This window comes from Parasteatoda tepidariorum, chromosome 1 (genome assembly GCF_043381705.1).
Source record: "Parasteatoda tepidariorum isolate YZ-2023 chromosome 1, CAS_Ptep_4.0, whole genome shotgun sequence".
In the NCBI taxonomy this organism is placed as follows: domain Eukaryota; kingdom Metazoa; phylum Arthropoda; class Arachnida; order Araneae; family Theridiidae; genus Parasteatoda; species Parasteatoda tepidariorum.
The window spans coordinates 54,084,907-54,229,085 of NC_092204.1; the positions used below are offsets into that span (position 1 = coordinate 54,084,907).

The following is a 144,179-nucleotide window of genomic DNA, read 5'->3' on the forward strand; positions in this document are numbered from 1 at the left end:
TAAATGCAGATGCGGAGCTCCTGCCAAAATTGATTATATCATCCTCGTATGACCACTTCTAGAACAACAGCATACCATATTTCGAACACAACTTGGTTTTGGGGCTCCGTCATATTGACGTATCATGGACACTTAAGATGGTCACGAATTTTGACCCTTTATCAACTCCTAAAGGCTATCAAACTTCTTCCAATCACTTAATCTACATAACTGATAAGCGATCCATAAGCAAAAAAAAGGAAAGAGCTAAGAAAACTCTCATTAGTCATCATTAGGGGACTAATATTGGCTGTCGAATTCTCTACCTATGGTAATATTAGTGAGTGGAGAGTCTTAGGAGAAGGAAGTTCGTTAGCTTCTGTGCTGATTTTCAAATAGATTAAAAATTTTTAAGTTAGGAAACTGTATGGAACTAAAAATTACATTTAACAAAGTTCTAAAAGAAAGCGTCAGAGAAATTTAAATTAAATACGAAAAATATTAAGAAAGGGAAAAATATCGTAGTAAATTTCTATACAACTGAAGAGAGGGGGAACCGGTTTTATCCCTAGATGACGTATTCGAGTATAGAGATCCCGAATAGGGGATAGACAAAATAGAATGTTATTAATTAGTTTTGAACATTTTAATTTAAAAAAGATATAATAAAAAATAGAGCAAATTATATACAGCTACTAAGAAACGATAATCTTTAATGAAGTTTTGCTTAGACAATCATCTCAATAGAGGGAGTGGATATATAGTAGAAACTAGCTACTAGATCAGTGATGTCAAAGTTCACCATGAGGTCCGTCTGGTTGAATGGCTGATCTTTCTATCTATGGCCATCATCAATAACTCACACTCTAATAACATAATTTTATTTTATGGAATTGTCTGTTGTAAGTAAGAAATTTTTGAAAACCTTTTAAATGGGTTACATAAATTTATGTATTTTTTCAATAGTTGGATTAAAAATAAGCTCAAAAAAAGTTCAAATTTGATAAATTTGTGTTAAAGAAATACTTATCACAAAATTCACTTAAATAATATTTTTGCTCATATGCAAATAAAAATATTTGCTACAATTATTTTCATAAGTTTGTTATGTTTCATCTAACTCACAGGATTTAAATTTTTACCAACATGTGTCAGATATTGAGCAAGCACAGCCCTACTAGAATTTATTTCAATTTTAATTTTTTGGAAAATTTTTCAGTTATAGGCTACTGTTTTCGTAATATTTGAAAGAAAGCAATTTCATAAAAAAGAATTTTACATTTAAGAAAATAAGTAGACAAAACAGCCAATAACATACATAAGATAGCACCTTATTCAGTTTATTTGTGGTTTTAAATTAGATTCAAAACCTGATTAAATATAGAAAACTCATATGAGTGGTAGCGTTTAGTGAAAACTTAAAATGCTTAGCACAATAAAAAAATTAATTATTAAAATTTGTTTTTGATATCAATGTTCTATTAGTAACAGTGTTTTCGAGCTATTTTAAATTTTTTTTTTTTAATTATTTGGCAGAGTATCGTAAATTTTATTCTATTTTATCATGTTCAGGTAGACGCAATAGGCACAATTCTTTTGAATTCTTGCTTGTTCTAATAAAACCACTTATTCTCAAACATGACAACAACAAAACGTCTAAGTTCCAGGAGTCGATAAATCATGTCAAATTAGGTACTACACAGCATCTAATAGCATAGATCAATTTTTCAGTTATTCTTTCATGTTGTAAATACATCCATTTTTAACTTAGCTACTCCCTATAAATAAGAATCATACAATTTAAACTTCGAAAAATATTGAAATTTCAAATTTTGTTGATCAGACTGAATTATGGTTCAGACTATTATTCTACTTCCAGTTTTTTTGAAGTATCTTTTTATTTACATAATATTTATTTTAGAATCGATATTAAGCTTCCATGGCGACAATATGTTGTTAAATTGCATTATACAAGCAAGACACATCACAGAGCAAGATATATCCGCAATTCAAATGCAGGGGGTCGAGAAAAAGATACATGTTTTGTCTTTATTGATTGTTACCACTTTGTGGATGTAACAATTTATTGTAACATTTATAATCAATATAAAATATGTTCATACTGTAATCATCTAAATTCAATAATGCAGACCTGCCAACCTTAGAAAATAAAAAAGCAGGAGACTCTTTCTGTATCACGACATAGCGCAATATTGAAAATTAAACCTGATTCACACTTCCTACAAGAAGTTTATTTCAAAATATATTATTTACATTACATAAAATAGACCACAATAAGATTCTGACACTGACTAATAAAGATACGTGTTCTTACTATAAAATATAAGGTTTTATAGAATTATATTAAAACATATCTTTTGATTTTTTCAAATTTAGGAAGAAGTTCAAAACTAACAAAATATGTCAATAATGAATACAATACTTTATAAATGCATTTCTTAATTTTTTTTTTAACTGCTACTGTTTTAAAACTGCAGATGTTGCTGATTTAGCATTATTTTTAAAAAAAAACTGGCATCTATAGAAAGTAAAAAAACATTTTGCCTAATGGTGTCCAAGATATCTCCGATTTTGCCATTTCATTGGTTATTGCTGCTGTTTTGGTTCACACTCACCATAATTTTTAGTGATGTTACGGGGCAAAGTTTTTCTAAATAAATGCCCAGCATGATCTGAAGCACAAGTTGGGAAGGAAATTGCACAAATTGTTGTTTTTTTACTCTATCTTGCACTAAATAGAAAAAAGCAGGAGAAAACACACTGAAGGCCTGAGGGCGAAGATTTGAGACAAAAGCAGGAGACTCCTGCTAAAAGCAGGAGAGTTGGCAGGTCTGAATAATGGAATGGAAGTTTTATTTCTAGTTTTATGAACATATTGTGGGAAATATTGAGAACAATGATTAAGTAAAAATTTGGTTGTATAGGTACCTAATAACTCTCTCTATAATTTACACAAATAATTGAAATTATATTTTTCATTCAATTAACATTTATTAATTTCTTTAAAATAACTTGAACAACTAAGATGTTAAATTTTATAAATAGAAGTAAGATAAAATATACAGAAAGATATTTATAATGAAATAAATAAAAAAAGTTCACTATTAAGGCAATGATTGTTTGAAAGCACAGTTTCAAGGAATGAAGTATTATTTCCAAAGACATAAGCTTTTTTTTTTTTTTTACAAAAAGATTACCACAAAGAAATTCCAAGACATAGTTACAAACTGTTCTGCAATAAGAGTAATCTTATTTTGCCTTGAATAGATTTTAAAAAATAAATGGCATTTTAATATCTATTGCCAGAATTATATGATGAAGCACCAGGAATCAAATCTATCCATTTCCAAACTTTTTAATATTACAGTGCATGGAAATGAACAACAGATGATTTAAACGCATCTATACACATTAACAACATATTTATCACACGAATTTTTTTTTAAACATTATTATTACTAAAAAAAAGACAATCCAGATATACTAAGCATCATTTTTTTGTCCAATAAATACTATTTAGACAAATAATACTATAAGGACACTCCCCTATAATGTCACAGCAATATCTCTCTCAAAGTTTCTAGTTTACTCTAGATAGGGTGGAGCCATCTATTAATTTTAAAAGGAAACATTTAGTTGATGCTATGGAGGTTGGTTTATTTCCAAATAATTTCCTTTATTCTATTCTTTGGCAACTCTAAATTATAAGTCTTTAGAACATTTATATCTAAATTATTAATAACATTCAGTAACTATAAGCAACAACACACATTTGTATTTATTTTTCTATTAGTTTAAAAGAATTATTAATGATGTATGTCAACATAAATATCAATCTAAAATTAATAAAATTAGAACAAAGTTTTTAGTTAGTATTGTTAAGTAGCCCATATATTTTACATCATAACACCTGAACTGCTTCTCAGGGACAGTCATACAAATTAAAAACAATTTTAAAGAAATAAATATTTGTTATTTTTATAAATAAATATGAGCAGTTTATTATTGACATTTACATAACTAGTTTTACTTGTACATTGTTTGTATTACTTTACAATGACTTTCATTACATTGAATTTCTTATTGTTACTTTATAAGAGTGACATGTTCAAAGGGTACTGAATTATATATTTTCTTAAATAATAATAATAATTAGTTGTTAAACAGAAAGTAAAGCATAAAGTGCTTAAAACTAAGAAGTACATAGCAGAACAATATATGTCTCAGAAGTATTTGCGTACACGTCACTACATAATAATTAAGGTGCAATTCACAATGAAAATTTTACAAGCTCAGGGGCTGATCCAGGCAAAAAAAAGACAAAATTCAACAAAAAGGTCTCTTTTCAAAATTAAAATCTATAAAGATGACTTCTTTACAAAATTAAATTCATAAAAACAACTCTTTCACTGCATTTAATTTATTAAAAGGTATTAGTATTTTTGGCATTTTATCAAATTGTGGCACATACCTGACATTTTTTGATAATAAACAAAAAATATATTGACAGCTCATTTTTTAAAATTTTTATTTTTTATTTGATTAAGAACATTTCCCAAAAATATTTTAATTTTTCACAAAAATGGGCCTCAAAAAAAATCTTTGTTTGACCTCCTGATGCTGTTTATTTAACTAAGTATAGAATTCCTTTTTCAATTTTTGTTTTCAAAATAAAATTTGCAGTTTTAAAAAATTCATAATTTGATTGTTGAGAGTTAATTTTGGGCAATACTTGCAAGGCATTAGTAATTATCAAAAGTATTGCTGCAGAACACTGAATACATAATTCTGCTCCTCAGCTATTTTTAAAATATAGTAACTTTGTCTTCAGAATTTTAAAACATTTATTTATAACTATAATTTGATTTAAGCAAAGTATAGCCACCATATCTTAACATAAAACAATAAAAATAATTAATGGTTTATATACAGAGAGGAAGACAGGTAATAGATGACTATAAATGCACTTATTAATAATCAATCTTCAAATAACATAGTAACAAGAGCAGCACTTTTACATTGATCATCATCTAATCTTCTTGCCTGAAATAATTGAAATACAGAATATTATTTTCCAAATAACATAACAAGAATTTTAATCAGCTTATTTAAGCACTTAGACAAAATTGTAATTTTTATAATGCCTCAAGAACTCTCAACAATATTTTCTCTTAATCCTGGTAGCAAACACTCTCGAGTAAGGTAGCAAGCACTGCGAATCATCATAGCATTCGCAGATTATTTTTAATCTCAAAATAAAATCAGAAAAAAAGAAAAAGGAAACATTTCTGTGTGTATATATACATATAAGCAAACACATTTTCATCTCACAGTTATACCCATGGTTCATCTTGTTTAATATAATTTGAACTAGAGTATGTTTTAATTTCTAATACTTATTTAATCACTAACTCAAATATAGCTTTATAAAAGCAAACCCTAGATTTAGTTCCCTCAATGTTCATTATTCTGGTTATTGCTTAATTTGCAGTAAAGTATCTGGGATATTGCAGTTATAAATTTTATAAGAAATTTTAAATATGTTAAGCCTCATCTGCACATCCTTTTCATAGTTTTTTTATTCTATCATTGTGCTTATAATAGTGCATATATTGAATAACATTGAGCAAACATCAGTTTTTTTTCTCTTAAACAAAGTTAAGCATCATTGTGTGATTTTAAACTCCCAATATTTGCAAATTTTGTTACATATATGTTAGATTAAGGTGTTGTGCTCATGCAGTTTATGGAGATAAGTGTTGCAGACTGATTCCGTAAATTCTGCTACCAGGTGAGAAACTCCAAATGGACGGCACATTATAGAGTTCCCTCCTGCAGCTGAAAAATATTTTGAAGGTAAAAGACATTTGTCAGACAGACATGAACGTCTCTATCAACCAACACTGTAAAGTTTGAGAACAAAATTGAAGAAACAGAAACCTATTGTTTAAATCGAAACAATAAATTTAAATTTGTAATAACTCTTGAATGACTACATTGATTGGCAATGTTCTTGCACATTGCTATTAATCTACAGATTATTCAGCAATACTTTTTAACTCCCACAGAAAATTATTGACACACAATATTTAAAAATCATATTTTTAAACTTTGCATGTGTTTTTGAAAGCACCAATACAGAAACAACACAAGGAGATAAGTTATTAATTTTGAAAAAATAAAATCGATGAGACCTAAAAAATAATGCAATATCAGATTAGATCTCAACAATCAGACAGCAATTTTATTAGTGTATTGGCTTTCTGACACAAAATTTATTGTGATAGGTCAGAAACAAGATATGTGAGTCAGACTATTTTTTACAGGGTCCTATATAACTTACAGGACCTATATAACTAATTTGACTTACAGGGTTCCCAGTCAATTTCAGGAAGAGAAAAAAAAAATAAAAAAAATCTACAAGCTCATTTGGTTTAAATGATTCAAAGCAGCATCACACCACAGAAATGAGCTAATGATCTCTCACAATAGGGTTGGATGAAATTGAACTGATTACCCATAAATAATAAGTCATGATTATAGAGTAATTGATTACTGTAATCAACAATAATTCGCCTAACTTTAATGCATAAATGCAGCTCTGGGAAAAAGTTACAGTGATAAAGGATGCAGAATTAACTAAAACAACATTTTAATTTTTACAGATCATTTTGTAATTATATACACATTAAAATAAATTCAGTGACATGATAAGCAACAGGGTAATAAAAAAAAAGCAACAGTATCTGAAAGCCTATGCGAAACCACCTCTGTTTTTCAGAGTGTTATTCAAAGTAAAAACCCATTTCGAGGGTAGTAACAAGTTTTTATTTATTTTTTATATAGAATCAGCTCTTTAGTTGTAATTGTGCATTTTTAAAGTTTTCTTTTAATTTTATTATACCTAATTGGCATCAACACTACACTTTAACTACCAAGAATTATAGCTCTCACAACAAATTTACTGAAAAGCTAATTTAAAGTTTAGTCATAATTTTCAATGACAAGTTTTAGATAAGATAAAACATGCTATTTTAGGATAAAAAAGCAACAAGACTTGAAAGCAAAAACATACAAAGATATAATTTTCAATAAATGTAACATCTAAAACTACCTTTATCAATTAATGCAACTTGTTTTTCAAATACATAACTTTACAGCCTTACACAGACATACTACGATACTGTAGTTTGCAAAGTTGAAAGTAACATGACAAAATTAAATATGAAATCCAAATGTTAAATAGTAATCAGATAATTTTTTTGCTGATGCAAATGATGACAGTTTGTTTAGAAAAATATAGTACAATAGGGAACCGATTATCCGGAACGATCGGGACCATCGCTATTCCGGATAACTGATTTTTCCGGTTTTCTGAATCGCTACAAAAAGCCGTTTTTTATTGTTAAACCCAACTAAAAAAAAAAAAATATTTGGTAATAATCTTGAAAAAACGAAGTAATACACTAATGATTATTTCCAAAATGATGGTAAGGTAAACATCTTTCAAAAAAGAAAGAAAAATCCTAAAATCTTATGAGGAAAAAAAAATTTTTTTTTAAAAATGGCGGAAAAATTTATCGAATTTCGTTCTGGTTTCTTGGTTTTCCGGTTTACTGATTTCCGGATAACGGGTTCTGCACTGTAATACAAAAAAAAAAATTTAAAACTAGATAAATAAAATATAAGGATAAAAGTGTATGAACTATGAACAGTCAATACTCACAGTATTCCACTTCATTAGAGTAGGGACACTTGTCAGCTTAAATTTTTCATCTTTCCTAAAATCATTGTTAGGATTTTTCCAACTGAAAAAAAGTAACAGATACAAGGATATATGAAAGATAATTTAATACAACTTATTTTTATTTAGATTAGTAGGTACATTAATTAAAATATACAGCATGGGAGTTTTAATCAAACATTATTTAATAAAATTGAAATTAAAAACATATAGTGCTTTTATGTTCTGAACTTTCCATGATTTTTTTTTAAAGACACTAAACAAGATGTTGTGTGAAATAGCATTATTCAAAATAAGATAATTTTATTTTTAAACTCATTACAGGCCAGGCTAATTCACTACATGCCATAATTTTGTACTACTTCCAGTTTAACTGTAAAACAATTCAGCACATTATTTTAAATTAAGTAAAATTAAAAAAATAGTCCTAAATTACGGAAAGCTTGTCTTTTTATTATCTTATTTGAGATCACAAAATAATTCTAATATTGATTTTATTACATGAAATTCTGTTTTTTCCCGAATTCAAAAATAAAAACCTAATTTTAATTTTACATCGACTTACACTAATAAAATCACTGGATTATAAAATCAGCTGCATTATAAAATTTACTTTGCAAGTATGGAATCATTACAATACTATAAAAAGGTAAAACCAACTTTTAATGAAATCATTTTGTAAAATCAAATTTTTGTTACGTGTTTTGAACATAAACACTGCCTTTCTCATTGGAATAATTAAAATTTTATATTTTCAATAGTTTTGAATGAAGGAACATTTAAATAGCTAACTTCATTCTATCCCTTACCAATAAAAAGAACAAAATTATAGATGTGGATTGTACTTATGTCCCCTAGTTCTGCCTCAATAAGGTGAGGGTGTTTATGGGTAGAATAAACTAATTTTTTTTGTTAGGGCCATCCAAGGCAAAAGTTGCAATAACCTGAAAATATAGAAATATTATTGTTGTTAGAAACAGAGTGCCAGTGAAACGGAGCGAAAATTATCGCCAAACCAACACCCGATTCCACACCTTGATTCAAAATTAGATCCCTATCGGTAGATATTACTTGAAATTGATGGTTCTTGTACTTGGTTGTTGTTAATTTACGTCGCACTAGAGCTGCACAATGGGCTATTGGCGACGGTCTGGGAAACATCCCGGAGGATGATCCAAAGACATGCCATCACAATTTTGATCCGCTTTGGTAGCCCGACAACCTGCGCGCGAAGTCAAGCACTTCACGGTAGCACAATTTAACGAGGACCAATACCGCACACCCTCGGTCCCTACGCAGACTGATCCAAGTGGTCACCCACCCGCACACTGACCGAAGACAGAAATGCTTGACTTTGGTGATCTGCTGGGAACCGTGTCTTTGCGATCAGTCCACTGCGGGACTCTTGTACTTAGAATAAACTAGTAAAAAATATATATGGGCTTGCACAGAGGTTTCTGTGAGTTTACTTTAGTTTCTCGCGTGCCACTGGCTAAAACATTAATAATTTGGGAGCCAAAACTTGGCAACAAGTCTAGCACTGGAACCAACATGGAAATCACTTCCACTTTATTTACAAATATATCAAATAGATTACATATTGATATTAATTTTATATAGACACTTACTAATCTCTACTTCCTACACCACAATAAATAAAAACGCTATCTTCAGGTGCACTTTGCAAACCTTCTTCTATAATTGGATCAGCTGTAAACAAAATACATTATATTATATATATAACTTTATAACAGATTAGGTATAGATTTAATAGAGTCAGGTCTGTTTATAATATATTAACATATGTAAGATACCTGTAACGCAATCTGGACACCAACTCTGACCATTAGCATCTTTAGATCCACTAAATAGAACAAATAATGCATTGGAGTTGGAATTTTCACTAATTGCTTTTTTAACTGCTTCATAACCTTCAACTTTGATTCTCTTCACCATCTTGAATAAAATTAGTTACTTTAAAAAATCCCAAATTCAGCGTTTAGAAATTTAACGGATACAAATTTCAGATTAAGAATAATACAAAAAATAATTTGGGCAAACTTATGTCAGTAAACTTATCGGTCTTAAAATGAGCTGTAAGAGATAAATAAAAATGGGTGTTTTCATAATTACAGTGACATAGTTTCGCGCTGTATCTTTTAAACTTTTGAGTTTTATCGAGTTGGATTTGCATTTTGAATACTTCTGACTGTTCAAGAATTTACGAATAAGAATTTCTTCAACTGTTTAGTTTTAGTTTAATCTCAGTTTTTAATGTTATCTATTTGACAGTTGCCGATGGTTAAAGTTAAAATCAAGATGCAATTTTATTTTGCAGTGGTTTCGTGGGTCATAAAAGTGACAGAAATAAGTAGGCAAACGCTCTTTTAATCAAAACGAATGTAAACAAGTTAAATAGTTGTTGAGTTTTCTATTATTAAAAATTTCGTTTACATCATGGAAGAAGATTCCCAATCAGCAGATTCGTTTAAAAAGCCTATTTTACCTTTAAAAGATCCTTCACTAGATTCTTTTAAGAAACCTGCAATTCCTATTTCTGATGCCTCCACCAAAGACTCATCACAAAATACCGCGGCGGCAAGTCTGATAGATTCTTCTGAAGTCAGTGATATTCCAAAAGTTGCTAACAAAAAAAGGGAAAAATCTCAATCTAATGTCCCATTACCATATGAAGAACCTGAATGGCATGGACACCCTCCTCCTAACTACAGCTTAGAAACAATAAAAAATGGCACGTTTATTTCAACTTTGTCCATCAAAGCATCTCTTGTTGTTTTCGGGCGCTTAGATGTTTGTGATGTTGTATTTGAGCATCCATCAGTTTCGAGATACCATGCTGTTATTCAGTATTGCAAGGGAGATGATACACATCCAAAAGGATTTTATTTGTATGATTTAGGAAGCACACACGGCACGTTTTTGAATAAGTCAAAAGTCTCACCAAAAATATATTATAAATTAAAGGTGGGATATATTCTGAAGTTTGGAGGTAGCTCAAGATTGCATATATTTCAAGGGCCAGAGGAAGAAGAAGAAGTGGAAGTTGCTAAACCTAAAGATACTGTAAATGAAGCTGTAGAAGAAATATGTACTTGGGGAATGGGTGAAGAAGCTGTTGAGGAAGAGGATATGACTGAAAATCCTTTCGCCATTTCAGCCACAAATGAGGATTTGTATATTGAAGATCCTAAGAAAACCTTGCGTGGTTGGTTTGAAAGGGAAGGTTACGAACTCGAGTATAAAGTAGAAGAGAAAGGATTTAGAACTTTTTGCTGTACTATTCGCCTTCCCATTGATAATCCAACTGGAGATTATCTACCTGTAGAAGCTTCTGTTAGTGGTAAAAAGAAAGAAGCTGTCATTGCATGTGCTTTAGAAGCTTGTCGGACATTAGATCGACTGGGACTGCTGCGACAATCGCATCATGAAAGTCGACAAAGGAAACGTAAGAAGTGGGAAGAAAATGATTATTATGATAGTGATGAAGATACTTTTTATGATAGAACTGGAGAGATTGAAAAACGCAGAGAAATGAGAAAACGATTAGCTAAAAAAGTTGAGGTTAATAACTTTGAAACCATATCAGCAAAACTTACTTCTATTCAGAGTGAAATGGAAGATATAAAAAATAAAATTTCCGTTGGTGAGTCTAAGGACTCGAGTGATTCGACATCCAAAGAGATTGATACTCTAGACATGTATATGTCTAACCTGTCTGAATCCGGTTCTTCTTTGAGTGATAAATTTGAAAGAAGAAAGTTAAAATTAAGATTAATTGAATTGGAAAAAGAAAAGGAACATTTAGAAAAACTTGCAAACATTGCAAAGCCAGTTAACATGCCTGCTTTAAAAAAGAATCTGGGATTTATCGGAAAAAGGCCCCAATCGAAATTGAAGCTTCCGTCTGCAACAAAAAGTGAAGACACCAAACCTAAAAATGATGATGAGCAAATTGAAGAAGATGATTCAGATGAAGAAGCATCTGTAAATGTCAATCAGGAACAGATAAATAAAGAGGATTCCAATCCAGATATTAATAAAGAAATTTGTTCTAAAAATGATGATACTGCGGAACCTGCGAAATATGGACTAATTTTAAATACATCTGCAACAAACAATCTTAGCAATGAACATATTTCATCAATAGATTCTTCAATGGATGTTGTGGAAATTGATAGTTTTAAAAGTAGAGCTGATATTAGTGAAGAGAAGAAAAACAAGAAAGGTATTACTGACTCTGCTGAAAGTATTTCTAATGTTGACAAAACTTTAGATTTACTGAAAGAAGATTCAAAATCAAAAGTTGAAGAAAACAAAGACAAAATTCAAAAGAAATCTAAAAAGAGAGACGTTTTATCTAAGACAAAAGTGGATGTTTATAAAACTGACTCTAATGAATATTGCACTTGGATGCCTCCAAATAACCAATCAGGAGATGGCATGACTCATTTAAATGCCAAATATGGTTATTAATAAGTTTTTGTATTTAATATCATATTATTATATTTAATTTTAATATGGTTGTATATATATGGTTAATATATTGCTATATTAACTTGTAAAAAAATGTTATGCAATCGGCCTTGGGCTTAATAAGGAAAATTTTCAATAAATATATTTGGTTTAATGTTAGAAACTGTTTATAAAACCCTTGTTATTACAAAGCTATAACAAATTATCAGTCCGTATTAACAATTAATATATTTACTTATATTTAACAAGTTATTTTTTCTGAACTTCTGGAAAATTATTTCATTGAAGTTGTGAAAAAGAAAATATTTAACTACGTATTTAAGAAAATTTACTTTCATTTAGGTATAATACACCCATTTTGATAAAATGGCATTGATCAATTTTTTACTTTTTGTTGCCTTTTTTCAGGAAAGAAAATATTTTCGTGAAAATTTCTTAATTATATAAAACTTTAAATTTTAGCCATCATTTTATTTTATATTTAATATCAAAAGTTTTTCTAAATAAGTCTGTGCAATAATTTGCTAAAATAATGAGTTTAGTAAAATAACAAGTATATGCAGCTAGTACTTAAATTATATGAAGGAAACTTTGTAAAAAGGCAGTTTTTTAAAATTTTATTCTTGTGTAGGAATCGTTTTTAAAAATTTGATTCTTGTGAAAAAAAGGCCCTTCTTACAAATTCAATTTTTTTAAAATGACTTTAGTTTCTGCTTGGATTTCCTCCTGAATATGTAAATAAACCAAAAAATTAAGAAAAGGTATTTCTCATAGAATTCCATTATTCATATAAATGCAACAATTAGCAAAAGCTTTTATTTGTGCAAACCATTGAATTTATTTTATGCCTACTAATGTTCATGTATGTGCAAGATCGTTTTTGACAAAATGTTAGTAACATCTGCTTTTTAAGTTTGATATGGATGAGATTGAAACCACCACCATTCACTTTGAAGACATAACGTTAGCTGAGAAATTGTATATGTTTCTGAAATCAATAATAGTTATGAGTGATAATGTGTTTTGTATCATCTATATCGTAGACCAAACACTGAGGTTTAGTAAAAAATAAAATTCAATAAATGAAAATCAAACATTATTCCAATCAGTGTAATAGCCAATTCAAGTGTTAGGATCAAATGTCCCCAGTCCCTACATTTTTATTGTAATCGTGTTTTACTGTATGTAATTAAAATTTCTTGAGAGTGAAAATTGAGATGTAAAATAGTACAAAATATCTTTGTATTGATTATTAAAGGCATTATGTTTGCTCTTTTCTGTTTCATTATTTTAATAGTTTTAAGAAAATTTAATTTGAAAAATTTTAGTTGTTTTTTTAGAGAACATGTTAATTTAATTTTTAATTGTACTGATATGCTGATTTTGACATCAAGTACTTGGTTCTAAGAGATGTTGGTAAAAATATACTTTTATAAATGTGTGCATATGTATGCATTTTTGAAGTGAGAGTGCATATGTATGCATTTTTGAGTGATACAGAGGACCACAAATCCTGGCTGTCCGATTGTCCTTCCACAAAATTTCCATAGTTTCAGAAAATATTTTTGGTAGAAGTAGTGAAGGTAATATGTATTAATATTTTAATAAATCAAAAACGTTGCCCGCCTCTGCATATACTGAATAGTATAAACAGTTATATAAGAGATCTGATTGATGAATGGTCATGTTCTTAAGTTTTGATAGAAATTCTATTTGTTTTAAAAATTTCTGTCTTAGAACATAACTGCTAGAAAACTTATTTAACAATTATCTGAAATGTTGGAGGGAAGGTATGTAATTGCTGAGGTGTTTGAGATATTGTAGATGGTGCATATATTGTAGAAAAGTTTAGCTTGTTTCTTTAAATCTGAAAATCTGTTTATGTTTCGGAAAAAGAAGTGCCTGGGATTTGTTTATCTCTGTGTGTATACATGGTGTTTTGTAGAGACCACCTTTAATATGCAGTTTTAGAATCATTAAAAATATAAATAAAAACTCTTTGAGGGTTGCAAATAAATATATTAGCAAGGAAGAATCAAAAATGCTTTCAAAATCTCACAAATCACAATACCGGAATCTAATACTAATTAAGCTTGTTTTGACGTTTATTTCATTTACTTTCCTCTACTATAATTTTTCAGATTCCCAGGGAAGACATTTACGCGCTATAGCGCNTGTAAAGGACCCATTTTTTTTCAAAAGGACCCAGTTTTTTAAAAGTCATGGGTCCCAGGGACCCGGGATTTTGAAAGCCTAGTGTCTTCCCTGGATTCCAATATTTTTTTTTTTCTTTTCTTAAATATTAATTTGTGCCTCCCAATGTGTCCTTTTTTTAAAATTTTTGATCAGGATTCTAATTCTGAAAACACATATTAAGAGATTAATAAAGCAGTTTCTGTGGAGAACTCTGTTTATATATATATACTTCAGAAAACTGACATTCTTGTATACCGGTCAACATTTAAGAAAAATGATAAAATTTTTTTGCATTAAATTGAAAAAATTACTGTTATAATGCTATTACAATACCCTCAGTTTTTGGTCTTCGCCTAAATTTATAATATTACTTTTATGATTGTGACCATGAGCCTTACTAAGCCAGTTGCCTGAATGAAAGCTCACATTTGATCTCTGATTCTGCTGGTACAACGTGAGCATTTCTGAAAATCTGATTTCCTTCTCCGTAGGCTCAGGAAATAAAGGTTTTTCTCTAATATTTTAATTATTTATGTTTTACTAAATCTTACATTTATACAGTTTTAAAAATGTGAATATACTGATCATTTACATATCAATTTTGAGATAACAGCAAACACATGTTCCCTTCAAGATGATTTTCTTCATAAGAAAGGGTGATATGAAGAAATATTGAAATAAAAATAGATCTAGAATATGTTCTACTTTTAATAGATCTAGAATATGTTCTACTTTTTCTTTGAATTCCCGAATAGATGAACATATGGAATCCTGACCAACGAATCTTGGTTCATTATATGTAGGGGCAGAAAGCAGCCACATCACAATAACTGTGTTTTAAGTAAAATAGTTATGTATTTACAGAACATTTTGACGTGATAAATATGATATTTGAATGATTAAAAGCGTTTCTATCATGCATAAATGTTTTTACTGAGAGTTTTTTGAGAAAATTGTTTAGGCTGTATCATACCTCTCTTACTCATTATGATTTTTCTACCCATGACCTGCTTTTCTGGGGGAAAAAAAATACGATTGCAATTAAAATTAATTTAGGAACTGATATACCTTTTTTTGATATCAATAGCACATTTTTACAGTATGCCCAAAAAGTGTCTTTATTTAAATTATGTTCAAAACAACCAAGGACAAAAAAAAAAAAAAAATCCATTTCATTTAAAAATTTATTTTTATTTAGCATCACTGTTTTTTTCTTCATAAACTGTGAGAAAAGCCATTTTTTGAAAAGTGGAACTAATAAAATAATATTTATCTGGTAATTGTTTTAGTTTCAGCAAATTACTAGTCACTGTTTTCTCTAATGTCTGGAAATTGTTTTCCCAATTTCGTTATTTTTGTCTGTTTGTTTTGTTGCAGAATTTTGTTGTTATTTTCCACTTCCTCTGTTATTCATCATTCTCATCCAGGCTGAGTATGCTAGGTTAGAACTGATGTTGGTAGTTTCAGTGTTGGAGCGCATTATGCATAGGCATCTCTCTGACCATGCTCCTGCACAATATCCACCTCGTCGACCTTGTTTTCTACAAAGTTCATGGCATTCATTCCAGTTTGTTGGGCATAGATTCCTTCTTGCTGCTTTTGTTGTTGTCAATGCTAAAAAAGGAAACAATGATTTAAATTGTGAATAAAGGAAATCAATGTGAATAATGACACTAAAATTAACATGCTATAGTTTCAGCAGCGTAGGTAAGGGAGGGGTATAATAAGTCAGCAATACTCTGGACGATACTCAAGCATCTCTACTACAAAGTTAGCCGTTTCATTTTTACGATGGGACAATGTTCACAGCTTCAAAATACTCTGCTTTATTTATAATTATCTTGATAGCTATGGGATGGGTTATATTTTTAAGGGACAGTGTGGCATATCTATAGGGTGTAAGAGAAGATAACTTGTTGGAATCTGGTTATAAATGCCTCACATGGAAATTTTCCTAGAATTTTAGGGGTACCTTTTCAGGATTGAAATAAGATGTAACCAGTGGATGGAGGGTGCTCCGAGTTTTCTTAACTTTTAGGCTGACTCACAAATCGAACACTTTCTCCGCATACTGTCAGGAAATGATGAGCTCAATTTTGTGCAAATTTTCTGGTTGTCTTTAGAGCCTTTAGTATATCTTTTAAGTACAGTTTTATTTTAATTTTGTAGACTATTTCTTTACGTATATTATCGTATTTTTCTTTTATTCAATTTTTATTAATAACTTTTTCCTACATTTGAATCATGAAAAGAATTGGAGATCAAAGGTGAATCAGAAGTCGTCATAGAGAAATCTTCAGAGGAAGGCATTGGCTCACATTGGGCTGTCTGGCCAACTATGGTGATGATGACATTTGAATCATAAACTTTTTTTTAAAATGATTTATTTATTTAATCATTTTTAAATCGAGTTTTTCAATCAGTTCAAAAAACACTTTCAAAGAGTTATATTCATTTGGAGGTAAGCTTATATTTAATTCAATTGTATGCAAAGACTAAGTAGGTAACGTAATAGGTATGCGTATAGGTATGTAAAGGCTAAACCTGAATTAGATTTAAAGTTGCAATATATTTCATAAACTAGTTCTCTCTATGGTTTTTGTAATCATCACATTGTAATATTTATTATAAAATAATTATCATAAAAAATAAAAGGATCTTAAATTTTACAAAGGTAGTTAATTTAAGCGCATAACTGTGAAAGAAAATAAAAAAGTTATTTTTGATCAACAAAGTAATAAATGTATAATAATTATAAAGTTGCAGGTTGACAACTGAAAATCTGCTTTAATTTAAATACTTTAACGTAATATAAAATTAAAATATTTGAGTTATTTAAAAAATTAAAAATTAAGTTAATACATAAAATGAAATAAGTTATTTTAAAGTCAGTATTATTTTCATTGAAATTGGGTTGCAAAGAAATTTTACTTTAATATAAAGTTTAAAAGTAAGATGTTTTTATTAATTTAGATGTAACTCTACATTTTTAACATTTAAATTTGAGCTTAAGCAACGGCAATTGCCCAAAAGTTTTGATTTGAAGAAACATATGATTGTAAGAAATCATAATGATTGTAAGAAAAAAATTAATTAGTCACTAATGATTAGTTGTTTTTTTTTATTTCTAAAAAGGTAATCACTTTAAGAGAAATAAAAAAGTTATTTTTTGAAAAATCCAATGTTTCATATTTTAAAACAATAATTCATCAATATGATTTTTTCAGGAAATTATGTATTTGGAATAAATCAAATACTTAATTTAAAAAAAAAAAGAGTCGTGCAAATCTGGTACTCACAATATATTATATTCAACCTCTTTAAAATTCTTATAAAACTTTCAAACTATCAATTTTAAATATTTAATCTATTTAAAAATTTATAAAGCATAAGTTTAGACACCAGTTTTAAATTTAATCTCACTTCAATTTGCTAATTTTGAATTTCTGAACCCCCCCCCTCCCCATGGAAAAGTTATCCGTACGTGCTTGAGTTTCAGCTGTATAAACAAGAACCTTTCTCAGTGTCAAAACACAGAATGGCTGAAAACGCTTTGCAATAAGGAAAAACTGGTTCAACCAATGGGAACAAAATATTTAAATTAAAGAAGAAAATCAGAAACAGGGAAAGCAGTGTTTAATGAATATGCAAAAGAAAACTCAAACTTATGTTTGTTATTCCAATTCTGTTGGGCAATGAAAGTATCTTTTAAGTCAAAATTTAAGGGTTTGCTTAATTTCCAGTATACAATAAAGATGGGTAAGTATAATTTTTTTGGTATAAGTTATAAATCGACACTGATACAACTAAGTATCAGTTACCAAAAACCTGATACTTTTAGTATCAGATACATATTTATAGATCTTTATTTAGATTTGGAATAAAAGTGGTGGTGAAAAATTACAACACCAAATTTCTAATGCTGATTAGAGTTAAAAGTTTATATTGAATGAATTTATATACTCATCGTGAGTTTCAATTGCAGACTTATAAATACTTTTGGTTGTAAAATAAAAAAAAAAAGTTGATTTAAATCTGATTCAAAATTACAAATATTTTGTTAAAAAAATTATTTAGCAAGTGCTTACGATTGTTAACTTTCAATGAAGTTACATAAATACATATCACAAGTTTATAAATCACAATATCGCACAAGTTTAACTAAACTGAAAAATGAAATAAATGATATATTGAACAAAACATTTTAAGTTTATTTGATTACTGATAATTTAATCTGCTGGCACAAACTAAAACTTCCTCAGCTTATAAAAGATATTTTGGAAATCAAATTGAATAATCTGAAAATCATAATAATAACTACAATTTAAAAATAATTACAACTAATTTTACAATAAATATTTGTGGAGATTATATAATAATTTTGTGAAACAAACAAAACTAAAACATATTACGATTAATTTAAAATATTAGGTCGTAAAGAATGAAATTTGTAGGAGGCAAAAGAGGATTAAGTTGGTTGATAGCTAACAGATATGGAACTTTTTTATTAATTAAATTATGCAGCCATATTTTCTCTGCACTTTTATCATGCATGTCGTAGGGTTTTTATTTGTCCTGATTTTCCTAATACAAAATATTCTGCCCTGATTTTTATCCCTGATGCCCTGGTTCTTTCTAACTTTTTTTATTTTTGTTTTTTCGAAACATACCATTTAGTCGAACATGCGCTTTTAGAATTTTTTTAAATGTCTTTCACTAGAAAAGAAATAAGAAAAACTAGACTTAACAATGTCAAAACTAGTGTTAAGTTTCTATTCAAAAAGTGAAATTGAAACGCATTTCAAGTAAAATCAATTTGAAAGTGAATGAATCTGCTGTAATCGGATTCGGCGGAACCAGGCTAGTGCTTTCAAAATGATATCGGTAGATACAGCGATACTTGATACATTGAAACCTCTCAGGAGCAACCACCCTCTGTTCCACAGTAAAATAGTCATTAATGGAGGTTGGTCGTTCCTAGAGGTTACCTTCATATACTTCAAAATGTTATTGAAAGTACAAGATTTTTCACAAGCGATTTTAATTTTCTTCTGCCATTTTCTTGGTGTGGAAAAGCAACTTGTGCTGGCATCAGGAAAACCAGACCGATGAATAAATTTTAGCGTCAATAAAAATGACCCCTAATTATGTGTGAAAACAAATTTACTAATTATGAATGATAGAACTATTTGAAACAAATGAACAATTATGTTTTTGTTTAAGTTTGCATTTTTTATATCATAAAAATTAGTCTGCTTTAAAAAATGAGAAGAGGTTTATTTGTTTGAGATTCTCAGTTTTTCTAAAATAATTATTNGGTAGCACAGTTTAACGAGGACCAATACCGCACACCCTCGGTCCCTACGCAGACTGATCCAAGTGGTCACCCACCCGCACACTGACCGTAGCCAGTGATGCTTGACTTCGGTGATCTGCTGGGAACCGTGCTAAATACATATAATAAATCCACGAATTTATTTGGGATATAATCATCACAAGTTTATATATCACAATATCGCACAAATTTAACAAAACTGAAAAATGAAATAAATGATATATGGAACAAAACATTTTAAGTTTATTTGTTTACTGACAATTTAATCAGTTGGCACAACCTAAAACTTCCTCAGATTATTAAAGATATTTTGGAAATCAAATTGAATAATCTAAAAATCATAATAATAATGACAATTTAAAAATAATTACAACTAATTTTACAATAAATATTTGTGGATATTATTTTATAATTTTGTGAAACAAACAAAAATCGAACATGTTACGATTAATTTAATATATTAGGTAGTAAAACATGAAATCTGTAGGAGGCAAAAGAGGACTTAAGTTGGTTGATAGCCAACAGATATGGAACTTTTTTATTAATTAAATTATGCATCTATATTTTCTCTGCACTTTTGTGATGCAAGCCGCAGGGTTTTTATTTGTCCTGATTTTCCTGATACAAAATATTCTGCCCTGATTTTTATCGTTTTGTTCGGTTTCTTCTAATTTTGTTTTTGTTTTTACGAAGCATACCATTTAGTCAAACATGCGCTTTTAAACTAATCAATTGGATTTTTTTAAAATGTCTTTCACTAGAAAAGAAATAAGAAAAACTAGACTTAACAATGTCAAAACAAGTGTTAAGTTGCATTTCAAAAAGTGAAATTGAAACGCGTTTCAAATGAAATCAATTTCAAAGAGAATGAATCTGCTGTTACCGGCGGCACCAAGCTAGTACTTTCAAAATGATATCGGTAGATACAGCGATACTACTTACTTCTCAGTGATATATTGAAACCTCTCGGGAGCGACCACTCTCTGCTCCACAGTAAAATGGTTGTTGATGGAGGTTGGTCGTTCTTAGAGGTTACCTTCATTGACTTCAAAATGTTATCGAAAGTACAAGATTCTTCACAAGTGATTTTAATTTTCTTGGTACGGAAAAGCAATTTGAGTTAGCGTCATGAAAACCAGATCGATGAATAAATTTTAGCGTCAATAAAAATGATCCCTAATTATGTTAAAACAAATTTACCGATTATGAATGATAGAACTATTTGAAATAAATGAACAATTATGTTTTTGTTTAAGTTTGCATTCTTTATATCATAAAAATTAGTCTGCTTTAAAAAATGAGATAAGGTTTATTTGTTTGAGATTTTCAGTTTTTCTAAAATAATTGTTTTTTACATATAATTTAACTTTCAACTCTGAAAATAAACCATTGATAGCATCGTCCTTAGTGCACGTACTCTGAATGCAGCTTGAGATTTTTTGATCTCTTTTGGAGAGCGATAAAAAGAGCTCTGTAAATAAGAGCTATACTCACAAATTTCTTGAATACATTTGAATCTACTACTTGACCTTTTCCGCACTTGGTGCTGAGGTTTGATGGTTTCTCATAAAGGTTTTCTTCAACACCAAGTCTATGAAAAAAATTCCGTGCCTCACAAAAGTGGTCGCTACACAGAGGTGGTCTTTCCTGGAGTTTTCACTGTATTGATCTTAAACCAAAATGAATACGATTCCAAACGAATATACGATTGTTCCAAAATGATGCCACCTAGTGCTGAGAAATTTATCACAATCGCGAGTAATAAGAATGTCTAAGAAAGCGCATACTTATTATTTTCTTTCTCAAACATGAATTGGATTTAAAAACCAAAATATTGGAGGATGATGATTAATGAATTGTTCATTAATGTGAAATAATCATAAACTTATCGTTAATAAGAACGGAAACTTTAATAAACTTATAGTTAATAAAACTTTAATAAACGGTTTCAGTTCAAAAGTGAAAGTAGAGTGTTCTAAACAAGTGCTGTAAAGTCTACTAGTTCGCCAATTTCAACTTAGTCAACTTGAATTTTAAAGAGCCACCTTGCTATTTGTCTTTCTACACATTTAAAAATGTAATTAAGTACGCGATTATCTGCATACCAGTTAATACTCGACATTTTCAGTAAAATACCCTTCTGTCATTCTCTGAAAACTTGGTTTTAACTTTCAATTACAATTTCGGTGCCTTGAACCATAATATGGTGCAAATTAGCTGCAACCTAATGTTAAATCTGACCGTATTTCGGCCAAGTTGGTCCACATTGTCGTGTAATCAAGTTAAAGAAGTACTATACGGTTCAGCTTGGCAAAACATTAAGGCTAAAGAAATTTGAACGATGATAATATATGGTTCAGCAACACTCAAAATTTCTACTGGGTGCTGGATGATCATGCAAATTATATTGCAGTAAATATTTCGATAAAAATTTTATTTGCGTAATAAAGCTATTTAATTCACCAATAATTATCTAATAGAAAAACTTACCTAATGTTAAGCAGACGATTATTAATATTTTCGGAAGCATTACTTCAGCGCCAGAAACGCCAAACATCTTCGCCAAATAACATCATTAACTGACAATAACCATTATTTCCAAATATTCTATTGTTTGAAAGAATACAAAGTTAGTGATTAACTAGAGCATTTTAGTTTAATCTAACTTCATTACGCGGAAGCGTTACTTCGAATACGATTAAACGAATAATCGTTTTTATTTTTTTACAATGTGTTACCTGAGTTAGAATATTAGTTTACATTGTTGAGTTAATTATTCCCGTTAAATTACATAACACTGTATTCTTTTTTGAATCAATCGCATATAATAGTTCATTTAGTAGTTTTTATGTTGTGTTGCCTTCTTATTTAAATAATTTTTTTATAATACGTATTTCTGTTTTTTTTTTAATGTAATCGTTATAAATATTGACCTCAATTAAAATTTATATTCTATCTACTTTAAACCACATTTCATATTTTTTAAGGCAAAGTTAGAGCAGTGTTGATCGATTTAAGGCAAAACCAGATTTAAAGGAGAGGAATGTAAAATTTCTCTAATCATGTTTACTTCATAATTCTAATTTTAATCTCAGTTAATATGACGAGGGAGATCCTGAATCCAATTTTAGTGAAAACTCATCTTGGAAATACACTTTTTTGAGTGAAAAACCCTGGTATAGGGTAAATGGATAAGAAAACCGCAAAACCTCCCATGGTTAGCCTGATGGTGAAAGAAATGTTTCGTGTTCCGTTTACAATAGCTGATATTTTATGTCAGAATTGTAACATTGTTGTTAACAGTGAGTATTCTTGTAAACAATCTACAAACCAAACAGTAATAACAGCGGTACTCGAACCTGAATAGCGGGATAAAATTCTTAAATATAAAGAGCCAATATATATCATATGTATCCTATCTTTGAATTATATCCTAGAATTTGGGAAAATTTGAATGTTTTTTTTCTCTTATAAATAAAGAAATAAACGAAAAGTAAATAAGTTTTAGATAATGGTTATGTTAAAAAAAATATCAAATTAATAAAGAAATTTAGTTATGCTTATCCGTCTTAAGTGCTTTGTCTAGCCGAAGTAAATTTTGGAATAATTCTTATTCAATCTTAATAATACAATAAAAAGAAATTGAAATTCGCAATTTCAAATGAGTTTATTATAATTTTGTTACAATCAATTTTGGTTCGACTTTAATGATAAGGACAACTTAGAATATTTTAATTGGCACTTGTCAGTAACATTGGCATTCCTTCTTGTCAGATCCGATGCAGTGTCCATTTTTAGTATACATTGTTTGACAAAACATAGCACAAATTGTTCCTCTTGATGGACATCCGTGGGAATCGAGGTTAATTTTTGGCAAACTTCCCTGATCTGCAATAAAATTATATTAGAATAATATAATTTCTGAATTAAAATAAACTAATAAAATCTGTACTAAAAATAAAATCTAAATAAAATCTGTACTGTGAACTTATCAGTTTAAAAAGTAATCTAATTTTTCATGAATTAGAAACGAGTATGTACTTCGGGTATTAGTTCTTTAATGTTACTGCTACTAAAATTGAAAAATATTAAATAATAATATACTTTTAATTCAATTGATGCAAGAATAAAAAATAAACATGATTATAATTAAATTAATTTAAGATGATATTACAATGTCATAGTGAGGTTATTTAAGTTGCGGTTGAAGGTTTTTGGTCAGAATTTCTTATTCAAAAGTATCAAAGTGTATTTTTCATTGAATAGTAAAACGTTTTGAATGATTTTTTGATGCATTTTTTTGGAAGGGTGGAAGATGGGTCCACTGTAGAATTTATAAAATCTTTTGTTTGCAAACGAAATTTTTACTAGAAACTGCTTTCAAAGAAGACTTCACAGACTAACTAAATGTTCTATGTAGGATGTTCGGTAATTGTCTTTAATATATATTTTTTCGAAATAAAGTTAAAAAAAAGAAAAACCCATGCACATTACGGATCGCAAATTAATATTTAAGCGAGAAATAAATAAAAACTCCATCGAAATTTGACAAATAACTGGGGAAGTAAACGGAAAGAAAATTATAAAAACCAGTTTGATTTCTTAATGAAACTTGGAGGTGTTTATTAACAATCGGATTTCTATACTCTTTTCAGTTTTCTGTGGCATTAAGTACATGATACGTTAGGTTTTGATAGAGAATTTGTTTTCACCTAGCTTAAATATTAATGTGCGAGTGACTATGTGCTAATTTTTTGACTACACATTTGTAACAAGAATTTTATAAAAATATATATTAAAAGGGATTCATTACCGAACACCTTGTATTTTCAGCGGAGCATACTGTGAAAATATGTGTGTTTTCTGTATGTCGTTTAACATGCTTTTCTCCTAAAATCTTCATTTATTGTTTTAAAATAAATTTATGCCAAAAAATTTAAAGTTTAAAATATAAATAAAATGTTCCTTAATTTTGTTTTTGCTTTGGTTCTAATTATCATTTACTCATTCAATTTTAAATAATAATCTAATCTAAAATACTTATGTATGATGAGTTCTAGTTTTATAAATCTAACTTTATTCTTATAATTAGATATTAAGAAAAACGACTATAAAACGAAGAGTTTTTAGCAATAATATTAAATGTATGTGTATTTTTTTACTCATCAAGAATAACTTTCTTTGATTTATTAGAGAAATGAAAGTAACAGTTTATGTTTTCAACAAGTTATATGAGTTATTAGCCTGAAATTAAAATTCGAATAATTATAATTCAAAGTTAGTTACAGGAAAATTATTTTCTATTTTTGGCACAATACTTATTTTTTTAAACCAATTAAATTTTTTAAAAATATTAATTTACCACACATTTCGTGTGTATTATCCATAACAATTCATATATGAAGGAAGAATTAACAGTCAGAAATAAAATCACGTTGCAAAGAGGTGGAATAATTTTATATGAACTAAATACTTTGGTTTGTGTTCAGAAAATAGTAAAATAATTTTAGAAGTTATACTTATTTCTTACATTTTTAATTTTATGGGTAGAAAAGTTTCTTTTACAGGTTGTTCCTGAAAACCATTCCTCCGATAATTTTATCTGTTTGATGTTTTTAGTCCCTCCTTCGTTAGTAGTGGATTCTTGGATTTTAATTGCGGTTTTGTTTTTCCTTTGGTTAAATATTATTTGAAGCTCCTATTGTGCATACTTTTTTTTTAACTTCGTTTGTAACAATGATTCGAAAAATATATGTTACAGTTGATCTTTACAGATCGTGTTGGAAAAGGAATTTTTATTTTTTAAATTTTTATTCTTCATGTTATTCCTAAAATAAATTGATGAGGTGTATTGATGATATAAAAATCTACTATGTTTTAAAACAAGTAAAATTAAATGTATTCTTTTTCTGATTAAATTAAGCAAAATTGATTTATGCATTGTAAAAATGACTTAATATAGCAGAAAATACATTTTTAAAGAACTATTAAAAAGGAAAGACAGTGGCAACAATAGACTAAATAAAAATATTGTTCATCCACCGTAAGAAAACGATTGACAGTCACAGAGTATATTTCGACTCAGAGATGGTGTCATTGGCTCAAAGTTTTACCTCTGATTACCATAGTTTCTATTTATCCTTCTTTAGTCTTCCTACGTAGCTCTTGTGTCAGCTAATGATTTGATCTTCAATCGTCTTCTTGCGGTGGAAGGAGAATTAATAATAAAAATTTAACTTAGAAGAAATCTTCATCAATGCTTATACCTTTTTTGTCCAAAGGCAACGTCATTAATTTTTCAGAAGGCTTTCTATTGGTAGAATACTTTTTGTCACCTGGAAACAAAGCATCAGAAAATTCAGAAAAATTCTCTATTGTTTAATTTATATACTTATAGTTCTGTTGTAATATTAAAAATTACATGACATTAATGGCCTTTTATAAACACCTGGTCAAGCTTATGAAAATATTGAGGGGTTTAACTTTCGGTATCTATATTAAGCCTACCGGATTGTCTTCCTTTGTGGAATAACCCTTTGTTATCATCTACACGAAATCTTAAAACCTAAAATAGTTTCCTTCAGAGAGTCATCGAAATAAAAGAATAACTAGGACTGGGCGGGAAGAAGGAAAATCTCATCAAGTCACAATGTTCAACTGAATGAAGAAAGTACGAGGTCAGAATAAACCTGTCAACTGAGATTTCTAAGAAATAAATAATTGACTTAATACTAAAAGCTGTAGTTTTAGAGACTATCCATGAATTGTACCCAGATAATGAATGGCTGCGCGTGCTTGTAGATGGCTCTATGCCGCTGACTGCATTAATGCTACCGCTAGGTTCCCTGTAGGCTATTCTTATTTTACACTTCTGTCGGAAGGTATAAAACAGCCTAAGAAGTGAAGATTTCAGCAATTCAAATCTGTCACAGCTACAATGTCAAATTAAAAAAAAAAAAAATCAAGAGTCGTCATATTATCAGATTCGAGAGCTACCTTCCTCACCATTGCTTCATCTGAGGCTCCGGCGTCAACTGATATTTTAAATAGTCATCTGGCCCTTAATGACATAATTGAAAACCATAAAGAGGTTGCATTGTGGTGGGTGTCAACGCACTGTGGACTCCAGGGAAATTAATCAGCTGATTTCCTGGCAATGAAAGCTACCAAAATTTACTCTAGCGGATAAACCAATTTCTTTCTATACCACCAAGCTGTTATTTAAAAAATCTATTAGAGTGAACTTTTGGTGTAATATAAGGGAGGCAGATAAAGTCAAGAAATAGTTTGAGGAAATTTTAAATATTCCATTATAGCCAAGGGACAAATGTGTTGCTACTTTTCGCCTCGTTACTGGCCACGATTGCCTCTCCAAGCATGTATATCGTATAAAATTCCTTTCAATTCCTCTCTGTCAATTGTATAACATTCGTGAAGAAATGGACCGAATCATTTGAGTCATTGCCCTGCACTGGATTCTGGTGGGAGAAATACTGGAGAGATGAATGAGATGATGACATTCACAAGACGAACGATTTATAAATTTACTGTAGTTTCAGTTTTGTTACTGTTATCTTTGTTTCTTGTTCTAATTTTATTGTTTTCTTTTTGTCTACAGTTGTCAGGAAGTATATACACGCACATATATACACACACATATATACACACACATATATACACACACATATATACACACACATATATACTTCTTTACAACAAATGCTCGCCGGTTTTCAGTCCTTGAAAATATTTTCGGGAACCTTAAGTGGTTGTTTTAGAATCTTTATAATTTACCTCTGTTTAATAATTAAAAAAATTAATAACTTTTAAATTTCTGATTGTTTCAATTTATATTTTTATTTTTCGGGTCAGTTTACTTTTTTTCTTATTTTATAGCTTCTACTAGACAATCTAAATTTAAATAACAGCTATTTTTAAAATATTTAGTTGTTAATATTTAAAAATTTTAACAATTTTAAAGTTTTATTTCATTTGAGAATATATGTAAGAAAAGTATGAGTTCAAAAATTTTTGAATTTTGTTTCTCCTAACGTATAAAACTTTTTCGGAATACTACTACAATAAAAGAAGAAAAAAAGAAACAATATTTTGATCCACACTTCTGTTTATTATATCATATCCTTTCAGAATTCACAAACGTATATTTATAATTTTTTGAGTCTTTTCTTATGATGGATGTATGATGTTATTTATGCCACTTAAAATATTCTTATTTTCAGAAATTATTGTTTATTTTACGTATTGTACATTTTTATGCTAAATTCTTCACTATTAAAGCATGTGTAAATCCTTTTCGGAATTATTTTTTGTTTTAAGTATTGTACATTTTTATGCTAAACTCTTCACTATTAAAGCATGTCTGAGTCTTTTTCAGAATTATTGTTTATATTAAGTATTGTATATTTTTATGAACTCTTCACTACTAAAGCATGTGTAAACCCAAATATCAAGAACAATTAGGAGCAAGAAGTGAAACTTAGTTTAGTGCTCAATGCGTTAAAAATAAAATTAATCTAATTATTTATCCAAATAGTTAGGGTATATTTAGTGCTATGTATATTTAGTACCAAAGCTAGGGTATATTTAGTACTAAATCAAAAAATTACGCGAATAAAGCACAAATGTTTTTATGTACTTTCGTTTGTGCTTTATTCGTGCTGCTTTTATGCTTTAGTTATCTAATTTATTAAAATATCACATACCTTCGCAATATTCTTTTGCAATACATGCTCCAGTGTCATCTCTGAAATAACCATTCACACAATCACAACCTGGAGTACAGGGATAGACATAATCCAAACAGATACCATGCTGGTCGCAGTTATTACAAGGATTTATGCATTCCGATAATATTTCATTTGGAGGACAATGGTGGTTCATATCGATGTCATGATGAAAGATTTCTGAAATAAGAAAACAGAAATAGGTGGGGAAAAATTCTGCACCCTGTGAAAAATTACCGAAGATTGTACCGGCATCCAGAGTGCTGATACTTTTTACAGTATTTTTTTTAAAATTTATTTAAAATGTGTGCAATTTTTATTGTAAAATTTTACCTAACAAAAATCTGTAAAAATCTTAATTTTTAATGAGTACTGCTAAGAGTAACTGTAATTATTAAAATAATTACAATACTGTAAAACTCTTAATTTTTACAGTAATATTTATTGTAAAACATTGAAGTTAAATAATTATTGCTGGGAAATGTATGGTGTGAAATTTTACGGTAAAAATAGATTTTGAGGTAAGAATAATTTTACGGAATATTCATCGAAGGTGACGATGCTTTTTTACCGTAATTTGTTAAATAATTTTCTTACAATGCACTTACCGCCCCACTGTGTAAGTTTATTTATTTTTATAGAAATAAGTGTTGTTTAATTAATCTTTGAACAAATCTATTGAATTGAGCAGAATAAAATGACCATAAACAGGTTAATTTTACATTTATTGCTTCCAAGCAACAGAACTTCAAGTTTTTTTTTTAAACTCAATTTTAATTTTTAATTGAAATTCTTTTCTATTGACGCCACTAATTTTCTATTAACTGCTTTTAATCATTGTATCCTTATTTCTCATTCACAAATTAATAAAACTTTTTTTTAAAATTGTAATTTAGATGCTGGTTAGCGATATAAACGGAGAATAAACCTTTATTTAGTAGGTATTTTAGTGCTGCTGCAAAACTTCGAGAGATTCTCAGAATTTTATTTTTGATTTTTATGCGAAACGGAAACACTGCTATTCTGTTAACAACTTTTATTTATTCTATTTCTCTTTTGCTAAAAAATAAATTTTTTACTCGCAATTTGTGATTTTCAAATTAGTTAGTGACGTAAGCAGATGGTAAATCTTTTGTTATTACTTCCAAGTTAAAGCTTGGTAAATTTTTATGAAAAAAATATGTCAAAATCATAATGGATGATTTATGGGAAAAAGTAGTGCTCAACAAAACAATGAAAAGTACACGAAATACTGTTTTAAACACTGTTGAAGATACACTGAAATAAGTAAAACTAAGTTTATACGTTTTTTTTTATTTATAATAAGATCCATAAATTTATTTTGAAAAACGCATTATTCTTACATTAATTTAAAACTCGGTAAATTTTTTTTCTCATTAGAAACATTCACTGGAATGAAAAAAAAAAATCAAAATTTAATTCTTTTTTTAATTTTAGAATTTAGTATGCTATAATTGGAATTTTATAGATACCATTGATAATAATAGATAATCAGGTGTAATTGATAAATTATGTTTCTTAAAGTTGCATGAAATAACATACAGTGTAAAAAAAAACCGTATGTTATTTCATGCAAAATTTTGTAAATTAAAAATAAACTTACAGAAGCGTTTCGGAAACTTTACAAAAATATTGAACAAAATTTTATTTGTAACATTGATTTTAAACATACTTATATTTTATTCGGAGGTTTTTATATTCAAAGATAATTTGTTTTGACCGAATTATAAACTTTTTTTAGCGTATCCAAAATCAATATAACGCCTTACCGTTTTTCGAAGGGCTCTGCTGAACTTCTGATGGATTTATCACAATTGAATTTCGAAATCCTAGGGAAAGAAAGGCAAATAGAATCGAGCTAATAGTTGCCATTGTATCTAATGGGCAAGTAGCTGAAGTTTATCGAATCAAGTAACTACATCTAAATGGTTTACACTTACTTGCTCGTGTTTATTTTAAAAATCACTGACCATTGCATAGTTTTATCTATGAATCTTTTTTTCTAAACATAAGTGAAAGTAGTTTGAGTGTGAGACGGTATTATTGGAAGATAATATTCATTGCGATAAATTGTAATTGATTTAGTTAGTTGATTTAGTTGATTAGTTTCTACGTTCATTGGAAAGGAATATTTTGAAAATTGGTTAAGTGATAATTCTGACGCGATAAAAAGCTTTTTAACAGTAGAAATTTTTGTTTAAAATAAATAAAAACACAAGGTTTAAATTAATTCCCAATAAAACTTTAGTGCTATTAGTATTTTAGATAACCTTTAATATCTATTTTGTTTAATTTTTTTTTAAATATAAAATTAGTATATAATCAATTAAAAGCTTGAGTTCTAAGTGTATAACAATCGTTCTCTCTAAATTTATGTATGACAATGTACTGTAATGTGTGACAGACTGTATGACAGAATGTATGACATGTAATGAAGAATGTATGAATTGGTAATGTATAATGAAAGAAGGAAAGATTGCTCAAAAAATATATTTTTAATTTTTTTTAAGTAGTAAAAGAAAAGAAATTTAATTTCATCCTGACTATCTCTTTATTATGACTCTGTCTCCATATTTGTTGAAACAATTTCAGTGTTCAAAGTCGAAATCATTATCATAATTTGTAGAAGTTATAATAACATTCAAAAGAGATTGAACCAAATTATCACTGGAATTAAATGATAAAGAAAAAAGAAATTAGATTGTTTGACAAAATCTTAGATAAATAATTAGATAATGAAGATTTCGATTTTCACCAAAATAATTTGAAAACGAACTCTAAAGGATTATATTATCAAATGTTAAAGACTATTTAGAAAATTATTGTTGACGAAGCTATTCAGCTTGCAACGTTTCAAAATTTTACGATTTGATTACTTTGTTCACCCTCTTCGAAGCAATGAACAAATTAGATATTACCCGATTAAAAACTTCATTCCTTTCAAAAAGATATAAACAGGAAATAACAGTCGACATGTTTCAAGAGCTCCAAAAAATAGGCGCCCATTTTCAAGATTCGCCAGACGTGAATCAGAAGAAACAAAAGGGATTTGGAATATAAATCGTAAAGTTGTTTACGAAAAGAGGGAAAAATAAAAGTGAGAAAAAAAAACTAGAAAGACCACAGAAGCTGAAAGAAAAAATAATGAAAAACACGAAGAAACCGAGAGGGTAAAATGTCAGTCAGTGTTTTAATCAGTGCGATCTTGGCTACACCTGACAAACTAGACACGCTTTGAAATTTAGACTTAAGAAACACGATATAGTTTGTCTGCGGTAAGAACTACTCCCGCCACGAAGTTTGAGGCCGTCTGTTGCTATGGAAACAAGAATAGCGCATTTCAGGGAAGGTAGCGTTTCTTCACTCTAGGGCTAACACAGTAGAGCGAAGAAAAATGTTCCCTTTCCTTCGTTGACCCGAACCAATATCTGTCCTAAATAATAACCCCAAACCCCTACTTGAAATAGTTATAATTTGTAACCATGGTCACGGCCACGGATCCAGACGAATGGCTAGGGGAGTTCTCACTTTAGATAAACTATAGATATGTTCGTTATAAAAATAGGATAGATCATAAATTGCTGCATATTGTTTGAATCTAGGGCATAAAATCAATATCGATAATGCCAGAATTATCTCCCCCCCCCCAGTCACATGAGCTCATCTTGATTCCCCGGAATCTTGTTTCATTCATATGAATGCTGATTCCCTTGTTAAAGACGTTAATTCCTCATCATTAGCTCGTGGAAATGCATTTTTTAAATTAAGTTGCCCCTTTCTGCCACTGTGATTTTTCCTCATCTGTTATACATCGTTTTTTCTTCTCTCGGCTACTGTGGTTTTTCTAGTTTTGTCTTTACCTTTATTTTACTCTTTTTCGGTGGCAACTTTACGTTTTATATTTCAAAACACTTTTGTTTCTTCTCATTCACGTCTGGCAAGTCTTGAAAATGGGCGCCTATTTTTGGAGCGCTTGAATCATGTCGACTGTTACTTATTTCAGTTTCTTTGGATTACTTATTTAAAAAAATTGAGATATTTACAAGTATCATAAAATAATCTGCGATACTTTAAAGTTAGAATTCTCCTAGATAGTAGGCAACAATAATTCACGGAAAACGAGCACGTTTTTTCCATAAGTAAAATTGTATGAAAATAATAATTTCGAAATAAAAATTTTCGAAATTATTCCTCCCTGTTCAAGAGTTCCCTCCCTGTTCATGGACCCTTTAGGGGTCCATGGGTCATATTTTGGGGGTCCGCCGACTACTTTTAATTTTTAAAACGATTGAATCAATAATATTTAAATAATATTGATCTTTTTTTTCTTTCTAAAAGGTGAAAATAGATACATATTTGAAACTAGGTGATTGAGATACCCCAAATTCAGTGCGGACTACACACAGCCCTCTAATATCCCTGTCATATTTACAACATCCTCCACCAACCGCCTTTCAGTTTGCACCATCAGGGGCAACCCCCTGATTACGTCCGATGTGCTATTTTTATAATCCTCTATCAACCCCTCATTTTTCGTGAGCCGTCCCTTTGCCCTTTCCCAATAGAGATCTCTTAGATATGCCAGTCATCCTCCACAATATGAGGAAAGGAACATTTGCAAACCATATAAAAATTTACAATTTTTAAAAACACAAAGTAGCCTTCGAATTTCATTTCAATTGAAAATAAAGTTAAGCAAAATAATTGATGGTTTTTGCAATAATGTTTTTACAGGGGGTGGTCTGTGACTTCTTAAAAATTTTTAAAAGGGGTCTATTATACCAGAAAGGTTAAGAAACACTGACCTAACCTCTATTTTTCCAGTGAGGATATTACTAACAAACAACAAAAAATTACCGATAAACAAATGTTTACTTTTTTTCGCTTTTAATTAACTTTATTTTTTGCTTTAAAGCAATATATATATTATTGTTTAAATACATTTAAATTAAAATACATGATCAGTTTATTATTAAAGATAAATAACACTTAAGTTTCTTTTAGCATTTATATAGCCATTATTAAATATTTTTAAATCACACTCATACAGCCGCATTAGAAATTTATGAATTACAGCTACAAGCATTTTTTAATAATTAAAATGTGGCAACAGACACAAATTCATATGATATAGAAGGCCAAAATTCTCCCATATATTATCGATACTTATGATATCAATATTCAATGCAATGCCATTTCATATTAATAAATATTAGATTTGAACGAAGTTAATAAAAATTTCTTAATTTATATTTCACTTTTTAATTTAAAATGTATGTTGCGAGACCTATTTTTTACTCGATTTTATAATTTCATAAAAAAAAAAAAAATAAAGAATGAAATCACTATTTAATCATAGTCTAACAGGTCACAGTTTGATGGCCACATTCGGTACATAGGACTTGTTTGTTTTTATTAATTTGATTATTAAATTAAAATAGTGGGAAATTCCCTTTCATTATTACAAAAGCTGAAATGTGACTCTGATAATAAACTGAACTTCTGATAATATCTTTATCAGCAAGTTTTTACACAACTGCATCGTCTGATATCGGTAACAGGGTTTCTTTATTTGTAGACTAAAAAATACACTAGTAAAAATGGCGTAAGTCAGTTTAGCTTTGCGATTTGATATAGTAAATTGAGACAAAAAAATATTTCTTTTCAGTGATTTATTTTAGCAACAACTCACGTATTGCTACGCTGATGGTTCCTAACAAATAACTTAAGAACTGAACCGAAACTGAACCCATTTGGTAAAATGACAGGTAAGGAACATTTGAAACTACTTCGTCATAACTTTAAAATCATTATCAGAAAAAAGAGACATTAATAAATCAAAAAATTACAAATTTCTATCTTGGTCAAAATGGTTTTCACAAAATTATTTAAATGAACGAATTATAGAATGTTTTGCAAATGCAAGTTTCATAAGTATTAAAATTTTTTTTGTTGGATAAATGAAATGTAAGAAATCCTATTTAGAGCACTCAAGGCACTAAATAGGTAAATTCATTTTATTTACATCATTCATTTATCATTCATTTTATTCATATTCATTATTTTATTTTATCACAGTTTTTTCATTTTATTTTTATGCCTTTTATAAAAAAAACTTACAGTTAAAATTAATCTAAAAAACAAAATAAAAGTTATAGACTAATTTTGATGTGGACAAAATATAGTTTTTTAATTACTATTTCATATATCGTATTAATGGAATCAATTAACATAGGTTAATTAAGAGCAATTTTATTGCTATTGCTGAAAAAGTATTTAAATCGTATGTCGAAGCGCAATAACAACTTCTTTATACTATAGTCTCTGCAGCTAAAAACTCTGTTATTCGATATCGTATTTGTTATTAATATTTATTGCTAATAATATTATACTTAATATAAATTTATTATGTACTCATTTACTTTTTTGTTTTGATTCTTACTTGTAATGAGTATGTTTCATAAGAAAGCTAGATTAATTCCTATTAATAAAAACAAAATAGTGTGTAAAGAACCAGAAAAAAGGAACTAATTAATGAAATTCTCCTTATTGTTCTTATTAATTCAAACTCCACAATTCATACACTATTCTTGTAAAACATAATTCATAAAATGTTTGCCTTTATTCATTCACTTGTTAAATTCAAGTATCAAAAGTAAAAGAACAGTAAAATTACTTTTACAAAGATAGTTAAGGAAAGAGGGAACCAGTTTGAAATTTTTTTTTTAAAACAGTGGATCGGATTCTTATAATTATTGTTATTGGCTATACAATAAATAAAGAACTATCCTTAAAGCAAGTATTTTTAAATACTTGCCTTATATTTTTGCCACTTTTGAACATATATATATATATATATATTTAGATTAAGCTGTTGACAATTCCGTCTGTTCACACCNATATATATATATATATTTAAAATATAGAAAAAAGAGGGAAAAAATTACACAATAATGAAAAGAGAAGAAGAAAATTTTTAAACTCAAATAAAATAAAATAACTTTTTAATAATAATAGGAAAATTTCCAATAAGAAATCGAAAAAAAGATCTTCATCAGCTCACATGAATCTTCATCAGCTCACACGATTATATCCACAAAAAGGAGTGCTTTCTAATATTGCATCAATATAGCCAAAGTTGAATATATCAATATAATAGTGTGAGGAGCACTCAAAAATTTATTGAAACAAAATAGAACAAATTAAGTAATAAATATCACAAAAAAAAAAAAAAAATAAAATATAGCGAAAAATTACTTGCTGTTACTCATTACTTGATGTTTTTTCTTTATATTTTATTTTTTGTTTTCTACGTGATATTTATTACTTAATGTGCTCTATTTTGCTACAAAAATTTTTTGATTGCTCCTCACACTATTATATTGATATATTCAACTTTGGCTATATTGATACAATACTAGAAAGCACTCCTTTTCGCGGATATAATCGTGTGAGTTGATGAAGAGATTATATCTTTTTTTGCGGTTTTTTATTGAAAATTTTCTTTATTATGTTATTTTATTTTACTCAATTTTGGGTTTACGACTACCAATGTTCAACTCTGTAGCCTTGTAATTTTGAACCCAATCCAGAAGACAAGGTAACTCCTGGATCAAGTGCTGGGAGAAGTTTGCCTTCGTGGAGAACTTTTTGATGGAACTAAATCGCATTTACGTTACATGGGCAGGAAAACCACGAAAGCTTCCCACGGTTAGCCTGATGGCAAGGGGACTCTAACCTATAATTCATAAATCACTGAGGATATTTCACGTCAACACTGTGGTAGGTGCGAGCCGAGGACGGAATTCGAATCAACCAGCCATTGCTGGGATTCGTACTTGGTTCACCCCATTGGAAGGTGAGAGCTCTGAGCCAACATGGCTCCAGAAAAAAATTAAATAGAAAATCTAAAAAATACAGTATGCTTCATATTTACAATTGTGTTTGATTGGTCTCCCAATCAAACACAATTGTATTTTACTTCTGCCGGAAGATGCTACCGAAAAGAGTAAATATCCATCATTAGTTTATTTGTGAAAATTAAATAAAGAGGATTTTAAAGCATATTTAAAATCTTCCCTCCCCATCTCCACCCATTTGATAGTTGGGTTTGGTCGGCAGGGGAAGGACCTCTTAACGGTCCATCGATAGCAGCCTTTCTTTAAGTAGTTTTCATTCCAGAGTAGTTACTACTCACTCATCATTCATGAGTAGTTATCATTCATTCCTCACATCTCGAAAATATACAGGGTAACAAAAAAAAATATAGGGATCACTTTTGAATGTCTTTATTTCCAAAATTTATTACATAAATTCAGCGATGCTTCTCAATATGTCGACCTCCGGCATAATAGATTTGTCTTCAACGCTTCGGCCATGATTTTAAAGCCCGCAAAATTATTTCCTGGGGGATTTTCTTCACCTCTTCTATAATAGCTCTTTGAAGGCCTCTCAATATAGAAATTCTTCACTTATTCAGTTTGTTTTTCAGATGTCCCTATAGGAAATAGTCGCATGGTGCAGCATCAGGACTGTTTGGAATCCATTGTTCTGGTCTCAGGAATTGCACTTGCTGATCTGTTGGGAATTTCTGGGTGACCTTAGATGCATGCGATGGGTCAGAGACCTGATGGAACACAGCATCACCATTAGGGTGCAATCTGCAGTAATCATCCTTAAGAAAGGGCTTTAATATCTTCTGTATATAATACAAAGAATTTATTTTGGCCCCAGGTTTCAGATACTAGGTTTGGTCACACCATGGGCGGATATGCCCATCCAAACCATTACGTCTTAGGGATGAGGCTCCGTGGTTGATGGTGTCAAGTTTCGCCTGTTCTGCCCACGGCTAAGATATTGATCTTAAGATTTAGCATTGGTATCAGATAGATAGATCCAAGCTTCATCAGTTGTAACGAACTTTCGCCATCTGTCCTTACGGAGAAGCTTGTAGAGGGGCCATGAACGTTGCCTCCTAATCTGCACCGATCTCTCACTTAAATGATGACATTTAGGTTTTTTATAGCATTTTTTCTTCAACTTTTGTTTTAGTTGATAGCTTACAACTTGCTGACTCAAGTTAAGAGCTTTAGCCATGCTTGCCTGTGTTGGTAGATCCGGTTTTGATGTCATCTTATCAAGCTTCTGCAAATCTGATTTCTTCGATTTGCTTGGTCGTCCACTTCTTTTTGGTTTTGCATTATTTTGCATCGATCCGAGTTTTGAATTCTTGATGCGACTGATATGGCTGAGTGAAATCGCAATACCTTTCTTTTTAAAATGGGTTTGTATAATCCTGTGGCTCCATCGAAGTTCTAAAAATGCTTGTACTTGACCAATTTGTTTTTGGTCAAATTTCTTCAAAGGCATTTGTGTGATTTTATGAAATAGTATTGCAATTGAGAGTCTGATAGCAGAGCTTTAGATCAATATGCTATAGATGTAAAAAGGTTTTAAAACTTTCGTGGTAGATAACCACAAAAGTGATCCCTATACTTTTTTGTTATCCTGCACCTTACCTTTAAACCTCTACCAACCTTTCTTTAAGTAGTTTTCATTCCTGAGTAGTTACTACTCACTCATCATTCATGAGTAGTTATCATTCATTCCTCACATCTCGAAAATATACCTTCAAACTTTTAGCAACCTTTCTTTAAGTAGTTATCATTCATGCATAACTAGTTACTACTCAGTCATCATTCACTCTACTCATTCATGAGTAATGCCTGGAACACATATCTTCAAACCTTTAGTAATCTTTCTTTAAGTAAAAAAAATTCTTAAGTAGGTACTACTCACTCATCTTTCATTCATCATGAGTAGTTGTTATCAGTCATTCCTCATATCTGGAAAATATACCTTCAACACAATATAATCCTTTATACTTAATAAATATTCATCAAGCATAATAAATATTCCTCATACATAATAATTATTTATCATACGCAATAAGTTTTCCTTATGAGAATGATTACTTCATATGAAGGTTGAGTAATTATTTAATTAACAAATCATATCATGATTTTATGCAGGAAATATGCCTCGCTGGAGTACTAATTCAATACCAGCAAATGATATTTCTTCTCATTACTCAGCAACTTACTCAGACATTTCTGGTAAGTATACAATTTCATCTTATTTACTTAAAATCTTTTTCCTATTTCATTTATTCATTCGGATATAGTTGCAATGCTACAATATTATGAGCTTCATGTTCTAAGTCCACTATATTAAAGATTAACTTATTTTCGAGACATTAAACATTCATATTTCCCTTAAATTCTAAATACTACTATTTGCTTTTCTGTCACTTTTTTCTAGCCTGCAGGCAAGCTTTGCTATTTTTTGGCATGCAGCAAGGTATAGAGAACGAAATGATGCGTTCCCCATCCTTCTCGCTCCCGTGAAAATGACGGGGTGAGGTCTTGCCCTTTATTTCTCGCTTTCGTGAAATTTCTAGGCTGGAGTATTCAGTAGTAACGCGCCAATAAGAATAAAACTAATTCATTTCTTTTTCCCGGAAAACATTTTATTTCTCATTTTACACACCAGATGTCAGTACCAGGATATTTTTAAGGTAATTGTACATAGTAATTTATTTTAAACTAGATGTCAGCACTAATCAAATAGCACTAATAAAAAAAAGTCACTTTTATGACCGTTTTCTTGAAGATTAACCGATCGTTAAGGGGTTAAAAATAAGAGCAAATGGAAGGACTAAACTGGAATGTAATATTACATCAAAAACAGAGAGCACAAAATACCATATCGCATTATATTGCATCTAAAGCACAAGTAATGGGTTAACGTTTGTTATAATGGTAATGGGTTATAATGCTAACAAGTAATGGGTTTTTTGTTAGAGTTGATTAGGATGATAGTTTCAAGTAGATTAATTGCTGAAAATTGTAAGCTTCTAAGTTGTTAATAGCTTTTTGAAGTTTCAATTGTCTCACATACAGAATTTTAAGAGTTGGTTTCACTTCTAACATTAAAAAGAATTTTCTTTCTAGTTTGTAATAGTTGCTTAGAATGAAAATTAATTTTGTTATTAAAGAAGTTTTTTTCTATCAGGAAATTTTATGATCACAATAAATAACTGTAATTGTAACTTTTCAATTGCTTCTATCGAAAAAAAGCAACGAAAATTTTACTAAATTACGCGCACAATTAATGCTTGTTTTCTGTTCTAGTATTAAAATGAAATTTTACTTCCAGTTGACGAAAGAATACGCAATCCAGACATAGGTCAGCGGCTGCACTCCCTCTTTCAGAAACAGCTTTATACTGATGTGAAATTTGTTTTAAGTTATGGAGTAAAGCCAAAGCCAACATTAATGGCACACAAAGCTATCCTGTCCATTGGAAGTAACAAATTTAGAGAGATGTTTTATGACAAAATGTCTAACGCTCTTTCAGATAGCAGTGAAATTCAAATTAACAATGTCACTTCTGAGACTTTCCGAAATGTAATCGAGTAAGTTTTTATCATATATCAAACGAAAATTAATAACTTTATAACTATTGCATGTGTTATCAATCAGAGTATGAAATTTGAAAAAGTATGAAATGGTTAATATTTTGCATATTGTAAACGCATTCTATAGAGCGAATTTGACAAACCTACGAGAATTCTATACTACAGTGTATCCCACTGAAATTAAGTCCTTTTAATTTTGTGCCATAACTTGACACAACAAAATCAATGAAAACGAAACATGTATATTTAGAAAGTCTATATAGAGATACATATTTACGAGGAATAATCTATTTCTTGCTCGGCCTGAACTGTAAAAATGGAATAAGTGAAAAAAGGATGAAAAAGTGTTCCACAGAAATAAAGTAGTATCCGATAAAATATTCCGAGATATTTATGTATAGCCTGAAATAAGGATGTTGCAGATGATTTACCAATTCTTGGAGGGCAGAAAAATCAATATTGTGCCAGATATCCCTTTACGTTTTCCTAGGGATGGAGGTCATGAGAAAGAGTCGGTTATTCCATGATGTGCAACGTATTATTGAAAAATCATAACCGTAAAGATTAAGCAATGTGAATGGCGGTATTGCCCTGCTGTAAAATTCAACCCTGTCCCTCAATTCTCTCCACAAATAGCAAAAAATTAGTTTCCAGCCTTTCTTTTTTGGTGAATGGTTAACTTCATGTGGCCGAGGGAGGTGGACAATTTACCACCTTAGTCGAATCCTTCCCACATCATCAATGAGCCTACTCTTTGCTGTTCGTTGGAGAAAATTTACACTTTTATTCTTCATCTATTGTTCCGTTTTGTTATGTTTATCGCACAAGCAACTTGCGATATAAAAGCTGCAGACAAGAGCCCATGATTAAAGCTATCCATAAGCAAAAAAGAGTAAAAAAAGGTGGCACAAACAATTTTGTGTGCTGTTGCAATGGCATGCGAAATGAAAATGATATACCGTAAGGTGGAGGCTCATTAATTGTATGGGAAAGCTTCATCTATGGTGTAAAACTTTACCTGGCCTATCCTCAAGGTTGCACGGAGATTAACGATTATCAAAAAATACTAAAAATGCATTTATTGCCATTTTTAGAGAGAATTGGTCCCTCAAGTGGGATTTTTCAGAAGGACAATGCTTAAATTTGAGTCCAGGGAATAGAACATTCGCCTTCAAATGAGTTGAACCGGGTTCGAATCCCAGCGATGTCTAGTCGATACGAATTCCACATTAGGCTCGCACCGACCACAGTGCTGACGTGAAATATCCTTAGTGGTAGACTGATCATGGGTCCCTTTACTGTCAGGCTAACTGTGTGAAAGGTTCTCGTGGTCTTCTTCTTCATGTAACTCAAATGTGGGTTTGTTCCAACAAAAAGTCCTCCACTAATGCAAATTCATCCCAATACTTGTAAATTTATCCCAATACTTGATTAGACAGGAGTTCCCTTGTCTTCTGCATTGGGTTTAAAATTACAACACTATGGCTTTGATCATAAGTAGTAAACTCAAAAATTGGGTTGGCTGTTGAACAACGGTTATAAAATAAAATATAATGCAATAATTAAGTGCAAATAATTTTAAACTATATATGATATCTTGTCGGGAAGAAATATTTGGGCTTAAGACAGACAAATGACTTTAAAATGTATTAAACTTTTTTAAAATTTCCAATTTCTTGAGATTTTTCCTGCTAGATGAAAATTATAGAATTAGATGAGAATTATGCATGTGCATAATTCTCAAAACTTTTTTCAAAAACCTTACGAGTTATGATGATGCCACCCTGGAGTAGCTTTTTAAGTATAAATTTTTTTTATCACAAACGCCATTTTTACGAAAGTGTGGCTTTTCTTCATGTTGATGTTTCGTGCCATTTCTGAATTCATTCCTGGAGGACGCTGGCTAAAGCTATGCTAAACATGACCTAACAGTTCTGAATGAGTGTTGCAAACATATAGCAGTTATGAAAATAAAATAAATATTAAAAAAAAGCAATATTTAATTTGATGAAAGAACTTTCGAAAAAACCACCAGACGATTCGATTGGGATATTTCAAGATTAAAACTTGATATTCTAATGGATTAGCCATTCCCATTTCTTTTTTTTTATTTCTCTATGATTCTTTCTTATTGACAATTCCAGTTTAAATTAAACTATTTAAACAACATACCCAATTGTTTAACTTTAAAATTTTTTATCTTTTAGATATCTTTACACTGATGATGTTATTTTCGAAAATGACCAAATAGTAGTAGACACTTTGTCAGCAGCAACCATATTTCAAGTGCAACCGCTTGTAGACAAGTGTGAATCTTACATCGAGTCGGTTGAGCTGACTGAAGATAATGTGTGCACCAAATTTCAAATGGCTGTCAATAAAGGTTTATCATCCTTGAAAATGAGATGCACCGAATTTATTCAAGAAAACACAGGAGCTGTTCTGCGGTAAGCTAAAAAATCAAAGTATAGAATCATTAAAGGTAGTAAAAGAAGTCATTGTCTTAAGGCTCACTATACTATAGTTTTTCTTAAAAGCAATTTACTTTACGGACATTCAAATTTTTTTGGGGTTCAATGGATGGAGCTCTCGTTTTCTAATGAGGTGTCCTAGGTTCGAATTCCAGCGAAGGCCGGACGACATGAATTCTACCACTGTGCTTACTTAAATATCCCCAGTGGTAGACGGATCATGGTTAGAATCCCATTGCTGTATTGCTAATCGTGGGCTGTCTGGCTAATTTCTGGCTTTCCTCTCATTGTAACGCAAATGCAGGTTGATTTCATCTAAAAGACATCCACGAAAGCTAGTTTCTCTCATTGCTTGATTCAGAAGTTTCCTTGTCTTCTAGGTTGGGTTCAAAATTACAAGGCTAGAGACTTGAGCATTGACAGTTGTAAACTCAGAATTGAGTCGGCTGTTAAACACTGGTTATAAAATAAAGTATAGAATTGAGTTGACAACATACAGGAAAACTTAAAAATAGATCAAAAATCCAAGTTACCAAAATCTAGGTTTTCACTTTGGAATTTTTATTAACGGCTTTTTTTCTGACACGCGTACCAACAAAAGCAATTTTTCGTCAAATTTTTGAGATTTGTATTCAAAGGGATCTAAAACAACAACAAATATACTTTTTTTTAATCTCTGGTTTTTATAAACCTCACATTTGAGAAGTTTTACTAGAAAATAGGTAAATCATCATATTTGTATAAAATTTGCTGATCAAATTTAGTCTACCCCACTGGAACAGCTAATGAAGTTCATATTCAGGATTAGTTTCCTCTAAATGAATACGGGTACTTATACAGATACAAAATTTAAAATGCTCGAGGTGTGTTCCATTTAGATGATAGTAAGCTATTGGTTGATAAGTTGTAACATATAAGATTAATAAACTATTTTTCTTCTGTTTCGGTAGTTTTAGACTTTTTTAAACAAGAAAATGAATTAATATCAAAATATATTCGTTATTTTCAAGATGTATTCATTTCAAGTACTACGCTAGTAGGAAGATAATATGTCTAGGTATGATGAAAAATTTATAAGATTAGTAAGTTACTTTTTCTTTGCTTCAGCGGTTTTAATTTTTTTACTAGGAAGTGATTTGGTACAAAATGTACTCGTTAATTTCAAGCTGTATTCATTTTAAGTACTAGGTTCTTTTAAATAGGAAGTACAACAGATGCATTGATAGAAACCCATCTCTAACTGAAAACTCATAAATTTGTTTTAATGTTTATAGTTATTATTCTAAACTCATAACAGTAGAGACAAATGGCCACACCTGAAAAAAAACTCCCTATCCTAATCCTACAGACAAAGAAGAAACTATTTATTGCGCAGGGCAGAAATCGATAGTAACAGAACTAAAAACAATAAGTATAAAATACTAAAAGTAACTAGACAAATGTAATAAGACTAAACAGTAATCGAATTATCAGTTGCAAAAGTCTTTGCAGTTAGGAGATTAAAAGCAATTTATGTATTAAATTTATAAGAGTTGTACCGGAGTTCCTTAATTTTTTTAAATTCTTTTATCTGCAGGTCTAATGATTTTCTAACATTAAATCCATCAATCGTCAGAGTTATTTGTAAGCTGGAAAAATTCAATTTGCGTTCTGAAATTGAACTGCTTAATGGTATTGTCTACTATGTTGAGAATCGACCTGAATATAAAACGAATAGAAGAGCTGGCGTCGAAACTTTTCTGAGACACATCAGATTGCTGAATGTAACATGTGAAGAATTTAATCAATTTGTGCAAAGAAAGCCAAATATCTTCAGCGCTCCAGAAGCTGCAAATATACTTATGTCCCTTGCCAATCCTGCCTATCCAGCACCGAATTTGCCATCTTGGTGTAAAAGAGGTAGTAACAGATGCAACTTTCAGCGTTCGAATGGGCCAAGAGGAGAAAGTAAGTTTCATTTACAAAGTAAATCATAAGAAACATAATTTCCCCCCCTTCAAAATAAAGCGTCAATTGAGAGTTACCATCAATGAGTCACTTAAACAAATCTTAATCCTAATTCTTAAAATTATGAAGTTTGGAAGTTTTATAATTTTGTAATTGTTGATGTAATTGTTTTCTAAACTACTCCTATCTGTGAGTAGACGTTAAAGTTATGAAATTTTAGGTAAATATTAGACAAATAAAAATAAGAGCCATCAGTCCAATGAAGGAGACCAACCAGCATCATAGTGCTAGTAAGTTTCTGTGAACGAGTCTGTAACTACTTTAATGAAGACAGTATCACTTTTAGAGAAAACAGAGAATTTTTTAGAACTATTATGAGTGTGTGTGATCCGGTGACATAATGACACCAATTTTCTTCACTTATTTCTGATGCTTCAAGTTTTTTGGCTGGGTTCTACATTTTACATCTATCTGTAAGAAACAAGTTAAATCATTATCTAATTATAGGTTTAATTACTCCTGATCTATTTTTACTGAATCAGATACAATTGAATTTTTTTGCAGCTGAAAAATGTTGAAAACTGTTAACCTGGATATGGTTTCCATGGTTAACTCATTAACCCATTCACAGAAACTCTGTGTGGCTAATTGATTGAAATTAGAAACCAGTATGTAAAACATCTGTGATTTCGGTTATAACAAAGTTATAAATCATTATGATTGTGGCTAAATAATGATGATTTAAACATTGTTACATCAAGAAAGTACATTAAAAATATAAAATCTGTACTTTCTTGTAAAGAAACTTTGTTTGAAAGCGAATTAACTCAAGGCCAAGATGCTGATTTTCAAACTTCTTAAAATGTATTAAACAAAAAATAACTAGCTCTAGCTGTTAGTGTCTAGAAAATATTTAAGGTGTCCCACTAAAAGAGCCAATTAAATGATAGTTACCTTCCCCTACAAGTTTTACAACCTCTGACGGGCCAATGATCAGGTCAGAACACTACAATAGTCATAAGCAGACTACTACTCTCAGAGGAGGCACTCTCCTTTTATATAGACTTGGCGACGGAATCCCGGAACTTTTGATATGATTCTAGACGATTCTCGTATAGCTCTATAAATTTTGGTGCTATCGCTTTGGAACTGGAAGATTCCAGAACAGTTGTTTTGCTGTCAAAATGGTCACCAAAAGTCGCCAAATCTTCAAAATTATCGCCTAGTTGGCGAAAATGTTGCTTAATCGAGACTTCTATAGGAAAAATACATTAAGCGTTATTTTTTCTTTAAATTACATAAGAATTGTGCAATTTCCTTGCAAGTTTTCTAATCAAACTGTTGTCTGAGACATTTAGTCTCATAATAAAAGTATATTCTTAAATTCATGCACATATTTACAAATTCGTAACAATACTAATTCATATCTTAGGAAATTTTTGTACATTAAACGTGTAAGTCGCGTGGGATTCGGTACTTGTGTCAAATTCTCTTCGCGAAATTTGTCACCGCGAGTTTCTCAACTTATGTTCTCAATGTTTTGTCCTTTAGAAACGTTATATGAAAAAGTAAAAAAACAGTTATTGGTGTAAAACTTTGGCATCTTAGAGAACGATTTCACAGACAATTAATTGTCAAAGCTCTGTTATTTTTCAAATTTAATTTGATTTAATAATTGATAAATACGTTAAAACTTAATAATTAGCCTAAACAAACTAAATGATTCAGCTAATGTTTTGATCAAATTCTTTTACAAGTTAGAAAAAAAATTTAGTTTAAAAGAATTATGAGTTATATTTCATATGTGGAATTACGTTTTAATTTTGTATTCTTTAAAACCATAAGGATGTCTTCTTTGTTTATATTTAAATTATTTGTTCAATTAAAATTTAGTTATAATATTGCAAAAAACTTGAGGAATTATATCGTCTAATTGTGTATATTTAAAAATGCAACAAACTGCTGAAGTTTCATTATATTGCTATAAGACATTCAATAAACTTTACTGTCTTCTGTATGGGAACATTATAATAAGTGTAACTGTTAGCATAATTTGTAAAATCACATTGTGGGAAATGAAGAACAAATTATCAGAAATGAATAAAAAAAAACAAACAAACACCAGAAATAGAAAAAAATTAGCTGTTTGCTAATACATATTTTTGTAAACTATTAAACATTAGTTCATTATTTTAGGGTCATTGCTTAGCATCTATAAGCAATAAAGTGTATATTTCTCACATTTCATTGTATTACCGGGGGTTCTTACAGATTTTAAGTTATTATACAGTTAGGCAACAACTGGAATTGTTCACAGTATGGAACGTCTGCTCATGATTTGGAATTAAATATAATATAAATACATTTTGTATTTGCAGGGGTATGGCAGAAAAAGTATGGAAACAAGCGGTATGAATACGAACATAAATAATACATCCGCTATTAAAAAATTCGTGAAATAACTTTAAATGTAATTAATGATAGAAAAATATAGGTACGTAATGCAGAAAAGAGTGATTAAGCGAGTAAGAAAGAGAGAGAAAGAAATTGTAGTAAAAAGTTGAGGAGGAAGAAGAAGAAGTAGTAGAGGAAAGAGGAGAAAAAGAAGAGGAAAAGGTAGAAAAAGAGGTAGAGAAGAAAATTGAAAAAGAAGAGGAAGAGGTGAAAAAAAGAAGAAGAGGAGGTAGAGGAAAGAGTAGAAAAAGAAGAGGAAGAGTTAAAAAGAATAAGAGAGAGAAATATGAGAAGGAGAGGGAGTGGAACTAGAGAAAAGAGAAAGAAGGAAAGAGAGAGAGAAAGGAAGGAAGAATAGTAATACTAAGAAGAAAAAGTAGCAGACGAAGAAAGAAAAAACGACGAAGAAGACGAAGAAAAGAAGCACACGATTTGACTGTTGAATTTAATAGCTAAAACAACGGAAGCCTGATGTGAAAAAAAGAATAAAATTATACTTTGTTTTTAAATTAACAAAATCAAACATTGTTATTATTAAGTTTGAAGCAACAATGAAGCTAAAAAGGACGAACAAGCTAACAAAGTAAAAAGAAAAAAGATCAGAAGATGATGAGGAGTCCATTTCTATTTGGGAAAGCAAAACTATTTGAAGGCTATAAACAATAGTATTCACGTGGCCATATTGTTGTTAATGAGACTGACGTCAATGAGATACGTATGTGTGAATTATGGAATGAGGCATCATGTACCTAATTTTCTTTCATTTCTTATAGTATTTATAATTCAAAAGAAAAATAACTAGGGCTATTATAAAGGACCATATTTAACCGTAACAACCAAAATTGTATTTTCTATGAAGAAAATCCATTCTCATCAAGATGTGAAGAAACGATGAGAATAGGAAATTCTATTTAGATAGAAGAATAGTTCTTTTTGTTTTATGTTTTGTTTTAAATATATTCAAAACTTTGTAAAGAATTAAGATCGTTTGTACTCTTGCTTCACTCATTGCTTCATGTACTTCAGCAAACAACCTAAAAGCACTTCAGGAATGAAATTTAAAAAAAAAATATTAGTGAAATTTCTGTAATAAAAACAAAACACAAGCTTTTAACGATTAGTAAACTTTCTTATTTAAATTTTTCAAAAAAAAGTAAATAAATAAATAATTAAAGTCAGATTATATTATTCCTGAAGAAGTAGCTTGGCTTTGGGTTATACATACTAATTTAGGGTAAAAAGAGCGCATCATTTCGTTTAATTTTAAAAGAAATATATTTCAAAGATTTAATTTTAGTCTATAAAAGAAGAACAATTTACTCATGTGATCACTTTTTTGATCAAATAATTTAACGAAAATTGTTTCATTAAGAAATATTTCCTTTTTTCAGTAAAATCCTTCCATTCTGATAATAGAACTTTTCAGTTATTCGAAAATTCCTTGACCAGAAAAGCATAAAACGTCGTTCAAATTAAGAAGCTTGATGTTGTATAAATATTTGAGCAGGAAATTTAGATCTCAGAGCTAATTGATTGCATTTGACTTGCAGGAGTTGGATATTCAAATGCTTCTCGAAAATTGGTGATAGGATTGATGCCCAACAAGTTCGCGCCTGTCCTGCACGATTTGATTTGTCTATTGGAAATGAAATGCACGAGAGGATACCATAGGCTTCAAGGTCTAAAGTTATCCTTCGACGACCCCGTTTATGAAACCAGTGTCATCAATGATTGCATTATTAATGTGGAGAAGCAACCTGGAAATTTCAAATTTGAAGAATACGTCCAAATAGAACGATCAAAAGATTCCATCGTTAGATTTTCTCAACGATTACTTACGAAAAAGGGTGATCGCATTGTAATCAGAATCTGTGCCAAGGGAGTGAAAAACTACAGATTTCTACAATTTGACGAGAGAAATTCATTTTCAAAAGATTCGCCTTTCTCATGTGTTGTGGGAAGTGTGCCAAATGATTATAAAATGTTTATCATAAGAGAAGTCCTCTATTGTGATGGTCCACCACCAAGGAAGCAACATCCTATTAGAAAGTTTGGACCTTGTTGAATTATAATGTTGTCAAAATTTGCTTCAACCAAGATGAGCTACAAAACAAATTAACCTTTTTTTAAACTTGATAACACAATACCATGCCATCAGATGACTTTGTTGAACTACAATTTTGCCAAAAATTGCTTCAACCCAAGTTGAACTATAAAACAGACTAATCCTACTTAAACTTGATTACATAATACCATGCTTTCAGTTGACCTTGTTAAACTATAATGTTGTCAAAGTTTGCTTCATCTAAGTTGAACTATGAAACAAAATTATCCTTTTTGAACCTGTTTGCGTAATACCATGGTTTCAGTTGACCTTGCTGAACTATAATGTCGCCAAAATGTTCTCGAACCAAGTTGAATTACAAAACAAATAAATTCTTCTCACACAACACTATGCTTTAAGTTGATCGAAAACAAATTCATTTTAGCATCTTATTAAGATTACACCATATTAACACAATATTATGGATCAAGGAAATAATATTATGAAGATTGGAATATTTTTTTTGAGAATGTACAATTACAATTTTAATGGTACATTAAAGCTAGAATCCTTACAGTGATTCATCTTTTAAATTATATTATATAAAGAACTGTACTAATTGAGATAATGACTGGAAAAGTTTCGTTAACTATATTAACGTTGGCAAGGAGAAGTAGGTTTTATGCTCCTTATGATTGATAGACAACATATTTTCAATTTTACTATATTTTATTCTAACTGTAGGTTTAAAAAGTTTTAAATTAGTTTCTCATTAATTATTGTGTTTTTTTTAAAGACTATAGGTTGATAAATATGTGAAAAAGTATTTTTAGTCTGTATTCAGTTTTTATTGGAACTTAAAACTATTGTATTTGTTTATTAATGTTGATGATCAATTGTCTACATAAATCGTTCGCAATCACTTATAAGTTTACAATTAATGTGGTGAAGTTCTTACTACTTCGATATATTTCGTTCTCATTTAAACCAGTTAGAACTTTTTTAAAACTTAATTTTCAGTTTTATTAAAAAAAAGTTAAAACAGCATTCAAATTTATCGGATTACTATTTCAGTTTTTATGATCTTTTACAACTTATTTGTGATTTTATTAGTAATAATAAATAAATAAAGCATCGGAATTTATTACCTGATTATGATTTCTTTTCACGTTTTTGATGATTACGAAAAAAAAATTAAAGATTTCTTTAAGATATTTTGAGATAAAAATGTGTTTTCGATCTTCCAAGAAATTTCTCCTCAATTATAGGTACGCAACCCTTTATAATTTATATTTAGATCGTCACAAAAATTGCATTTTGGAAAAGCCTGAAATTCGAATAATAAATACAAAATTGTTCGAATTTTTAAGACCAATTTATATTCATTTAGATTTCTTTGGAATTTGTTTTAAATTATTTTCGATAATTTTCCATATACTTAAATATTTTTTTAACTTTTCCTAGCAGAACGTTTGAAGGTTTAAAAATATTGGAATTTTTTCATTTGAAATAAATCGTTTTACATTTCTAGGATTCTTGGCGTCATTGGGTATTTTTGGGATTTTTCTCCCCCAACCCCAGAGATAAGAGATGCTATTATCTTTTTCATTTTTATATAGTCAAATTTATTTCAGTTTAACAACATGTAAACAAATTTGGTGAATGAAAGTGTTATATTAAAGAGTTTTAAATTTTAAAAATCACACAATATTACTGAAGATATTTTATTTTTCTTTCAAGTGATATCCCGTTTTTTGAAAAGAAAATTATTAAAAATACTTTGAAAAATATTTTAGGCAAAAACTGATTTAAGTTGAATTTCTTAATTAGTATGTACTGTAAAATTTATGAACTAACATAGTCTAGGAGAGACTAGGAGAACTAACGTCTAGGACAGAACTGAGCTTTATGACAATCGAGTTTTGCCACAATTTACCCCTTTCTTCAAATGAGTAAAAAAAAAGCTGAAAATGAGATTACGATCTCATGATTGGAATAAATATGTTAATTTATTTTTCAGGTATACAAGAATTAAATGTTTGTCGAAAATTACTCATTCAGTTGAGACCAAACAAATCAAGAGCATTAATATCAGATTTGGTATGTATTTTGGAAATGAAATGTCTACATGGCAGACATAACTTGGATGGACTGAAACTCTCCTTTGATGTACCCGTGCATGAAAGGAGTATTATTGGTCATCTTATCATCAGCGTTGATGTACAGCCATCAAGATATCATTTTGAAGAACACATCCAAATCAAACAGTCTGACACGATAGATTTCAAATTCTCAAGGCGACTCATGGCGAGAAAGGGTGACACAATCTACATAAGAACCGTCGCCAAAGAAGTGAATCATTACAGGTTCCTCCAATATGACGAAAATTACTCAATATCGAAGGATTCGCCGTTTTCATGCAGTTTGGGTAGCGTTCCTAAAGAGAACAGATTGTTCATTATAAGCGAAGTTCTTTATCGTGATGCTCCAAGAGGTGCTCCTAGTCATCGTTCTAGAGCTTCTAGAAAATGAATATTGCTTGTTTGGGGTGTTTTCTACATTTTTGAAGATTTGAAATTTTATTTTATATGGTTTGTAAAGGTTGTTTCAAAATTCTAAAATTTTTAGAAAAAACAGGGGTTTTTATTGGTATACAATTCATATAGCTGATAAAGGGCTACGCTTAGAGTAGTATATCGGATAAATGACTTCCTTATTTTAATTGGCACTCTTGCCAGCTAGTAACTGATAGCTATTGTCAAAAAGAATTCGAAATTTCGTTGATACAGAGCTCATTTTTTCCCTTTGAAACATAAGTAGCATCATGCTTGTAGGGTTAAACAGGAAGAAAAACCTAAGAAATTAAGAAATGAAATATCCTAAATTTTAGCGACAAATTATGGTCACCAAAACGGGAAATCGCGCGACTAACACAACATTACTCAAAATATAGCTCAGTAATGATAATGCATTACTCTTTTTTGTAGTGTGCTGTTTTTAGTAACCTTAATTTTCATTTGTATTTTTTTCTGCTACACCTTGTTGCACATGTTGGACCAAATTCAAATTTGAAATATTTTTGAGGCATTCGTTATTTCTGATATTTCGAACGCTTGGAGGAAAAAAAAGAATTTTTTGTTCAATTTCCCATCGATTCTACTGTTTTTGAAATTATTAGAAAGAAAAGAACACAAATTAGAGATAACAATATAATTATTAATGAATTAATTTTAAAAGTTATCTCGTTACTTATTTAAAGTGACAAAGTAAGATTTGTGTGCAGTATAATTTTTTTTATAATATGCAGTTTTTACAAAATGAGCAAAATATTTTTGCGTCTTTTGATTAAAACTATAATACATCTAAAAGTTATTTTTCATAATACCTCGAATTTCTTAGTGCAAAAACATTTGTATGCAAATTGTCTAAGAAAAATATTAAAAAATCATTATTTGTTACACAATGTTTCGTGAGAACAAACTTTATCTATCTCTTATTATTTTTCTTACGTGAAATTTAGTAAGAACTTTGTGTGATCTGACTTGGTATCAATGTAAAAGAATTTTTTTATGTATAAAAACTGGAAAGACTGATGTGAGATCTACTTGTTCACTTTACATGAAATATGACAGTTATAAAATTGAGACTATTCAATTCTTTCTCAAAGACCTAATAATAAAATAATAGTTCTGAGTGATGCTAACTAATGTTCTGTGTGATCTTTAATCAAATGTAATTTATGTTGATACGGAGAACTACTATTTTCTCTATTCATCAAAAACATTATATCAAAATATTAATTTACAAGGTATTTAAGAATAGCGGCATTTAATCATAATGTAGCATATTACTCAATAATTTAGTAAAATGGGAAGAATATTTTTACCCATCTGGAAAATGGCTGTTGCTCTAAGTTTTTCATGACCGCACACTTGCCGTCTAGATCAACCTCATTGACTAGATGAACTTCAACATCATAAAGATTAATAAAGAGTTGTAAGAGTAATAAAAAATTAGGCTAACATGAGCATCAATAAAAGAGCAGCACTAGATCAAATAAAAAAGCAGAAGATAATTTTGAAATTTCTTGGCTGGTTTTCAAGACTGAGTTTTTTTTATTTACATCAGCGCTTATTTTTACTATTTTACATAATATTAATTTGAAGCATTTTCGTGTTCTTTTTGTGATTAAATTATTTATAATTACCCTCTTGGAGATGATTTTAATATAAATATGAATGAAATTCTTTTCCTCCAAAGAATTTTGAGATGATTCAAGAATCTTATAGTGCTTGGAATTTTTACTAATCCAACTTTTTGGACGACAACATCAATTGTTGCAGTTTTTATTATTAATTCCTTTTTTTTTAATTTTATTCTTATTTTATTATATTATTACAGTCATCAGTCACGTAGAACATTCAATATTAAAAAAGTATCTATCTCTATTCATAAATAAGCTATTTATGAAATATACTTTATACATAATAAAGATACAGAACATGTAAATTACTCATTTATTCCTTAATCGAATGGTAGAATATGTAGAACATTCAAAAGAATTTGGGGTAATAATTGTCTATAGAAACTATTTTACGAAATAGTGATGTAAAATACTGTAACCGTTCTTATAATCGTTCTTATCGTTCTCTCTAGTTATGTAGAATACATGATATCTTATAAATCGTTCTCTCCTAGTTATGTAGAATACGTGATATCTTATTAATCGTTCTCTCCTAGTTATGTAGAATACATGATAGCTTATTATGCAGAGTCCCGCAGTAAACTGATCGTAAAGACACGGTTCCCAGTAGAACACCGAAATCAAGCATCACTGGCTGTTGTCAGTAAGCGAGTGGGTGACCACTCTGATCAACCTGCGTAGGGACCGGGTACGTGGTATCGGTCTTCGTTCAACTGTTCTACCGTAAAGTGCTCGACTTCACGCGCAGTTCATCGGACTACCAAAGCAGGGGAGTCATCCTCTCTGCAGAGGATTACAATTGCGATGACATGTCTTCGGATCATCCTCAGGGATATTTCCCAGACCGTCCCCAATAGCCCACTGAGCAACTCTAGTGTGATGTAAATAAACTACCTACCTTATTATGCAGAAAAATAATTTATTATTTTGAAGAGTGAATCAATTAGTATTATATAATAAAATTTTTTCAGGGTAATATATTTTAACTTAATCATTGAAGTACCAAAGAGGATTAGGGGTACAAAATTGCATTTTTAATCTATAATTATGTATTGATAAAAATTAATCTTGTTGCATACTTTTTACAAAAGTAAATTTCAAATCTGTGACTAAATAAATCCATTTCTAAAAAAAAAATTGATTTTTTTTTATGACAATTATATTGAATTTTGAATAATTATTTAGAATAACGTACGATAAAAAAGTTAATAAATTTAAATGTAACAGACGGTTTAACTATGCTAATTTATTTTTCAGGGAGGAAAGATTTAAATGTTTGCCAGAAGTTATTCATTCAACTGAAACCAAACAAATCAAAAGTACTTCTATCAGATTTGGTGTGCGTTTTAGAATTGAAATGCTTACGAGGCGATCACAAGATTGAAGGCCTGAAGCTCTCTTTTGGTGACCCGGTACTTGAAACGAGCTTCATTGGTGATTTGGTTATCAATGTTGAAGTTAAGCACTCTAAATACCATTTTGAGGAACGCATTACAATTAGCCAATCTAAACATGTTGAATTTACTTTCTCCAAAAGTCTTTTGACTAGGAAGGGAAAGACAATCTATATAAAAGTCATCGCAAATGATGTGCATGATTACAAATTCCTGCAATTTGACGAAAAAAACTCTATCATGCAGGATTCGCCTTTTGATTGTAATTTAGGTAGCATTCCAAAAGAAAATAGACTGTTTATTATAAGTGAAGTTCTTTATCGCGATGCACCTAGAAGTTCAAGTGGTCCCGGAGCTTTTAGACGATAATTAATGTTTGCTGTTTTTTTAGTATTATTCATGGTTTTAAATATTTTTAAGGCCTTTAACTGACAGTTAATAGTGACAAAATTATGTAAAAATTTAGTACAGTTGGATTTATTTATGATTGGATAAAAATACCGCAGAATGTACAGACAGCAAATGCATGCAACAATAATGTAACAAAATATATGTATACCACCGATAAGGAAATATAAAGCTCATTTTGAATTGATTAGATTACTCATTCAAAGTATTATTATGCATGCATAATATCTTGTTAAAATAGCAAACTTTTATAAAAAAACTGCCAACTTCATATTTAATATTTATTTCATAATTTTTTTCTTTAATTTGAAAAAAATAGATTTTTCTTTTATGTTACTTATATTGTATAAAATAAATTAAAGTCTATACTGTAGTACTTTTTTGTGTTCTTTTCCTAATAAATAAATAAGAAATAAATATATTAGCTTAAGCTTTCTGAATTTATTCCAGTGGCTTTGCATTAAGTCAAAATTAATTTTAAACACTGAGTTTTCAGATTATTAAAATTATATTTTTAAAGCGTATTTTGAAATAAAATTAGTTACAATAAATCGGAAAATTATGTAAAAAGTATGCATCAAGACAAAGTTTACTAATACAATTTTGCTAAAAAATGTTTAATTTTTGTAATAGTATAGCATTTGTGTATAATCATAGTTTTCAAACTTCTTTTTGTTTTATAAAATTCCAAAACCAATATAATTATATAGAATATGGATTACAGAGAATAAAATATGCTGTTTATTTCATGTGCAATATACTATATTTTAATAAATCAACGCTCTTTATTTGTCTAGAACTTGAAAGGTTATTAATAGTAATATTTGATTCCCATTATTTTGGAATAACAAATAAATAAAAAGAATTAACTACGAAACATTCTTCGAGAAAATTCAGCGTTATTTTAATACTAATTTTATTTCTACATTGAAAAAATCACACACTAAGACAGAAAACAAAATATAAAATCAGGAAGGAATACATGAAAAATATTAAGCCATTGGTTTTGAGAAAAGTTGGTTAAAACCCTTTGATATCACCACATTTCGAAAAGTATTTTTTTGTGGTTAAATTAAAAAAAAACAAACTGAAATTGCGTTTGAACGAAGAGAATAATTTTCTACCAAAACGATAATGTGTTTATAAATTATTTCTAAAGTTCAACTAATTTTCCCTCGTAACGTTGGAATGTGTTCACTTGCAAAAGGAAGCTTTGTACTTCCTGTCGTATATGCGACTAGTTTTCTTTCATTATTTAATTTAGTTTAGTCAGTTCAATATTGATTCTTGGTTTTATGTTTTCCAAAGATTCTATGAAAACGATACCACAAGCAGTCAGTGACTAAGGTTTTATGCATAGTGATAATTCAAATTGTCCAATTTAAATTGTCTTATTACATGTCAAGACATTGATTACTCTGTCATTATAATTAGCTGTAATTATTTTAAGTCTTATGAATGATAATGAAACGCCATAAAATGTTTTTAGAAGAAAATTCTTTTTGTGAATTTTCAAAGCTGTAAAAAAAAACTTTGAGAAGTAGAGTCTGAATCACGTAACTTAAGTAAAATTCTCAAATAATTTTATGCATGACGTCATTCTTGTAGCACCCGTCCTAAAATCTCTTATTATTTCAACGGATAGGTAGTTTGTAAATCATGGAGGGAAGTGTTTAATACGTTCTTATTTCTTAGGCATGCACCTTGTTAAGTACTCGTTTTTTATAATAGAGAGATTTCGCAGTTTTTCTTGTCATCCGGCACGCCTCTGTAAGTTGAGTTTTAAAACAAATGCCCTAGCGCATGCACTAGTGTCGAAAAGCCCAACACTAACCTTAAAAAAAGTAATAGAATAGTTCATATTTTTTTCCAGTGCCCACCTGTGGAATGACATTTCGTCACACAGGCATCTGAAGGGCAGATTTTGTTGGCCACTCTTTCAGGATCATCATATTAGATGAGACAACGTTGCTCCCCCATTAAGAACATCCACGCCTTGACCGGGATTCGAACCCAGAACCTTTCTGACGCAAGGCCAGTTCCCTGACCCCTACACAGTCCGGTTGGCCTAGAATAGTTAATAAGTATGTATAATTTGCGAAAGTATAATATAAGAATAGTATAATATGCTTTAAAACAGTGGGTCATATAATGACGTCTATCTCATAAATGACTGACTTTTAATGATTAGCGAGGGCTTTGCAGTTCTACTTATCATCCAACGCACTCTAGTACGTAATTTTTGAAATAACTACGCATAGACTTATAGAATAGTTAATAAGTATGCGTAGTTATTTCAAAAATTACGTACTAGAGCGTGTTGGATGATAAGTAGAACTGCAAAGCCTCGTTAATCATTAGAAGTTAGTCATTACTCGCTTATGAGATAGATGTCATTGTATGACACACTTTATTTTAAAGCAGATCCGTATTGCGCCATCTTTTGTAATAATTTTTTTTTAACAAATATACTATTTAGGTGTTTCGTACTCTTCAATTGGGGATGGATTATTCTTGAAATTTTTCGGTCTTATTTTAATTTCCGTATTTTGTAAAGACTCGTTGTGTCCCCTGAAGCTCTTCCAGTTAACACCATCGGCATGGGTGTCGTGTTTTCCTCGCAAATTAAGTCCATTCAGATTAGACTCGTGGCAAGAACCATACCACCATCCACCTTTAAACATTTGTGCACAATTATCCCCATGGGAATCATTGTCCTTATCCTTCGTGGAGAATTTCATATTGTTATGAACATTTACCATAGAATCACCTATAAAACAAAGAACATGATTTGTAAACATTATTTAAAATGGTTACAATTATAATTCAACATTCATAACTTATATTATGTTTACAGTTAATATATATACGCATTTTTGTTACTCCAAAGCTCATAAATAATCATTGAAACGATCTGCGTAATTTAAAGTAATTAAAAAACAAGCAATATTAATTTTTAAAATAAATTTTAATTTTTTACATATATGCATGGACAAATCAACTCAATGCGTATGTCTTTTGAATTTTTTAGCGATTCATGAATATCTTTTAATTAAATACACAGATTCGATTTCAATTACAATTCAAATTTCACATTTGCAGGGTGATTCAGTACCGCAATTACAAATTCCAAGAAAAGGGAAAGCAAGTTAAAATGATTCAGAATTGCATATCTGCCCTTGGCCGAAATCATAGTACAATCGCTAGAACTTTTTTCCTATTAAGGACTGGCTTTTCTTGCGCATTTGAACAGTCACTTTTATTTATCTAAATTGTGCCAGTTTTTATCTTCAGACCATATATTGATAAGCTATTCGGTAGTTACACTAGCTGTTATTGTCAACAATATTGATTTTAAGGTTGCGGTAGAGTTTAGTTTGTTAATATTGGGTGTACAAATTAGTTCGGTCCGTTTCTTTTTGTGATTAAAAATTCATTTATTTCAGAACAAAATGAAGAAACAGATTAATCAAAGTATTGTCCATCGCTGGCTACTACTTCCCCCCCCCTCTCAGGCAATTTTCGAATTCCATCTCGAAAAAATGTCTCGACTTTTGAGGTGATCCAAGTTAGGAGCCAATTTTCGATTTCTGCAAAAGAAGTGAACTGGTGACCTGCCAAATTGTGGCTGCATCCGTCGGAACAACCAGTAATCAGAAGGAGCAATGACCAGCGAATACAGCGGGAGCTATAAATATCCCACTTGAGCGTTTCCAAATAATTTTTTACGACTTTTGCGACATAAGGCTGACCGTTATTAGGCAGAAGAATAACGTTGTCCTGTCTTTGCTCGTATTCCGATCGTTTTTCTCGTAATGTACTGCTCAAACTAATCAATTGTAGCTTATACCGATTGTCCGTAATGGAATCACCAGGTTGCAGCAGTTCATAGTATGCAAAACTATTCACCATTCTTCATTCAACATTCACCATTCTTGAAAAGTCGAAACCATTCCCTACATGATTTATCTGTAGGATCATTGTCACCATAAACTTCTACAAGAATTCGATGCTCTTCAGCTGCACTTTTCCTCCAATTAAAGCAGAAACACAAAACCTCTCGCAAATGGCACTTTGTTATCACAAAACTTAGCATACTCAACAAAGTAAAAACAAGGTTTTTGTGTAACTCAAAGCAATATAAACAGAATATTATAGGCAGATGTTTAACCTCTCTGACCAGCTGTCACTATGAAACATTCATAACAGCAGAGTCATCACTTAAAAACGGACAGAACTAATTTGTACTCCCACTAGGTTTAAAAACTATTTTTAAATAAAATTTACTCTAAGTCTTTGCAATTTTAGGACTAATTCTGGGATAATATGATAAGAGCAATCAAGCTATTAAAGTTCGAAATCAAAACTAATTGGATTGCTTGATTGAGCTAATAATGTTTGAAGTTAAAGATTTAGTTCGAATGTTCGAAGGTGACTACGGTCAAAACGATAGCTTTAAGAAGGCGAAGTTGAATTTTGAGATTATTCTTCTCATTGGGGAGAATTTATAAAATTTTTCAGTTGCAAGTGGGCAAAAGGTCATTTGATTTGAGGGATGGAATAAAAGGTTGACCGTGAAACTAAGCTCCTTAATTATTTTTTTATTAACTGATGCATTTGAGTTTAGTTAACATATTACCTGCATTTCCACTGTACTCTGAAATGTGGAGAGCGTATAAGTGATCTTCATCGTCTATCCAAAATCTGTCATAGAGTGCATATCTCGATTCACCAGCCATATCTTTCATATCAAAGCGAACAGAATACAGTCGCTGGTTAGTCAAAGCAAAAATGTTGTCGTTGCCTAGTGATGGTAAAATAAATAGTTCCAATCAAACAGTTTCAATATTTAGGGAAAAAAATACAGTACTTTAAAAAACACGTCGTTTGAAAAGGGAAATAACAATTATAAGATTCGTATCTCAAGTTTGAAAGCTGAAACGCTTAATTGAGCAGTTGTATGTTAAAAATATGCGCGCAATAATTAGCTTGGACGAAAGAGAAATTCTATTTAGCAATCAAAAATAATGTAGTTAGGAGAAGGAAAAATTGCTTTGGGTTATTACCGATTTTGTATAAGCACCTAGGTTTAACTATTATACATAAATGGATACAATTTTGTTACATGGAAAGATTAAATTAAAGTTTTTTTTTTACCATATTTGAAATTTATTGTTTTGGGGGTTGAAAAATGGTAAGATAATCGGAGATCGCAGTGTAGAGGTCGGGTGCCCTCCATCATCTAAATTATGTACTAAAGCACATATGCTTCAGTATTGACTTCGAATCATAGGTCAAATTTGCAGACTACTGAAAGAGTCAGTAACTTTTGTGGGAAGTTTATAACCAAAATTTAAAAATAAATATGAGGCTTATCTTCTGCTTTTTTTTAATTTGATCTTGCGCTGCTCTTTTATTAATGCTCATAATAGCCTAATTGTTTATTACTCGTCCAACTCTTTATTAGTCATTACGGTGTTGAAGTTTATCTAGCCAAAGAGGTTGATCTAGTCGAAAAGTGTGCAGGCAAAGGCATCAAAGCTTAATCCCGTCCCCATCAGGGGGCATCCGGAGAATACTGTAGACTCTAAGTCCACGCACGTGATCTCTCAGTAAAAAAAAAGAGGATTCAAAAAGGTAGGCTTGGTGGTGATTTACGGCAACACCAGAAGGCCTAAAAGAATTTAGTGAAATCTCAAAATTAACAATAGTAGTTACTCAGAAAATAGAATCCAGGAGTTTGACATAATATGCGAGGCATCAAAATAAAAAACATTGAAAAAAAGGTAACAAACATATTGTGATGATGGATAGTACCAGAATTTGTTCAAAGCCCATGAAAACAGATACAATTTCAAAAAGAAGAGTTACGGCGAGGCAGTCGTAAAGAAAAATCCTCAAACAAGAGGAAACTCAAAACACGAATAGTTAGAAAATTTCCCGAAATTTTGAACAGTAAATTAATCGAAAATTCGAAAATCATTTCTAAAGAACCCAAATACAGTATTTGCGAACACAAATACAGTAAAGTGTGCAGGCATGAAAAGCCGCCTAGAACAACACCCATTTTCCCAACGGATTAAAAATCTTCACATTTTTTCTAAATTATTGAGCTTAAAATAATATTTTGCACATGATTTAAAGTTGCCGTACTCAAGTATTGATATTCAATGTATTGATATTTTTTTTTCCCTAAAGAATGGTGAAGCTGGTGGTTTTCACAATATTAACATAAATTGGATACCTGCAAGTAACGTCATCATAGATAAATCGTAGCATTTTGGTATTCAAAAGCCAATCAGGTTCAACAAACAAGTGTGACGTTAATCACAGGTATCTGATAAAGTCTGATTTAAATCTGATGTCTAACATTATTATAATTTGAAAATAGTCTCACCTAACCAAAATTCTTTTTCTACGTCGCCAAATCCAGTTCTATAACTTAACCATTCTCTGAAAAAATAGTCCTTTGGCATTGAGAAATTTCCCCGCCGCTGAATAACCTTGAAATATAAATAACACTTATAAATAAAATTAACATTTTATTGGTGTGGTTCATTAACATGAGAATTCGTGCCTATTATGCGAATTAGGCAATGATGTAATAAAGACAAAGTATAAGAAATATAATTTGAAATTCAGATGCGATAAGATATCTTTTTTAAACTTACTGTCCATCCTCCTCCATCAGTTTCCATGTCACAATACACATCCAGAGGTTTTCTATCCATTATTCGGTTCTGTGGCCAAATAACGTAGACTCCACTTTTATTAGTTCCTGATTTTAGCAGTTCTTCACAATCTAGAGGCTTGGAAGTAAGTGCTTGAAATTTGGAATTTTGACCTATAAAGTATTTTAAACACTCTTTGAAAGATTCGATGCAGAGATTCAGCGCAGAAATGACACCATATGTAACACAAAAATTTGACTCTAGGTGTTTTAAAGCATTGACTATTATTTATTTTGAGACTACTAAATTGATTCCTGAGCTATTTCGAAAAACAAATTTATTTTGAGACTACTAAATTGATTCCTAAGCTACTTCAAAAAAAAAAAAATTTTTTTGACTGCTAAATTGATTCCTAAGCTATTTTAAAAACAAATTTATTTTGAGACAACAAAATTGATTCCTAAGCTATTTCGAAAAACCAATTTATTTCGAGACTACTAAATTGATTCCTGAGCTATTTTGAAAAACAAATTTATTTTTTGACTACTAAATTGATTCCCAAGCTATTTCGAAAAACAAATTTATTTTTTGACTACTAAATTGATTCCCAAGCTATTTCGAAAAACAAATTTATTTTTTGACTACTAAATTGATTCCTAAGCTACTTCGAAAAACCAATTTATTTCGAGACTACTAAATTGATTCCTAAGCTATTTCGAAAAACAAATTTATTTTTTGACTACTAAATTGATTCCTAAGCTACTTCGAAAAACAAATTTGTTTTGTGACTGCTAAATTGATTCTTAAGCTATTTCGAAAAACAAATTTATTTTGAGACTACTAAATTGATTCCGAAGCTATTTCGAAAACAAATGCATTGAAAAGAAAGGGAAATGCATAGCAAGAACAAAGATTCGGTGGCGTGAAGGAAAGGTGTGCTTCATTTTTTTCAAAGAGGGCATCAGTTCAAAACCCAATATTTACCTGAGCTTCATTAATTCTTATCTATTTTAAAATATTACCACTATCTAAATTTCTTTGGAAAATCTTTTCAAATTTAATGATTCAGCTCAAATGATAATTATTATAAATGGTGTGCCAAATTTTAGCACTTTCAAAATTGAAATATGCAAATTTAATCATTCCATTATTGTTATTAAAGATTTTGGTGCATCTTAAAAAATACAATCTTAAGAAAAATCTCATAGTTTATCCGCAAAACGTGACAAAAATTATTTCAGTTTTAAAATATGCAAGAAAATTTTCTGTTCTATGTGAGTTTCGAACTGGTGTTAGTGACAATAAAAAGTGCACACCTTTTCGCAGCATTACTGAATCTTTGCATTTTACTATTATCTCATTTCGTTTCAAAATACAAATGAATTATTGTTTGAAAATAGCTTAGAAACTATTAACATTTCATCAAAAGGAATAATATACAGCAATTTAGGCTTCAAAATCTATTTTTTTTTGAATGTTTGTGTGATATATTGAATTTTTGTGTGATATATTACAGTGGTATCCTCTCCTTGTAAAGTATCGTTATGAATACTTACTTGAAATATAATTTTCTTTAGCTTTATCAATCATTTCCATTGCCATATCTAAGTAAGAAACGGTTTTTTCTTCCTTGGAACATGCAGAGGACGACTTTCCTTTTCCATCGCAGTTAGATAAGAATAAAATGAAGCACAGTATGACTAGAAGGGATTTCCTAAAAATAAAAAAGTTAAAAAATGTAATATTTATCTATATTAATTATACTATTATATCTACATAATTACTATTACTATCTGATACTATTACTAATTAAGATAGAAATTTAATCTTTTTTTTTCATTTGAGATTCATGAGGGAACCATAACTCTTAGAATGGTGATATAAAACAGCTGTCTAATGGTGTTCCGTGGTACCCTAGGGTTCAGCGGAAGAGCTAAAGGAATTCTGAGAGTTAGGAATTTTTTTTTAGCCCGCAATGATTTTGGAACTTTTAATTAAATTTAAATCTTATGAATAAACCATTTTTATTTAATATTTTGGTTGCCTTTATGAAATTATTCAAAATGAAAAACCAATAAAAAAGAAATAGCAATTTAAAAACAAAAGGAAATATATAATTTTTTTAACAACGATATGTTTAATAAATTATAAAAAAGCCATGTAATAAAAAAATTGCATTCGCATTTTCTACCAGGCTTTTGGCTTTAAATTAACTAAATTTGCTAATTAATATATATATATATGTACACACACAACCGTTTTCAACGTTTAAAGCAGTTCTTTTTACTGACTCTTTATTGGCTATTTATATTTATAAATAATTTTTTTTTCGAAGTTAATTTATAAAATGATTTTAAACTATTTTAAGCTGTCTGGTTTGGGATATAATTTAATTTAGTTCACATGGATATTTAAATACTACTTCAATGATGTTGATACAACATAAATAAATGTTGAAAAGGAAATAAATGTACTATTAGTTAGTTGATAATACCCTTCTAATGAGTTTTTTAAGGCGAGTGAACCTTTTACTTTCGTATTATTAAATTTGCTTTATTAATACAATTTTAATTAACAAATACATGTATTGATAATTTGAGAAATATTTAATTGAAACTCTTCGGACGTTCCATTCAAAATCTGTATGAAAAATTTACAGTGAAATTGTTTTCAAAATTCTAATTGATTAAAATTAATTTCATGCCATATATCTGACTGAAAAGTTTTTAATCCCTTTCGAAACATTACTACAGTCTGTTATGCTTCAAATATTTTAAAAAATTAATTAAAATTAGTTTTTACTATTTTAACTAACTGGTTTTAATGAATGAAAAGTTTTATTGTGATAAATTCAAATATAAATTTTGAATAATAATATTTCATAATAATTAATAGTAACTCAATAATAATACAGAAATAATATTTTTTTATTTTGTTACTTAACAATGGACGTAATATATTTTCGAGTTTTGCTTTGGGATTTCAGGCTTGAAAAACAAAATGGTAAGTACATGTATGATAATTATTACATACATACAAATATCTGGGTTTGGAAATTTGTTATGGTCGGGTATAAAAATGGAATATAGAGAATAATTGCGAAAAAGGTAAGAATGAGTTAAATGTTGTATCTCTATTCACAACAAGGCGTTTAATAAGTTTATTTTTCATTTAAACAGTAGCATCAATCATATTTGCCTAGCCTATATATTAAAATTATCGGTATAATTCCCTTCTTCAAAATTTCTATATCTCAAAATCAAAGATATAATTTAGTTTTACAACCTTTAGTGCCATTCAAATTTTTGTTTAAACAATTGATTTATTATGTGCAAAAAAAATTGTATTAAATTAAGAGATTTTATTTTTATTTCTTAATATTGACATAAGAAAAAATTAATAACAATACTTAAATAATGCTTAACTTTGACGTTTTTGACATTTTTAGAAGATAAAAAAAGAGATTTTGTAAGTATTCAAGCATTTATAGATATATGAATAAAATGGTCCCATTTTCTACAGTAGAAAATAAACGCAAATTTTTTTTGTGCCCGTCACGTGAACCAGCGTGTCAGATCTAATAAGTAAATTTAGTTATCAACCCTTAAATAACGTTGCAATACGATTTTTTATCAAATTTTTCAAATTATATATATTTTTAACAAAATAATTTAAAATGTTATTTATAAATATTTTTTTAAAGAAATATATTAAATGAGCATAAAAATATTACTTACATAATTAGAATAGTTCCTTCAGATCCTACTATTTCTTTCAATATATGATGTTGATTTTTATCCTTTATTCACATACTATTTTCTGTATTTTGGCGTAATTCCTTAAATTCAACGCTGATTCAGTTAACCTTTTGAAAATGTGTTCTATGAAAGAAGTAATCGCAATACGTAGAAAACTTGTTATCATACAGGGAAGTCTTTGTTTTCGAAGCTCAAGTCGTTTCACGTTTTTCATAGAAATAAAGAAATTCTTTTTCACCTTCTAATAGGGAATACCCAGCGAAACTAGACAGAGAAATCAGATAAGTTTTTTCAGACACTGTATCTATTTATTTTAAATATTCAAAGTTAATTTCTAAGAAATACTCATCTAATGAAAATTTTAAGGCGAATCATTTACTGTAAAAAACCTACTGCTTACTTACTTGTTACATTTAATTTATGAAATTTTAATTAGCAAATACGTGCATAGATAAATTGGAAAATAAAATCTTCTGACCTTTCATTTGAAATCTATATGAATCTATATTACCAGTCATTTATAAGTGACTGGTAATTCTTATTCTTAAATTTTTAATCAATAATGATTAAAAATTGCCACTTGCATTAGGTCTGATTGGAAAGGTAAATCATTGAGGTTTTGAATATCCATTTAGAAACTTTAATACGGGTATTTAATTTTCTCGCTGTGAAAAAAAAATTAAATTAAAACTACAAGAATGCGGTAAAATTTAACATGTTTTATAGCTAGGTTGGAACACCAAAAAGTAAGATAATTTTTATGATAACTCTTTGGTAATGACTTTTGATAAAATCATAAATAAATTATCGTATTGTTTGATACCGAATTTGATAAGAGTCGGTAATTCTTATTGGCAATAGCATAATTTGAGTTAATGCAAGAACGTGCAGTTTGATAGCCTCTAGTAAATGCTTGCGAAGTTTAATTTTGATTGGTTAATTTTTTTTTATTTCGATGTTATCTCGAAGCTAACACAGAGCGCAAAATTTCAGTTCTAAAGCTCCAAGCCAGACAAAAGTTCTTGATGACTAATATTTTCCCGCAAAATACAAGCGATTTTTTTAATTTTAGCAAATTGAGTTTGACGAACTTTTGGTTACCAAAACTATAAAAGGCTGTAGAAAAATTGAAACATATTTATTGCAAAAAATATTTTAAATAAGGTTGCCATAAAGTTTCAACGATTTCAACATTATCCACACATCATTAAAGTCATTAATTAGCTACTATACTTTAAACGCTTCGTGTTTGCATATCGCTACCTTTCTGCACTAAAAAGGGTCAGAATAGGTTAGAGGGGCCGTTTACGGAAATTCTGAGTTCATTAATTTAGCGAGTTCCGAAGTTTCGTAATTTTCCCGAAGTTGCGTCCTCGGATTTTCCCCAGATTTTGCACGTAAACGCTAACTCTGGGAAAAATATGAATGGCAGTTTGATTAGAAACAAGATTTTATAAGACGAAACTTATCGCTAGCCCTAAATATTCGGTCGCCAATGGTGAACTAGCGAGTGAAAATTTCGCAACCTGGCTAAAATTTACTAACCTTTAAAACTCTAAGCATACAAATGTTAAAACTAAGCTGAGCTAAAATAGCTGTTACGTGTAAGGCTGTCCTAACACCCCAACATGGAAATATTCGTTACAAAGCTGTAATTGAATATCAAAAATGGCGTTTCATAACATCTGCTAAAAAATAGCTATGATCTAGTGTCAATATTAGCTTTATTTTATTCAATTGTTTTCCTGATTTTCAATAATCAAATAATAAGCACCTCTTCCTTTAACAAGATTTATTAGAATGTATATTTATTAATAGGAAAGTTCTAGAAATTTTTTAAACTTTGCTGTTGAACTACATTTCAAGCTTTATAATATTTATGTCTTGCAGATATTATTATCATTCATGATTATAATCTATTAAATTTAGTTATTGCATATTGTTATTATGAGTAGTTATTACATAGTATTATATATAGTTATTTTATATAGTTATTACATATAGTACTATTTTTAAATTAACGTTCAGTATCGCTAATCTATACATAAATCTCATCGTCATACATAATATACATTCCATTCTATTAGCCAAGCTAGCCGTCAAGTATCAATTCTCTAAAGTTACACATTCTATATTCTTTCTCGAAGATTTCAATTTTTTCCCTATATATTTCTTGCTTAACACAATACAGGCGCGAAGCAATGTAGAACACGAACAAACTAACTAAGCACCGAGTTGCCAGATACACAAAACTAAACTATATCACTGTTACTATAAAATACATAAAAAAAAAATAATAAATCTACGTTAAGAAAAAGACGTAATCGAGAAAGAATTGTATTTCTACCAATTGAATGTGCGATACGTTGCCGTATTTAATTGACTTCACGGTAATTAATATTCTAACTTATGTGAGAAACTTAGCTGTAACACGTCATTTTGCTTATAAATGTGCAACTGCCTTTGACATCATAGGTTACATGTGTGGATATCTGTGATCTTCTTCTTGAAGTGTAAGTAAATTGTCCAGTTTTGCTGAAACTCTGTTTCTGATTACTATGACATTCTTCGCTTTTATTGGCGTCACTTTTGGATTACCACAACTTTTTTTTTATCCTTATACGATTGGTTCATAGTTTACTTCATATAAATTGGTTTATTTTAAAGTTTTAACAACCATTATTCCTTCACCATTTTCCATTACCATTTCCATTTAACGTCAGAATTTCTCTCTTAGAAAAACGTTCAGAAAAATAATTATGCATGTTTTTAATTAGACCAAAATGGTAATGTTTTGAATAATAAGGTTTTTAGAATAATGTTTTGACTAATGTTAAATTAAGTGCTGATAAATTAACATCAATACTGAACGTTAAAACATTTAGTTAATGTTAGTATTTCTTTTTGATAAATTTACATTAATATTAAATGTTAAATTTCGTGTTTTAAATGTTTTCAAAACATTTGTAAAATACATGACGATCCCATTTTTGGCGACATAAAAATCACCCAAAATAAGAGGGGCACCCTATAGAAAAAACTATTACCAAATACTGTATATATACATAAAAATTAATGTCAGTCTGTGTTGTCTTTATAGACTCCTAAACCATCCGATCGAAAGATAAGAAATTTGGCACAGTTCGAAGCACGAGGAAGGTCACAATTGACATTAGAACATTCTATTACGAACAGTCCAATCGGGATGAGCAAAAGACTAAAAGGAATTTTCTGATAGGTTAAGTGTTAGCCATTGTCTTAAATTCAACTATGATTGAATTGTTCAAGTACTTTAAAGATAACATCAGTGATATTCGTTAGCCTAAAGTCATATTTTCTAGCCTATAGTTTATTGCACGTACTTTAATATTTAATTATTTTTTTTCTCTACGTTAGATAAATTCAATGAATAACGTTAACGTGGTAGCATTCGTGGACTACTTCACCAAATTAATATTCCTAAAGTAGTCTAAAACCATGAGTTTATTTTGTTCGTATTATTTATTGGAAAATGTGTTTTTATAAAAGTTAATAATTCAAAATCTACGGTAATTTAAATGAAAAAGAAAATAGTTATGTATTGTAAGACGGAATTAATGAAAAAGTGGTACTAATTCGTTTGGGAGTAACGTAAAAAATCACCAAACTATTTAGGACTCCAACTAAACTCAAATAATTTATGTATATGCATAATGAAATCAAAAAGCTATGTACTATAAAAAGCAAACTTAATTGGGAAATGATATTTATTCATTTTGAGGGACGTTAAAAAATCGCTATATTATTATTGACACCTATGCTTAGTTAAAATTGCTAATACGCATTATTTGAAATAAAAAAATAAGATATGTATTAAAAAACAAAGTTAACATAGAAGAGATACTTATTCGCTTAGAGGAACTACGGAAAATTGCTAACTTAATTAATTTTGGTAATACGTACTATTGGTATTGTGATAATCTTTGCAGTCTTAATAAGAATTCTAAAAAAAGGTTAGTAGTTTCAGAAAATATATTTCCAGTGGTAGCAAAGATGGAAAATGAATATTTTAATGAATTAGAATTAAAAGAACATTTTTCAACCACTACTTATAAATATTTTAAACAGTATATTAAAATTCAGATAGAGAATGGGCCATTCTCTATATTCCTTGTCAAGATCTTATAAGAATTTTATTTGATTTCAAAAATTTCAGCTTCTTTTGCTACCACTGCTTTAACACAATATTCAAATATTGCAGGGTATGTAGTAGGGACCAAGAATAGTGATATAAATACCAAGAATTATTGTGATATATTTAATAATGATTAAAAAGGCACTAACACTGCAGTTTTAATACCGATATTGTGGAAAAAAGTGTCTTACTTCCTCTCGAATCTTCGAAATGGATATATACCGCAGAAGATTACTTTATAGTGGTAAATTTAGACACAACTTCTCCTAGAAGAGAGGAGGCCTCAGCACGGATTACCATAAACAAGAAATTTGATCCTTTAGTAGTCAAAAAGTAATGACATCTTTCTTATTTTCGAAAACTGCGTAGCTTAGTACCCTAATGTAGTGACATCTTTTTTATATTTCCTCCACTGCTCAGTTTGTGTTCGTTAAGTCGGATTGCTAAATTGATCCGTCCTGATTCATTCCTTCTTCCAAGAGGAGTAAGCTGGTTAGCCGAGAGCAGTATTGCCAAGCAATGCTCAAGTCAGTCAATCTCTAATCTGATGGATGAAATACAAAAATCGTGTTTTAGTTAATTAATAAGGTAAAGCCATGGTGGCTCACGGGATAGGGCGTTCGCTTTCCAATGAGGTCAAACGGGTTCGAATCCCAGTGATGGCTGGTCAATCCGAAATTCGCACCCGTCTCTCATCGACCACAGTGCTGACGTAAAACTGTTGCAAATTTTCCTCAGTGGTAGACGGATCATGGGTTAAAGTCCCCTTACCGTCAGACTAACTATGGAAGGTTTTCGTGGTTTTCCTCTCCATGTAACGCAAATGAGGGTTAGTCCTCCACGAAGGCAAATATCTCTTAATACTTGATCCAGGAGTTCCCTTGTTTTCTGTATTGGGTTTAAAATTACAAGGCTACGGAGTGGAACATTAGTAGTTGTAAACTCAAAAAGTTGGCTCGACTGTTCAACGACGGTTATAAAATAAAATTACTTACGCAAAACCAACTAGACGGGCGGCAAAAAGTAATCGAAATTATTTTAGCTTCATTCTATGCCTTATATGCCTATGTCGTTATATGCCTTTCAGCTTTGTGTATGATTTCGTAATGCTGTTCAGTACTGATTTGTTGATTATTTTCTTTTTTTATAAACTCCGTACGGGTATTCAGCTAATTATTTATACAAAGAAAAAACAGGCAATCTGGATGGAACTACTAAAGTTGTTATGAAGTGGTGAGCAATAGAGAGCAGAAGGCAGTAACTTCCTAGTTAATTCATAAATTAAAATGCTATTAATATAAACATGTCACTCATATAATTTTAAAATAGTAAATGAAATAAAGTAATCGCACAATGTTATTTTTTTGCGAAATTTGTTGCAAATTTCAGTTCCATTTTATTTGTGACATAATACAACGATACTTTAAAGCATAAAACAATACATAAAATTACAAAACAGGAGAAAAACTTTTAAGTATTACCTAAAGGATTGAAACTTCATTTGTCAGCAGCTTAATGTTAAAAAAGCGTAAATCATTATTTCATAACTTATGCTTTATTTAAATATTTTATTGCTTTCCAAAGTTGCAGAGGTACACTTTATAATTTTTATACTATGAGTTAGTCACTTTATGTGCCATTTTTCTTGTAAGAATGGAAATTATTTTCTCACATGCCATTGTAATAGAGGAATTTAGATCAAATATAGTTAGCAACTAATAATCAATTGTAACCTTAGATATCCTTTCTTTTGTCATCAAATTAAAACACCAAGCGTGTGAATGCCATGACGCGAATTAAAGTCTCTGAGGATTCTCCAATCGCAAGCTCTCAGACTAGAAATAAAGGAAAGACAAAATGTTTATTTTGCTTTGTGAAACGTATAAGCTTCAAATATAATGCGTAAAACAACGTGTAAGTTTCTAACTTACTCAAAGTTAAAATTTTACTAAAAAAATTTCATTAATTTAGTTTGTGATCATTTAAAAAATATTTAAAAGTATTTTAACGAGTTAAATTTAAAAAAAATTAAAATTGCGCTTGAAAAAATTAATCATTTGCCTTTCATTATATGTGATATCTGCATATTAACTTCATTTATTTTGATCCAGACAAGATCAGCCAATTTTGTCGTAGTTACCTTAAGAAAAGCTATAGGCTTTTTCTTCATAAGATTAGTTTTCTTTTATTATTTATTATTTTGTTACTTATCTGTTTAATTAATTACTTAAACGAAATATTGTTTATACCTTTTTTTCTATTTTCAATAGATTAAAATGAAAAGTTACGCTATGAGCACCCAGTGACAACTTTCTACACATACACAAATCGAATTATCAATCTTATGTTCAGAATAATTTCTCTTATTAGTCTTTGGTTATTCTTCCATTTTTAAATCAGTAGTAACGATTTTTAAATCTTTCATAACAGAACGGTGCGATAATTTTTCGAAAACAAAATTTATAGATTAATTCCCTAGTGATAAAAAATTGTACTATGAAATAACGTCAGAGTAATATAGGTAAGGCAAAATTCTTAAATAATTTAAATCATGCACCATCATGTTTGATATTTTCATTAACCTATCTTGAAATTTCTTTTCCTTTAAATGGAAAATCAGTTTTGAAATTGTGTTTGAAATTTAGCGAGTTTTCGTTTCTGAAGAATAGATATAAACGAAGCAATAAATTCGGAAGGAACAACCGAAACGGGACAAATTTTGTAATCGATTATTCATCATATACACAAAGTATTCATCATTTGAGCTATTTTAAGCGAAATGGGTCAAAATTTACAAAAAACTATTTGAAGCTTCTGCATTGCCTCATCATTGAGATTTCTTTTGACAAACTAGCTATTTAGGTGTTTCGTAATCTTCTGTTGGGGATGGCTTTCCCATGAAATTTTTCGGTCTTATTTTAATCTCTGTAAATTCTAAAGATTCGTTGTGTCCTCTGAAGCTTTTCCAATTGACACCATCTGCATAGCTGTCGTGTTTTCCTTGCAAATTAAGTCCATTCAGATTGGAATGGTGGCAACCACCATACCACCATCCACCTTTGAACATTTGAGCGCAATTTTCCTTATGAACGTCATTGTCCTTATCTTTCGTTGAGAATTTCATATTATTATGTACTTCTATCATGGAGTCACCTGCAATACATGATGGGTATACATTTAAGGCATTTTAGCAGCAAAAAATTAATTGCTAATAAAGCTCATAAGCAGTTTTGAAGATAATAAGCAAAACATAAAAATGATCTAATTTTTTATAAAAATAATTGTCGTTATGCCTGTGGTCTTATCTGGATTATGAAGAAAGACGAGAAAATGCACTGCATAAATCTTTTGGAAAGTAATTCTTTGTCATATGATCTGAACATTTAATACGCTGTAGCTAAGCAGTGGTGGCTCAGGCAATAGAGTTCTCGCCTCCAAATGAAGTGACCCAGGTTCGAATCCCAGCGATGGCTGGTTGATATGAATTCTGCAAGCGGCTCGCACCAATCTGAAACCAACCTACAACCCCAGTGCTGACGTAAAATATTTCTAGTGGTAGACGGATCATGGGTTAGAGTCCCCTTGCTGTCGAGTTAACCGTGGGTTAACTCAACATTAAAGGGACTCTAACCCATACATGGCTTTCCTCTCTATGTTAAGCAAATGAGGATTAGTTCCATCAAAAAGTCCTCAACAAAAGCTAGTTTGTCCCAATGCTTCATCCAGAATTTCCTTTGTCTTTTGGATTGAGTCCAAAATTACAAAGTTACAGAGTTGAACATTGGTAGTCGTAAACTCAAAATTCGATCGGGTCTTCAACGACGGTGATAAAATAAAATGAAATTTGTGGTTCGAGGCTTCGTATCTCGGAAATTATCAATTTTTGAACTTCATGTCAATGATGACTTTCGATCAGAATGTTTTGAACTATATCAAACTTTCAGCCAATTTGACAGAGAATGAATTTCGATAAGATTTGTGAGGGGTCCTTCCAACTTTGTATTTCATCCTTCATTTGGTTAAAGGATAATACGACAGGATACTAATTATTACATTGATCAGTTCTTTGTGCAGTGGAAATTTTTCTAACTCGGGATTCCGCACTGAGATATTTTTTCCAAGAGGGAAGGTGCTTTACTATATTTTGACTAAACGAGATTCTGACGCAAAAAAAATTTCGTCTAAATGATTTTCTGTCCTATAATATTTTGTCTATTTGAGGTAATTTAGCATGATCTATAGTTTGCGCGTGATTCTGACCCACGATATTTTGTCCCATGATTCTGACTTAAGATATTTTTTTTAGCATAGATTCTGATGCAAGATACTCCGTTTTGGTGATTTTCTGTCCTATGAGATGTTGTTTAAATGAGATTATTTATCGCGACGTAAGTTTAGAGATTAATGCGTACTTATTTAGTCTTATATTCTTACATTTAGTTGGATTTTAAAATTTAATTATCACTTAGAATATTTATCCCACGATTTTCACAGGCAGCGTCGATGTACCAAAAAATTTTCATCTCACGATGTTCACCATAACTTATCAATCAAATTATTCTGATTTCTTTTCACATTAATAAAACAGATAATTATGGGAGCAAAATAAAGTAAAAAATAAATAATACTGTGCAAATGGAATATTTTAAAGAAATAATTAACTTAAAATGAAAAAAAAAATTATTCAAAAGGCGATAAAAGAGATTTTATTTTAATTTAGTGCTCTATCTTAATTAAAAAAAAAATATAGCTGAAATAGATACTTAAATTCTGTTATTTTTAATTTCCAGTTTAAGTTCATATTGTAAGACTTAAATAAATATATCTTTTTACCTGCATTTCCACTATACTCTGCAATGTGGAGCGTGTAAAAGTGATCTTCATCGTCTATCCAAAATCTGTCATAGAGTGCATATCTTGATTCCCCAGCCATATCTTTCAGGTCAAAACGAACAGAATACAGTCGCTGATTAGTCAAACCGAAAATGTTGTCGTTGCCTAGTGATGGTAAAATAATAATCAAACAGTTTCAATATTTAAGGAAAAAAAATTACAGTACTTTAAAAAACACGTCGTACAAAAATGGAAATAACAATTATAAGATACGTATTTCAAGTCTCATAACTGAAGCGTTTAATTGAGCAATTGTATGTTAAAAAATATGTGCTCAATAATTGGCTTGTACGGAAGAGAAATTTTAGAAAGAGAAATTAGCTGGTTAGTCAAAGTCCAAAGTTGCAGTTGCCTAGTAATGGTAAAATAACCAATTGTAATCAAACTATTTCATTTTTTGTAGTAAGGAAATTACAGTGTCTAATATTCAATAAGAGTATGTATCTAGCAATAAAAAATAATCAAACTGCAAAAGAAGGAATCTATTAATGTAAAATAATAATATGTTAGACCCTCTATGTCTTGTGCATCTAAAGCATTGAGATCTTACCTCCATAACCATAAAGTATACTCAGTGGTAAACAAGATTGTGGGTTATATTTTCATCGCTGTTAAACTAATCATGACTGGTAGAGCGAATCACTCTATTTAACGCAATTGTGGGTTAACTTTAATAAAAGAGCCCTACTAGAGGACAAAAAGACTAAGTGCTTTGTAGGGATTCACTTACAACAACAACTATAATAATAATAATAATATATTAAAATTACCACAATATAATGAAATAACTGAACAACACTATTTAAATAACAGTAAATCACCGAATAAATTGATTCTTTAACATCGGTGATGAAGAAAAATAAAAACTAGCAAAATAACTTACGGCTGAGGTTCAATACAGGATAAGTAATTTGGTGAGACACACTGGGACATACATAAAAACGAAATTTATACATAGTAAGAAAGTTACTTTAAGTTCCAAAAATTTTACCCAGCCAAAACTCCTTCTCCATATCGCCAAATCCAGTTTTATAACTTGACCATTCTCTGAAAAAGTAGTCTCTAGGCATGGAAAAATTTTTTCGCCTTTGAATGACCTAAAAATACGAGCACTATATTAAAATTTAAGCAATACTTTGATTTTAATATATTTATTAGTATCATGTAATTAAATCATAAGAAACAAGCATTAGCAAATTTAATTTAGATCTTAGATTGTTAAATATAATTTAATTACACGCGTGTGAAAGTATCTTTTTAACTTACTGTCCATCCTCCACCATCGGTTATCATGTCGCAATAGACATCTAGAGGTTTTTCCTGTATTATTCGATTTCGCGGCCAAATAACATAAACTCCACTTTTATTGGTCCCTGATTTTAGCAACTCTTCGCAATCCACAGGCTTGGCATCACGCAGATTCAACTCATTGTTCAGATCTGTAAAGTAGACGCTTTAGGTATCTAAGATCATGTAAACTAGATACTTAAATTCGACTATAGTCTTGTTAAAAATATAAAGAACACTTACTTGAAACAAAACCTTCCTTAGCTTTATCTATCATTTCCACAGCAATATCCAAATATGGAATTGTCTTTTGATACTTTGGACATGCAGGTGATATATTTTCTTTCCCATTGCAAATAGACAGGAATAGTATGATAATTGTAACGACTGTAAATGATTTCCTAAAATTAAGCAAGTCAAAAATTAACTTTTTAAACTTGGCTATTAAAATGTCTTTTAATGATAAGAATTAATTGAATATCGTAAAAAATGCCTTCAATATCAACTAATCAATTGGACTGCATACCTGCCAACTCTTCCGGATTTTCCGGAAGATTTTATTTTCATATTTGAAGTGGTGGCAATACTCAGGTTATTCCAATAAATTTTTTGAATTATAATGATAATTATAAATGAGTTTGACCACCACTACATAGAAATAATTATAATCAATATATGAAAGCATAATTATTCTTGCTCACGCGAATTTCAACGGGATCAAAATATAAATATATTTTTGAGTCAGACTGTTTTTCGTTTATTGTTTTACAACCACACTGAAAATCCATTCTCGGAAAGAGTGAAAGTTGGCAGGTATGGGACTTGGCAATTAAAAGGTCTTTTAGCTATCGGAATTAACTGAATATCAGAACAAATGTATTCACTGTTATGTGAGAATATTTTCACCGCTTTAAATAGATTTTTTTTGTTGAATAGCAGTTAGTGACTTTATTATTTATTTTGAAAATTATTCAATGCATTATGAATTCAAATCAGTCGACACAAAATTTGTCGGCAAGGCATGTGTGTTCCTCTGAGTGGCCAACAAATCTGCCCTGTAAATGCCTGAATTGACAATGACAACAAGGATGGGAATTGGAAATTTAAAAAAAAAATCGATACACATTACGGTTTCAGAAACATCTGTTTAGATAATATTCCAAAGTAAGAGTTTGTTATTTAATTTTAAAATTACTTGAGTGAAGTTTTTAAATTTTCTTTTCTTGCTAAGAAATTTTGGTATCCCCAAGATCTGCCTTAATTAGGCGTTAATAACCAACTATACATACGAATGCATTTACTTGAAAATTGGAGAAAAAAAATTTGAAAATCACACAGCTATTTCGAATTTTGCAGACACTGTTCGTGATTATAAATTCTACGCCAATTACTACGCAGTTGCTGCTCACAATACAGTATTTTATCCCATTCCAATAGACGAATTATTTTTCGAACGAAATATCTTATTCTTTAAAAGTATTCACACTAGTACTTCCACATTTATCTTATATGAGTTAGTCAAAGTTAAATTAAAATTTCAGAATTTCATCGCACATCTTAATTACAGAAAACTGTGTCTGTGCCTTTGCAATTTTGATAAATTAAAAATATTCTTTTTTTTGAAATTTAGGCAGCTGTTCTTAAAATCTAAGTAAAATTTTGTTAGTACTATTTTTTTTGTTAAATTAAGAACTACTTAATTATTATTTTTTTATGATTTTCAAGAAAAATTTCAATAGTAAGTGATATTTTCAGAAAAGTAAACTAAACTGTTAAAATGTTTGACAAATGTTTTTGACACCGTGGCCCTTTTTTCATTCAAAGATAATAATTTCGAAATAAGTAAAATTAAAATGAATCTATTGACGAAATTTTGGAATTGTTTTTTGTCATTAAATTTTTGTGTCAAAAAATAAAATAGAGTAAGATGTTTCTAAGAGAAAAACTATTGCTCCAAATACATAGATAGTTATTTTTAAAAATCATTTTGATTTGATAAATAAAGTAATACATATTAATTTACTTTGTATGTAACAAATTATTCCATAAGTTTAAAGATGATTTTTTAAGGTGTTCCAAATTAGTTAGTCACTTTTATCGCTTTTTTTGAATGGCAAATATGAATACAAGTTTTTTGTATTTAAAGAAGTTAGGTGGAAGAACCCTAAAAAGTATGAGCTTCAGCAAAATCTTAATATTATTAACATTCTGAAAAAAAATGAATATTGATAGAGTCAAGTAATTTTTTAAGGATGCTAAACTAAGTATTAAGCTATGTCCATATTCTGAAGGCAAAAATATAGCTTATAGGAGGACTAAGGTGAACTTTTAATAATACATTAACCTGCATGGTAACTACATTTTCTCATTTCATATTCACTTGATATCCTTAGTTATATAGTGATTTATTACTATATATTGATTATAATTAATATATATTGATCATAGTATTCTTGTCGTATGATTTTCCATCTTCTGGTAAATAGAAGATCTATTATTTCAAGACAAAACAGTGAGTGATCTGGTTAGTTATCAAGTTAGTAATCTTGTTGTATGATTTTCCATCTTTTGGGAAATACAGGACCTACTATTTCAGAGCAAATCAGTGAGTGATCTTTTCGTCTTTTTATAATGGACTTATTTTATAACAACATTTGATTCAGTTGCGTCTTGTATGTAGAGTTTCTCAAATTTGGCATATTATAAGATAATAAAATCTGGAGTTCTCTGTATTGGAAAACCATAGAATATAAACGAGTTAGATGGAAATGCTTAATTAACCCTTCTAAGGCAGAATTTTAATGAAAATTTTTTTCATACTTTTTTCATAGTTTTGTATTAATTTTGGTCTAAATAAAGGAAATTATAATATTAATCATTTTAATAATTTATGGTTAGGAAGCAGCATGAAATACCGGTGTCTTTTTCTGTGTTAAAGGTAAAATCTTCAAAACACGGCTCACTGCAGAACAATAATTTTCCAAGTTTGCAGTGTTTTGTAAATATTTAGATCTAAGAGAAACAGTTGCTCATCATTGAATTTCTTTAATTTACGAAGTCAATTACTGATAAATGTTTGAATATGAATGAAAAAAAATTTGAACTACTTTTTTTGACTTTATATTTTATAGTACAGATATGATACCAATTATCAAAGTAATAATGTTTTAAATGCAATAATCTAAGTAATCAAATTAATTAAACTCCGATAATTTTTCAGTAACTATTAGACTGTTTTTACAATTACAAAAATTCAAAAATATACTTTTTTAGTAACTATAAACATACGAGTATTTATTTTTTTTACCTGTAACAAAAACTGCTTATTTACTTTAATTCTTAATTCAGAAACTTTTTCCTAAAAGTGATTATTTCTCTTTGAACAGAAAAAAAAATTAAAATTTTTGCTTTAAGAAAAATTTTGGCGCATAATTGAAATATTCATTTTTAGAGCGACTCATAAACGAATGATAATTGTCATTATTTAAACTATATAATGAGCAGGGGCTTGTGAAAATCGTAGTATAAATGAAAAAGTCACTTAAAAAAGGTAGTGCATAAGTGAGAAGTCACTGTACATATCGCTAGTTCAAAACTAAAACGACACTTCTGCACTCACTTCTCATTCAAATAACATGAGAAGTGAGTGCAGAAGTGTTGTTTTAGTTTTGAACCAGCGATATATCTTCCTATTCAAAATTAAAGTTAAGTCATACTATATGCATTTCATTGTTATCAAATAAAATTAATTACTGTTGTACTTACTATAATTCGCATGTTTAACTCAATTTTCCGTTTATTTACAGAAAATCAATATTCTCTGCTAAAATTATTATAAAATATTTACGATACAATTACTATCATAGATACAATCTTTGAAAAATTATAGTTTTATTTTAGTTTATAATAGTAGTTTATTTTTCTTAAAAATAATATTTCTTCTACTATAATTTCGAGGAGTTAAATACAATTTATTCTCTCTTGGCTATTTCTTGATAAAGATGTTATCATGATTCTGGATATGAAACCAAAAGTGGTTACAAAATTACGAAAAATAGAAATATCTTGACTTATTTGCGATTTGTACGCAAAATTTCCCAAATGAGTTATTAAATCTCCAATTAAAACTAAACTATTCACATTTATCTTTAACTTTATTAAATACTTGTCACTAGCTTTCAATTTTTATTACATTTAACTAGTGACACGCATACATAAAATAGATTATCAGCATGTCTTCTGAATTTAAAAGTATAAGTTAAAATATATTTTCAGATAAGAAAGCAAAGTTATTGTATTAAAATGAATTTCATTGTATTTTGTTTCCCCCCAAAAGAAATTTTGATCTTCAAAAAATTTAAAAATAACTACTTTTTGCTTTTATAAATTTTGCTTTTTGTTATCATTTATAATTATTTTAATTTTAATATCTCTATTTCCCATGATTTGAAATAAATATCTTTTTAACTGTATTAAATAGAGTCAATTTAGTTGGAGCACCATTAATAACATTGACTTCAGAATATTTATATAAATATTTTTAACTGCATAAATGTATTCTAAAAAAGTAACTGAAACTGTTAATTCCGAATAAAAATCATTTCTTCATAACAAAATATATTAAATGAGGATGAAAAAAACTTACATATTTGGAAGACTTTCTTCAATTCTTACCATTTCTGCAAATGTATATTCTGACATTTCCTTATTTATAGTTTCGATCGAAATAATATCCAGTGTACTATGACGTATTTCCTAAAATTCTACGCAAATCCAGTTAACTTTTTTAAAAAGTGTCCGATGAAAGAATTAATTGCAATGCTCGACAAACATATCATACAGTAAACTCTTTGTTTCGGGACCTCTAAAAATATTAAAAGCATTTTTTCAGGAAAAATAAAGCAATCATTTATCACCTTTTTAATAGGGAACACCCAATTTAATTAAATGGTATAATATGAGAAGTTTTTAGTTAATAAAACATATCATATTTGTTTCTGAGTAATACCAATTTCTATTTTTTTCTAATCTAAGATGATTAAAATAATATATGTTACATCAATTACTTGTTTAAATAAGCTTTATGAAAATATCTAATTAATTAGTTGCAAAATTAAGAATTAAATTTAATGTAAAAAATAAATATGTTTGATATGAGAAATGCTTTTAAATTGCACACAGGCGGTGGTATTTTTTGTAACAGTTTAAATTAATTTGTTCTATTTTGACTTGTAGATTTAATATGTGTATATAAAACATTCCAAAATAAAGGACTTGTTATGTTTTTCTTCGAGCCAGTAGTATGGCTGTACTATATATTTTTAAGGGGTAGGATAAGGCTGGTTGATAGGGTATTGGTCCCATGTACAAGTGGTCATGAGTTCGACCCCAGCCGGCCGAAGGCTCCTCTTGTAGCAAATGGGGCAAGTTAAATCTGTCGATGTCATAAAGTCTCACAAATTCCCATAACAAATTATATCTTTTGGGGTACTGAATTGGCGAATGATCGTTCGCTGATTCAATTAAAAAAATATTATGAATAGAGGAATGAATGGCTCCACCCTTTAAAACGGGTTGTGACGTGTGTGTGTGTGGCTGAAGTCGTATTCTTGGCCATATATGGTGCCACTGAAAAACAGGAAACGCACCCTATGCTTTAAACTTGCTTTTTTCACCAAGCAGGCATGCTGGTATTCAGCAGATTGGAATTAGAAACAACATAACAACATGTATTTTTAAATTTCAAAGACAGAAGTCAAGAAGCTTATTTTATATCGATAATTCTTTTACAATTGATTTTCTCCTTTTTTATATTAATAGTTATAACATTTCTTAGATGGTGAAATAATAGATAGTCCTATATCTGATTTACTTTTATTTGAAAAATCTTTTGCGAAGTAAATTTTTATTTGATTTTATAATTTTGCTTAAATAAGCGAAGTAAGAAAAATATGCAAAATAAAATCGAAGCAAGCATTAAGAAATTAATTTTCAGAACTGTTTTTTTTTTAACCAACCAATTCAATTCGCAGCATGTTCATTACTGTAGTGGTAGATACGCTACAGTGGGGGAAAGACCATTAGACAATGCCAACCTTCATCTATCGAAAGGGTACCTCAAGATTGAATCAAGTTAGCACGTCTTACATACTAGTGAATTGGAATTATATTTTTTAGTGGTAGATACGCTACAGTACTCCTCTACCAGAATTATATCTGTGATAGAATTCGAGGAAGGGATACCACCAATTGATTCATTGCTGCTTTTTTGTGAGGAGCCGGGAGAGCTGTTTTAAGATCACCGTACTTTTCTGAATGCTGATCGTGAGAGCTGTATTAAGTTCACGAACGTGGTTGCTCCCTGTGTTGCCTTTAGCAGTCGAGTGTGTACAAGCTGCCGTTGTGTATGATCGAGGCGAGACTGAGCAGCAACAGTGCGAGGAGTTGGTTAATCTCTCGGTCACAAGTCAACTGTTCAATGTGGACACCATCCATCGAAGTAGGCGTGTTCAAATCGAAGTGGGCGTTACTGTCAAGATAGGCGTGTTTAAACCGATGTGGGCGTTTCTGTCAAAGTAGGCATGTTCACATCACGTCCGGGTCACCAATGTTTGGGAAAGACCATTATACAATACCAACCTTCATCTATCAAAAGGTACCTCAAGATTGAATCAAGATAGCATGTCTTATATACTAGTGAATTGGAATTATATTTTTGTAGTGGTAGATACGCTACAATTACCATCTACAATTGCCATTCAAATTGTCTTAAGAGATGTTTTTGCTCCTTTACAACAAAGTTGCATAACATATTTAATTATAGTATACAATTAAAATATTTAACGGAACCCTATATTTTAATATACTTTTGAGTTGAATTAAAAATCAAAAATCAAGAAATTAAAGATCAGTAATATAAGAAAGTCAGTACCATTTTCAGTTATTTTTACATACTCCAGGTCTATTTGCTGTAGCGGATTTATAAAGTTTAAACACGCCTACCCTTAAAATAAAATACCATTGAGTCCACCATTTTCTAGTATAAATATTTATTTCAGGCATATTATTAACATTTAAATAGGATTTCTAATTCTATAGTTATTTTAATAGAATGACTCATTTTACGGCATGTACGGCAGTACATGCATTTTTCAATATGAAATGGAGTTTTTTCATATAATTTCCACTTAAAACAATCGTTTTTTCAGACAACCACAGTTGTACCTTTATATACAATACTATTTTAATATTATCATTATCTCAAAATCATCAGTTCATTATAATTGCCTTGTTATGAATCGTTACTATTTAAATAATTTTGTGCAAGGAACCTGGAAAACCCCACCACATATCTTTGGAATTAAATTTACTTGCAAAATTTTAAAATTACAATATCTTTTATTGTTTTTGGTGAATTTTAATGCTAATTTATAAGGTTGTAAAAAAATTCTGTTACACTTCCGAAAATTTTAACTTTTATGAGCTTTCATCAATAACTTCTCAATAACTTGAGATAAAACTGAACTTCGGGGTTTGATTCGCTATTGCTATAAACGAGTTCTTTCAGCAAGGGATGCTGCAAGGGTGCTCAGCAGGGGACGCTGCAAGAACATTTTTTACGACCTAATATGTTGCTTTTTAATGTTTTTCGTTCTTTCTAAACTGTATACTGATTAACACTATAGTGTGTCTAATATTCGTCTCACTCAGATTTAAATGAAATGAAATAATTTCCGAAATAATCAGAGATAGCTCCAAAGTTATACCAGAGGGCGAAACATTGTTCCTTTGATTCAACAGGAATATACCTAACTATAGAAATTGGCTATCTTAAGATCAGCTGCCGGGTTATAATAGAAAAGTACTCTAATAATAAAGAGAAGTACCTTCAAAATTACTATACGCAATTTGTCCAAACTTGTCCTTAGTCCTTATATATTAGCATAAGACAAAAAACTGCATTTTGCTTAGTTCAAGTTTTTCATTTATTAATTATTTTTCATCTGGAAAAAAAAGTAAATAAAAATTCATATTTCTATCTAACTGGATCTTTTAGAAAACAGATCGTATAAAAATCATAATTTACTAAATAGTAGCAAGTTGTACTCTTACATATATAATTTTTTGAAAACTTTTTTTTTCCATCAATCTAAAAATTATAATTTAATGCGCAGTATCTTTTAAAACAATTTACAACAACAGTTTTATATAGCAATATTTATTATCATTTTATATAGCTACGAACCGAAATTCAATCATTAAATAATTTAAACTCTTATTTATTTTTGCTATTTAAAATATCGTTAGCATCAGGAAATATAGTTATGAATTGATCCCTTAATGATTAATAATATTTAAATAATAACTTGCATATTTTTACATAGGTGAAATGTTATTTTATTTTTTTCACTATTATGTGGATTGTTTTTTGTTCTTAAAAAAAAAGGTATCTCAGAAAAAAGTAATGATGTTCTTGATCTTTTTTCAGTACCTGTATGCAAAAACTATAAAATTACAATATTAGGAAAACATCATAAAACAAACTCTAATGGGAAAAAATTATAGCAGAAAATTGTAATTCAGAATTTTCTCCCCAAATTTTATGGAAAATGTATGATTCTGAGGACATCTCTTTCCCCTCTAATTGTTCACCCAAAACAAAGCACCAAAAATTTTAACTTATTATAACTACTACTAGAGTACTAACCGACTAACTTAGTACTAACAAATGTTTACATAGTAGAGCTAACAAATCTCAAAGGAATTTTGTTTCAGAAGAAAAAAAATATAATTCAAAAGTTTAATGCTTAGCAATTAGTTAACTCTATATTCAATCGAGAAGTTACCATCAAAGATTTATATTGTGCTCTGGGTTAAAAAAGGCATAAATATAACTATTTGGAAAATCGCAATTAAAAAAGATCATTATGCATTTTAATAATTTTATATTTATTACAGATAATCATACAAAACAGTAAAGCAGCTGCATATAACTTTATAAAGTTCTTGATATATTATTAATTGAAATGTTATGAAATTAAAGAATAAGAATAAATCAAAATATGAAAAAAATATCGCCCGAAAATGTTAATAGAAGCATGTTTAGAAATAGCAGACAATTAGCTATTGCTGATAGTTTGCTAAGCCATTTTACTAATTGAACCCGAAAGTTGACGATTTTTTCACACAGTGAGCAAATAAAAATTCACTCAGTAACTTTTGATTTAATCATTGACGTATTGAGACTCAATCTACGTATTGAGACTTAATCTACGTATTGAGACTTAATCTACGTATTGAGACTCAATCTACGTATTGAGACTTAATCTACGTATTGAGACTCAATCTTAATGGTTGAAAGCCTAACCTTAAATATGGTGATTAATTAGAGCAGACAAAATTTTAAGTTACAAAATCTGACACAAAACAGTTGTTTCTTTGAATAAACATACCTTTTCCTCCATGAATTTGGCTTATTGAAACTCGAAATATGACGTCAGTCGCTATCTGGAAAATGTGGTCCCAATAGTTTAGTCAGGAGATTAGTCGGAAGTTCGGAGCTCAAAACGCTACTTTTATTTATTGCGCTTAAAATTTAATTTATAAATTATTACTAAAATTTTAATTTGTATATTTATATTACTAAAATTTTAATCTAGAAGTCTAAAAGTATTATTTGTAAGTTCTAGAAATTTTCGCTTTTAAACACAAGCTTTACTTATGTAAAACCACATTTATTTTAGAATGTTTAGTTTACAAAAGTTTTTTTCACGGTCGATTGCTAAATAGTGGCAGGGAAACAGTTTTACAGGCAAACATTTTGCATTGCATTTAATTATTCATATCGTGTGATGTTATTTTTTATTGAAGTATTTTTAATTGTCAAAATATTTTTAATAAAAGTATTTTCAAATAGCAAAGTATTTTTAAATGATAATTATGGGAAAAAGAAATGATAGGTATTTAAAGGAAAAAAATGCTTCTTTTCAAGCACAAGTTTTTTTTTTTTTTTTTTTTTTTTTTTTTTTTTTTTTTTTTTTTTTTTTTACATCCGTTTAATTTAATGTAACAGTTTCATTGTAAAAAAAATTTAACTTGAATTAGTAAATTTTATATCCCGTCTGAAAAAAGTATTGTTTTTAATTTTAGTTCGGGTATTAATTTTTCTAAAAAAAAGGAAATTTGAACAAGAAAAACAGTTTTAAAGGCAATACTTTATTTTTACCTCTTTTCCTTCTTTGGAATGAGTAAACTATGTGTAATTACCATTACTAATTATTTGTTATATAAATGGTAAAATATTGAATAATATCGCACATCGTAAAAAAAATCGCAAAATATTGAATATTAGTGGTATTTACTAACAACAAAATTTTAACCTGAACACAAACATATTTCTATTTCTTCTTTTTACTGCTCTAAAATAGTCATTTACTGTATTTAAATTTCAGAAGTTTATAAGTATTAATTTTAGTTCTAGAATTCTTTTTCGTCAACTCTATTTTCAAACGATATTTCAATCGTTTAATCATAATTCTGTTTACAATTTTTTTTCCTACAGAATTTTCATGAAATAAGTGAGCGTAAATCGTTAAAACATGAATTCTTTTTGTAATTTAAAAAAAAAATGTTTTTTTTTGCACTTTTATTTTAGAAGTAATAAATTATAATTGGAATACTTGCGATTTCCTTTTGTGAAGATTCAGTATTTATATTCAGTTTACAATCAACAGCACCATCTAGTGACAATGTTTAAAAATATTTGATCGCAACGCATTTTTTTTTCTCCAAAATTCATTGTTTTGCTAATAACAATGCAGCTTTTTTTTCTCAAATGATATTTTTATTACTTATACAATTGACCAATGTTACAAATAGGATTAGTCTGTTAGTGGCCAGCTTGCTCTTTTCGTATGTTATTTTTACTAAAGACTGTTTTAAAAGAAAAAAACTATTTTTCAATGAAAGTTTTAAAAAGAACGTGGTTTATTAATTGTAGATATTTACTAAAATAATAAAAAAGTTCATCTTATAAATAACTTGAATTTCATTTTCTCTCATTTCAGCTCTTAAATACGTTTTACGAGGAAAGTTAGAAATTTAATTTGATTACTAAATTTTGAAAGTCAAATTTTAAAAATATTATTAATATAGCAATTTTTTCTAGGTTTTTAAGAAACAACCGAACGTTAATTTTAACCGAGCGTTCAAAATTTTATTTACATTTCTCCTTCCCCCACCAGCATATTGCAAATAATGCAGAGAAACAGTTTTACAGGCAAAAACTCCATGCTCCTTATCACACATTTCTCATGTTATTTTTAATGAAAACTATAACGGAAGAAAATTCTTTCTAAATATCAATTTATGAAAATCGTAAAATATTGGTTATTAATGTTTTTTATAAATTTTTTTTAAGTTTCATTTAATTTTAAGATTTGTAACTAATTTAATTTTTAATGCAAATTTCTCCAGCCACAATTTTATTTTATTAATTATTTACTTCTTTGCGGTTGAGAAAATGAGAACATTTAATAAACAAGTGCTTTACGAATAGTCATAATTTTTATACTATGTAAACTATTTTTACTTTAGTTAACAATATTTCATTAACAGAAAAATTAAAAAATCGTAATTTGATTAATTATTTTTAGAATAAAAAAATTACCGTTTTAAACTTATTTTTTTAATTAATGTCCGAAGCATTTTTCTACCCTTTTAGCGAAATATCTTATACCTCTTGAGTGCTCGAAAATGTTAGAGTCAAAATTTAGTTTAAACAGATTTACTCTAAAATTTTAATTTTAAGTGCAGGAAAAGTAACATTCTTTCACATTGAAAAGTGAATCTTATTTGTGTTCTGTATCGTCAGTTAGTCTTCAACTCTTGTTTTAATGTAGCACTAATTCTCTTTATAAGCTAATAAAATGTGAGTTAAATAAATAACTGTATACTTCATTTAAAATAAATTTTATTTATGTGTTGACTAAGACATGCAGACCCTTCAAGTTATATTTAATACTTCTTTTTAAGTGAATTTTTTTGTTGAAAAAAGGGCAGACAACACATTGACTTTTAGTTGTTTTTGATAAATTTTTAGTTTAAAAGCAATATAATCATAAAGTATGAAAAATATAAATCTAAAAATTTTGTAGTTGCTCTTTAAATTTCGGAAAAATCGAATTCCTGTGAATCGGAATCTTAAAACTAGGGATGGAAATGATATAAGTTGTATTTTAGAAAGCATCACAGGTTTAACAGAAATAGTTTTCAATTTGGTTTATATGTTTTTAACTATTAAAATTGATAATATTTTTCAGCTTCCCAAATTAAACTTGGAAACTATTTTTTAATTAAATGTATTAATTAACACTTAAGTGAACTTTATATGCCAGGTGTATAAATCGGTCAAGTGTATAAGTATGAAGTTTAATGAATTTTTCAAAATGGTAACATCTTTTATGATTTTTTTAGCTACTCATTATTTTTAGCAGTTTGAATTGACCAACCAGTGAAAGAAAAACTAAGCGCAACTTGTTTTTAAAATATTAACGTTCGTAAAATCTGTTATTTTTGGTAAATTACAATGTCAACATGTTTGTTGTAAAATGCAAATTATTTCAAAACTGAGAAGGAATTTATAAAGAATTGTTTAAATGTTTTGGGAATTCAAATATTAAGAATTATAACCAAATGAAATGAACAGCTCCAACCAGTATATAAAATAAAACTCTCCAGTTAATTAATACCTGATTTTCTGATTATATTATAATTTTTTTATGATTATAAGTCATGCAAATGCCTGAAAACAAAATTTATCTTGGAGAATGAGATGTTATGAATATTTTCAAAGCTTTTGTAGTAGGTCATGAAAATAGTTGATCAAGTTATGTCCTAGTGTAAACTTTACTCTAGGTCTGTATCTAAAAGTAAAGTGAAGGAAATATAAATTTTTTTTTCATCTTTTATCTATTTAAATTTTAGAATGGCAAAAAGACCTGGGAGATCTGACAGAGACTGGTTGGGGAATATCAATTTCGTTTTAATTTAATCCTGAAAATAAAATTTTTTTCCCCTCAATATCGAGTTTTTTTCCAGTTGATTTGTGGGTTATATTTCCAGTGTGCTTATTCTATTTTTTAAAGAAAATTTAACATTTCAAGATGCACCCAAAATTTTGAAACTGCTTTCGAATATCAACTTCTTCAGAGTATGCTTTTTCGAATAGTAAACTAAGTAGATACCTTGTGACTTTCACCTCATGGTTTCTAAAACCTTGTCATGGTTTATTTATAAATACTAAACCTCTCATACTTTTTTTCTCTGAAGATTTCTGTTCATAAGGGAAGTTGCTTTTGAAACACATCGTAAATTTATTCTTACCACAAAAGGAATTAAAATAATCTCTTATATTTGAAAACTTACGATGATACCTTAATTTGAAAAGAAATCAACATCATTTGTTCAAAATAAGTTTAAACCACGGCACTTATACATTGTTAGCTTTGAAGTAGTTTGTCAAGTTGTCATTGTAGACTGTTACATCTTTATTATTTATTCTGCTTCTGAATTTACACTTGTTATGTATTTCTACAATTAAGACATTTACATTGCTATCATATTTTAAATGCAAATAATTAGCAACATTATATTTCAGTTAAAATTGCTATTTAAGATATAATAAGCTCATAAATATATAATGACACTGATCAATAGTGCTCATTCATTGGCTTTCCACTACTTGCTTAACCAGTTAATAACCCCCCCCCCCAAACTCAGAATTTACATATGTTATAATGTTTAAAAATGAAAGAAAAAAAACACCAGCTTCAACAACCATATTTAAATTCACTTTCACATAAGTAAGAAATAAATCTTTTTAAAGACGATCAGTTGTATACCTAAAGCAGGGAACTACATAACTTTCAGGTTTAATTTTATCAGAGATACAAAATGCTTCATAGATACAAAAAATTCATTTTTTTCCCAAGATAACACCATGTGGCCCAAGACATTTAATACAGTGTTAATTGGCTTGTTTTCCTATTGGAAGGTTATAATCTACTGTTGAAAAGAAATATGGAAAAACTTTGAAAATCTTATTTCTTTAAAAAAAATATTATTCAACTGTTCATTTACTGGGAAGTGTTCAGTCACTAATATATTTATCCTAAATAATGTACTATTTAAAATTAATAAACTAATCATGAAGTTTTTTCCAACATTTTGTTAGTTGTTTCATAAATTTGCTGAAAATTGATTGAATGTCTAATCCACTTCATAAATCACTGAAATCACAATAAAGGAAATGTCATTCAGCTATTACCCAAATAAAGCAAGAATAAAGTCTTTTCTATGGAATTTAACTTATATTTATACTTATAAATGAAATGCAGATTTTTTTGTTGATATTTTAAAAATAATTTTATGTGAAAAGGTAAGTGTTAAATTTTTTTCCAGTGGATACTCAAGCGTCCTAAATGTAATTAAATGCACAACAAATAAAGGATATTTTTACTATTGTTTCAATTAAAAATTGCTTAGTATAGAATAAAAAATATTATGATGACAAAGTTTGAATTATGTAACTATTTTAATAAAGAGGTTTAGCTACAAGGTTTTTCTTTAGTAAAGAAAAACATAAGGGGTTTTTCATAAATGTAAAATGTGTATTTTTCTGAACTTTATCAAGTTATTATATCTTTAAAAACATTATAAAGTAAGTATGTATTTAACGATATAACACCTTACGCACACTTTTTTGCATTTATCAAATTTTAGTAAGACTTTCATCAAGATATTTAGGATTTGTGTAAATGGTATACATTGGAGATAAGTTACAATTGTGAATAAGAGGCATTTTTTTCAGTGAATCGTTAGTTTATATGCAAGATGAATTAATGAACAAACAAATAAAACGTAACACAAGATACAAAAATAGACAATTATGAATTTATTTGGAACAAGGTGCTGCTGCATAAACAGACATAAAAACAGCCTCCGTTTATATACAAGATGAGATCCAACTAAAATGTACACATGTTCTATTTACATTACTAGTTCAACATTTCACTATTGTAGAGAACTAATAGCTCTTGAAATGGAAAAACTGCCCTTAGTTTCGTCGACACTATGATGTAATCTCAAGAAACTAAACTTCCTTAAAAAATATCGAATGCTTCAGCAAAATTAAACTAATTACCAAAAATCACAAAACATAGTTTGATGTCTAAACAAACATGAATTGTGGTAAACATAACTCTAAATGTAAACCGCTATCAATTTCTATTAGTGTCCTATTCATGTAAATACTGATTCGTAAGTTCCGAAATATTAATTAGAAAAAGTTCCTGCATTAAAAATATAAGTACTATTAAATAATTACAATACATTTAAGATTACACATCTATAAAGTGCAAAAATTTTTATTATTTAACGTGGAAGTCTATAAAAAAGTTCTATTTAGAGCATTTAAGTGAATTACAAGTGCATTAGTGACAGTATAGTTTTAGAAGATAACTTACTTAATGTGATTTCTAAACGATATGGAACATGGCACATAATTTGCAAGAATAAACAATTTTTTGCATCCAATCGAAAAGATAAATGTCGATCATAAAAATAATAAATATCTTAAAGATTTTATTTACAAACTAATTTTCTTTCCTGTCATTTGGAAAGAAACCAAAGCAATATCTGAAAAATATCCCTACTCGAGACTATTGCTATCTAAAAGACTTCTTTTAAACATTTAAATCCATAAATTACGGAAATAAAATAATGAACTATTACCAAATGTGAATACATATAAATAATGAAATGAATTACTATAGCAAGATTAAAAGCTAAATCCAAATTATTGCCTGAAAAGCGTGATTATTATTTTTTTCCTTCTTAGCACAGAGAGCTTATCAAAGTGCATTTTAAATACATTTTATGAGTATTCTTAGGCACATTGTTGAGCCTTGGTTAAACAATGATAACAATTTCATTTGTTTATTAAAAATATTTTTTTAGAAATGATTTCCTTTGAATAGGAACTTTGTCAAATATAAAGGTACAAAATACTAACAACATTACATCAAACCGATTTTAACGTTCAAGACATTTCTCATTCAATTTGGAATTCAGCTAAGTATTACTTTCATATTCAAACTCATTTACATACAATTTTGATTTTCAGGAGAAAAATTGAGACATCCTTTACTTAAAGAAAAGGTCCCATTTTTAAACTTATAAAAAAAATGCAGTGGTCATTATAATAAAACAAATTTAACAACTTGGTTGAAATGAAGAAGAAAGAAAAAAAAAAGAGTACAGGCACCCCATGTTTGTTGAAACAAGTATCTGTTCAATCGCACAGTTGAACAGTGGAACATATAACTACACAATATAAATAGAAACATAAAACTATGATTCTCTGTAGAAAGCTCTGGTTTGTACAAATAGAAACTATGATACAAAAGGCACTTTGAGAGAGACTGTACAACAATTAAATTATGTGCCAATCATTAAACATCAGTACCTAGGTTTTCACCCATATTCAGGAATACTCCTTTGTCTGGGCAAGGCCTGAGATGATCTTCAATCGTATAGATCGGTTTGTTACTGCAAGGTGAATGACCCTGAGGTGAGTGGCAGCTAAAATAAAGAACAGTAATTAGATATAAGACAATCATTGGGCATTCACAACATCTGTGCAGAACATTAATCCTTTTATGTTAGATTTTTATCTTAATCACATCGTATTGCTTTAAACTCTAAGGCAAACAGCAAAGAATTATTTTTGTGATAAATATTACAAATGATAGTTTTTTCTAGTTTAAAAAAAAGATACTACATTCAGTTGTTTAAATAAATTTATTGTAGAAACAATTAAAATTAAATAAATATGTACTAATAAAATATGCACTTTAATTTATGTACATTATTTTTTAGTTAAATGTATTACTTGCCTTTGAATATAATGTACAATATTCCTTAAAAATTATTAAAAAATTTATCAACGCTTACAAAAAAGTAGCTTATTCTGGTTGACAGGTGATAATTTGATTTCCTTACTTTTATTACTGAAAAATAATGTGAGACGTATGATATTGTGAGGCTTATGATGTTAGAAAAACTGAATTAATCTACTACAATGGGCAAATGCAGCCAAAGGTGTTCCTGTTCTTTATTTACAACTATTATAAATTTAAAAATGAAGACTGCGTTTGATAAAAATTAATTTTTATTTAAGAATTACTCAATTTTACGAACATATTGAATCGATTGAAAAAAAAATTAAATAAATAGTAAAGCAATTATGCTAAAAGTTTTTTTCTGAATGATTCATATTTATGTAAAGTAGAAAACGTTAATATATAGTTAAAATTATTATATATACACAAGTTTCCATCAAGCAATTACAAGATTGTATTAATTTTGTTCACTTGAAAAATACTGCAATTTTTTTTAAGCTACACATTTGGTAAACATATTAGAATGATTGGTACTTGCAATCATTCTTCATCATGGGATCTCATTATTTATTCTCTGAACACATATCATGGCGAAATCGTAGATGAGACTGAAAAATAAGTGGGATATTTTGTATAAAGGCAGTAAGGGAAATCCGTTTTAGTTAGATTGGTTACCTCTAAATATCACATACCAGTGTTTGAGTGGAAGTATATAGTTTTCAGTATAGTTTCATAGTTATACTAGTTAGTACTATTTTTGCAGAAACGTATTGTGTTTATGTGCGCATTACAATAAAAAAATGAAGTTGAGTATAAAGTTATGTCGCCACATTTATAGAACATAGCAATGGAACATAGGCAAGTCAGAAAAAAAGTACTAAATATATAAGACGAATTATAATATTTGGATCTTATAGGTATTTAGTTTTAAGTTTATAATATTAGAGGAATAAAGGTTAAGAATGTATTTTCTCAAATGCAAATAACGCGCGTATGACTAATTTCTATACCAAATGACCAAGACAATGCTCTAGGAGGGAAAAACATAAAAATCATGCCACGATTTTCAGAAATGGTATGACAAGCGTGAAAACTACAGGCCAATGCAATAAAAGTTGATTGCATTAATAAATTGCTTTTAGCACCTTCTTATGAAAAAAAATTGCCAATCAATTCAAAGGAAAATTAAATAGGATTATATGAAGGAATTGATACTCACTTTGTGGAATTACCACTAATATTATCTATTTTTTGTAGTAAAGTCCTTGATGTGCTCATCATATCTGGAATCCTTTTGTTGCTGATTTCACTATTAAGCACTTTAGGAGGAGCCTCGTGTGGCATTATAACTGGTATTCTGTCCAATTCATTCACAATTTTTTGAGGCATATCACAATTTTTATTGTTCATATACATGGCATTTCTTTCGTTCTGCTCATTTACTAGATCAAAGTCACAGTCTTTGTGGTGCTCGTCAACAGGTTTCTGCGGCCGTCGAAGTCGGATTCTGTATCTGACTACAATACAAACAATTAAAATTATGAGCACAGTGAAGGTGGCTGATAAACCAATAATCAGGTATAACTGAGAAGCAGAAGAAGTCTCTTTCTCTTTCTCAGAGATGCGGTGGGAGACATTCGAAGCAACAGATGGACCTTCATTCCAATCGTTTGGAATTCCATCTAAACTTAAATGGCACCTATTTCCCTTGAAGCCATGCAAACAGTGGCATGAAAAGCCATTTTCTGTCACATGACATGTAGCACCATTCAAGCATGGCGAAGAGCTGCAGGTATTCTGAGGCTGAGTACAGTTTTTTCCAGTAAATCCTGGTTTGCATTCACAGTAGTAAGCTTCATCAAGGAAGCGGCAAGTTCCTCCATTGGCACAAATATTTGCAGAGCACACTGTCTGCTTGATATGACAGAAAGCTCCTGAGTAGCCGTAAGGGCAAGTACATGATGCATTTCCGGAGATGACCACGCAGATTCCTCCATTTTTACACAAGTTTGTACATCTGTTGTCATGCTCACATCGATCACCGCTGATACCATGAGGGCAGATACAATGTATTCCATCGGAGGATGTCATGCAAGTGCCACCTACAAGTTAACATTAATATAATATTATATTAAAAAAGCAGAAAAGCAATGAGATAAAATAAATACTAACAAGGTTATTACATTTTGCAAAGTAGTGAAGCAAATAAAGCCATTTTCAAAATGGAAAAGAAAATTCAATTTTATACATGTAACGATGCATTCTAAGAAATTGGCAAAGTTATAATCACAGAAAAACAAATATGGTACTGGTTCAAAGTTGCATATAAGCATATGTTTCTAAAAGTTGAAATTACTAAAATTAAAAAAAAATTAGCATCTTATCTTATTATCTTATTAGCAAGTTTAAAAAGTGGATGCTTTGTGAAGACAATAAAAAAAAATATTTTTCATCATTCCTTTTCCCTACCTTTTAAGCAGTGACTTGAATCACAGGTTTGGACTTTTTCACAGAGTGCACCTGTAAAACCTGCTGGACAGGAACATAAAAATCCGTCTGGATTTGAAATACAGGAGCCACCATTTTTGCATAAACCTTCTGTACAAATACTTGCTGATGTCTCACAATGTGGTCCGAAATATCCACGTTTGCATGTGCAATCGTATTTACCAATACTAGGACTCTATAAAGAACAAATAAAAATTTTTAATTAAAAAAAAAGATATGAGAAAGATAATTTTAAGTGAGCACATTTATTTTTGAATTTATTTCAATGTTAGAAAAATGAATCCAAATAAAAGCTTTAAAAAAATGCAGTTGGAAATATTTTAGTTTAGCAAATAGCAATTTCATTAGTGAACTGAGATACTTTTATGAACAAAATACAATAAATTTGCTTCTTTTAGTAAAACTATGTTCAGTTAATTCATCTGAAAATAAATATATCTATAAATGGTACAAGCTTAAAAATCCTGAAAATATACAACTATTTTAGTAGTAATTAATCACAGTTATTCAAGAACCAAAAGAGTTGTGTGAAGATATGAAGAACTAAATAAAGAATAAAAATTTATTTCCTTTTTTATAGGCTTCCTTCAAATCACCACAAGAAATTATTCAGGGTCTTTAAAAATAGGTTTAAATATCGCTTTATAATAAAATTTATTATCATGTTTCATAAATAGTTATTGCTCTTATTTATAAAATAATAAGAATATTTATACATAAAAAAGTCCAACATTCTGATGACTAACTAACTAAGTAACATGACATTAAGTATGGAAATGAATGAATTGTCTTTAGAAATATTTTAAAGAAATTTAGATTACAGTTTTAATCTATATTCACTTACTATGATTTTCACAATGGAAATGTAATAATTTTATAATATTTGAACAATACTTTCATAAAATGTATAAAATTTTAATTACCATTTTTTACGGTATAGAATACTAAATGAATAATTTAAAATAAAATAATAGTATGAAGTCTTGTTAGCAAAATGTCCAAGTTCTTAAAGTATATTATTTTAGAAATTTATTACTAAAAAAATAAAATAATAAAATAATATCCACTTTAATTATTTTTGACTAGATGTAAGGACAAGATAAATACAAAACATCAAAGATCACTTTTGATCTTGTTGTGGAAATTTCGTGTAATGAAATCTAATTATTTTAAAAAGAAGACTATAAATACATTAATTGCCTGGTCTTAGATTTTTATGAAATCCTGTACAAAAATGTATATTCCTTGCCAATTAATTTAGCAAAGCGATTGAACAAAAGTTTAAACTTGTTGGTGTTGTTTCAACTTTTTTTTTAATGAAAATTATTTGTTTTATGTTATTTATAAAAAAACAACATTTTCAATCATTTTATGACTTTTAAAGATGTTTGCTAAATTTTAAAAAAAATTTAGTTTAGTTTTCATAATGAACAATCTAATTTGAACTCTTACTTGCATTTGGATTTTTCAAATTGCATGGAAAATTCAATAAGTTAGGAAAAGTAACTGTTAAAGGACTTAGATCAGAAGTCAAAGCATCAAAATATAGTCATTAACTAAGATAATGGTTATTTTAAAAATGTTATGTTACAGTTATCAAGTGAGGAGAAAAAGGATATAATAGTTTTAAAATCGCATATAAGAAAAATTTTATAGGTTAAACAGTACAAACTCTCTACATATAAACACATGAGCAAATATGTATACCATATACTCATGTTTGATAATATGGTGTATAAATTTGAAAATTTAAATTAAAATTAATACAATTTATGAAACGTATTGCTAAACAACAAAAAGGAAAAAAATAGTTTCAGCACACAGTTATTAAAACTCTTTTACCAAATGATAATTTTACACAGAAAATGAATTTTAAAAATTATAGGTGATTTAAAATGAATTTTAAAAATTATTGTTCATTTTTTAATTTAATAACGATTGGAGATTCTCCAATGATAAAACAATAACTTAAACATCATGTAATCAAGATCTATTTTAACACAAACAATTATAATGATAAACTTCAAAATTTAAAATGCATTAGTCAAGTAGTTTTAAAGAAACTAGGTCCTTAAAATTATTCTTTATCCGACCGGTATAGGAATAGCAATGTTGCATCATAGCACATGAAAGTTCAGATGAAAGATCAAAAGTTTTTCAAAGAATTTGATTAAATTAATATACTTTCTGAAGAAAAAAAAGTGCTCTTAATTATCGTGTATTTAGAGCAATAAAAATATATGTAATTAAAGTTATCTTCTATATTCAAATACAATTTTATACCAAGCTTCTATATTTAAGATTTAAACTTAAAATTTTACTTTTGAGAATTTAATTTCTAAAAATATTTTAATAATTACAATTATTTAATAATCTTCATCACTTTATTTGATTGTATTAATATTTAAAAATTGATATATTTATTTTTAAAAATTAATGCATTAGTTTTTATAATTAACAGAAAAGTAGTTTTGAGTTAAAGGCTTTACCTGGTGGTCCTTGTGCTTCTTAAGTAATTATGTAACATTTCATTCATGTTCGAATGGATGAATGTAGTACAGTCCTTTCATCATTTTATCCTTTCATTTATAATCACATTTTATCACTTCATGATAAAAAAAAACTTAAAATGTTAAAAAAAAGAGAATTAATTTGTCTTTAAGAAGTATGTTTGCGAAAACTTTAAGTAGTTTTAATATAAATAGTTAGCCAAACATTTACTGTTGCTTATTTCATGTTTTAATTCTTACTAAAACAAATAAGGTAAAAGAAGTATCATTTAAAAAAAGTAAAAATTACTTCAAATTGGACTTATAAATAGCAAAGAACGCCAAGCAGATAAATATTGTAGAAATAGTACTCTTTTTTGCATATAAATAGGATTTATATATGATAAACACAAAATACATTAATTTATAAAAGATAAATATATCTAATAAACTACAAAATTAACTTAAAGTATAAAATTAAAGTAAGGCACAAAAATTATAGAAAGAAAATAGTAAGAATCTTAATATTGGAAAAATTTAAGATTGATCAAGTTTTCATACAATTTAAATTTAAAAAAAAATTAACTTCATATTTTTGAATTAGTTTTTAAGCAAAAACTCAAAACGTATAGTAAAATTTATAGTTGACATTTATTGATATGATTCCACTATTTTACTATTTATACGTTGAATAGTTTTAACGAAGTAAAATGAGAATAAATTTTAAAAAAAATATTGTAAAATAAAACTGAAATCAGGTTAGATTTCTCAAATAATTACAGTTAAAACTTCTTAGAAGTTAAGAAAAATCTCTTTATATCATTTAATATAAAATTAAAGTTATTATCTTAATATATAGATCAGAATTTAAAGACATTTTTAGTAATCAAACAAAATACAGTAATAATATAAGCAAATAAAATAATAACGAAATAAAAAACGTAGCACACAGAATAACAAAACAAAAAATGATGTTATGAATAAAATGTCAATTTACATTGCATATGCCATTGTTCAAACAGGGGCTGTCCATGCAAGGATTCTTTAATTTGTCACAATTATCTCCCATGTAATCATCTGAACATGTACAAGTGTAGGACCCTTGTCCTGTGTTAGTACAAGTGCCGCCATTTTCACAAGGTTTGTGATTGGTGCAGTAATTAAGATCTGAAAAAAGTTATTATAATAAGCATCTAGTTTTTTTATGAAATGAATAAAAATTAATAATGTGAAAATAAGCAAAATATTTAACCAAGACAAAAAGTACTAGAGCATAATTGCCATTTCTTAGCACAAATGAAATTTGGATTTAAAATACTTACAAAGTCCGTTTTTATAATAATGCTTTAAAAAAAATCCGAAAAGAGCATTTTATGAATTAATGAAGTATATTTAAAAAGAGTTTATCCTATTTTAAATAATTGAAATCCATCAGTTTTCTACATTCTGAAACTTCTAATGTTTTTTTAAGAAAAAATTCAATAAAACTGTTATTTGTTTTGTACAGTTACACAAAATATTTTACATTGTTCACAATAAATTTCGCATTAAATTTCCAATATGTTAATCTAAATGAAATATCTTTTTCATAACCTGAAGAAAAAGACATTCAGCAATAATGCTTGGTTTTATAAAATATTATATAAATGAGGGTCTTGGAAGTATAGTAAATATGTATTAAATATACCAATTTACTAGAATTTGTAATAAAGATACCAATATGAAAAAATGCAAAGGCAGATATAATAATAATCACCTTTATCACATAAGACACCACCCCAACCCTCATCACAGATGCAGGTCCAAGGCTTTCTGCAACCACCATGTACACAGCCTGGATAGGTCTTACACTGATCACATAAAGGACCTTCCCATCCAAATCTGCAACTATTTATGGAAAAAATAAATTCATTATTCTATTTTTGAAATCTTATATTACTTTTTGTTATAGTATAGTAATTTATATACAACAATTTATATAATAACTGAAACTACAATCATATTTCTGTTTAAAATATATAGTTTTAAGATATACCGCGTAAAATGTATTTGAAAACATGTTTATCATTAATCCTTATAATTTATTATTAGTTTTTTTTTCAATTTAAAAAGCTAGTTTAAAGTTTTTGAAATAAATAAGATTTATCTTTTTTAAGGAAAAAAATTTCAAAAGTGGTAGCACCATTACTCCTTTTACCTCCTTACAATGACTTCAAATACCTAAATGCTATATTTGTTTAGATTTTCTAACTAGTATTCAACATTAAAGTGGAGAAATTCTCAAATTAGATAAAAACAGCTGTGTATCAAATTTTAGAATTTCGTCAATTATTCATATCATTATTCAGTCAATTATTATGTTATTATTCAATCAAGTAATGATATTAGTAATTTAAAGTTGTATTATTGTTAAATTAAAATTACTACTAATTTTTTCTTCTATTCAACCTAATTATTTTAAATTTTGTAGGTAAAAAATGCTATATAAATTTTAAAAAACAAATAAAATGTGGATATGTTTTGTTTGAAATTGTTTCATTACTCTAAATTAAATAATTACTATTTTTCAAGAAATGGTGATTTAAACAAATTATATGATTATATTGTCATTCATAAAAATGCTTATTTGCACAATTAGTAGGGGATACATACCAGAAACTGCATTATAAAAAATATTATAAAGAATATCAACAACTTTTAAGGAAGCAAGGAAATTAGTTAACTGAGAGAAACTGTCGCTTTAGCTCTAGTATAAAAAGTTCCATCAGTGATTTTTTTCTGACATTAGTGTTACTTATTACAGAACGAAAACAATAGTCTATTTTTTAAATTATAATATACCCTTATATATTAAACTTTTACTTTATTTAGCAGAAAGAGACGTGCGTAAACTAAAGATATCACCCTGAATAACTTTTTTCTATAATGATCAGATTTTCACGAACTAAGCGGCTATCATAGAGATTCAAAGGACAAAACTAAAATATATTAATTAATTAGTACTAGCTATAAAATGAATTGTTGAATGAGACAAAAAAAAGTATCTTCTCTGATTACAAACGAGTTGTTTAGGTCGGATTTTATTTTTTAAATATCAAAATGGGGAGGTTAGCTGTAATCTGGAAAAAAAGGTCCCAAAAGTTTAATAAGGAGAGGGGTTAAAAGTTTGGGTCTCTTAATGTTAATATCACTTTTTATGTGTTTTGCTTTTCCTCGGGAACTTAATTGAGTCTAAAAATGTTTGCGAAGAATTATAAATTCAGTTTATCCAAGGAAAATACCAAATAAAAATGATTTTTGTTTAAATTTTTTATTATTTTATTTAGTTAAGATCTAAAACATTTTGAACAAATAGGTTTGAATGATAAGGTTATAATAAAGGTCGAAACTGGAAAATAAAAAAGGAAATTGGTCGAATAGTCTTTAAGAAATAATATTTTTAAAATGTGACTTTTCTGAAATTTTAACTCGGAAACTATTTAACTGATTTTTGTTCAAATTTTAATATTTTGTAATTTACTGTTACACAGATTAAAATGGTGTAAAAATTAGTATGCCCTGAATATCAATATCTTTCGACCTTTATGAAATAAAATAAAAATATTCAAAAAAGTTTGTAAGCAAAAATTTTCGATTCGTTATAAGACTTCTTAAGATGTGGCTAAATACACAGAAAGTGGCATTAAGAGGCTCAAACTTTCCTTGAGTGTTAGCCCAAGCTTTCGTCAGTTCCCCACCGAAACTATTGGGATCATATTTTTCATTATAACGGTTATACCTCATATTTTGATAGTCAAAAATGCAAACCCGTTGAAAAAAAAGACATATTTATTCAGAAAAGTACGATTTGTATTAGTTTCTGTTATGAAATTAATAAAACTCGGATTAATTAATTAGCATATTTGAAATAACTCTTTTGAACCATTAAGGTTGGCACTTAGTTTATACAAATCCAATCATTGCTACTAAAGTTATTTAAGGTGATATCTTTTGTTTTCTGCACTGTACAATTGCCTACTAATGATAAATGGGGCTATTTATGTATCATTGTATATTCTTATGGTTACCTTTAATAAAATTGTAATTATGGAATTAATATTTATGCAACGGTGTTTGAGTGATTTTGACCAAAAGTTGTACTTCATATCTACAAATAGAAGTTAAAATATTTCAACTAATTACGTTTGAACTGTCATAGAAAAATAAATTATAAGTTTGATATTGAAATAAATTTGTGTATAACTCATTTTGATTAACTTTAAGCAAAATAACTTACTTAATTAATAACTTAAGCTTTAACTTACTTGCATTCTCCAGGTTTGAGGCATGTACCATTATGGCATCCGGCAGCACAAACAGCTGGAAAAAAGAAAATTTATAAAATAAATTTTTACAGAAAAGACTACAATTATTTTTCCTCACAACTGTTAAAAGCATTCATTTCACGCTGTTGAATTATTATTAAATCATTTATCTTTTAATACATTATCCTGTACAGTTTTCTTTCATAACTATTTTATACAATAGTTCAATGAGATAACGGAATGTTTTACTCAGACTGACAGCCTACCTAGAGTTGCAACTAATTATACCATTTTTTTTTTTAATTTTCAGAGTTCACCATATGGATTCATTGAAAAATTTAAGAAAAAATAGAAGCAAATTGTGTTTCTAAATAACGTTTTTAAGAGATTTACTTTGATTATTAAATTTATTTTCTTTATTTTTTATGTCGGTTATTAGAACAATGGAAGCAACTGAAATCTTTAAAACATAGTTTATTTAGTTTAAATGTTCCGACAGTTAAAACGTACATAAGTATTTTTCTAAAAGTGCAAGCTAAAACAAGTGGAAATAATAACGAAACAGCGCTTAACTAAACCTGGCTTAAAGTAAGGGTTAAATTTTAAATTTCTTTATAAAATTTAAATGATGTAAAATTTTTTTATCCATTACAATTCAATTTTTCAGTAATAATTCGAATGTATATTAAAAATAAGTAATTTTCATAACTTGGTCTTTAGCGACTATTTTTATTTATTTTTGAGTAAGTGAGTTTTAGAAATCGAAGTTTTCTTTTACTTTTCATCCGAGCAAATAATTTCGCTAAAAATATTGAAATTAGACCTAAAAATTTAAATTTTCAGTTAGTAGCAAGTGGCCGGTAGACTAATAACTCAGTAGCGACTTTTTCCTTAGTAGTAACTTTTTTGCTCGGATAAAATTATATATTAAAAAAATCATATTAGAAAAATCTACTGCGTAAAAAGTTAATTCAACGATAAAAGTAACATAAATATGTGATGAAATTTGGTTTAATATATTGACTTTAAAATTATTTAGGGAGGTGAAATACATTTAATGTATAGATGACGGCTTTGAAATATATGAATTATTAAAGAACTCTCATTTTACATGAATCTCTTCATCACAAATTGTAGGATTCAAGAATTAAAATTTTGAATGGTGACATTGGACATTTTAATGAAAGTTCCGTTTTTTAGAGTCTCTCTGCAGAATTACCGGTTATTTATTTAATTTAAGTCACCACTTTTTTTTCTTTTTTTGACACGCCACGTGACGAGTGGTTATTTACAGGTATAGTTTGCAATGTACAAAAGGCAAAAACAGCCAAAAAAGGCTAAGTTCCTGACTAAGTTGAGTCCATATTTATGAGATTGTGGCCATCATTCATAAATGAGAAACCCACCCGTATCTGTGGAGAAAAAAATATGTTTATTCAAAGAAAGTACGTTTTTGCGTGCATTTTATTTGTTGTATTTTTGTATGCTGGCTATACAGATATTCGAAAAATATTCTCATAATTTTAAAGGCTATTTTTTAAAAATAATTAAGAAAATTTGTTTCTCTTATCCGTTTAAGCAAAATCTTGTCACGCTTGACTTAAATATAGTGTTTAGTTTTCTTCCCTAGTCTGACCAAAACCAATGGACTATAAACTGCTCACACTACTCTGAAGCTGAATGTTATGAATGAACGTCTCTCACGACATTCAATAGAAATGGCCGCATCATCTTTAATAGAGAGGATAACTCAGCTCCGCTATCTCAACAAAAAAACGTTGTTTCCATTCATTGTCAACCAATTGAAGAACAATGAACATCATGGATTGTATACAATGAACGAAAGGGAGAGAGAGAGAAAAAAAAATGAGGGAGCTTTAAGAAAATAGCCACTGGACCCCACCCTCTTCATCTTTTCAGTGGAGCCTGATTCCTTTCTGAGTTATGACCGTGAAAAGCTAGAAAGATAGGGGGACCCTGATAACAATCTCTAAGACACACGCAACTTTTACACCGGATACACGCGGCACGCGAACAATTAGGGTTGCCAATTTCAGGAACTTTTCATTCGGTGAGTGTTAATTTCATTGACAGTAAAGATATCTGACGTTCTTTTATAATGAAAGCGCGTTTGATCAGGAATAAAAATATCTTTCAATTTTTAAACCAATAAAGACAACAATACTCGCCCACTATATTCCTACGATTGCACTAGGATGTTGCAAAGTATACGATTGTCCAAATTAAGTTCGAACTATTAACATACACATTACATTACATTACATCTTGTTGGAAAAAAATCCGACAGGCTGAGGTCGCTTAAATTTGCGAGATCGCTTTTGACCCAGGTTGATTGACGTCTCGGTTATTTGATTTGAATATTGCCCCAGACCCATACTCATTACAATGCTGACACAAATGTGTCAGACCGTGAATTCAAGTCCCATTGCCTTCGGGTAAGTGAGGGAAATAAGTTTTCGTGGTTTTCTGCCTCATGTAGCGAACACGTGGGTTAATTTCATTCAAGTTACCTAGATGTTGATTTTCTTTCAATGCTTGACTCGGGAGTTCCCTAGTCTTCTAAGTTTGGTTCAAAAGGACAAGGATTAAAGGGTGAGCCTGAACGATATTTTCTTGAATTCAATACTAGTTTAAATGGCTCATTGATAGTAATGAAATATGCATGATAAATATTGAAAAAGAAATTAAAAAAAAAAGACTTGAAAAAGTATTTTCGGGATTAATACTATCTGTACTGTACACAAATTCAAGAAATAAATGCTTTCAATGCTGAAAAAATCGATATATTCGCTAGTTAAGCAACATTAGAACAAATCCCAAGGTAATGAAAAATTAATATTGTTTTAACTATATTCGTGACTGTATTAAAAAGAAAATAAAGAAAGTCACTTAGACAATAATCAAAGCTAGATGTAAAAAAAAAGTATGACAGTACACCGAAGTTATTATTAAAATCTATAATACGTGAAGAATAAAGCTTTTAAAAACTTTTTAAACTGATTTAAAGTCCGATTTCACAGCGAGTATTTTCATAACTAATTAAATGATTAAAGTGACGAAAGGTATGCGATTGCTTTCAATTTGCTTAAGAAATTAATGTTATTAATGTCGAGTAACTAGATTCAGCCCAATTTAATACATAAAAAAATGTACGAATTACAATGACAAAAATATTTAAGATTTTATAAAGTTTAAAAAAAAGACAGAAACTAACCGGAGTTGCAATAGGAACCTTCCCATCCTTGCATGCAAATCATTGTTCCATCTTTTCCACATTTGTAGTGTCCAAAATTATCGTCTCGAGGTCGGCAGAGCGTTTTGCACTTCGGTCCATAGTATCCATCCGCACATATCACCCTGTATTTCAACTCCAGAGAGCTGTAATCTGATTCCAACTTATCCGAGGTCCATTCTAACCCGATTTCAAGTGCTCGCTGGGCTATGAATCGGGATATCAGCACCTTATTGTTGCCTGTAAGGACACAAAAGATTAAGTTATAAATAATTTTATGTAACAAGAATTTCACAAAAATTGCGTATCATCTAAGTGAATATCTATTTGAAATTTGTATTACTTTCGCCAGATATTACACAGATGTTGCAGTGTATTACGTTTCATTAGTCATTTTTTGTGGCGTTAACTAAAATACATTACATTAAATACGCATTAGATGCTTTTTACAATATTAAGAGAAATTGAACAGTTAATTTTCCAGCTTAAGCTATCTTAACACTTTGTTGACCAATAATTTTATTCAGCCATGACACCGGCTATTATTTTACACTTGAATATAAGAATTAAAAAAAAAACATTCGAACTCCAATAAGTTTTATTTATTGGAGTATTTTATTTTCATGTATTATTTCTACTGACTGAAATGAAATTAGACTTTGGACAATATTCTAAATCTTCCTGGGCTTTATAAATTGAAATAGATTATTTAAGTGCTAAGACGAGTTAACTCGTCATTGGTTAACAGTGTTTGGGCATGAAAAAATGAGTTAACTCCTGGCCGGTCAATAATGTGTTAATATCAAGGATTTTTTTATTTTTTTTTAAATTACAATCTTCAGATAAAGGAGCGAAACTATTTTTTTAACACTGCTTAAGTTCACGACATTTTTATTTTTCAAATAAAGCATAGTTATTAAGTATCCTTCCTGCCCACATTTAGGACATATAAATGCTGTTGGCAGCAATTAAAATGTAATATACACTCGCACTAGAAACGATTTGAATTTTAAAATTTCACAATTTTTTAAAATTATTTAGCAAAGTCCGTTAGTCCACATTTTCACACGCTAGTGGCGATATTTTTACTAAACTAACTCTTTATCTTCTGATTACACCTATTTAAAACACATATCACTTACAAATGTATTACACAAATAAGAATTCCGAACAGGATATAATTGTCTCAAATGTAATAATAAAATGCTAAATAAGATTACAAGTTTGAAATTAATAAATGAAAAGAGGATTACTTTAGGATGGCGCCAGAGAAATATCAACAAAGATATTATTGCTGTAAGAGACGTGACTGAAATATTACAAGATTAACGTCACGGTTAGAAAAATAAAAGTGACGACCCTGTCACGTCACCAAATGCTACGGCATGAAGCTTCAAAGAAATGTTATCACACTTAACAATCCCGTTTCGGTTCACAGATCTTAGAGAATAGGCAATTTTTGATGAGTCCCACTCCTTTGTTAGAATCATCAATTTTAGACCTCCAGGAGCATAGATGAACCCGGGGGGTGAGGACTTATAACCCTAAAAGTTTCTCTTTTGTTTCTTTTTGATCAAAAATGGAGATACATATGTTTTTTTTCCTTCCGAAATTCAAACATTTACACAATAAGATTAGGTGCGTGATATTTTTAAAAATTACTAAGAAAAAAGTCATATATGATCAAGAAAAGGGTATTTTGAACGATTTAATTCTTACTAATATCAATATTTAATGCAAAATTTTCGCAATTAAGTTTGTCATTAAAAGTAATTTTTCAGAATGGTAAAAATACTCAATTTCTTGAAAAAAAGTCATTTTTTTTAATAAAAATTACATATTTACCTAAATCAATTACTCTTATTTTATTTTAAAATTTAAACAAAAATTGAACTTTGACTTTTTGTTTTTCATTTTAGATTTCTGGATGCAGTATTATCCATTTGTAACTAGTACTTAGGGTAATTAATGATTTCATTAATTTTTTTACAGTTATTTCTCGCAGTTCTCTAAAATCTTCTCACAGTCTTCTCAAATCATATCAATATATAACTAGGATTATAAAACCCCCAACTAAAACTGAAAAATAATTAAGTATAAAACAAAGTTGTACAATTTCTTTTAAGAAGACGCTATACAACGAGAGACAACCTTCAATGGAAATTTTCTTTCACCATCACAAGTAATTTAAAATTTTAAGTTTAGAGTAAAGAAAGCTCAGGTAAACCTAGAGTATAATAATGAAGTTTCAAATGGTGAAATTATTTTTCTCAAATATCAACCTGCATGCAAACAAATAATGACTAGATAACTTAGAATTACGCAGTGAGGAAGTTATTCTGTCATAATTTGTTTACATTTTGATATTCTAAAAACACTTTTTTCAGTATTTGAAACTTCATGGTTTATTCTAGGTTTACCTAAACTCACGTTTATCTAAATTTGAAATTACCAATGGAGGTGAAGCAGAATTTGCCATAAATTTTTTTTCTCCAAAATATAGCATCCTTTTAAGTTTTCTCAACATTGTACAAAAACATTCATGTTTATTCTAGGTATATTTTTCAAACTTTCCCAACATAGGGAATAACTAAAGAAGAACAATTATGAGTGGGTTAGAACAAAAAAAAATTTACAAAACTGTTAAATAATATGATTATTAGGATTTAAAATGTGATTGAAAATAATGAAGAAATTTAGCAGCGAAATTCTTAAAAGTAGAAGGATAGAAAAAAAAAATCCAAAAAGTAAAATTCGGTTTAAAAAAATTTGAAAAAAGAAAGTAAGCAACAGAAAAAGGAATCTATTTAAGATTGCAATGCACAATGAAATAGCAATTAACTACTAGAGTTCGCTTTAAAAGTTAAATTTAAGAATCAATTAGACTCAGAACCATGCGATCCAATTAAAAATAATTTAATATTTATTCGAACGTAATTAGGTATTTTTCAGAAGTCAACTAATATATAAGAATAAATTTCATATTTAGGAGAAAAAAAATTCTTTACATTTTATGCTAATTTTAACTATTTCAAGATCCCACTATAATATTTTGGATACAAATAATGCTCTGTGAACAATTATTAACTAAAATATTTTATACAATATTACTATCAAAAATTAACAAATTAAAAAATATATAATATGAAAAGTTCTTTTTTAAAAAACTTTAAATAAATCCTAAATCATTAAAAAAAACTTATTAGAATATTATCTCGAATAAGTATTAAATAACACTTAATGTAGGCTTAAAATCCCGAATCGAATTTACATTTAAATTCTTGCAATTAAAAAAAAAAAAAAACATCATACCAGAACTTTGCGTTTTATTTTTCAAAAAGACTCTTTTTTCTGATGCTTTTTTTTTCAGTGGAACATTCCATAAATAAACACAAGGAACAATTTTTTTAATTAACGTGAGTACTCGCGTAAGTGAGCAAGCTGTGTCATTCCAAACATCATACAATCTACGACATCTTAATTCCGGCCAGATTTAAATTTTCCAAAGAATAAAATAACTATTCAAAACTTTATCAGATATTCGAAATAAAGAAATGACTAAAATTACTACACGCACTTGAGATTATTTTCATCATATTCTTTCTTCTAAATCGAGAGAAACAAAAGGAGCGTTAAAATGCCCGGAAAGGTGAAAAAAAGAAGAAGAAATAAAACAAAAGAAGCAGGGACTGGAAGATCAGCACCTTAAGAAAGAAGGGGTCGAAGCTCGGAGCATGGTCAAAAAATTAAAGAACAATGGGTCCACCCGTAAGACAATAGAGAGGATTCAGAAATTTGAAAACTAGTTTGCGGCGTTCGGTAATGACCAGCAGATAACTTAGAATTACAGCTTCCGTGAAACTATGTCTTTCTCAGTGTCCACTGAGTATATAAAAAATATTACAGGATGTATTTATCATAGTTTCAGCTAAACACATCTAGATGCAATGTCACAAGCGTAAAGGTCTGGCATCGCTCCCGTGGTTATTAGGGTTCATCTTATTGAAAAGTCTTTTTAAAGAACAATGGACACTCCCAATTTAATCAGTTCATAACCTTTCCTGGGACAATAAGACTGCGTTGTTTTCTTTTTTTCCAAGAATTGAGAGACAATGCAATTAGTTTATAATTTTTACTGGTTGTGATTTCAAAGAATGGATGAAGTGTGTCTTTTTCTACCCAAACTTGAAACATTAAAATTGCCTTCCTTTAAAGCGAATATAGCTGGAGAAGTAGACAATAGGAAATGGAGGTATTGAAAACTATTGTGTTTCATGCTCAAATTCAATACGAATTACGTAATTACAGCTTTATATGTGATCGGTTCCGTCATGGACTATACTTTAAAATGCTCAGAAATAAATTATTAATTTTAACATGCTTTTAGAACATTTAAATTAATTTTTCAAATTCATTTTTTTCAAAAATTAAATTTCTTTCTTTTTTGTATTATCTGGTACCCTACGGTACGTCAAATAATAAATTGCAACAATTTCCAATGATTTAAACTTTTGGAGGATTTTGTAGCAATGTAAAATGCAGCAAACACCTAACATCATACTTATTTGGTTCAAAAAATGACTCAAGTTTATAAGACATGCTATCATATTGCATAACTCAGGTATTTGCTGTAACCATTCAAAAAGTTTGAATTTTTCAAAATCATTATTTATTATAGGTATCAGAAAATGCAAAAAAGATGAGAGTCTATTAAGTAAGAAGTCTTTCCTTAATATTGTCTACCTCACGGTAACATTGTTTAATGATAATGAGCATGCAAATTCTGGATTACAATTTTTCAACAAGAAACTTGTCAAAATTAACTTTCAGATTAGAGTTTATGAATTAAAATAAAATTGATTTCAGACATCTTCCACAAAATACAAAGTTGTATTTTCATATTTAAGATTATTATTGAACAAACTTTTTTCAAAATTGTAGTTTACACTTTAAATATCTGTTTTCATAAATATACAACAAAAAACTTTTTGTCCTTTATTAATGCTTTTTCTGTTGATTATCTATACCAATAATGTTTTATATTGTTATTTACTTTATAAATTTGAAAATAAAACTAACTGCATTTTTTTTATACCCATACTTAAAACATTATATTTTGTTATCTTCCATGCTAAAGAAATTCTAATATATTGCTGTACATTAACTTATAAATTAAAAATTCAAGAAGTACTTTAGTACATCATAGCTATTAAATCTAAATTATTTACAGAATTCTTTTCCCTCATTGCTTAAAACAATAATGTATGCCAAGGCAAGTTTTGGTTAAAAAAGTATTTGATATAAATAAATATATTTTAAATTAAATAAAAGTAACTTTTAATACATTATTAACCATAGAGAATGTGTATGCAAAATATTTATGGACTTTGAAAAATCAGTAAAACAATCATAAAATATTTAGAAATTTTCTAATTTTGGAATCATTTAGTTTTAATTTTGTTTTTAACAATCATTATGTCTATATAGATAAACGCAAATTTTCATAAATCACTGATCTAGTTAGTAGTACAGTATTTTTAAATATTTTAATTTAAGCATGATGATATTACACATCAATATTTCTGATGATATAACATATCAATATTATTTAATGAATTTAAAAACATTAAATCTTAAAAGGAAATATATGTGAATTCCTTATCAACTGGAAAATCCACAGATATTACTTAAAACTAAATTAAGTGTGTAAGTTTAAATTCTTTGCTTCATACGAGACTAATTTCAGCATTAAATAATCATTTTTTTTTATACTTTTCCTAATGAATACTTAACAAAAATCTTACTGAATAGCGAAATCATTAAATATAACTCAGTTACAAAATTTCGCTTAAGAAATGTCCGATTAATAGGAACGATATTATCGTTTAAATGAATTGCATCATAAGAGCTAATTTACAATCCCTTCAGTTTATTCAAAGCAGGTATCGGTCAGGTGAAATAGTTTCTCACACATTTTGAAATCACTGTCACACGATTAAATATCATCAGGTATAGAGACAGACGGAAGCTAAACAAAGATATATTCATTGAGAATTAGCAGGTTAACGTCCTTAAATGAGTAAGAGGGTAGCCGCCTCCGTGTAAACAACCGGTACTAGAGAAGCTCATCTCAAAAACCTTAAAAAGAAATCAGAAGTAAGAAATGAAAATATCAAGAAGGCATAGAGAAAGAAGAGGGAAAACGTAAGGGGGATCTCTGCTCTCTTAAGAAGTTTCCCACGGTCCGCTCCAGTGGGGAGGGGCCGAGTCGGCCTTGAGGTACCAGGTGGTCAAAGTCACCGTAAGTTCCCACGCTCGCGTCACCCAAAGACGCAGATTTTTATATTATATATTTATTGAAGCACTTTTCTTCGCGTTCCCGTTCTGAAGGAGTTTCCTCTTTTCGTACATTTTTTTTATTTCTCTAGCATTTTTTTTTATTTTATAGAATATACAGATATTCTGCTGTAACTGGGGATAGGGTGAAAGCGGTAAGTATAGAAAATTTGAAACAAGTATGCTTTCTTTTCTTATGGTTTAGTATTTGATGATCGGAGGAAGCGTAACTTCCTAAAACTAGACCGGATTATGTTTGTTGCAGAAAAAAAAAAAATATGTTAAAGGAATGACAACAATTGAATTTTGAGCGGCTTTGTTGCAGTAGTGTTCAAAATAGCGTTATTTTTTCTTCCTAAAACATTTTCATAAGTGTTTTGATTAACTGATGAAAAATAAAAATCATTAAGAGAAAAATGCATGTTATCATAAATTTTCATTTTCCCCATATATCAAACTAAATGAATATCCTCAACGGATATGATTCATACTTATTTATCTACGTAAATACCAGAAACCTGCATGCAATAAAACTGGAGTATTTTAAAAAAACAATATCGAATATAAAAGTATACAACAAACAGCAAAATAAAAACAGTACCTTTGTGAACAAACAATTTGTTAATAATAGATGTGTAAAGTTAAAAAATAAATAAATAAATTGTGCTTATTGATAGCTAAAATAAGTTTTGCTATGCACTGTTATTAAATAAATTTATATAAAAATAAAAAATAATTTCTTGGTAAAAATTTATGAATATGCTAATGATAACTTTGTATTTTCTCAAATCACCACGCCCAAGACAGACGAAAATTTTCAATTTAAAATATTACTTTTTTCCTATTACTAACTTTTTTCTGGACTCCTTTTGCTTCAGTTTTTTTTCAATATCATGAAGCCATTTTTTAAGTATTTTTTCAAACACTCGATGATCATAATTCTCATATTACTCATTTGGTAACTTCTATTTAACATTTTCAGCGATAAAATACAAATTAAATGAAAATAATCAAGTAGGAGCAATTTTTACCTTTTCCTTGAGAAGGCTGCCATGCTTCTACTATTAGAGAAAATTCTCCCTAAAAATAAAAGGAAAATAAAATACATATCATTATGTTTTATACATTAAACATGAAATTACCAGTAAGTCTTGTTTACAATATTTTTTTTTCTCAATGAAATGGAAAGCTTTTACTTAGTATGACAGAAATGGAATTTTAGTTTTTATAATTTATTGAGGCAAAAATAGAATAAGAGCAATATCAGGTAAGTGTTAAACAGATAATCTTTCTTTTAATTACACAAATTAAACAGATTAATACAAAAAATTGAACAGATGAAAATGAACAGATTAATACAAAATAATTTAATTCAACTAACTTAAAAATAGTCTCTTTTTTTTGTCGTATGCCTGTTTAGGCAGTGAGGGAGCGATTGTTCCTGTTTTTCAGTGGCGCCATCTATGGTCAGGAATTCGACTTCTGCCACGCCATTCACGCAACCACAACCCGTTTATAGGGCGGGTTACATTCACACAAAAATGAGAAAGGACATAGAACACACAAAGAGAGAAAGAAACATCCATGCCTTGCCCGGGATTCGAACCCAGGACCTTTCTGATGCAAGAACAGTAATAGTTTCCTTGAAAGGAAAATATTCTAAAAGAAAAAGATTATTACCAGCCATGTGAAGTTGAGATCGAAGGATAACTTTGACTGATCTTGAGAATCCATAGCGTGTGAAGAAGATGATAGAAGAGGAGTAAGGTATTCAATGAAAGTACACTCTCCTTTCAAATCGACGTTCACTTCGTAATGTTTAATGCAGAACCTGAGATAGACAGAGCAGTTTCCTTGGCAGGACTCGTCAGCCCTTCGCCGACCACTGCAACAGCCTCCAAAAATGTCTCGTCCTTCTGGGTTATTGTAAGATAAAATATCCAGTTGAAAAATACTTGTAGATTCCACCTAAAATAAAAGAAGCAATCCTAAAGACACCAGCAGTAGTAAAAATCAATAATAAGGATTAAGTCATTGCTATTTTTTTCGAGAAAATGCAAACTTAAAAGGCGATGAATACTGCGTAATACATTGGTATGCTTTGATATAGGAAAATAAGAGGAACGCAGATTCGATGGTTGATTAATTTGTATTCAGCTCAAGACTCGGCCTACATCAACCTCAAAAGTAGAATTATTTAGAGGAGATGGATCACGAGTTTGAGTCTAATTGTCGTTGGGCTAACCATTGAAGTTTTTCACCTACAGGTAGAACTAAGAAGGGTTTGTGTCACTTGATTGAAGAGCCACATTCTATTCTAAATAAGGTCACGATAAAAAAAATTACGACATTACGGGCATGAAAAATAGAATGATCACATCCGATATACGATTCCTATTCGATTTTAGCGGTTTACTTTAATTAAAACATTTAATAAACTCTAAATTTAGCCATAGCAAAATGTTACACTGTGTGAGTTTGTAACTTAAGGAAATGTTTAAATTTCCTTACTAATCTTACTAATTGTATCAAGTTTCGAACTTACTAACTGTACCAAATATTGACTAAAAAGAATTATAAGTTTAAAAATTCTTCACAATACAAAGATAACTAAAAAAGATTTCTATGCGACTAAAAGAATTGCAGGAATTTGGTTTTAGAGTAGATTTAAAAACTTCGTTTCTCGCCATCTTGGATTTGAAATTAAATATTTGATGTTTTTTTGATGATATTTTTTTTCAACTAATTTTTGATAATAAATATATTCAAAAACAAAAATTCCAAAAAGGTGTAGTATTTGATAACTTTTAGAACATCTATGAATTTTTCTTTAAAAAAAGTAAATCAATTATATTAAGAGGATAGTAATTTTGGATAGGTAATATAATACCGTATATTCGTCAGTGTTTAGAACTTTAAAAATCTACTTCTATTATTTTTCAAACGAAGCAAAACCGATTAGGACGATGATGAAAATCATCATAACGTAAAATAGCATAAAAACAATGATATTAATTAAAAATATAAAAACAGATTAAAGTGTGTAGTTCAAAAACTGGAGATTAAAGAACTGTATTGCTATAACTTGCAAAAAAAAAAAAATATCACTAGAAAAATCAAAAATATCAGAGCTGTATTTATCAAATAATGATTATGAGTCGGCCTACACGTTTTGGAGGATACTGCCGAGTGGAGTAAATATCTAACATCGATTTAGTAGTGAAAATTAAATAAAATGATTAGAAGCATCTTTAGAAATCCCCCCCTCCATCTCCATCCCTTCGACAGTTGAATTCGGTGGGAATCAAGCGACTTCCTTAAGGAGGCCTTATCTTCAAAAATGTTTTTTAAAAAAATACTGAGACTTTTTAATATGTACCTAATATAAGGACTGTAAAAATTATTGGCAGAATCCCAATACATCACCCGGAAGAAATGAACTAAGTTTGAGTTGGTCGGAAAAACGAGAGCTACGGTGTATTTGGCAAGGCATTCAAACATGTCAGCTTTAAGTGCCTTTCCTTCAAATCTCTTCGGACTTCAAAAGATTCTTAACGAAAATTGTTTAACGCATGTTTGAAATTTAAATTTTTCAAGAGCTGGATTATTATTAATTTCTTTGCTAATTTAAAAAAATTATTGTTTTTGTAAGTTAAATTAAAGTATGTTATGTCTGCACCCTAAGCAATTTATTTTATTTAATTTTTTTTACTGTTTTACCAGCTGCAAACACTTTAATTTGTATCGTAATACTTATTAAAAAATAATTTATTTAGTTATTTTTCTTGTTTTACAAGTGGATATTTAAAAAAAAATTAAACTGTAATTAAGTTGAAGTTTCATTTCCAAGTTTTCATTTTCCGGTCTGAGAATGTCTGATGTTATCGCTTTTGTTTCGTTTTTCTAAAGATTTTAAAGATGTCTTTCAGAGAAAGGCATCTGTTAGCTAGCAAGACAAACGTGACTTTTATGTTGCTAAGAAGTTAAGAAATGAGAGTTATTTATGAAACATTTAATGTGATGGAATGAGAATTGTTTTCGCATGTATTTAAATCATTCATTACTAATAATATGCAACAAAATTGAGATATTTACTTTTCAGTTGAAATTTCCTGAAAGCATTAGAAGCATATTTTAACTAGCGATTATTAAAAAATTAGAATGTGGTGTGTGAAAGGATAATTATTTAATTTAGCATATTAAAAATAAGTTGTAATGCGACAGAATTGCTCTTAATGTGAAAAACTCAGAATTTACATTACTACATTATATATAGAAAAAATAATTGTTTATTTAATTATTTAATTATTATTCAAGAAGTTCAAGATAATTTTTTTAGTTTAACCAATTAAGATTTGACAATTTGATGAAATAATATTTGATGACGGACAACTAACTTGCAAACTTAGTTTTTAATAAAGCAAGGTTATATGCAAGGTTTCATTAAAAGTTAACTAGTTTTCAGGACAACCAAGAAAATAAAAGAATGCCAAATATTAATTATTGATTAATATTTTTTATAAAAATCAGTTGAGAAAAATTTTAAGACAATATTAATAAAAAAAATGTACACGCACACCAAAATTTAATCCAGCGTGTATGCCCCTAGTGGTGCATTTATCGGTTAATTGCTAAGGTTGAAAAACAAGACAAATAGAATTTTTCTTTTTTCAAATTAGTAAATAACAATAAAAAAAAGAACAAAAAAGGAAAACAAAAACAAAATCAAATACAAAATTTTAAAAAAAAAAAAAAACACAAAAACTGAAGAAAAACCTTCAGATTTTTCTATTAGTTAGGACATTTTAATTAGAAAGTTTCCTGGGCTAATTGACCAAGTTTAGTAGTTAGTGGGCTCACCATTGCATAATTTTCTTTTTTTTTTATAACTACCTCAGGATTTACTCAGAGTCTTCCAGAAAAATAATCCGGTTGGTTGCCTTCTGTTTTAACATAAAATTCTGATAAATGGATCTCTTAAATTTAAAAAATGTACTAGGTAAATCGAATTTTTCTCATACTCTCAGCTTTGTAGAGATGTTACGGAACAAAATGAGTTAATTTATAGCTTTTGTTTTAATAAGGAAAGGCAACGCTTTAAAATTTACCAGAAATTGAATTTTAATCTCTATATTTCGAATTTTCGAATAAATCGAATTTTTTCTTGATGATTTGGATAATGATTCGATAAAAAAAATTAGACGAATAGGCGAGTTTTTTTTAATTGTATGTAAAATTTTTCTTAAAATTATTTTTTAAGCTTAGATTTTTCGAGAAGCTACAACCAATATAGAATCGTGAAATATACAAAATAAAGGAAAATTTTAAATTCCGTAGCATATGCCAATTCAGTTAGTTGTTTAAAAGAAATCATGCTTTTTTTTTTTTTTTTTTTTAAAAANTTTTTTTTTTTTTTTTTTTTTTTTTTTAAACCTTTTGCTATCTCAGTAAGTATTCCCCCGATTTCCATTTCATTTTCAGAGGATTTTAAACAATTAAATTTACTAATGTAAAATAGATTTTTCTGACGTTATTAAATTATTACAAACTTTCGAATTTTGCATTTTTCATGAAAAAAAAATAATAATAATAAAAAAAATGGAATAAATTTTTGAAGGTTATAAAATATTCGAAGAAAAATTTCAACACAAAATTTTTAAAAAGTTAGTTCTTTAAAAAAGCAGAATGGAATCGGGTGAATAGTTTGAGGTATTGATGAAGCCTGACAGAAAAGCAAGATTTACAGGAATGAACTCTAAGATACAAATTCTAATGCATCGCCAGTAAAAGAAAGTTCTATGGATTCAATTTTGTAAATTCTCGTCATTTTTTCTACAATAACTGAGATAATTGTGATTCCCCAAAAGAGGAAAAAAATCGTATAACAATTTATAAAAAATTGTATTTAAAATTAAATAAGTAAAACTTTTTTCTTTCCTTTTTTTATGAGAATAAATTGTTCAATATTTATTTTTATGTGAATATTTTTACTTTACATTTTTCTTTGACATTAATCAATAATAAAATAAACATATTCATGACAAAAAATAAAAAATTCATTAAAAATATTTTGTAGAGGTTAAATTAGTTTTTCAAGTAAAAAAAAAAAAATTAAAAATTAATTTAGCTTTTGGGGTTGCCGGCTTCCCTTATAGAGATCATTTGGTTTTGCATTACGATAATACTTATTAACACAAGAAAGACGACTTTGGCCCTTCTTATTTTCTGTTCTCCGTAATTCAAAAAATAAGTTAAGAAAGTCTTGAGCATTTCTATATTTTTCGTAATTTGATCAAATTTAAGTGCTTATTTAATTATTCCTGTGTTAGACCTATAGAAATGTACGGAACCATAAAATCATTCGTGTGTTGCCCTATAGAAACTTGACGGAAGAGGCCAGAGTGGTCCTTTCTTTAGGTAGGTATCCCATACCCTCAGGTAGTTTGGGGCAAAAAATACTCTTTGGCATATAAAGTTCCCCAGTTTCATTTAAAAAACAAAAGTATTTCTGCATATCTATTGTTATTATTCATAGAGAAAAGGAATCTCAATTACATAAAAAACAAATGTATATGTTTAATTGAAGAACCATTGCTCCTTTTATTCAAATATTTCCGTTAACCAATTTGAGTTTCATAGAAATCCGATGATAGATGTCTACATGTTTTTATTAAAAAAATTATGATTATGTTTTATGACATCAGAAGTCTAACTGATCTAAACACAAACAATCTGAGAAGAACCAAACTGGATTATTCAGTCTTTCTAATTTTAAAATGGTATGTCGCTTATCATGGCACATTTTTTCCTAAAAAATAAATTTATCTAAATTCTTAACTTAAACTTTTTATACACATATCCGAAAATAAAATAGATTAATGTTTGTTTAAAGCCAAATGTTTTAATCGGGGTATTAAAGTACGGATTAGTAAGGACGAAAATTAACGGTGTTGGAAGAAAATAGGTTCATGTCCATAACGGTATTGATACTTTTCAAATAAGCTGCTCGTTCAATAATGAAAGTACTATAACGGGACAGGGTCTTTGCGGAAAAAACCACTTAGGCTTTTGTTGACAAATTGGTAGTTTTTTTTATCCTACCAAACAGTTTCCCCGGCGGAATTCTTCTGAATTACTCCGGAAATGGACAACCGGAAGCAGAAGTATGGCTAGATACTTTTCTTTTTTAGAAAAGCAATTGCCCTGTTCAAAGTTGCAGATTAAATACACGATTGAAAGAAAGGAAAAAAATCGTTACGCAAAATATTGATGTTCTTTATAATGTTTATTTGTTTTTTCCTTTTACTCTTGGTTCACATCAATGAATTTTTGTTTGTTTTTAAAAAAGAATAATATAAAGGTGTTAAAATATTAAAAATTAATTTGACTAATAAAATTTCAAAGAAAGTGAGAGATTTCAATTAAAAAAGTATTTGTAAATCGCTTAGTATAATTTTTTAAAAGAAATAATATTTTACTATTTCTTTTTAATTTGCTAGAAACTGTAAATTTTTTCTCTCCAGTTTTTACGATATTCGATTTTCACTTTTCAATACGCAACGGTAATATTTTTAGGAAATTGAACCTCTTAAATATAATGTATCTTACAGTAGAAATTATAATAGTTCAATATTGAATGTATTCACTTAACATGCTTCATTGCAAGCTCGTTGTTTCAAATGTACTGGCTATCACTATTTTAAAAGTGCTGCAACAATTTAGTAAGCGTATGTGCAAATGACCAAAATGTAGGCATCTATATTACGCCTTTGCGGATCAGCAGATATAGGGTTATTCAAGAAAATATAAAATTTTGACGTAACGTAATTTGCAAAAATAAACAAAGGAATATTTAATTTTTGAAAGTACGTGCACACAGCATGCCACTCTTGCTTTTATAACAAAATGCCATGATCTTTCGATTTTCTGAAAGATGTGATATACCATGCATTCAGTAATAGGTGAACGCAGACATCCTTAAGAAAAAAACAGTTTGTGACGTGTAGAGTAGTGAAAACATAAATGACATACTGTATCAATGCATTTTAGCCAGTGAAAAAAAATCATTGTCGAAAATTACGTTTCTTAGAGATTTACCTTTTTTCTGTCCCACCCTATATGACGGAGAAGTAGCTATTCGGAGAAATCAAATCCAATCCAAAAAATTTTATTAAAATTGTTGTTGTTCAAAATTTATTTAGATAACATTTAGGTAATACTATTGAGGACAAAAAATGAAAGCAACATTCATAACAGGAAACATTTGCTCGTTTTATGCTGTCAGGGTCAAGCACTAGTTACCCATTAAAAAAAAATATTAAACCTATACAATGCAGATCAATACATACATCTTCCTAAACGACGTGTTAAAGAGTTCCTTTTTGTATACATGTCCTTGTCTTCCGGGACCAACACGCCGTTAAATAGAGGCACGCGTTCCAGATTATCTATTAAGACGCAAGCGTGTAATTTTTTCTCTCATCACTTTCATAACCAATGTTGGTATTAATAAAATAAAAAAAAGATTACCATTCGACAGGACGTTACCTACTAAATACCCTGTCCAACAAAGGAGTGTTAAAAAATGTGTGTTGGGATACGATCCTTGAACTAAATACACCCCCAAGGACGATAATATGAAAAGAGAAGATGAGGTCGAAGCCATCTCCAGAAGAGTTCCGCCCTTGCACAAATCTCTATTCAATAGATTCCCTCATCCGTTCCTCAAGACTTCCATGCATGAAGAAGGGGGAGGACGCCTCCTTTGAAACCTATACCTAACTAACGAAGAAGAAATCAGCCACTCCATCTCTCCTTATGTATCTAGTTGATTCACATCCCCACATTCTTCGCGTGCGTTCTGTTTTCCTCAACATTTACCCCCCAATTCGCCAGAGGAAGTCAAGACAAGTGTAGGTACGTAATGTGTTCATCAGGATTCCCCCGTTCCTCCTTCAAAATTCAAATGGAAGTAAACGATGGTATAGAATTATTTACTGGAAATTGTAAATTCATTTGGTGAATAAAAATGTGGGCAGCATACAAAGCAAGACAAAATAAGGGGAGGGGGGATATAAAGAGCTTGGGCAATATAATGATAAGCCAAACGTTCATCACTTGCTCTGGAGATCATTTCTGACGAAAAACATCATGATTTCCATCTAGGCAATACGATGTTTCTGCGGATTGTATTGTTACTGAGTGATAATTCCTAAAACTAGTACTTAAACTTACATCCTGCCGTTATTTACTTAAACATACATGTTACTGCAACTTATTCGGAAATTACACTAAGAAATTATGTTTAAGCAAAATTGTCAATTTTGGAAAAATTGTTAAATGAAAGGTATAATTAGCAGCTATAGCACAACAGCGGTAACAGATAACTTAATAAACTACTAGGTAGAACAAAATAAGGAATTTATCATCATTAAACTCAAATTCGTAAAATGAGCACATTGGAAAGATCAGGTATAAATCTGCAAAATGTATTTACTATACATTTTTTCTTGTTTTTTCATCTGAAAGGATGTATGCTGTGAAAAAAAGTGCGATTTAAACTCTTTTTATTTGTACACACTTCATTGGAATTTCTGATCAAGATTTTGATTATTATTTGTAAACAGTATTTCTAATTATCCGAGAAATTAGATGGATATAAATTAGTGGATATTTAAGTAGGCGCGAATATGGCGCGTCCATAAGTTTTATCATCTCATATGAGCTCTTAATTATTTGCAATTAGTATTTTCGAACCAAATTTTGCAAATAAAAAATCCTTAATCGTTTCTAAAAGTGTAAAAAAAAAATAAGAAAGATCGCAGGAGATCCGGCTAAATGTCATGGGACAAAACCTGACAAACACAAAATTTTGTGTAACGGAATCTCGCGCTGACGGACTATTAAGGACATAACACAAAACAGTAATATAATTTAAAAACTGCATTTACTGGCATTTTGTACACAGAAGATCTTTACGCAAGAGTAGATAAATCACAAAAAAGATTGCTTGATAGAGAATTTTTAGAATTTTCTTGAATCTTAAGATGAAATCAAACACGACGCTATGTTTATTTACAATTTAACTTTCAAGACGTTTTAAGTTTTATAAATTTCGATATTAAAACAAAATGTTTTGTTTTGATGGTTTTTATAAAAAATTAAAAACATTGTAGTTAAATTAAATTATACCAATATGAATCCTCTTGGAAGTTAAAGTTACAATTACTCTATTTTGCAATAGATATGGCTAGAAGTATTTCTTTGATGAAGTTTTAGTTTTTTTACAGAACTACTACAGCTTACATAACAAATGTGCTAATTTAAAATGAAACTTACATGGGAAAAACGAAATTTAAATTAGGTATACTATTACAGATGTTTGAAAAATTATGTAAATAAAAAATTAGAGAGCTAATTTTAAAATGTAATGTATTATTTATGAGCAATAAACGCATCAATTGAAACATAGTTTTTGCTTCCAAGTTGGAAATTCTAAAATTCAGCTAGATTTTGGGTTATTATTTAGATAAATAAATACATACTCATCCACATGAATCAATAAAAGTTTTTTCTAAAAAAAAACTAACAATAAAAAAAGCCGTTTTTACTTCTGGAAAGAAACTTATACATTTTTATTTAGACTTTAAATTAATAAAAAGTGATTAAAAGTTATATTTTTATAAACAACATGAAACTACGAATAAATAAATAAACGAACTCTTAAAAATCACGAGAATTTCAACTAATAAAGTTGTGATTATTTTACTGTTTTTACCCATTAGCGTGCCTCAAAAAGGCTTGATCGTGTCGAAGACCGGGTTCCGGACCTCCATGCCGTATTTCCGGTCCCGCAACGGAATGACATTTCCTGAATGGGCGTCACGGAAAAAAATCGCACCTAGCTTTTTTGGGGGTTCCCAAAGCAAACATTTTCCCTGTTCTTAACATTCGTTCACGTACAAGGAGGACGTTCCCATGCCACGGGTAGCTATGGGAATAGCATCACTTAAAGCATGAAAGCCATACATTTCTTTAACGAGGTACGAACAAATGTTTTAAGACATTTTTTTTTCTGCTAAGAATTATATTGAGAAAAAAAAAGAATTATAGATAAAATAAACTTTCAGCGAGGGAAGAATTCGTTTAACATGTCAAATATAAGGTTCCAATTAAATTCAATGTCTATTAATATCTTACCAATTTTTAAAGCGAATGTAAACAAATTAAAACCAGCAGAAAAAAAAAATTATGAAGTTTAAAAATAGATCAAGCCGAAAAAAGCAAAGCAGAATAAAAATAGATATAGCAGTGGCAGAGGAAAAAAATAGATAAGAATTACAGAGAGGGGTACAACACAAAATATTATCAAAGGCGTATTTCAATGTCCTCAAGTAGATTCATTCTCATAATATGGATACGATATTACTCCTCCCTCTATTTTAAATGAACCACAAATAAAAAATAAGCATAAATGAAAATCTTAGAAGGTCACAGCAAAGCTCCAAATATCCGCAATGTTGAGAAGTATTATTTTCAAGAAGCATTTTTTAAATATTGACAATGTACACAAGTTTATATTTTTTCTCTAGTAATATATATGCGCTTTAAATTTGCATAAATATTTTGTCAAAAGCTTTGAGTAAGTTAATTGGATGATTAATATAAGGTATATATGCGCATACCAAAATTATTAGTTGGGTAGTTTTAGAAAACAATTCCTTGTCTAAAATTGTGCCGTTTTTTTATTTTATAAGAATAAATAACATGAAAGGTAGAAAAAGCAGCATTGCTATCCTGCAATAAAAAGAGATTTTAAAATGTGTAAGAAGATTATAATACAGCCAGAGCAAAACTTGAACGTGTTTTAAAATAGCTAAAGCCCAAGCTGCTTTATGAAGCTGAAATGGTGATGCTTAATGAATGAGGTAATGTTTTGAGCTTATATGGACTAAATAATAAATACATTTACTTTACGGAACTCAGTTTCACTACAAAATAACCTTCTAATTTCTTTGTACAAACAATTGTAAAAATAGTATAGTATGTAATAGTACTAAAAAATAGTATATATTGTAGAAATATTCATTTAGCTTTCTTTAATTAAAACATTAATGTAAAATATTTTTGTACTATGTGATATAATTAAATTTAACTTTTTTCCAAGCTTCCGCAAATACCGATTTCTAGAATCACTCTAAGATTTTGGAGAAATTTTTATTTTCTTTGCTCAAAAAGTGCCGTAGTTCTTTAAAATGACGAGTGAAAAGGTTTGGAAGCAAAAGAAATATCCAAAAAAAGAAATATCCCAAATTTTACGGAACTCTTCATCTTTGCATGCGTATAGAAAACGTTTACCTCGGAGCCTTTCTTTCAGGTTAACAGGTCTTGAGTTACTAGGGAAGTCGAATGAATCTTCACCGACTGACTTCAAATTTTAACTGCATTATATTCTTTTACAAAAATAAATAAGATACTCATTATTTTATTGTATTGATTTTGTTGTAAATAATTTTCTGCGGAATTGTTCTGGAAATTTTGAAAAAATTAAAAAAAAAAGATTTAAGAAAAAAAACTTACTGTACTTGTAAAAATTAGCATGTCAAAAAACCCCCAAGTACCGCCATTTCCCTATACAATCGAAATTAACTTACTTTTTACTATGATTTTTGGATAAAACAGGTATTGTAAATATTGTTATTTTCGAAACAAAATTCCTTTTTCATCAAACTGATTGTCAGAAACTGATCAATCACCTAGATAGCTCCTGATTTCATAAAATTTTACTATTTGTAAACAAATTTCTAGATATTAAAACTTATACTATTCTGCTTTAATCCATTTGTTAAATATTTCATTCTTAAATTTATCTTCAGTGTTAAACGCATACACTAAAAAAAAAATTACGGTAAAAAGTACCGGCACTCTGGGTTGCAGTACTTTTTACCGTAAAATCTATTTTAGCTGGAACATGTCATGGAATAAAAAATCTGATATGCAGTGATATTTACAGTAATAATTAAGGTAAAATCCCTGTATCACTTTAATGAAATAAATATTATAAAAATTATGGTATGATATTTTATGGTAAAAATGGATTTTACGGATGCACCTAAAATGCCGGTAATTTATACTGCAATTTGATCTAGAAATTTTACAAGATATATTTTAAATTTAATTTAAATGAAGCTTTATAACTCCATTTGAAAAAAAAATTAGAAGTCGATTGAAAAATAGATTGACTGTCACTTAGTTCAATTAATTAATTCAAGAAACCAGCATAAAAAATAGTTACGCATGGCATTGAATTAACTCATAATTCAAAGCCGAATAGCAAAATTGTTGCTACATCAACTAAAATAACCAAAAAGCTTGTTGAGGATCAATGGTAAAGCGCAAATATCGAAGCAACATATTTCAAAGAGCAAATACCAAGCCTATAGGGAAAAAAACAACTTTTAACTTTATTTATGAATGTAACTTTTATATTCAACAAATTTTAGAATCTAAAAAAAATGTAACGCTTGTTTCACGCAACGATTTGTATTTATATCATTCAGAGTTTGAACTGGTAAGCAAAACGCAACGGGAAATGAAATTGGAGTGAGTTTCATCATTATCATTATTTCTAGTCGAAACTTAAAAACCGTAACAACCACATCCGAAAATGTGTTTAGTACTGAAAAATACTGATGCACCGGTTAAGTTAATTTTCTGTCACAAAAACGGAAAAAAATAAAAGTAACAAAACTAATCTGCTCTAGTATTTGGCTGCATATATTTTTGGTGCTAAGCATAAATCATGTTCGATGGAATGAACTCGTAAGAATAAATCATTGTAATTTACGAACAATTTTGTCAATCACCGTAAAATATCAGAGCCAAAAGGTTATCCCGCAAAATATCTCCATTAAAATTAGGAGTAGAAAAGCTTACTTAGAAAATATTAGATTTTTTTTTTTTTTGTAATTTACATTATTAAGTAAATATTTTTGCTAACTGTTCAACATGAAAAAAAAATAGTATGTGTTAATGAAGGTAAAAAAGTTGATTATTATATTTGTTGAAAAGGGAACAATTTAACTATATTTTGCGGGAAAGTTTGGGCAGGAGGATCGTAGTGATTTCTTTATTTTATTTATTATGTGGTCACTCGCTAGACCAAAAAGGTTGAGATTTCAAAGACTTTGCAAAGCATAAAACAATGCTGTATAAAACAATGTTAATTAGATCTGCGCCTTTCAACCTAGGGATTAAGACTTCCAGGGGGAGGCGCGAAATTAAGGAACTAATATTTGTAAGGCTTCCGTGACCCAAACAATGGCAAGCTAAGATTTGTCTAAAGTATGATACATAAATTTATAATAAATTATAGTCCTTCATTTCTTATCAAAAATTTCTACTCCATTTTTAAACAGCTTCGATTAGGTGGGTCGCAAACACCATAAGCGCATCTTTTTATTAATTTTGGGGTCGCAAGACCAAAATGGTTGAGAAGTAACGGGTAATAATGGCATAATGTAAGTCCAGTGCTTAAAAAAACTAAAAATAATATCATAAAATATTTAAATACTAAAAGAGCTGTTTGAAGAAACCGAACTACACCAGCGACAGTGCGTTTACAATCCCAGAAACGATAAAAACGGTTTATTTTTGAATTAAAGTATGTTATATGCATTTTTTAAATATAATAATAAAATGAAGTACGTGTGTTATTATTTATATATTACATTTATCAATTCCATTAGAATGTGCATTCTGGAACTTAGTTCTTTTTCTTTTCACTTCTCCAATTATCTTTGCAGGGTTGATACTAATTTCACAATGGGAAAGAAAATAAGTTCAGCAATTCTAGATTACATGTTAAAGTTATACTGAACTAAAACAGATTCACAAAAACGTATTTCAAATCTAATAAAGAATCTGTAAATTTTTTATTTACGTCTTCTTCGTAAGCGTCATTTCTAGTGGCTGCACTGTGATGGTTGCAACAGTAATGCAAATGGCAAAAGGAGAATAAAATAATAGTAATAAATTTAAAATAGTATTAATCAATTCAAATGACTCTTTCGCGTCCTGAAATAAAATTTACCGTGATCAATCATTTTAATTTTAATTGTAGTGGCGAGTAGTTTTGAAGAAAATTTAATGTATTTTTTGTTCTAAATTTTTACGCTGTTTTGGTATTTAACATTACGTAGAACGAGTTAAATTTGAGTGATCTGCTAAAATTTTTTGTTTTACGTTGAATCATAATACCCTTTAAATCTATTGTTTAAACAATCAGAAGTTAATCATTTGATTTATAAACTATGAACTTATTACTTTTCTTTCATTTGTATCATATAAATTATCGTTGATGATGGGAACTATTAATAATATCTTATTAAAATGCAAAAAAGCGAAGGAATTTAGCGTTTGTAAACTTCAAAATATTTAAAGTATTATCGTAACATCTCGTCTTCGTAAAATTTTCAAAATTTGGGACGCTACTTGACAACTGTTTAGTTTAAAATTGCAGTTACAATAAGGATGGCAACCAACCTTTCTAAAGTGCAAATTGTTATATTTTTTCATTATCTTTACTCTTGCTCACTCTGCACGATTAATTGGTTAAATTTGAATCAAAAGATGAAAGGTTGATATTTTTACTTCGCAAAACTCTGTAAATTTGTGTTAAATATCGATAAAATTACATTATTGTAAACTATGCAATATCCCGAATCAATCAACTTTTTACATAAATGTGAGGCTAGTTTCGAAGTCCCAAAATTTTGTTGCAATTAACACAATAGCAAATTAAAATATTTTAAAGGTCGCAAAGTTGATATGATTGTTGATTTTGTATCGAGGTTCGGAATCTTTTTCTGAGCAAACATGTTTTAATATTTTAATAGCGTTAATATCACTTTTGTGATGATTTAAGGTATTTTGGTAATAATTCTTCTTTTTAAATAAAAAGAAATAAATTTCTAGCATTTACTGAAAGCTTATCTTTATTATGGTAATTTCCTCAAGATAGATATTTAGTTCTAAAAATAAAAATTGAAAGAGTCGCAAGCTACCGTAACAGACATGATACAATTATTCCAAAGAATATTTTTAAACAGGACATTTAAATAATTTATATTTTTACAAGATAATTCGGTATCTTTGAAGCAGATTTTATTATAATATAAACTCTTACAATTTAATCGAGTCGTCCGACAAAATACATCTTATTAAATTTGATAAAATGGAATACAAAAAACATTTTCAAAAATATCACATTTTGTTGATGTAAAGTTTAATTTCAAACGAGTAATAAATTTCATTACTTTTAAATTGCCTCAAAAATAAGAAGAAACTATTTTTCGCATTATTATCTTTTTTTAATTAGAATATCTTTATTTTTAAATTTTGAACTTATATTAAGAAAACAATTTCAAGTAATTTACCTATTCCGTTTTATTAAGGGCTAATTCATGAAATCTTATTCATAAAAAATATGTACTGGTTTCAATTAAATTAAAATATAATCACTTAAAATTAAAGAGAAAGTCAGCACTTGAATAGTTCAAAATAAGTTTAAAGAATTGCTTAATTCTAGACTTTATGTTAATTAATTTTATACAAATATATCCTTTTAATTTATTAAATGGCATTTTTTAAATATACATTATCTCAAATTTGCTAAATTAAAGTTCTTAACACTTATAAAAGAAATGATTTTAGGAATTTTTTTAATGTATAAACGCAATGCATTGCGGAAAAAGAGAAAAAGTCAATTTCAACTTTATTTGTTTCACACATTTAATTATTTTAAAAGAGTCTCTTTCACTACCGTTAACATAATATCACAAATAATAAACACACTTAATTCAACTTAGCAAAAGAGCACCAAACATGGTGTTCTGAAATTCTTGACATGCTTCTTTAGGCAAATGAAAAATCTGTTATTGTTAAGAACCTAGCTTATCATTTTTAATTTTGAACTTCAAGATTTAGAACACTGCAACTACTGAAACACATAAGTAAAAAGAAAAAAAAGTAATGAAAGAATATGATCTCGTAATCAATAAATTTTTTTAGTAATCATAAAAACATTGATGCTCGTTAGGAAGATGTAATAGTATGAGCGCATGAAAATTATAGAAATATTACTTTTTTATTAATGATTTTAAGGAATAATTAGCTTTGCATGTGACGTTACGATGGTTGCATGGAATTCAAAAGGTAGAAAAAAAAATCATGTTGCTATATATATGACTGTTTTAACAGTAAATAAAACTTCAATTTGATGTAGTTTCTGTCAAGTTTCATTTACAGAATTTCACTTATCAAAATTACCGAATTTTGATAACATTTTCGAAAGTTACATATTATTTTGCCAACTTCAGCTGAAATGTAATTTCAGCTATTCTTAAAAAAATGTTTTAAAACTGCTCAAAAAACTGTCAATATGTTTGTCCATCAATAGGCACTAAAACGTTTGAACTAATATTTATTCTGCATGTTAAAATTGAATTTTATTGAGACACTTAAGCACAAGCTTTGTCTGTAGAAATGTTGTTATTAACAATAAAATTAAACCGCATGTGCCATCATAATGAATGTTCAGCAGAGAAACATTTGTGAATGGTTATTCTTAAGTTGTTTTCAGCGCATCAGTTGACTAGATATTATTATTATTAGCAACATTTTAAGGGTATCACAAAAAGCTAAACAGACTAATAATTTTCATAACAAAAAATGAAGTCTATAGGAAAATGCATACATATTTTAAGCATGACTTTCGTATGAAAATCAATTCCATTGTTTTTCAGATGCTTTAAACACTACTGCATAAAATTCAAACAATAAACAATTCATCAAAATCAAAAATAATCAGTGTTGCAATGTCTTTCGAGTTTTGAAAACTATCGTGGGCCTCGAGGGAAATTGTTATTGAATTAATTTAAGCGAGAATTTCATATGATGCTATGAAAGTAAGTAGATTAAAAGACTCGCGTTTTAATCGATTTTAACTAATATATAGGAAAATTCATGACTATTTCAAAAACTTTAACCACCAAAATGGAATGTAAGACCATATGCATTTTCTTAATATAATAAAAAATAATATATCTGAGAATAATTTTTATTAAAATCACGATATAAAACACTTGAAGAAAAAAACTGAAATTATGCACTTAAAAGCTGCATAGCAATTTGAAACGTTATGGCTTTTTTAATCCAGGAAGAATTTTAAATTTTATTAAAAAATATTCGAAAGCTTTTGTGGTCATTATGTTTATAAATTAAAATACATTGCAAATTTCATTCGATTCTAATGGAATCGAAGGTTTCACCTTATGAGGAGAAGAAAATGAGAGCACAAATAAATTAGAAATGCAAAAGTAAGTACTTACCTTATAAAAAGACAGCATAACAATGCATACTACCAAGGCTGTTGCAGTGCACGTATAATGGGCGATTCCCATTCCTACTCACGAGACAAAATGTAGAGGATCACCGCCACCAATCACCTGCGAAGTACATGGAAATCCTTGTAATAATTACTCTCCACATAGCTTTTCAAATGTATCGGGGGTTTTTTGTCTTCTCTTATAATCCAAACAACACACTAAATAATTTCCCTTTTTTTGGTTAAAGTACTGTATCACTAAATAAAACTACATCGCTAATGATCTATCGTTTTTTCATTTGCAATAGGAAAAGAAAAATGTGCATTTCTTTCTTTTTTTCTCGATCCTGCAAGGTGAACAAAAAAATATCCCTCGGAAGATGAGAAGTGAAGTTTCGCATCCACCAACGCTTCTGCTGCTGACTGGGCTCACCTGAGAATCCGGCATGAAAAGAAGAGATGAGGATAATCACAAGGATCGAGAGGTGGATGCAGTGAGTGTGAGGAGGAGGGAAGATGATGCAGAAGAGCGCCTCATCACATTCCAACAATGAGATAATCCAGCATAGAGAGAATCGGTAGAGATGCCGACAAGAGCCACATCCGCACGGAGTCTCCCAGAGGGGTGCACCGCGTTGGTCGTTTCCATGGTAACGATAGAGAGTAAAGTTAACCTTATCACATCCGCTCAACACGACCGATGTGGCCGCTCTAGTGAGGGTGAATATTCGGAAAAAGCGCGATCGAACGCGGCGTCTTTTTGGCGGATAATACTGGCGCCAAATGGAGAGAAAAAGCCAAGATATTTTCGATTGTTTTGTAGAACTAGGGCCACATACATCTTAATACCTTTATATTATCGAAAATGTGTTCATGCACATTTATCGTAATTATGTAAGGACTGGTGATTAAAGATACAATATCAATATATTATGGAAAATGATGGATCATTGACATGTATTGTAATTATATGAGAACTGATTATTAATAATAAATCTTCAAAACCTTAAAATTGAAGAAAAAAAAATTATAGTAGAACATTAATGCTTACATTTTGTAATAATAATAGCATATTTTAAAGTAATACCTTGATGTGAAGATGGCAATGCTAGATGCAAACTTAAAAGCAATACAAAAATAAGTTTTCGAATTTGATTTAAAATGAGAATATCTACAACTTCAGTTATCCGTTAAAGTTTAAGAACAGCTCTTTAAAATCACAATGTATTGGAATGAAACAACATTTCTAAATAGTATTTTATCAATAATTTAATTAATGATTAGACTAATTGTAATCAAAATATTTTTAAATAAAAATATATAGCTTTTCATTAACATAGTACGAGTATATTAAAGTTTTTAATTGAAGTTTAGATCTGGAAATCATACAGGGGATCAAATATGAAGCGTGTGTAATTTGTTTTTATGAAATTTCAATATGAAACCATAGGAATCGGAACTGATTGTATATTTTGAAATATCATGATTTATTTGAGCACTGGTGTCGGGTCGCATATAGGTCAGAGGGGCCAACAAACTGTTTAAATGTATTTACATTCGATCCGTGATTTTTTTATTGTAACTCATTTTTAATTGCAATAGTTTCATATAAAATAATGCTGAATAATTAGATTAATGATTTTTTTTATCAATTCGCTAAGCAATGATCAAAAATTTTTTTCTTTTTCTTATCATAAGGAAAATTTGTGCTCGCTCATTTTCAGATCGCCAGTGAAGAATTGGCCCAGATCTTTACAAATTATGCCTTTTATGTGCCTGAAATATTTATAAATCGTGAAATACAAGAAACAATGAAAGTTTAGTTTCTTTTTAAACAAAAATATTTATTTTTCGAAGTAATGCATGCTGGCAAAATTCAAAATTAGAAATTTTACTTTTTTTTCTCTAAAATTATTGACCGATAACTCAGCCGATATGTAATTCGTTTTTTTTATTAGCCAAAGCATTAAGAAAACGTTTAATTTCTTTCTGTATCTCACGATTCAAAATTGCACTGATCATTATTAAATTAAATAATTTTAGAATTTATTTTTGCAAGAAATTATATTTTCGTAAATTTAAGAGGATACTTTCGACTGTTTACCTTCCTCGTCAATCTATTAGGATCAAAGTTTCCAAATCGCGACAACCCCTTTCCCTTATTTTAAGAACCACAAATCCGAATCCACTGGGAAAAAGATTATATTTGATAATAGAAACTGTGAATTCGTGTCTGGTTTCTCCACATAATTTATCAGTTGTACTGCCATTGTTTAAAAAATTATGTTTATTTAACACATTTTCGACCAAAGGTGCGCAATCGCACCATTGCAATAAATATTATTCTATCAACAGTGTGACGTATATTATTCACATATTTTATTTTTCTGCTATTGTCAAGAGCTATGCAAATATGTATAAAATATTAGTGACTCAATTGGAGTAAACACTTTTTATAAAGAAATTTTTAAACTTAACTTGAAACGCTTATCGACGAATTCGACATTTTGAAACTGCATAATTATTTCATTTGAAATTTATCATACGTTTTTATGAAATTACTAACCATATGCTGGATTAAAGTTGCAAGTTCTGTAAATAAAATAAGATAAAGCAAATTTCATAAAAGAAACTAATGTTTAATTAAATGGTTTGTCCATTGATTTGGTCAATTGTGCATACAAGCACCATTTTATTTCTCAAATAAAATATTATTTTTCACTCGCGAAATTTTTTTTGCTTCTTAATGTATGCAATTAACGAATATTTCCATGAAAATACCATCTTACAAAATTTGTATGCTTGGTCTGAAATGGTTTGAAAGAATAAACTTCTGTTTTCATAGCATAATTCATAATTCATTGGGAGTACAAACTAATTGGCATACCTAAAGGCTTTCATTTTAAGCTATTAAAATCTTAATTTTAATACGTCAAAGTTAGATCATTATATCAGAAGAATGGCGATCTCTCCATATTTAAAAATTGTAAGGAATACCAATATCGCCTCTCTTTTGAGTGTTCAATCTAAGTCTTATTGTTAAAACAAAATATATATTGTTAAATATATATTTTGTTTTAACAATAAGACTTAGATACTTAAAACTATTATGATGTGTAAAACATGTACATACAGGGAGTTCAATGGAATAAAAAAACTAATTTCGCTAGTTAGTTCGAGAATTAATAACTGTTAAATCAGATTTAATTTCTTAAAAATTATTGCAATTGGAATTCAATATGTGAAGCTATGTAATTTAAAATAGCAAAATACAAAATTTGTGTGAAATCGGTCAAATAGTTCCTGAGAAATCTATTTAAAAAAAAAAACGACTTTTTCATTAATACTATCTCTTAAGAACTATTATACCGATTTCCCTCATACTTTGTATTTGCCATTTAAAATTACATTTTTTAAAATGATGTAACATTACATTCTTTAAAAAGATGTAAAAATTGTATACTTTACAATTGAATTTTTTTCCTACTATTATTATGTAAAATAATAAAAAAATAATAATTATGTACTAAAATTTATATTTTGCAAGGATTTATCTTTAGGCAAACAAATTTAAAAATTTTGTAAAGCAAAATTTTCAACAAAGAAAAAAAAATTCTTGAGATTTGTCAAACTACGTAAGAAGTAAAACTACCATTAAGGTGTCCAAACTTTGGATCGCTCTAACTAAACAATGGTGAAATAACAAATATATTAATATGTAATATATATAATATATATGACATTAATATGTAATATATATAATATATATAACATTAATATGTAATATATATAATATTAATATGTAATACATATAATATTAATATGCAGAAATTAAAATTCGTCGAAATAAAGAAATGTCTCTTTAGAGAAAGTGCGTTTTTGGGTTTGATTTCGTAATTTAAAATATCGTATGCACTCATTAATTAACATATTTGAGGTCAACCTCTCGAACCATTTAGATTGAGCATTAGAACGTGAATATCCGATCTTTAGAGGATTAAGAAAATTCATCAAAAGTTATTCAGGGTGGTCCATTTATTTATTTTTTTTGCACTCTGTACATTAATAACTAAACATGGGGTTTTAAATATCCCCCTATCTGTAATTATAATAAGAATAAGTTATCGTAACAAGACAAAAATTATTAAACTGTTTCCTTTGGGAATTATTATTAATAATATTACTTTATGACCCGGTGGAAAATTTTTTTTGATACGTTTAAAGCTTGGCATTAAGCTCAAAAGCAGTCACTTAAAATGTTTTTGTAAATATGTTACGAGTAGATATGTTTCGTTGTTTATTCGAAAGTTAGACTGTGAAATTTTTATAAACATTGAAATTATAGTGTACAAGTGTCCAAGTTACGCCTTGTTTCCCTGTATATACAGAATATTCTGCAATGATCGTTGTTAATAAGCATTTTAAAAAACTTTGCAAACAATACATTTTTAAAATATGCATATAAGGTATAAAAATAAGTATTCTAAGAGAAAAAACTTTATCAAACTCTTAAGATTCGCTATTGAATTAAATAAAAGTAAGGAATTGAACACTAATCAAAGTTCCTCGGAAGATCTGAAATTCTTCCACTTGTCTATATACAGCATTTTAAAGCTTTATCCACAAACGAACCGAGTCTTAGAAAATTTTAGATTTCTTTTTGTTGTATAGATCGCTTTCTTCACAAATGAAGTTTGGATTCAATTATCATACTCGCTTTTTAAAGACAATTTATAGCAAAAATTATTTTCTATTATTATCCGAGTGTTTCTCAAAAAGTTAAACTGATTAAGAAATTATTTCACCAATTTCTATAAAATTTCGGATTTTTTTTATAAAATTTGAAGAAAAAAAATTAGAATATTTCTGCAACCTACAGTTAAAAAATGTTGTGATCTGTAAATGATATGCAATGATAACATGAAATAATATATAAATTAAGTAAATGATAAAAATATTAAATGACTTTAAAAAATTACTTTTTGCATGGAATTATGTATTGTCTAGACTCTAGATGAACGAGTTTTATAATTGAGGGCAAATATATTTTGATTAGCTTCAGTTTCTCCTGATAAGTGGCTAAGTACGAGTAAAGTAAATTTGCCTAAAATTTCGACCCTCTCATTTGACTGAACTATTGGAAAAAATTTTAGAGAATGCATATAATCCCCCTCTTTTTCTGTGGTGGCTCAGGGGATAGAGCTTTCGTCTTCTAATGAGGTGACCCAGGCTCGAATCCTAGTGGTGGCTGGTAGATATGAATTATGCTCTTGGCATCCGCTACCTAACGCAAAATATCCTCTGTGATGGACAAATCATGGGACAAATCACATCCCCTAGCCAATGGGCTAACCGTGGAAGGTTTTCGTGGTTTTTTTTCCCTCCGTGTAACGCAAATGCTGGTTAGTTCCATTAAAAAATCATTCAGGCTGGGTAGTTTGTCCCAATGCTTGATCCAGGAAATCCCTTGTCTTCTGGATTGGGTTCAAAATTACAAAGCTACGAAGTTGAATATTAATAGACGTAAACTCAGAATTGTGTCGGCTGTTCAACGCTTCAAAGGAAGGGGAAAAATAAAATTATCTTCTTTTGAGGGAGAAACATTCTAATACCTTATATTTTTGAAACCAAAATGTAAATGAGATACTTCGAAAGGAAAATAAGTTTTCTTGTCTGATTTCGTATCTTAAAATATCGTCTGTATTACTAAATTAGCATATAAAATTTCAATTTTTTTTTCCAACCATTTAATTAATGTATAAAATACAATCATTAATCTAAAAGTAATTCAGATTTTCTTTTTTTCTTTTTCTCTGCATTGTACCTTTATGCTATAAAGAGTTAGCTTAAAATTCTTACGAAATTTCTTTTAAAGCATATCCAGCTAAAAAAAAAATAAGCATTATTCAATCACTATTGTCATTAAAGTAATTTTAAGTACCGGAAATTCATTTTCGTGACGATTAATAATAACCTGTTAACACGCAATGTCGCGCAACCATGATTGCCATAATATTATATATATATATATATATCTCCTAATGTTTAAACTACAAAAAATCAATAATGGAAAATATTTTTAAACTACATCCTACTTACCATACAATATCTCATTAATCAAATAATGTATAATTTTGGTGGGGGTTTGTCCCCTAAACCCTCCCCAAAACTACGCCACTGGTTGTAGATAAGATTTCTTTGAAGAAACTGAGTTTTTCATTCTTCTGAAAATGTAAAAGGTGAAAAAACTAATCTCTGCAAAAAATTACCGGGTTTTCAATGTAGAATACAATCATCTTACCCTAGACTAAAAATAGATAAGTGAAGATATATATACATATAAAAAAGATGTCAAACATTGCATCACAATCTCTTCACAATGAGGAGCGCTATGTAGATTTTTTAGAGTTTGGTTGGTTTCATTTTCAAAGTCACTTTCGATTTCGTTACATTTTTGGCACAAAATTTCACAAGACAGTATTAAATATGGTGTTTTGTTGGTAAATGTCGCAGGAAGTATGTTTTGGCACACTTTGTTTAGAGCTGTATTATATTGAAGGTTTCATGCTTAGTTGGGTATAAATAAAATTTTCCTATATAAAACCATTATTTATTTGAAACTATTGGTTCTATTGACTTAAATTCTGTTTTTATTGGATTTTAGGTAAGGTAGCACATTAGAAACAATGCCTCGCTTTTCTCAATGGCAATGTTAGATGCTTAAATAAGTTGAAGTAAAAAACTATACCAACAACTTTATTAGTTCTACTGATTAAGGATTGATTTTATTTAATTCAGCAAAATAAAATGTTCGAAACAATACCTCATTTGTCTAAATAAGGGTATTTAGATATTTGTCTTGAATAAGAGTTATTTTTTTTAATTATTAAAAAAACTGCAGACTTTATTACTTAAAAATTTGTTTTTATTTATTACAATAAATGCTTATCCTTTTTTTTAGTAGATTACAATACAATGTGGTGGTTATAAAATTCAGAATTTTCAATTTGTGAAAAAATGGTAAAAATGACATAATTATGCACTATTTTGCTTTAAAATTAGCATCCAAAAATCTCTCAGAATGAGCTATTGGCTTCTAAATAATTGTTTGGTCACAGGCTCATTATTATAGTTACATCTAAATAATATTATCCTTTAAATTTTGCTACATTTAATGCATAGTATTGTTAGATGCTATAGTTACATAATAACTCTGAATNGATTCGTATGCATGTAGAATATGGCTCGACTGTTCTCGAACTCATCCGCTACCTACTAAACTAGAGCGAGGCGTGCATGCTGTTTCGTTTATATCTTTCGAACAAAGTGTCTTACCATTCCAAAAATTTGGAATTAATATCATCATTGATTATACTTCACACTGTCGAAATATAAAAAAAATCAAAGATGTCCAAATTGGAAAAAAAAGCTGTTTTTTTCAAAAAATGAATTTTTTTATGTCAAACACAAAAAATTTTATATTTTAATGTTGATTTTCTTAAAGTTTGAGAAAAATCACTTCAAGAAAGTGTGTTTAAATATTTTTGTTGTTGGATGGCAGTACGTTAAAAAATAACTTGCAAAGTTGTGTGCTCAAAAAAGCGAAATTTTCAAAAATTCGTATAGTCAAAAATATGCAATTTAAACAAAAACGCAAAAATACGTGTCGATTTATTTTCAATAAAGAACAATAAAAAAAATAAATTATATCATTTTTGTATCATAGGTGTAAATTTTGTATGGATTGCCCCATATATATATATATATATATATATATATATAACAAAATAAATAAATACAAGAAAACACGAAGGAAGTTAAGAAAAACAATAATAATCATCCTTTTTTTTAAATCAGTTGTTTGTTATTTTTCTAATTACTATTCCCCCCCCCCTTTTCAAATGTCTATAATTTTCCTTTGTTTTATCTTCATTTTGAACTTACACTTAACAAACTATTAAGCAAATTTATGCGAAAATAATATTCTGAAAAATATGTAACTGGCTTCAGTAACTATACCCTTTGGTTTAGTTGTATGAACTTCAGTTAATATATCAAAATTGTCCTCATTTGAGCATGTGATATAGCGTGCAGTTGTTTATCCAGTTTGAATTGATATGTTGTTTCTTCTTAAGGAAAACGTTTTCGTAAATGATATATGATTACGAAAATAAATTAAAAGGTAAACATGCTGGTAAAATTTAAAAAATTTTTCTTAGCACTTTATTTGAAATATACACGTCCTTTTGCACTTGTCTGTATGTATGAAGGGTGTCCAAAATGCATGGAAATGGGCAAATATCTCATATTATGAAACATTTTAAAATACAAAAGTGAAATATTTTTAAAAGATATATTTCCTGATACTAAACATGACTCCCAAACCTCTGTCTCTGTAGAAGAGAGAGGATCAACTTCAAAATTTTAAAAATATATATTTTTTAATTGCAGATTTGAGCTCTTCAGCAAAATTTTCCCCCAATTTGACATATATACAGATGCCCTTTAATTTACTGGTGGCGCTATAATTGTAAAATGAAGATGATGTGAAAATTATTCAAAATAAGGTAGATAGGTTCTTCTTTTAGTAAGCAACAATAAGCTTCATAGGAACGGCCAAATATTTCTTCATCTAATAGATATAATTGTCCAATATTTGGAAAAAAATATTCAATGTCGTTAAAGCAAACCTTTATTTTATACACCTGATATTAAATAAGGATGTCTGAAATATTTAAAATAAGAAAATATTAACTCATGATATATTATTGAAAGGCTGATTAAAACATTTTACGTGTAATGGTTTACTAACAATTATGACTTAAGATGAAATTTAAATTTAAAAAAAAAACTATCCTGCTAATGAAACTAAATTAAAAACACTACTTAAACAAGAGCTATGCCTTTAAAAAAATCATTGAAATTTGCTAAATATTTTACTTTGATAAAAAGTATCGATGAACTAGATGAAAAAATGTATTATTTTTTGATTGATTTATGTCTAAAAATGTTGTTCTATCCCAAAATATATTGAATTGTGCTTAAGAATTTTAAAACACTTTGCGTATTCACATTATTATTATTCTATTCATTTGATTACTACCAAACTTTTATTTTATCTATAAAGGATCGTGAATAGATATTGTATATTATTTCTATTAATAGTTGAGAGAAGATATTAGTAGAATAATCTCTTATGTATATTTATAAAACCTTTTAATTAATATTTCAAAGCTTATAAAATAAGTACTTATTAAGTGATATTTCCTATTATTCAGATTAGGTAAATAAACGTCAATAATTGAATTTAATTTTTTATGCACCAAAAAAAAAGAAGAAAAAAGACAGACATCCTGAATAACTTTTGATCTAATGATCGGATCTTTAAGTCTTAGGGCTCATTCTTAATGATTTGAAGGGGTGACCTCAAACATGCTAATTAATTAGTGTAGACGATATTCTAAGCTACAAAATCAGGCACAAAAGCGTACTTTCTCTGAATAAGCATATCTTTTTTTCCATGGAGTCGGATTTCTGACCATAAAAATATGCGGGGTAGCCGCAATCTGAGAAATTTGGTCCTCATAGTTTGGTCAGCCGAGCGATCCAAAGTTTGGACCCATTAATGTTAATTTAACTTAGCGGAATTTGCCATATCTCGATCACTTAAGTAAATTGAAAAGATTTCTGCACACTAATATAAAAAATTCGCTTATAATATATAAAATATTATAATATATAAATAATATATAAAATTCGCTTATCCAAAGTTGATTCCATGCAAAAAATAATTTTTAATATATATTTATTATTATTATTTATAATTATTTTATAAAATAATAGTAGGAAGATTTTTTAACTGTAAGGTATAGAACTTTTTATATCATTTGAAAATACGCAATGTTACATGGCAGAATACAAAATTTGAGCGAAATCGGGTAAACAGTTCCTGAAAAATGGTATTTAAAAAAAAAGTCGCATATTTAAAATTCGATTTCTCAGGAACTATTCAACCGAATCTCAGGAAAAAGTCAAATTTCCCAGATTGTGGCTACTCCCTATATTTTGGGAGTTAGAAATCCGAACCCGTTAATAAAAATGTATGTTTATTCAGAGAAAGTACGTTTTTGCTTCTGATTTCGTAACTTAAAATATCTTCAAATATGCTAATTATTTAGCATATTTGAAGTCACCCCTTCTAACCTTTAAGATTGAGTCCTGAAAAAGGAAGATCTCATCCTTAGATCCAGCGTTATTAAAGATGGTTGGCTTTATTTTTTTTTTTTTTCCTATTTACAGTGCGCAAAAAAAAAAGAAGAGAAAGCTTTGAACAACTTTTGATTTAGTGATCGGATCTTCACGTTATCGAACTCAATCTTAATTTCTTAGAGGGAGGACCTGAAATATACTAACTAATTAGTACAAACAATATTTTAAGCTACGAAATCAGACGCTATGACGCACTTTGTCTGAATGAATATACCTTTTTTTCGGCGTATTCGGATTCCTTACCGTCAAGATATGGAAGGGCAATCAGTGAAATGTAGTCCCAATAGTTTGGTCAGGAGAGCGACCCCAGAGCTTTGACCCTATAATGTAAATTTTACTTCTGCGTATTTTGGTACATCTGGAGAACTTTATTAGAGAATCGAAAAATCTTTGCACACAGTTACAAAATTATACAGTTACAAAATTCGTTTATTCAAAGATAAATCCAAACAAAAAATAAATTTTAGTAAATATTTTTTTTTTTTTATTATTTTATTAGGTAACAGCCGAAAAAAATTTGATTGAAAGGAATGAAATTTCTTACATCATTTTACAGAACGAAATTTTATACATCGAAATACAAAATTTGAACGAATTCGGTCGAAATAGTTCCTTATAAATTGAATTTTAAACACACGACTTTTGTAATATTGAATTTTTCAGGAACTCTTCGAACAGTTTCGTTCTAATTTAATTATTCGTTCTTATTAAATTCATCAGGTCTTTCTTAAACACTGTACTATAGACTTAACTGACCTGCAAACCAAACTCAAATTGTTAGTAATAGTGCTCTTATAGTAACTATTAATTTCTGTCTTAGTTTGCAGACATTCTTTCAAAAAGAGAGCAAAACTTGTGATTTTGAGTTTTATTTCTTTTTTATTTTATCAATATGCTAGAGAAAGATATATTTTATATCCGTCATTGAGCAGCCAGCCCAATTTTGGATTTACGAATTAATGTTCCACTCCGTAGCCTTGTAATTTTGAACCAATCCAGAAGACAAGAAAACTCCTGGATCAGTACCCCCAGAGGTATTGATTTGTTATGAGAACATGGAGGACTTTGAGACTCGACAGATTTAACGTGCTTCAGTCACCATTTACTACACGGGGAGTCTTCGCCCGGCGGAGATCGAGCACCAGAACTCGTGGACATGGGCCCAGTGCCCTACCAACCAGGTTAACCCTGCCTCAGAGAAAGATATAATAATTGTTTTGTCATTCGTTATTTCATTCTACTTATAACAACTGCAAAATAAATATTCATAAAGTGCATCTTAATACATTATTCGCTAATATTATTGCAACAAGACTTTTTAATAATTAAATGCTCGTTTTTGGATTAAATATAAAGATTAAAAGCATCTGTGGATAGTTTCAAAAAATATTTATGATCGTAAAATTTACCGAAATAATACTTTCCAATTTTTTAAAAACACTATTCATTGTAGCATATAAAAAAATAACTTTCTCTTGAGATATAAAACTGATCATCTATAATGTACAGTCAGTTTCATCTCTCCTTTCGTTTTAATGTTGGGATTGGCCTTTTTTTCAGGAGAACTTTAAAAATGGGGGTTTGAGGGAGGAAAGGACAATGATACAACTACAAACCTTCATCAAAACTAGGAAGAGAAAAAGGACGCCCTGGAAAAGTTTTTGGCTCTTCTCCAGGTGTGATAGTCCACGATCTTCTAACTCCTCTTAAGTATTGCTATGGAAACCAGAGGATATGGGCAAGGAGGAAGGGAGAGGGGCATAACACGCGACCATCGCGTGGTCTAGCGTTTTTATAAGAAAGAAAAGGACGTCCTAATTGAGTGGAACAAGTGGCAAAGAAAAGAGACATCTGGACTGACGGTGTAGTAAAACTCAAATTTATAGAAAGATCCCTTAAAGGGAGGGTTTGACTACCGGCGGGTTTTGTAGGGAAGGTACTGTTTAAGGATGCTCCGCACCTTAGAACTCACCTTTCAGGTAAGTTCGTCTTAAGATCTTTTATGCTTGCGTATGAGTTACTAGTGAGGAGGGGAAGATAGAAATTTTTATGTCCACAGAAATAAGGCGAGACAAGCACTTCTACCGGATCCTCTCTAAGGTGGAGCAGCAAAGTTTCTTTTAAGGTTGTTCGGAAGTTTCCTTTTTCTCTCTCTAAGGGTGTGGAATGGAGCCCTAAAACTTACAAGAGTCCCTGGAAAAATTGAACACCGGATCTAGATCCTCACCCCTCTCATCATATCATCCAATAAGGCTGTTTACTCCCGGATGAAAGACTCTATGAATAATGAAGGGGAAGCCGCTGTTTCCGATAATATATCAGCGACACTACATGAATTTCATAATTATACAGAAATTGAAACAAATAGCCAATTTGATGGAACAGACAGTTGGTTTAATTATTAAAATATTTCTCCCACAAAAGGGGTGAAACATTAATTTTTAAACAATATAAATCCTCTTGAAATTTCTACTCTTCTAACTCTCTCAGTTATTGAACTTATTTCTCCTCAGAAAAGAAAATATCCCTTTGTGCATAGTTAATAAATATAATAATAATTAATAAGTATCAGATACGGATCTTAATTAAAAATGTTTATTTTTTATTAGTCTATTTATTAACAATTAAAAAATCTCTGGATTTTATGCTTATTCACAGATAAATTTATGTGTTTAACTGGTCTTTAAAAGAAATGAAATTTAAAGATTAGCTTTTCATTGCTACTAGATAGTTCAATAACAGTTTACAAGAAAAAGTGCATTTAAAATGTTAATTTTTTTTAATAAACATTAAGTTATAAAGGAGTCTCAATATATATTACTTGAAAATAATTCGAACGAATTTTTATGAGTAAATTATTTTTATGAGTAAAGGATAAAGTATTATTCAGATATGTAAAGTTTGAAAATCTCAAAATATGTATGCAAGTTGCGAAAACACTTTTGCAATGAATAGATAAGACATGGTAGATAAGATCTTTCCCATAATATGCGCATAGATTACCTGACTTGAAATGACGATGAAATTAAAGATTATCAAAACAGGACCTAGCTCAAAAGTTTAAAACTTTTCCAAAATAGTTTAATCAAAAACATTACGTTACAAAAAATTTATACAGAAATTTATTTCTTTATTTTACTTGGTTCAATTGCTCTGATAAAAAATATTTCATGAATAAATACTATAGAATGGGGATAAAGTGATCCCTTTTAATTCTTGCAAATGGCTATTCTCAACTCTCCTCTCCTCCGGGTCAGGCCCGTAGCCAGGGGGGGGGGGACCGTCGGGACAAATCCCCCCCGAAATTCGGGGATTCAAACTTTTTAGTCTTTCTTTGAGCCTCTCAATAAAAACAAAAACAAAAACTGTTGAATCAAACCTTTTATTAACTAACTTTATTAAGCATATTTCGGGATATTCTGGTTTGTCCTAAAAAAGTAATCGAAAAATTTTCTTCAAATCCCCGTCGCATGTCTTTGTAAACTTCGTTTACAAATCGATTATAATTATTATGTAATATTAATTGAAAAATAATTATTATGTAATATTTTTTAATTACTAGTTTAAGTTTTGCGAACAACAGAATAAACAATATTTGTTACGACGTTTTTCACCTACTTTGCATGTCTGAAACTGTCCTTGCTTCTTACCATATCCCCCCCCCACCGAAAAAATATCCTGGCTACGGCCTTGCTCCGGGTATCCACTGACCAATGATTTATTTTAAAAAAAGTTCCAGAAGTATAAAGATCATGAACTAGAGTCTCTTTGAGGTCGAACTAATCGTTGGAAGTTTCTGTGGCTTTGTACTTCATATAACACAACAGTTGGCTACTTTTCTAGAAAAGACAAGCACAAAATCGGGTTTGACAGTGATCCTAGAACGCCTTTGTCATCTGGATTGGGCTCTAAACTACAAGACTGTGAAATTAAGAATGAAGATTTGTCTATTTTGG

The 144,179-nt window shown here is 29.0% G+C and overlaps 7 protein-coding genes and 1 long non-coding RNA gene across 20 annotated transcripts in view; 3 read left to right on the forward strand and 5 right to left on the reverse strand.

Annotated features, from left to right (window-relative positions):
• Window positions 1-4,524: 4,524 nt before the first annotated feature.
• Window positions 4,525-10,054, reverse strand: LOC107438002 (thioredoxin domain-containing protein 17). The gene is made up of 4 exons (XM_021146037.3): window positions 9,559-10,054; window positions 9,373-9,454; window positions 7,727-7,808; window positions 4,525-5,043 (listed from the first exon to the last, which is right to left on the reverse strand). Exons 1-4 carry the CDS (start codon window positions 9,698-9,700, stop codon window positions 4,978-4,980), a joined length of 372 nt encoding a protein of 123 aa, XP_021001696.1. The 5' UTR covers window positions 9,701-10,054; the 3' UTR covers window positions 4,525-4,977.
• A 51-nt stretch (window positions 10,055-10,105) lies between these two features.
• Window positions 10,106-13,511, forward strand: LOC107438016 (kanadaptin). Its single transcript, XM_016050174.4, has one exon. The coding sequence runs from the start codon at window positions 10,202-10,204 to the stop codon at window positions 12,236-12,238; it is 2,037 nt and encodes a 678-aa protein (XP_015905660.1). The 5' UTR covers window positions 10,106-10,201; the 3' UTR covers window positions 12,239-13,511.
• Window positions 13,512-18,024: 4,513 nt separating this feature from the next.
• LOC107438013 (BTB/POZ domain-containing protein 6-B) lies at window positions 18,025-55,734 on the forward strand. Of its 7 annotated transcripts, XM_071180390.1 has the most exons (7): window positions 18,058-18,193; window positions 34,203-34,302; window positions 38,566-38,649; window positions 39,752-40,010; window positions 42,221-42,460; window positions 44,061-44,431; window positions 48,436-49,760. In XM_071180390.1, the coding sequence occupies exons 2-7, from the start codon at window positions 34,296-34,298 to the stop codon at window positions 48,948-48,950; spliced, it is 1,476 nt and encodes a 491-aa protein (XP_071036491.1). In that variant the 5' UTR covers window positions 18,058-18,193; window positions 34,203-34,295; the 3' UTR covers window positions 48,951-49,760. The 7 variants fall into 7 exon arrangements, with proteins under 7 accessions (XP_071036485.1, XP_071036477.1, XP_071036480.1 ...); XM_071180384.1 differs by lacking the exons at window positions 34,203-34,302; window positions 48,436-49,760 and adding an exon at window positions 54,391-55,311 and having other exon boundaries at window positions 18,025-18,193; XM_071180376.1 differs by lacking the exon at window positions 34,203-34,302 and having other exon boundaries at window positions 18,025-18,193.
• Window positions 23,418-30,472, reverse strand: LOC107438004 (uncharacterized). Its single transcript, XM_043040828.2, has 4 exons — window positions 30,304-30,472; window positions 28,493-28,693; window positions 26,036-26,104; window positions 23,418-23,657 (listed from the first exon to the last, which is right to left on the reverse strand). The coding sequence occupies exons 1-4, from the start codon at window positions 30,404-30,406 to the stop codon at window positions 23,515-23,517; spliced, it is 516 nt and encodes a 171-aa protein (XP_042896762.1). The 5' UTR covers window positions 30,407-30,472; the 3' UTR covers window positions 23,418-23,514.
• An 80-nt stretch (window positions 55,735-55,814) lies between the features above and the next one.
• On the reverse strand, window positions 55,815-65,528 carry LOC107438014 (techylectin-like protein). Its single transcript, XM_016050173.4, has 6 exons — window positions 65,344-65,528; window positions 63,163-63,320; window positions 61,607-61,779; window positions 61,333-61,438; window positions 59,575-59,739; window positions 55,815-57,705 (listed from the first exon to the last, which is right to left on the reverse strand). Coding segments are annotated over exons 1-6 (903 nt in total). The 5' UTR covers window positions 65,346-65,528; the 3' UTR covers window positions 55,815-57,406.
• Window positions 65,529-71,074: 5,546 nt separating this feature from the next.
• On the reverse strand, window positions 71,075-80,483 carry LOC107438012 (techylectin-like protein). Its single transcript, XM_016050169.3, has 6 exons — window positions 80,364-80,483; window positions 75,962-76,119; window positions 75,698-75,870; window positions 75,423-75,528; window positions 74,372-74,536; window positions 71,075-72,691 (listed from the first exon to the last, which is right to left on the reverse strand). The coding sequence occupies exons 1-6, from the start codon at window positions 80,417-80,419 to the stop codon at window positions 72,393-72,395; spliced, it is 957 nt and encodes a 318-aa protein (XP_015905655.1). The 5' UTR covers window positions 80,420-80,483; the 3' UTR covers window positions 71,075-72,392.
• A 10,165-nt stretch (window positions 80,484-90,648) lies between these two features.
• LOC107438011 (delta-like protein B) overlaps window positions 90,649-144,179 on the reverse strand; it is a 168,261-nt gene continuing 114,730 nt past the window's right edge. For all 7 annotated transcript variants that reach the window (XM_071180331.1, XM_071180338.1, XM_043040817.2 and 4 more), the window contains 10 exons: window positions 129,959-130,075; window positions 113,250-113,537; window positions 112,601-112,649; window positions 105,216-105,473; window positions 101,981-102,035; window positions 99,433-99,563; window positions 98,674-98,843; window positions 95,149-95,362; window positions 93,899-94,781; window positions 90,649-92,359 (listed from right to left, as the gene is read on the reverse strand). In XM_071180331.1, the coding sequence (XP_071036432.1) occupies window positions 92,230-92,359; window positions 93,899-94,781; window positions 95,149-95,362; window positions 98,674-98,843; window positions 99,433-99,563; window positions 101,981-102,035; window positions 105,216-105,473; window positions 112,601-112,649; window positions 113,250-113,537; window positions 129,959-130,030 (2,250 nt within the window). In that variant the 5' untranslated portion in view covers window positions 130,031-130,075 and the 3' untranslated portion in view covers window positions 90,649-92,229. The remainder of the gene's footprint in view (window positions 92,360-93,898; window positions 94,782-95,148; window positions 95,363-98,673; window positions 98,844-99,432; window positions 99,564-101,980; window positions 102,036-105,215; window positions 105,474-112,600; window positions 112,650-113,249; window positions 113,538-129,958; window positions 130,076-144,179) is intronic.
• Window positions 142,063-144,179, forward strand: part of LOC122269130 (uncharacterized) — a 92,001-nt gene continuing 89,884 nt past the window's right edge. The window contains exon 1 of the long non-coding RNA XR_006224994.2: window positions 142,063-142,202. This is a non-coding gene — a long non-coding RNA (uncharacterized lncRNA). The remainder of the gene's footprint in view (window positions 142,203-144,179) is intronic.

Coding starts and splice junctions, on each gene's coding strand:
- LOC107438002 (XM_021146037.3), bottom strand. CDS start 9,700: ATGGTGAAGAGAATCAAAGTTGAAGGTTATGAAGCAGTTAAAAAAGCA. Junction 9,455..9,558: donor GTGTCCAGATTGCGTTACAG/GTATCTTACATA, acceptor TTTTGTTTACAG/CTGATCCAATTATAGAAGAA. Junction 7,809..9,372: donor GGTGTAGGAAGTAGAGATTA/GTAAGTGTCTAT, acceptor ACTTTTTTTCAG/TTGGAAAAATCCTAACAATG.
- LOC107438004 (XM_043040828.2), bottom strand. CDS start 30,406: ATGGCAACTATTAGCTCGATTCTATTTGCCTTTCTTTCCCTAGGATTT. Junction 28,694..30,303: donor GCAGAGCCCTTCGAAAAACG/GTAAGGCGTTAT, acceptor TTCTTATTTCAG/AAATCTTTCATCATGACATC. Junction 23,658..26,035: donor GTTGCCTTTGGACAAAAAAG/GTATAAGCATTG, acceptor ATTTTATTGCAG/ATCAGGGAAGTTTGCCAAAA.
- LOC107438012 (XM_016050169.3), bottom strand. CDS start 80,419: ATGTCAGAATATACATTTGCAGAAATGGTAAGAATTGAAGAAAGTCTT. Junction 75,529..75,697: donor CCGATGGTGGAGGATGGACA/GTAAGTTAAAAA, acceptor TCGTATTTTTAG/GTCATTCAAAGGCGAAAAAA. Junction 74,537..75,422: donor GGAGAAGGAGTTTTGGCTGG/GTAAAATTTTTG, acceptor TACCATCACTAG/GCAACGACAACATTTTCGGT.
- LOC107438013 (XM_071180376.1), top strand. CDS start 18,130: ATGAAAGTATCTTTTAAGTCAAAATTTAAGGGTTTGCTTAATTTCCAG. Junction 38,650..39,751: donor AACTTACTCAGACATTTCTG/GTAAGTATACAA, acceptor TTTTACTTCCAG/TTGACGAAAGAATACGCAAT. Junction 44,432..48,435: donor GAATGGGCCAAGAGGAGAAA/GTAAGTTTCATT, acceptor TTTGACTTGCAG/GAGTTGGATATTCAAATGCT.
- LOC107438014 (XM_016050173.4), bottom strand. Junction 61,780..63,162: donor TAAAGAAAATTATATTTCAA/GTAAGTATTCAT, acceptor AATACTTTATAG/GTCAAAATTCCAAATTTCAA. Junction 61,439..61,606: donor CTGATGGAGGAGGATGGACA/GTAAGTTTAAAA, acceptor TTATATTTCAAG/GTTATTCAGCGGCGGGGAAA.
- LOC107438016 (XM_016050174.4), top strand. CDS start 10,202: ATGGAAGAAGATTCCCAATCAGCAGATTCGTTTAAAAAGCCTATTTTA.